The sequence below is a fragment of the Moschus berezovskii genome, chromosome 22 (assembly GCF_049115385.1).
Source record: "Moschus berezovskii isolate FMDL1 chromosome 22, NW_MosBer_1.0, whole genome shotgun sequence".
NCBI lineage: Eukaryota > Metazoa > Chordata > Mammalia > Artiodactyla > Moschidae > Moschus > Moschus berezovskii.
The window spans coordinates 37,515,810-37,656,875 of record NC_142481.1 but is presented as its reverse complement, the minus strand read 5'-3'; the positions used below and the strand labels follow the sequence as shown (position 1 = coordinate 37,656,875).

Genomic DNA, 141,066 nt, shown 5'->3' with positions numbered 1-141,066 from the left:
GGGGAATGAGACGAGGCGGCAGCACAGCACAGCTTAAATCCACCCACAGAGCGCGGTCATCTCTTCTCAAAGAGCAGTAGTTTTCTGCACTAAGCCATGCATGGCCAGCGACTCTGCCTCCAGAGCACAAAGAACAGAGAAACGGGGGTTGGGGGTAGGGGCGGCAGCGTCCCCAAGCTCAGCGATCGAGGATGGAATTAAACTTCCATGTACCTGGAAGAACAGCCTATGTTTTAGCTACAAACCTCCTCCAAGCAGCCTCGAGATTCTAACTCCCGTGCTTTGCAAACTGCACAGCAATCCTAGAGGCAGCCCTGGCTGGGTCCTCGAAGCCCCGACGCGTACGGAATAATAAACACACCCTGAGTTCCCGAAGCAGCCACCTGGTTACAGCCCTGCCCCAGCTTGTCTGCAGCAATTTCTCTGAAAGGCGAGGCTTCATGCGTGTTTGTTACCAAGCACCCATAGACAAGACGGTGTTCCGAAAGCACCGCGCCGCGTGGGAAAATATGAGCCGTCAGCCCATCATTTGGCAGGGGCAGGAAAGTCTTTGGGTGGAAAATACTGCTTTTATGATTTCCCCGAGAGGAAAGAACCAGCTGAAATTGCTATGCGCTAGAGCTTCCATTTTCCAGAAAGCAAAATGCCTTCAAGAAGCCCATCAAGGTTGTACTGTAGCGTAGCTTTGTTTAATCCATTTCTTCCCAGGTTTTGTATCGTCATGTTGGCTTCCTGAACCATTCCTGAATTTTTTTTTTAGGCTCCACTGTGCGGCATGCAGGATCTTAGTTCTCGACCAGGGGTGGGGGTGGAGGTTTCAATTCCTGTCCCTGGCATTGGGAGCTTGGAGTCTTAACTCCTGGACCTCCAGGGAAGTCCCACTCCTGCATCTTATAGTGACCACAAGTTTTGCATCTCTGTGTGTGAAAACCAAACAACAAAAAGGCACCACTGCAGGAGATGCACTAAACTCTAGGTGGAATGGTGACTTGGTTAAAGATTATTTTTAATTGTCTCTGTAACTTAAAGGCTAAAAAGAAATCCTATATATTGGAGACCTCCCCCATGGTAATTCTCTTCATTGCATTTTAAATTCCATTGAAATTTATTTTTAAGCACTTCTTGTGACCTAAAATATAGGCATTTTGGCTAATAATATTATCGTTATTGTTATTGGCTGCACTCACAGCACGTGGGATCTTAATTCCCTAACCAGGGATCAAACTGGTGCCCCCCTGCAGTGGAGGCATGGAGTCCTATACCACCGGACTGCCAGAGAAGTCCCTGGCTAATGTTATTATCTGATGCTTTGTGCTTGAATGTAATCAAAGCATCAGGTTTATTTACCCAAACTTAGATCTAGGTTTTGGATTTTTTTTTTCCTGGATCTAAAATTCCAAAATACTTGAGCAACACATATTTGTCAGTTTGACAATTTCTCCACTATTTTTTTTATCACCATCTCTTTGCCATTGACAGTGCCACTCTGCTGTCTAACAGACTTCTCAAGGTGACTCTTCCAACTAAGTTGTCCCCTCTCCTCTCCTATTCTCCCCCTACCTGTCCCAGTAAATGGACCCAGTTGCTTCAGTCAAAATCCTAAAGCGAGTCCTTTCATTCTTCAAACCCTTACTCCAGCCATTAGCAAGTCCAGTGGGCCCTACCCGAAAGGCAATGTCAAACCACCTCCCATACCCTCGTCCGGGGGCCAAGAATGCCATCTCACCAGGCTCTCCATATCCCCCTCCACGAGGCAGCCAGAGGGACCTAGTAAAAGCAGAACCTACAGCAGTCACTTTATCCAGTCTTGCATTTAACAAATATCTGCACACCCACTCTGGGCCAGCACTGTTCTAGCACTTTCTAGACCTTGCTAGACATTGCCTCCTCATCAGGAAGATGATAACCAACAAAATTAAAGAGGGAAATGTAGAGCGTGTTAGAGAATGTTAGAGCTATGGACAAAAAATAACAACAGGGCGGGAGGACAGAGAGTGTGGTGACTGGCTGAATTCATTCCAGTCCTTTAAACAGAGGGTTGCGATTTTATGCAGGGTGGTCCGGGAAATCTCACTGTAAGGGGAATATGAGACTGGAAGGAGGTGGGAGAGCCATCCGTACCACACCTGGGAGAAGAGTTACAACCCTTCAAGGGTTCCCTATTACACCAGGATAGAACCCCAGTCCCCTGGAAATTTATTTAGTTTTGGCTGTGCTGGATCTGTGTTTCTGTGCACAGACCCTCCTCTAGTGGCAGACAGTGCGGTCTACTCTGTGCAGGCTTCGCACTGCAGTGGCTCCTCTTGTGGAGCACGGGCTTAGTTGCCCCATGGCATGTGGAATCCTCCCAGACCAGAGATCGAACCTGTGTTCCCTGCATTGGCAGGCAGATTCTTTACCACTGGACCACAAAGGAAGTCCTGCCCTCTGTTCTTCAACCACCACCTCCCAGGTCCGTCACCAAGCCAGCCAGGTGCGTCCCTATTTCAGGGTCTTTCCTCTGGGTGTTCCCCTGTCTGGGACACCCCATCCACCACTCCACACACACTTCATTTCCCTTTCTCCTTCTCTCAAGACTGGTTTCTGTCCATCCTTAGGTCTTAAGGATGTCACTGCCTCCAAGAGGTCTTCTCTGACCACCCCCTACCTGACACCACTCACCCTCTATTATCATCATGGTTCTTATCAATGTCTGAAATCATCTTGTTTCCTGTCTGCCTCCCCTACCAGGAACACCAGCTCCAAGACAGAGAATCGGGTCAGCCTGTTTACTGCCTGGAATGGGCCCTGGTACTGAGCAAACATTCAATACATATTTATCGAGTGAAGAAATCAATCAGTCAAGTCAAGCTAGATAACGAACTTGTAAATAATTAACGTGATTCAGGGCAGCAAATCGAGAATCACCCAAAACGAATCAACCCTCATCTCAGACTCCACCATTTTATCAGCAATAAGAACAAACAGCAATAGCAATAAACAATAAAACAGTTCAATAATAATTCAACAATTCCATTTCATAATTCAATTCCATAAGACAGTTCAACAATACTAAAAACGTGAACCTTTATTGAATTCCTTCACCTTTACCATTTTTTTTAATCCTCATGACAACCCAGTGAGAGATGGATAGTCCATTATTCCCACCTTAGTAAGTCCATAAGCTGAGGTTTAGGGGATGTTTTGTGACTTGTCCAAGGTCACTCAGCTAGTATGGAGCAGAATCAGCATCCTATCACCAGGTCACACAATGGTACTCAAATTCCTCTAAGTAAGTATCACATAGCATCTACTGTGTGCAAGGAATTGTGAGAATTTCAAGGGCTAATTATCTCACAGGCAAATTGAGATGTCTTAAATGAAAGAATTTTCAGCTAATTCTAAACTACTTGAAAGAGATTCAACTATACTATAGACAGAATGTGAAATACCACATATTGAGCATTTATTGCCCACAAGGCCCTGGGTGATGCCCTTTGCATGCATTACCTCATGACTATGTATTATTACCCTACTTTACAGATGAGAAAACTGAAGCCAGAGCAATTAAGTGGCTTGCTCAAGGTCCCATGACCAGGAAGTGATGGAACTGGGTTACTGAAATCAGACAGGGAAAATCTAGTACTCTATGGGTTAGGTCTGGTCCATTACTAGAACTTCTGAGAATATAGAAGATACCAGAAATGTCTAAATCTAGCCACCGTCAGACATGTTTGCAGGACTTGAAGGAAAACATTCATATATTTCATTTTTGGAGAAGGTTCTTTCCTTTATCTAAAAGCAATGTGAGCCCCTGGGCAAGGTCTGGTCCCTCGGCTCCTTACCTGTAAGCCATGGCTCACCATTGCCAGCATGCCTCCTAGGGAGGGGGCTTGGAGTTTGGCAAGAACAGCTCCTTTGGAAGTGCAGGGGCCAGGCCAGCGGCCCCTGTGACCGCCAGGGGCCTCCTTCTGGCCTGTGCTAGGGTCTCTCTCCCGTCGCCCTCTCTGCAGGGCCCAGCTGTTGCAGCCCAGTCTTAGTAGGGCTGGAACCATGAACATGATGGCCCTGGTCCTGCTCACTCTGTCAGGCCATGGAAGCAGAACCTTCCAGACTGGAGAATGCAAGAGCCTGTGCCCTAGAATGTTCTGCCAGGCAGCGGCTTTGGTGTGGACAAAGGTAGGCGTTCGGTCTTCAGTCAAGCAATTAAAAGGCTTTGAGAACAGGATCTTCAGCTTCCAGGGGGATGACCCAGGCTGTAAGCAGAGGTCTTAAAATATCACCTGTTGAGTTTTCTACCCAGCGCATCTCCTCTGCGGTCTGTTCGGTCTTGAAAAGACTTAGAATTCTAGAGCGGGGGAGCAAAAATAAAGTAAATTAGGCTCTCAGCATTCAAGCGGGAACGCAGGATGTCCAGAACTGAACCTTAGTTTTCATCTTTTCAAAATCCTGCTTCATTCCCCAGTCTTCCCGGCCCAGCTAGGAACAATCACCTTCTTCCAGGGACCCAAGTGGAAACTGCAGGCGTCCTGGGCTTTCACTCTCTTTCACACCCCATAGCCTCTCAGTTACAGCTCGTGGCAGTTCCACCTCCAAATATCATCCAGAACCTGACCATTTCTCGCCACCTCCACTGCGCCCGCCATCTCTGTCTGAGCTCCTGCAAGGCTCTGATTGGTCTCCCAGCTCCAGCCCACAACCTGTTATTGTCACTCCACACTCAACAGCAGAGCTATTGGCCATGTTAAAATTTAAGTCGAATCTCATTACCTCCTGCTCAGAATCTTCAGTGGCTCTCATAATGCTCCAAGGAAAAGCAAGGCCTCTCCGCTCCAAGTCCCCACTACTCCCCAGTCCTCCGACCTGCTCCCGAAATCCTCTAGGCACCCCCGGGGCCTTTACACGAGCCTGATGCCTTTCCTCTCCTTGATACTCTTTCCCCACGGAAATTATCCGCCTAGCTTCCTCCCTCCCTGCTTTCCCATCTCAGATGTCTTCCCCTCAAGGAGGCTCACCCAGACCCTATTGAAGGGGCCAGCTCGTCCCTTGTCTTCCACCTCTGCCCTCAGCTCTCCTGCTATCCCTATGTTCTCTGGTTTTCCTTTGTTTCTTCATAGCACTTAACACTCCCGACCCACTAAAGGATGCCCTTCTGCGTTGTGCCTGTTGCTCGTGATATGTTTTCCTCTGTGACAGGGGTCACCAGCCTCTGGGATCTATGCCTGATGATCTGAGGTGGAGCTGATACGATAATAATAGAAATAAAGGGCACAATAAACGTAATGCTCTTGAATCATCCCGAAACCATTCCCCCCCGCCGCCCCCGCCCCGGTCTGTAGAAAAATTGTCTTCCACGAAACCAGTCCCTGGTGGCAAAAAGGTTGGGGACCGCTGCTCTGTGAGACAAAGTCCTACCAGGTGAAGCTCTTTCTCTGTTTTATTTGCTAGCATATCTTGGGCAGCTGGACTGAGCCTGGCACGTGGAAGGAGCTCAGCAAAGATTTGTGAAAAGAAGGGGAGGCCCTGCAAAGCACAGAATTCTACCAAACAAAGATGAGAAAGAGAAGAGAGGAAATATTTTGGACTTTCCTGCCCCTTGGGGAGATGCGATGGGAAGAGGAAATCAAGGCGGGGCCGGAAAGACCATGCAGGCACCTCCCATAAGCAGTATTAGTCGCTCAGTCATGTCTGACTTTTTGCGACCCTATGGACTGTAGCCCGCCAGGCTCCTCTGTCCATGGGATTCTCTAGGCAAAAATACTGGAGTGGGTTGCCATTTCCTCCTCCAGGGGACCTTCCCAACTGTACATAAAGGAGACTTCATTAATGTGCATTAGAGGATACCCCAGGTTAACCTGTTATAGAAAACTGTCTCTTGAGTCTTTAAATTCTGTACCAATACTATACCTCTGGTTGGCCGATTGCTTGTTTCTTTATTTAGGTTTTAAGGTGAATGACCTGGGGCTATCTGTTTCCATCAACCTGATTGCGAATCTAAAGGCACAGTTGAAATGTCTATTTTTCTTGCTATCCTCAGAAGAAATTGCTGCAAATCTACTCTATGATTCTCATTCTTTTCAGCTTACAATACAAATAGCTTATAATTTTTTGCAACCTATGTCTTATAATAAAGCAGTGCTGAAAAATTAAATAGAAGAAAGTTCAGTTGCCATATAGGCTACGAAAATGATTTGCTGGTGATGATTTTTAAGCTTGGTTCTAAATAGATTTATGAAGAATGGCACTTGGAAAGACATGGTTCAAATTTTGCTATTTAAGGTATCTTGAAATTATAGGCTCACTCTCCCTAAAATTTCAAAAACCTCCCATAGCCACTCATTAACCTGTGCCCACCCCCACCCCAACAGAGAGGGCAGGCCCTTGACCTCTAAGGGTTGGGTAGTGGAAGACCCCCACCCACTGGGTCCTCAGCTGCTCTGAGAACACAATGACCCTGAAATCAGGCAGAGAGAAGCAGGCAGAGCTGTAGGAAGCCTCTTTCCCTACCTGTGGCCTCCCAGCTGTCTCCAATCTGGTGGTGGACTCTTCGAGGCACTCAGATTTCTAAGTAAAGATATCGATTGCCGAAGAAAGCAAAGGGCTAAGAGTGATGTTAAGAGACGCAGCCTCTCTGCAGATGCTGGCATGCTGAGTTCTCCTGGGACACCCGCCACCCAGGCTGAGAGAGGATGGCACTGCTCCCCCCACACAAGTACAAATTCAGTCCATCCTTGGCCCCGACTCTTCCATGAATCTGGTCACAGCCTGTCCTCCCTCCTCTCTCTCTCCCTCTCCATCTGGGTGTTAACAAGAAAAGCAGATTAGAACTGTCACTTCCATGACTGGTTCAGAGCTGCACCACCGGTCTGCATGCGTTCCATTCTAACAGGTCCAATTTCCTTCCTCAATCAAACACTCAGGTATTGGGTTTTGAATAACTTTCTACTTGTTTAAATTTTGTGAGTTCGACTATGACCTCCTTTTTGAACAAAATATAGAAAAGGCCAATAAAAAGGAGTTTGATTTCCTTCGTGATTGCAGATGGAGTCCATGCATGTCAAGTACACGCAGGACTGCCCAATTTTTACTACAGGGAGGTGAGTCCTGTAAAGGGATTTGCAAATGGTGTGGGTGAGAAAGAGAAGATTCTTTTTCACCCTCTTATTGTTTAAGAGTGCATGCTTTCCTTTTCAATAAGTCCCGATGCTAGACAAGTCCTTTACGAAACAATTTTTAAATACTCTGAAAAATTATAATTGGGGCATCTTTGTTGTTAATTAAAAAACAAATTGGAAGCCAGAGTTTTATCGTCATTATTTTACATAGAATGTCCCGAAATCGCCGTGCGTTTAAAGGCGTCTACTAAAGCTATAAGCTCATTTTATCCACATGGGTGTTCATGGGTTATTATGATGCCCTTGGGAAGTAAGTGGTGTCTTGGAGTGGTTGTTATGTAGTCACTGTTTTCTTTAGTATGAAGCTGAAGGTGGACAGGCGTGATTTAACTGGGAAGGAGGACCAGCTGAAGTTCAGGACCAGCATTAAGATGCCGCACGAATCTGTTTCAGTTCTGCATACAGACCACTAAAGCATCTCCAAACAGAAGCCCAAGGAATGACCACATAGTGTGTTTAACAAAGGCTTATCGCAGCTTAGGACTCTGCCTGTGATACCTTCAGCCAGCCTTAAAGAAAAACTGCAGAGGTTTACATACTTTTTCAAGGTGTTTCTGTAAAGAAGAAAAACTCAAGAATTTAGATTCCCTGGAAGCAGTGACCTTTAACTTTGTTTTGTTTTCAACACGGAAAATAATCACATAAAATTAAGCTTTTCAAGACCGTTTCTATGATGATTTAATTTCAACTTTTTCTCCCTTCATTGAAGCATGAACTCTAGAATCTGAATAATATTCTCCCCTTAGATGTAATGATCAGTAACCCAATTTTAAGGGCTTTTTATTAAGCAGACAAGGGCTTCCCTGGTGGCTCAGCAGTAAAGAATAATCTACCTGCAATGCAGGAGACTCAGGTTCGATCCCTGGGACGGGAAAATCCCCTAGAGAAGGAAATGGCAACTCACTCCAGTATTCCTGCCTGGAAAACCCCATGGACAGAGGAGCCTGGCGGGCTACAGTCCATGGAGTCGAGAAGAGTAGGACATGACTTACAACTAAACACACACATAATAAGCGGATAATAATAGTATTGAGTGATCAGGTGGTACAAGGGATCAGCAGAGAGGTTAGCAAGAAGCTTTAGAGGGTTATGTACCTGGAGCTCCATTATCAGAAATTGGGCCACTCTGTTGGAAGCAAAACCTGTTAGCCAATTGAAGACACTTAATCCTAGTGGTTTCTGTAATAGGCAATCTTGGTAGAAAGGGTAAGTTGTAAATAAGCACATCAGATACCCAGTTTTCATGCATTAATTTATTCCCGAAAGACCAGTTTAATTGTGATGAATTACCTTGTAGATAATAACAATAGAACTTACACACACCAAATCAATTGAGATCAACCATTGTGTGTGTGTATCTGTGAAAGCATTTACTTTGCTGATCCTGAGAGAATTATCCTTTTTTTTTTTTCACTCTATAATATTGTATTGGTTTTGCCATACATTGGCATGAATCCGCCCCGGGTGTACATGTGTTCCCCTCTTGAATCCCCCTCCCACCTCCCTCCTCCCCATATCATCCCTCTGGTTCAGCCCAGTGCAGCAGCCCCGAGCACCCTGTATCATGCATGGAACCTGGACTGGTGATTCGTTTCACATATGACAATATACATGTTTCAATGCCATTCTGAGAGGATTATCTTAAAGAACCAACCCAGGAGCCTGGAGGGCTGCAGTCTATGGGGTCACAATAGAGTCTGACACGACTTAGCAACTAAACATCAGCAACTTAGTCAAGTGCTTATTTGGTGCACAGTGGAACTTCCCCAAGAATCTGAAAGTCAGTGTAGTCTTTTAAACTACAGTGCTAGCATCCTGTTTTTTGGGAAGGGAAGGATATAAACCCACTGCTTCTAGAATAGATGTTGAATAGAGGTGCTTAGGATGAGTGTTTGATGTTCTTCACAGCATGATGCTAAGATTCAAAGGATTTCCAGTGATTCACTCTTGTTTGTAATGGGAAATTTTTGAAGGAGGAATCTTTATTCAGAGAGAGAGAAACTACTTTTCTTCTGCCTCTTAATAGTGGAAATCTCTGATTAACAAACACACTGAAAATCCCTGGACAAACCTGAGATCTATGACTCCTTAAAGAGTCTTAGCAACTACACTGTATTGCTGACTCTTAGCAACTGTGTGCTGAGCACACAGCAGGAGACGTTCCATCTAGAAACTCCTGTGCTTCAGGGGTGGAAATTTTCCTGTGTTCTTCCTTTGCCATTTTCCTCCCCTCCATTTTTCTCGGTTCTCCCTGGAAAACTTTTGGCTCCGTTTTTTGTTTTTTAATTTCTGATTCATTCTACCATTCTTTTCTATTTTTCATCTGTCTTTTTGCTCTGCTGCTGCTGCTGCTAAGTCACTTCAATCGTGTCCGACTCTGTGTGACCCCATAAACGGCAGCCCACCAGGCTCCCCCGTGCATGGGATTCTCCAGGCAAGAACACTGGAGTGGGTTGCCGTTTCCTTCTCCAATGTGTGAAAGTGAAAAGTGAAGTCGCTCAGTCGCTCAGTCGTGTCCGACCCTTAGCGACCCCACGGACTGCAGCCTATCAGGCTCCTCCATCCATGGGATTTTCTAGGCAATAGTACTGGAGTGGCTTGCCATTGCCTTCTCCGTCTTTTTGCTCTAGCTCTTGAGAAATTTCCTCAACTTTATCTTCCAGCTCACCTACTGATCCCCCCAAACACATTACATTTTTAATTCCCCAGAGGTTATGGTTTTTTTGAAAATTCATTTTTAAATAACATTTCAAGAGTGCATTTGCATCTCATCTCTCGGAGATTATTAATTATAGGATTTCTTTCTCTCTTTTCTAATGCCTGGACTGTCTTCTCTCTCCTGTCTCCTGTTTGTTTTATTGTGGTATCTACTTTTGAGTTAGACTTCCTGTGAGATTACCCTTGACTTTCTGTTTATATTTAAGGACAAAGCACTACAAAGTCCAGGAAACTGCTGTGTGGGAAGAGCTCATGATTGGAGGACTTCCCATAGAAGTATGAAGTGGGGACTGGGTCCTTTCATTGGAAGACTTTCATTGTCAGTTTCATTAGGTCCTTTCTCTTGAGATGATTAATTTCCCTGGAAATGAATAATCCTGTCTCCTGCCTAGGTTGGATAATAGTGCCGATATTCTGAGACTTAAGAGAGGAACGAAAGCCAGACGCCTCATTGTTCAGAGCCAGACTCTCACTTGTTCCCCCACTTGATCCCCAAACCCTCAGCAGCTCGCCCCTCGGTGCCAGGTGTTTCCAAGTCCAGATTCCTGGACATCTTTTGGCCTGCCGTTGTTTCCTCTTCTATTATCTTCATCCTCATGGGGTTTTACTTTTAAAATCCTTTAGTACAGTCATTTCACTTGGGTTCAGGAAGGGATAAAAATAAATGCACGTTCTCCCACCTCCATGCCTAACTAGAAGTCCTACCCATTCATCTTTCACTTCAAGAGGTTTAATGCAAAGCACATGCACAGTAGTTGTTCTCTGAGCTCCAGTTAGCCCAACTGGGGGAGAGTAAAGAAAGCCATATGGTGCAAAGATTTCTACATTCCACTGAGGCGGTGGAACGTCACATCACAGGTGGCCAAAACTGTGGTCTGAGCAGCTGGCACTTCCCAGCGGACACGCATGACAATGTTCACAGCGGAGTGGAGGGCAGAGAGGTGCTGTGTGATCAAAAGCACTACAGGTGAAATATTTTCAGGCTCAGGGAGTAGGAAGACTAGTCAGTAATGTGTTTAGATCATCAAAGAGTGAGGACAAGCTTCTGGGTACGATGTTGGCAGAGTGGGCCTCCTCAGGACAGCCCATGCCTGACAGCTCCTCTGTTCTTTCTGTGGTGGCTCCTTCCCACCCTTCAGCTCAAGCACCCCCTTCTCAGAGAGGCCTCCCTTAACTGCTCTGTTTAAACTAAGTACATATTCAGGCTTCCCTAGTGGTTCAGTGGTTGAGAATCCCCCTGCCAATGCAGGGGACATGGGTTCGATCCTCGGTTGGGAAGACCCCTCTGCTGTGGAGCATATAAGCCCAGGAGCCACAATTACTAAAGCCCGAGCACCCTAGAGCCCTGCTCCGCAACAAGACGCCACTGTAGTGAGAAGCCGGAGCACCGCACATAGAGAATAGCCCCCCGCTCTCCACAATAGAGAAAAGCCCACCTGTAGCAACAAAGACCCAGCACGCCAAAAATAAATAATGATAATAAATAAACTAAGATCGCATTCAGTGTACACATGAGTAATGAAGCGGAGCCCATAACCCCAGTTGCAGTTTCCTCCTTTGTAATAAGGAGGGTCAGACCTGCCCGGAGTCCCAGCACGTGTGGACATAGAGTGAGGCCTGGGGGTGAGAGGGGAGCCAAACAGGAGAGCGGAGCAGAGATTTCTTGGCAGGGGAAGATCCTGGAGGATTAGAGACAAAATATAAAAATACCTGGCACGGGGTAAGCCCTCAGTAAATGGGAGCTTTTACTGCCTCTTAAAGACAACCCCCAGACTTGGAAACCTGTGTAAACAAAACAAAGAAACGATCACGTGCTTCGGACTTTTAAAGGATCCTCATTCCACCCAGGACTTGGCTGTGCCCCTCTCTACTCACAGCCCCCCTCCCCAGGCATATTTGAAATAGGATTCAGTTCAAGGACTTTTTAAATTTTGGACACCAAAAGATCTTAATAGTAATAATAAACTTACGAGTGCTTGAATGGAACAAAAGGGAAATAGGGTCATTCTGGACTGGGAAATTCTTAAAAAGACAAAACGCTCCAGGGACAAGGGGCAACTCAGGGCCTGCTCAGAGAAGCCCCTTCCCCCTGCCCCAAATTGTGCCATGCCTAATACAGGGAAAGGCACAGCTCCCCAGCAAGCAGCCTACTTCAGGCTGCTCAGGAGAGAGAGATGATGCCCTCAGCCACCCTCAATGGGAGCAGCTGGAAGAAAAGTGCTGTGGTGAAAACAGAACTTGGACAAATAAAAGCGAAACATCAGAGGCATGACCCAGAAGAGGAGGAGCATGGTGGTGGTGATGAGGCGAGGTCTGTTTCTTCCTAGTTCTAATTAGTTGCTGCTGAGGGAGGGGGATGGGGAGGTGTGTTCATAATCCCATTAAATCTGGTGGGGGAGGTGCTCTACAGGAGGATTTTCTGTGTATCAACTTGGAACGCCCTTGAATTACGTTATAAAAATAATTTCAGAAATGTTATCCAAGTAATATGTGTGGTTAATTGAAATTATTTCTTCAATGGTTTATAAGTAGTTCAAGCACCAGAGTCGTCACAGCCCTCTAAGGATATCGATGACAAACCCAGTCACTATTTTTCAAAGAGAACACAGTGGTCAGTCCCACTCCTGACATCTCCCTCCTAGCCCCACGGTGCCCCCACCCAACACGCACGGCTCTGGGACACCAGCCACCGGCCTTCCTTGCCTTGGGGCTTCCACGCAGCTGCCAGGGTGCTCTTTCTGGAAAGCACACTTACCCACACCATTCTCCGAGCGCCACTCCTTCCTGGGCTGTCCCACCAGATCGAACAAATCCCTGAGCCCAGCACTTCAGATGAAGCCTGTCTGACACCGGTCCCCTCCTTCCAGGATTACCAGGCCTCCCCACGCCCTGTGCCCTCTGGCATCAGCCACTCTCCTCCTCACCCACGCTCTCCTCTCTCTGGAAGCCCTTCCTTCCATTTCTCAGCCTCCGTGACCCTATGTGTCCTCCGGCCTCTAACACTATCTCACTGAAAGCTTCCCTTTAAATTCCTCATGCAGCTGATGGTGAATTCCTCCAAGTGATCAGACTGTATTGTCATCACCGCTATTAAAGCATATCTGATTTAGGGTGTGACTTTTTTTTCCCCATTTCTGTATTCCCTAGGAGAATGTTAATTCCTAAAATCCTTATCTGACTTGTTGGTTTTTAATTGTTCCCAGTGCCAGGCTCTGTGCAAAGCAAAAAGCAAGCATTCGATAGCTGTTTCTTGGATGAACAAATGAATGAATGGGACCTGGTCAATGGTACCCTGCAGTTGCCAGAGTGCTCCTTCTGGAAAGCAGATCTGATCATCACTCCTGAGCTATATCCCTTCCGGGGCTCCTCCTCAAGCGATGAGGTTATACAGGGAGCTAGTAATAACCAGGCCTGGTGGGCTTCCGTCTACGGGGTCACACAGAGCCGGACACGACTGAAGTGACTTAGCAGCAGTAATAATCAGGAGCAGCAGACAAGGGGGCATGAGAGGAATAGGCAGGAGAGGAAAGTGGAGAAGGAGGGGAGGAGGGGGAGAATAGGAAGAAGTCTATGTGACTGACAAATTACTCATTTTCACTGAGTTTCGGTTTCCTCGTTTGTATAGTAAAACGGAAGTGCTGGCCAGATTACCTTTGAAGGGACCTTCCAGTGAATCAAGTTCCAGCTCTCTGGACTCCCAACTAGTCCTGAGTCTCCGGCAGCTATAACCCAAGTTTTCGCGCCATCTAGTGGTAAACAAAGCAGCAGCGAGGAGAAAGGCAGAGGGGCTCGGTCACGTCCGACTCTTTGTGACGCCCCCGTCAACTGTGACCCACCAGGTTCCTTTCCCATGGAATTTCCCAGGCAAGAATACTGGAGTGGGTTGCCAATTAGACACAAAGCCACGGTTCCTGCGGCTCCTGCACTGGCAGGTGGATTCTCTACCACAGAGCCACCTCAAACTTAATTATTTTATGAGGCAGGAAGAAATGAGATCAAGTGAAAATCGCTCAGTCATGTCCGGCTATTTGTGGATCCCATGGACTACACAGTCCATGGAATTCTCCAGGCCAGAATACTGGAGTGGGTAGCCTTTTCCTTCTCCAGGGGATCTTCCCAACCCAGGGATTGAACCCAGGACTCCCACATTGCAGGAGGGTTCTTTACCAACTGAACCACCAGGCAAGTTCAAGAATACTGGAGTGAGTAGCCTATCCCTTTGCCAGCGGATCTTCCCGACCCAGGAATCGAACTGGGGTTTCCTGCATTGCAGGTGGGTTCTTTACTAGCTGAGATATCAGGGAAGGGTATTAACCAGGGAATTCCATTAACCTGGTAATGGAATAATTAATTAACTTCAGAAAATATATGAAGCAGCCAATTAGGAGGTCCGAAATGAAGACAGCAACAAAACAATTCCTGTGTCCTCCTGTTTTCTTTTTTAAAATCAGATTACTGCTTGCTATCCTGATTAAATCTTTACCTTGGGAGGAAACATATTTTTGAAGCACCTGTGGTGTGGAACTCTAATACCTCAGTTAACCAAATGTTAAATATTTAATTTAAACTGTACTTGTTTCAAATTTATTTTTTTACCTTCATTGAAGTGTGATAAGAAATGTTAAAAATCCAAATATTGCCAGTTAACACTGTAGAAAATATTAGGGACAGTTCTGAGCGAGGCAGCAGAATAGCAAACTCCAGGGTCTAAATGATGCTCATGTGTAAGTTCCAATAAAATATACTGACCTAAAATTTTTATCAACCTGGTATTTGATTTCTAAATTACTTTCTAGTTGCCACAAATAAGAATCAACCAACCAACCTGAACTAATACATAAATTTTTTTTTACTTGAACATATATTGAAGAATGAGACTGAATTTTTGCTATAATCTCTTCCCAGAGCTATGCTCCTGAAATGACTTTCTGGGCAAAGCAAACATTTAAAAGCGTAGGTATTTTATAGACACCTAAGTATATAAGGGCCCTTGAGTGGGAAGGAGACAAATTGATCCTACATTTAAACCATCTCTAAAAGGGAGATCCCACTGTAGTGTGTAATTATATTTGCAAGTAATAATAACCTCTATCTGCAGAGCACATTACTTTATAAACCTGTTCTTATTCATCCAACGTTGTTGTGGTCTGATGGAATCTTGCTAACTGTTGATGAATACAATACACATGCAGGAATTATTTTTGTGTAACCCCAGAAATACATATAGTATGACACTGAAACTGAACCATTGCACTGCACTGACTATATTTTCCAAACCAAAAATCAGGCTGCTTGTATATTTTTTAAACTTTTTATTTTATATTGGAGTATAGCAGTTTAACAATGCTGTGATAGATTCAGGTGGACCACAAAGGGATTCAGCCATACATATACATGTATCCATTCTCCCCCAAACTCTCCTCCCATCCAGGCTGCCACATAACATTGAGCAGAGTTCCCTGTGCTATACTAAGGCCGCTTGTACTGACAAGAATGTATGTGCCCATGGAGATGGAGGTGAAACGAACTGCCAGTACGCATCACCTGCAGACTATTGCTTCCTTGAAAAATTTATAATCTAGAAGTGTTCGAAATGATAGAAGCTAAAGAAGCAAAGTCGGTCAGTCTCTTTATGACTAGAATCAGAATCCAATCTTAAGTCTCGGAGACAGCTTTGAAGGAAGGTATGACTCTGGGTATTATTAATAACAACATGAAAGAATGTAGCGAGTTATGGATGATGGACTTATGAGGCAGGTCTGTGCCTGACTTCTATATTTTATCTGCCATTACATATATGCCTTAACCTGTAAGCTTAAAGATGTACCTCGTTTATGCCTGACATAGTTACATAAAAGAGGGTATGTTTTGTTTGGATAGGCTCAATTTATTTGACAAATTCCAAGAGAGTTTCAAACATACAGAGTTAAAAAGCAAACTTGCCAGAAACAAATGCTAATAACTAGCATTTTTAAATGCTTCCCAGGTGGCTCAGTGGTAAAGAATCCGCCTGCCAATGCAGGAGATGGGGGCGGGGGGTTCAGTCCCTGGGTTGGGAAGATCCTCTGGAGAAGGAAATGGCAACCCACTCCAGTATTGTTGCCTGGAGAATCCCATGGACAGAGGAACCTGGTGGGCTACAGTCCATGGGGTCGCTAAGAGTTGAACTCAACTGAGCAACGGAGCGCGCGCACACACAATGCTTAAGTAGGTAGCCAAACCACTTGGGGAGAAGGCCTGTTAGCCCAGTGCAAAGTCATCAGCTCCATAGTCAAAGCCAAACAAGGAAAACACCTGCGATTAATTTCATGGTGATTTAAAGTATATTAGGTGATTGCAAACAACTACCTTCCTGAATAGGGCTTCCCTGGTGACTCAGTTGGTAAAGAATCCTCCTGCAATACGGGAGACCTGGAGCTTATCCCTGGGTTTTGAAGATCCCCTGGAAGAGGGCATGGCAATCCACTCCAGTAACCTTGCCTGGAAAATCCCCATGGACAGAGGAGCCTGGCAGGCTACAGTCCATGGGGTCACAAAGAGTCAGACATGACTGAATGACTAAACACACACACACACACACACCCCTTCTGAATTGGCATCCATTGAAATGTAAATATTTCTCATTCTCCCCCCTCCCCATTATTTTCCATCCTGAAATTCCATTTGGAAATTGTATATCCATAGACGTCACAGTCATTACCTCTTCTTCGTTGATAAGGATGCTCTGCTTAGAGGTTTTTATAAGTGTTATTTTTCCTGTAATGAATCCTCAGCAATTCAAGCCTGTCTTTTCAGCTTGCTGCATGTAAGTGTCCCTTGATTAATGGACCTGTCACCTCCACGAGCTGATATCCAACAACAAAGGCTCAGCTGAAAAACATCATTTCTTATCCTGGTTGCCCAAGCACTTCTGGTTTCCAAGCTTTGTGCACATAACATATGTCCCCAGTATTTCATTCTGGGTTCTGTTAATAATAAGGAAAGTTACATTCACACAGATAATTGACTTGCTTAATTCAATAGAAATAATTTCTTTTCTTCAAATTATGTGCTTCATATGATGGAGGTTTATTTCCCCCTTTCTGTTTTTTCACTACCATCAAGTGAACTGCGACCTACCCATTTAAATCAATGTATAGGTCAATATAAACATTTTGGTTTTTTTTGCTTGATTCCCTCTGGAGATAAAAACTTGCAAGAATAGAATAGTGTGAGGGGGGGTGGAAAGTAAGTCTGTAAATAAAAATATTTTGCTCTAGTAACAAAGTACAGTTTAGTCACTCAGTCGTGTCTCTTTGTGATCCCACGGACTGCAATGCACCAGGCTTTCCTGTCCTTCACCAACTCCCGGAGCTTGCTCAAACTCATGACCATCGAGTTGGTGATGCCATCCAACCAGCTTATTCTCTGTCGTCCCCTTCTCCTGCCTCAATCTTTCCCAGCATCAGGGTCTTTTCCAATGAGTCAGTACTTCGCATCAGGTGGCCAAAGTATTGAAGCTTCAGCATCAGTCCTTCCAATGAATATTCAGGACTGATTTCCTTTAGGATTGATTGGTTTGATCTCCTTGCAGTCCAAGGGACTCTCAAGAGTCTTCTCCAGCACCACAGTTTCAAAGCATCAGTTCTTCGGTGCTCAGCTTTCTTTATAGTCCAACTCTCACATCCATACTGACTCCTGGAAAAACCATAGCTTTGACTATTCAGACCTTTGTCGGTAAAGTAAAACAAAGGCACAGACTCAGTTAAAAGAGAAGGCTGTAAGCTTAGCCCATTTTGCTTGTGCTATTATGTTGTCAGATTCCATTTCAGTGGAAGAATCAGAACTCTCAGATTATAAACAAGCAGAATTATGGGCTACATCAAGCTTCTAGATAGACAACATTCCTGAAAAATTACATAATTTGGGGGGTAGAATAGATACCAAGGGGATTACTAAGACAAGTGGTCCCAAAGTTATAAACCAATGGACTACCTCAAAAAAATGTGTTTCATGATGTGAACGAAAAAAGGAAAGGACAAAATGCCATGCTGAGGCTCAACAGAAAGTAGGAAAATGAAAAACGCCTGGGGGTGGAGGGAATATACATAAAATGCTGGCCTCAAAGGAAATGAGAACCGGAGTATCAGTTCCTGCAAGTATCATTTCTGTAGCCATAAAATCCTAACACGTTTTCTAATAATAAGAAAGGAGGATTTTCCTGGTGGTCTAGTGGTTAAGAATCTGCCTTGCAATGTAGGGGATGCAGGTTTGATCCCTGGTCAGGAAACTAAGATCCCACATGCCAAGGAACAACTAAGCCCACGATCTACAACTAGAATCCTCCCATCTCAACAAAAGATCTGGCATGACGCAACAGATTCCTCCCGTGTGCCACAACTGAGCCCCGACACAGCCAAATTAATTAATTAACTTTGAAAATAAAAAGAAAAGAAAAGGAATGTAAACCTGGAGCCCAGATGGCTGGACACAACATCCAGTGGAAAGGAAGCAGAGGGTGGCATTCCCAGGGCTGGCAGACACGCAAGGACAAGAAGGCTAAGATGAAGCAGCAACACCCAGGAACACACACATACCAAATCTAAGCAACAGTTCAGACTGAAGGTCAAACAACCAATAAAGAACCAGTGACAAAGCAGGGGGCACAAGCATTCGAAAGGCGCTGAGGTCAGCAGTTGTGTGCTAAGTATGAGTAAGAAGACACTCAACTGAATACAGTATAAGAAAGCCCACTGAAGATCCCGGAAATATGCAGCTTACTAATACATGGGATAAAAAGAGAATTAAGGAAGCTTTCAACCGAAACCAAAGTTTGGGATGAAGCAAAACATGAAAGAAACACATATATTTTGTATAGCTGACCACTTCCTTATTTTGTTCTCTTTTTCCAAAAGAGTAAATTGCCTCTTCTGTTTGCTGTTCTTCAATAGTAACAAGAAATCGCTGAGTAGAACAACTCCAAATCCCCAAGCAATACATAGCTTTGGGTGGTTTGTTAGTTGTGTCATTCAATATCGTATCATTAGCCCATGAATGAAGAGAAATACCCTTTTTTTTTCATATTGGCAATCTCATGCAGATATTGTTAGGGTTCTGTCATTAAATGTGTCTGGGGGGGTTGCCCTTAGATTTCCTTCTAACCATGTCTGAGAAATGCTGATTCAACGAGCATTATTATTTGTTTCAGTTTCTTGTTTTCAGGGCTATTACTCATATCTGGAAGAACTACCCTAGATTGAAATGAATAATTCAAATCTGAATCATGCAAAGTTTCTAATATCCTTCTTTAGTCTTCAAAAATTTCTTTTCCACAGTCATCATGTAGTGATCCAAAGGAGTAATATTAAAAAGGATCTACCTACATTCAGGTCTATCCTTTTAAGTAAATCTAGATTCTGATAGAATACAAAGTATTACTTTCAGTACAAACTTTTGTGTCTCTTATTCCTTCCTGGCCACTTTCTTTCCTGGTGAGTGCTGTTTTGTTTTTGTTTTGTTTTCAAATTTGCCCAGTCATTTAACATAATATTGAATTGTGGTGCTGGAGAAGATTCTTGAGAGTCCCTTGGACTGTAAGGAGATCAATCCTAAAGGAAATCAACCCTGAATATTCATTATAAGGATTGATGCTGAAGCTCCAATACTTTGGCCACGTGATGCAAAGAGCACACTCATTGGAAAAGACCCTGATGCTGGGAAAGATTGAAGGCAGAAGGAGAAGGGGGTGGCAGAGGATGAGATGGCTGGATGGCATCGCTGACTCAATGGACATAATTTTGAGCAAATTCCAGGAGATGGTGAAGGACAGGGAAGCCTGGTGTGCTGCATTCCATGGGGTTGCAGAGTTAAACATGACTTAGCACTGACAACAACAACATCCTCAGTCTATTCTTTTAAGTAAATTTACATTCTGATGGAATGCCAAGTGTTACTTTTTGGTACAAACTTTTGTGGCTCTTACTCCTTCCTGGCAACTTTCTTTCCTAGTGGGTTGTTTCCTAGTTGTTTGTTTGTTTTACAAATTTGCCTCCAAGTTATTTAATGTAGTATCCTCCATGGAATTCAGGTCAATCTGATTTTAAAACCTTTCACATACTTTAGGCTGATGACATGGAAGCTTTCAGTATGATAGGAATTATTCATTTGGACTGTCTGGGAACACTTCAGGTTCTTTTTTTTCCTTTCTCAAAGTGAGTTTCAGAAATCTGGAGGTGTGAGTGGTGGGGCTGACTACCCCAGGCTACATGTGCGTTTTTATGGAGACTGTGGGGGCTTCCCTGATGGCTCAGTGGTGAAGAATGTGCCTACCGCTGTAGGAGATGTAAGAGATTCAGGTTCTATCTCTGCGTCAGAAAGATCCCCTGGAGAGGGCCTGGCAGCCCACTCCAGTATTCTTGCCTGGAGAATCTCATGGACAGAGAAGCCTGGTGGACTATAGTCCATGGGGTCACAAAGAGTCGGACCCAACTGAAGTGACCTAGCACACACACATGTGTAGGGAAATAAAGCTACTCTGAATTTCTCAGGGCTCCAGGAAAAGCCCTGACTCCTGAGACTCTTCACATACCAGGATAATTAGATCTGTAGCCATTTGTCTAGTTAATCGCCCTCCCCTGAAAGGATGATCAAGCTCTTCTTATTTCAGGGAGAGGCCAAAGAGCTCCAGTTAGGCCCAGACACCCAAGTTAAGCCCCTAGGTGTCAGAAGACACCATGGCCTTCTCCCCAGGTATTTATTTGAAAATGGAGAAGTTCCAGAACTTGGAGACTGTATTAGACGGTAAAAGTAGACACCATGGGCTGTCTAGCTTTAGGAAAGACTTTTTATATTCAAAATGGTTGGAGTTAGGTTTCAAGCCCATTTAAGTTCTCCAAGAAGAGTTTCAGGAAGGGAGAGGGATAATGACCTCCTTCCTTCTTTTTTTTTTTTAAAGCACAGGAAAATGCCTTACCTGTGGCATGTCCAACTACAAGTGTAGGACTTCTGATCCCGGGCCAGAGGGGAGGCCTGGAGTAAGTGGGAGCCATGTACTTATTATTGTCTGTTGTTGTTTTAGTCTTTAAGTCATGTCCAACTTTTTGTGACCCCATGGATTATAGCTCGCCAGGGTCCTCTGTATGGGATTTTCCAGGCAAGAATATAGGAGTGAGTTGCCATTTCCTCCTCCAAGGGGTCTTCCCCACCCAGGGATTGAACCGTCTTCTGCTTAGCAGGCGATTCTTTACCACTGAGCTACCTATTTGTGCATGCATGGTAAGTCACTTCAGTCATGTTCAACTGTGTGTGACCCTATGGACTGTAGCCTGCTAGGCTCCTCTGTCCATGGGATTCTCCAGGCAAGGATACTGGAGTGTTGCCATTTCCTCCTCCAGGGGATCTTCCCAACCCAGAGGTCAAAGCTGTATCTCTTGTGTCTCCTGCAGGCAGATTCTTTACCACTAGTGCCACGTGGGAAGTTCCTAAACCAAAGATAAATGTATTCAAAATACACAAGGTAGCTCTTGTCACTCAGGTAAAGCTGAAGACCAGGCCAGGGAGTAACAAGAACCTGAACAATCTTAAGTATCCATCAATGGATGAATGGATAAAAACTTGTGCTACATACAGATTGAGGTTTTGTGGTGACCCTTCATCAAGCAAATCTATCAGCACCGTTTTCCAGCTGCATTTGCTCACTTCATGTCTCTGTTACATTCTGGTAATTCTTGCACTATTTCAAACTTTTATTATTATATTTATTATGGTAATTTGTGATCAATGACCTTTGATAGTTTGTAATTGTTTTGACTTTTTAATCAATAAAGTATCTTTTAATTTAAAAAATCTTGTGATAAATATGATATGTATACTCCATATAATGATGTGAAATATTATTCAATCATAAAAAAAAACAAGGAAATCTGACCATAACATGGGTGGCCTCTGAAGGCATTATGCAAAATGAAATGTCAGAGAAAGACAAATACTGTAAGATCTCACTTACACGTGAAATCTCAAAAAACATATAAGAAAACAAACTTCTTGAAAGAAAGAGATCAGACTTGTAGTTACCAGAGGCAGAATTGGGTGGGGAGGGGTGTGAAATTGGAGGTAAGTGGTCAAAAAAGTACAAACATCGAGTGATAAAATAAACAGGTACTAGGGAGGTGGCTGGATGGCATCACTGACTCGATGGACATGAGTCTGAGTGAACTCCGGGAGTTGGTGATGGACAGGGAGGCCTGGCATGCTGTGATTCATGGGGTCGCGGAGAGTCGGACATGACTGAGTGACTGAACTGAGCTGAGGGAGGTAATGTACAATGCAATGTCTAGGACTAACACGACTGTGTGATACATAGGAAAGTTAAGAGAGTAAATCCAAATTTTCTTTCCTCTTTTTAAAATTGTATCTATATGAGAAAGTGCATGTTAGTTGAACCTATTGTGGTCATCATTTAAAAATAAATGTAGATCTAATTATCATTCCTTACTCTTATACAGTCATGTTGTCAATTATTTCTCAATGAAACTAGTTGGGGGGGGGGAAGGAATCTCAGCGATGGGAGCAAATGATTGGTGAGGTCAGAGTGTCGAAAATGTGACACACCCGCTCCTGTTTTCTCTCTTTCTCCCTCCCTTCCGTTGCTCTTCTGTCAGGATGCTTTCAGCTTCTGGTAACAGAGATCATGACTTAAATAACAAAGGTATGTCATGGACTCATATAACAAGTATTCTGGAGATAAGTGATTTCAGAGTTGATTTGGCAACACCAGCATGTCACAGTTCGCAACTCTTGATTCTTCTGATTCTTGGACTCTTCAGCAAAAAGATGTCTCTTGCATCTCAAATAGACTCTCCCCATTAGCACTGCAAGGAAGAAAAAGGGACCAAAGCACAGGGTTCAGTTCAGTTCAGTTCAGTCACTCAGTCGCGTCCGACTCTTTGCGACCCCATGAACCGCAGCACACCAGGCCTCCCTGTCCATCACCAGCTCCCGCAGTCCACCCGAACCTATGTCCATTGTGTCGGTGATGCCACCCAACCATCTCATCCTCTGTCGTCCCCTTCTGCTCCTGCCCTCAATCTTTCCCAGCAGCAGGGTCTTTTCAAATGAGTCAGCTCTTCGCATCAGGTGGCCAAAGTATTGGAGTTTCAGCTTCAACATCAGTCCCTCCAATGAACACCCAGGATTGATTTCCTTTAGAATGGACTGGTTGGATCTCCTTGCAGTCCAAGGGACTCTCAAGAGTCTTCTCCAACACCACAGTTCAAAAGCATCAATTCTTTGGCGCTCAGCTTTCTTCACAGTCCAACTCTCACATCCATACATGACCACGGGAAAAACCATAGCCTTGACTAGACGGACCTTTGTTGGCAAAGTAATGTCTCTGCTTTTTAATATGCTGTCTAGGTTGGTTATAACTTTTCTTCCATTGAGTGTCTTTTTATTTCATGGCTGCAGTCACCATCTGCATGATTTTGGAGCCCCCAAAATTAAGTCTGCCACTGTTTCCACTGTTTCTCCATTTATTTGCCATGAATTGATGGGACCGGATGCCATGATCTTAGTTTTCTGAATGTTGAGCTTTAAGCCAAATTTTTCACTCTCCTCTTTCACTTTCATCAAGAGGCTCTTTAGTTCTTCACTTTCTGCCATAAGGGTGGTGTCATCTGCATATCTGAGGTTATTGATATTTCTCCAGGCAATCTTGATTCCAGCTTGTGCTTCATCCAGCCCAGCATTTCTCATGATGTACTCTGCATATAAGTTAAATAAGCAGGGTGACAATACACACTGTTGACATACTCGTTTTCCTATTTGGAACCAGTCTGTTGTTCCATGCCCAGTCCTAACTGTTGTTTCCTGACCTGCATACAGATTTCTCAAGAGGCAGGTCAGGTGGTCTGGCATTCCCATCTCTTTCAGAGTTTTCTGAACTGAACTGAACTGATCAGCATTGCAAGGAAGAAAGAGGGACCAAAGCACGGGTGGAGTTCCCTTATTAGGGCGCCCACCCATCATCCTTCCCTGTATATTCATTGGTTAGGTTTGGCGCCAATGAGCACCTCCAGCCACAGGGGAGGCTGGGAAAGTGAATGTCTGGCATAAAGTGTCTGAAGAGCAGTGATTGGCTTACACGGGGGCTTCATCCCCTGGGGCTGGACATGTTGCTACCCAAAACTAAATCAGGGTTCTGCTAGCAAGGAGGATGGGGCAATAGCCCTCAAGATTCAGATTCTCGGGTAAGAGTCAATGGACCTAACCTGGGTCATCCTGCTTGAGTCAGGAAACATGACTGAAAGGTAAACTTTTGAAAGGGAAGCAGGAAGAAGAAGCAGGAAGCTGAGTACAAAAGAGACTCAGCTCTATCTCCCTCCTCACAGGTCTTTTCAGATAGCAGGACAGCCTACATAGTTTGTGGAGCCCAGTACAAATGAAAATGTGAGCCCTCTTGTTTACAAATTATTAAGAATTTAAATATGGTGACAAGCACAGGTCCATGTGTGACTGCATGGGTCATGTACCCATGAAGGCTGCCCATGGGGTGCCCAGAATGGAGTGACCATCCCAAGAGAATCAGCCTTGGTTGGGTCTGTTTTTGTATGAGATTGGATTAAAGACATTCAGGGATGGCGGGGGAAGCTGTGGTTGATATTGTTATAATTCACATATATCCAGGCTGTTGTACAAACTATTAGTTAAAGAGCAAAGAAAGAGGTGATCACACCCTTTCTGCATGTATAACCACCATGGGCAGTGGCAGAATTCAGAGAACACAGAGTTCTGAGGGGGGCTTCTAATCTATTCCAACTGTGGCTGGGCAAGGGGGGATGGCACATGGCATTATTTCTTGTGCCCATGCAGACTTGACCATGTCAGTTTATTTGATCATCTCAGTGGCCCTGAGCAGTGCAATGTATTATCTCCATGAGGTCACTGGGGCTCAGAGAGGTACACAGTCAAGCTGGGACTGGAAGCTAGGCAGTGTGAATCCAGAATTCATGTGTGTCAGCTCTCTGAAGTGTCAGCATTCAGTTCAGTTCAGTCGCTCAATCTTGTCCGACTCTTTGCGACCCCATGAACCGCAGCACACCAGGCTTCCCTGTCCATCACCAACTCCCGGAGTTCACTCAAACTCATGTCCATTGTGTCGGTGATGCCATCCAACCATCTCATCCTCTGTCGTCCCCTTCTGCTCCTGCCCTCAATCTTTCCCAACATCAGGGTCTTTTCAGATGAGTCAGCTCTTCGCATCAGGTGGCCAAAGTATTGGAGTTTCAGCTTTAGCATCAGTCCTTCCAATGAATACCCAGGATTGATCTCCTTTAGAATGGACTGGTTGGATCTCCTTGCAGTCCAAGGGACTCTCAAGAGTCTTCTCCAGCACCAGAGTTCAAAAGCATCAATTCTTCAGCGATCAGCTTTCTTTACAGTCCAACTCTCACATCCATACATGACCACTGGAAAAACCATAGCCTTGACTAGACAGACCTTTGTTGGCAAAGTAATGTCTCTGCTTTTTAATATGCTGTCTAGGTTGGTCATAACTTTCCTTCCAAGGAGCAAGCATCTTTTAATTTCATGGCTGCAATCACCATCTGCAGTGATTTTGGAGCCCAGAAAAATAAAGTCAGCCACTGTTTCCACTGTTTCCCCGTCTATTTGTCAGCATTAGAACACATCTAATGAGGCTGGAGAAACTGTAAGGAGTGGGCTGTGTAAGACTGGACATAAAAGAGCTGTTTTTGAGGGGTGGTTTCATAAGGGATATCACTCCAGCAACAGAAATACAGGATAGATTATAGCCCCAAGGATGTCCACAGGAGATCAGCTAGGGAGACTGAGCTGGAAAATAAACTTCATTTTTCTCATAAAAGTGTCTGTCATACTTGGTCAGTTTCTGAAATGAATCCACAAGCCAGGAACATTTGTCTAAATATTTTTAATTAAAATGCATTATAATAGGATAAAAGCCAGAGTGCAAACACAGTATTCATGTTTACTAAGAAAATGAATGAAAATATTCCAGGGAGCCGAATACATTTGGATAATGAAACTGCAAACAGCTTCTTGGTTTTCATTTTATTTAAAATATTTACACAGTTAAAAAATAATAACTTGATGTTCATTTTCTACCAAAATGCAGGAAATGTTGAAACATTTTAAATTCATAGAGACAACACATATAAGTAAAAGTCCTGTTTCAGCTGCAGAATAACAGTATTCCTGATCTGTATCATCTATATCTTGGCAATCAGCCCATCTCATTCCATTTGGAGAATAAGGTCAGCCTCAAATTCAATTTATCTAATATCCAAAGTTTGTGAAAGTATCAAGTTTTATGAGATTTCTCAGTGAAATTAAGACACTGCTGATCTCATTTCAAAATCAATTTTCTTTCCAGGACAGTTCTTGGAAACCTCAAAAATCTCTCGCTTTATATAATAAGCAGTATACACTCAAGGGTTGATATCTAAAAGAATAAGTACATTTATATAAAAAAGATTCCTTAGTAAGTAGAAGATCACAGTGAAGGTGCCTTTGAAACCTTTTGCCATCTACTGAAAGGCAATAAGCTGATTGATATATCTGAAATACTTGCTAAAGATGGAAGCATTCTCTATGCTTGGGTCATAGAACATATAGTCCAAATATGATAAAGAGGAATGGGGATGGTAAAGACAAAAATTAGCCCAAGCCTCCAGATTTCTCCTATTTAAAAAGTATGTACCAGTGAAATGCTATCTGTACAGTATATTTAACTGCAGCATTATTTTAACAGCATATGATTGGAAACAATGCAAATGGCCATTAATGGGAGAGAAGTTAAGTGTTACAGTATGTGTAACTGTTCTCTGTCTCTTCAGTCAAGTCCGACTCTGCAATCCCATGGACTGTAGCCCGCCAGGCTCCTCTGTCCGTGGGGTTCTCCAGGAAAGAATACTGGAGTAGGTTGTCAAGACCTCCTCCAGGGGAACGTCCCAATCCAGGGATCAAACCTGCGTCTCCTTCTCTCCTGCATTACAGGCAGATTTTTGACTGCTGAGTCACAAAGGAAGCCCCTAAGTGTTATGGTACATCCATACAATGGGCTAGGTTGCATTACAGGCAGATTTTTGACTGCTGGGTCACAAAGGAAGCCCCTAAGTGTTATGGTACATCCATACAATGGGCTAGGTTGCATTACAGGCAGATTTTTGACTGCTGGGTCACAAAGGAAGCCCCTAAGTGTTACGGTACATCCATACAATACCAGAAAAAATAAGCAAGCCCTTTATGTTCTGATAGGAAACAATCTCCAAAATACATCAAGTGAAAAATAACAGCAGCTCTAGTATGTTACCATTTGGAGGGGGGTAGGGAGGGAAGGAAGGAAATCAGAGTGAATTTACATATTTCCTTGTGCAAGCTTAAAAATACCTCTGAAAGAATAAACAAGAAACTGGTAATCATGGTTGCTTCCAGGAAGGGGACCAAGAAGGTTGGGAATCTGGGGTAGGAGGGAGAATTTTTAATGACTATCCTTTGTACACATGTAAATGTTATTGGCTTCCCAGTGGCGCTAGTGGTAAAGAACCTGCCTGCCAATGCCGGAAACATGATGAGACATGGGTTTGATCCCTGGGTTGGGAAAATCCCCTGGAGGAAGGCATGGCAATCCACTCCAGTATTCTTGCCTGGAGAATCCCGTGAAAAGAGGAGCCTGGTGGGCTACAGTCCATAGGGTCACAGAGAGCTGGACACGACTGAAGTGACTTAGTAAACAGGTTATTACCTTTAAAAATAAAAGTTTTTTGAAAGGTCAGTTAATAACACTGCTCATCACTGTATTCAATAGAATGATTTCTAAGATCACATGATTTGACAGGGACTAGGCGAATCTGTTTGTTACCCTGGAATTTAGCAATACTTAGGCCAGTCTGGGAATTCACATATAAATGAATGCTGTGCTTTCATTTGAATGGATTAAGAACACAACTTTGCCAGCCTTCAAAGGCCCCTTCTGTAGTTCACCAGGTTTCTGTAATTTTATATGAAAAGGGCAAGACCTATTGGAATGCCAGGTCTTTTTATTCATTGTTGCTGATGGAAACAAATGGCCCAATACTAGTTTTTGTTTTTAATCACCCGCACCCCACAAAGAGCCATTTGATATGCAAATATAATCCTCTCAATAAATATTCATTTGACTGAATGACTCTTTCTCCTTTTTTCATTATAAAAGCAACATGCCTTGTTCTGGAGAAAGCTCAGAAATTTCAGTGGTGTTAGTCATGAGACTCCACCTTCTAGGTTTAGTGGAAATTGCTACCATTATCTCTTAGCGCTTCCCAGGTGGCACTAGTGGTAAAGAACTTATGTGCCAATGCAGGAGACATAAGCAACTTGGGTTTGTTCTCTGGGTCGGAAAGACAATCCCTGGGAGGAGGGCACGGTAACCCACTCCAGTACTCTTGCCTGGAGAATCCCACAGAGAAACCTGGCAGGCTATGGTCCATGGGGTCGAAAAGAGTTGGACACGACTGAAGTGACTTAGCACACATCATCATCTCTACAAGCAAGGGTGTCAAAAACAAGTAATGGGTTAATCCCTGATTACGAGGATTAGGTAACTGGCAGAGTGGATGCTCAGAAATGCTCACAGCCTCTTGCCAGTAAACCATTTCCATTATATCTAAGAAAACAGCATCACTGGGCACAATGGGATATAGTCTGCGGAAGATAAGTACTAACTGTCATAAGGGGCATTGCATTCCTAATGTGACTGCCCAGCAGAGAGACAGCACCAGACCACAGGTCAGATGCGTGGGCAATCTCCACCTCACCAAAGGAACAGCATAGCTGTCTCCCACTTCTACCAGAAATGTTTTCTGTTCTTGAAATGAGGGGAAGACAAATTCCTCAGGGGAAAATCCAAACATTCAACAGCTCTTTGTTTCTCCAACAAGGCTTCCCATGTATTGAAGCCCTACAGAAAAGTATTTTGTTCTTAATCACAGGTGCAGAGGAGGCAGAGTTCTCTAGCGACAGTGGGAACTCACCCGGCACAGACACCATAAAGTTTGTTAATTTCAAGACCAGCCCCGGGAGATGGAGAAACTGATGCCAGATCAGGACCAACGGCCAGCGCTTGAGGCCACTCCCGCGGACCAGCGTCTTGGCCTTTAGGGAGCGGAGGGTGCGGAGATCAGGCGCGAGTGGGGTGCCGCGTGGTGGGGAGCGCGCTGCGGGGCTAGAGGGGCGGGGAGTGCACTAACTGCCGCCTCACTCCTCCTTCTCCTTCCTCGCCTCCTCCCCTTCCTCCTTTTCCTCCGTCTCCTCCTCCTTTTTCTCCTTCTCCTCCTGCTTCTCAGGGATCTCCACCGACAGGATCTGTTCGCTGGGATCCGGGCCCGGGGTCACGTGGATCCGCACAGAGTGCTCCTCTGGCCGCGCCGCGGCCTCCTCGTCTCCCTCCGGCCTCTCCTGGGAGGCAGGTGGTGGAGAGCCTGGGGCCGGGGGCTCTGGGGCGGGGGCCTCTGGGGCCGGCGGCTCTGGGGCCGGGGGCTCTGGGGCCGGCGGCTCTGGGGCCGGCGGCTCTGGGGCCGGGGGCTGTTCTGGGGCGGCCGATCCCGCCTGTCCCACGCCGGCGTCTTCCGAGCTCTTGGCCTGGAATCCAGAAAGAGTGACTAGTGAGGCAGAGGGGTCTTGGAGGGGTTTCGGACACTTTCCTCATCCTCGGACCCCTGAGAGGACGATGGCACTCCGCAGGTGAAATCTAACAGCTGTAACGTTGGTCGTTGGTCGGAGCTGCATCAGGGTTATTTGGTAGAAACATATATTGTGGGGAAGTTTAAGGATTCAAAGTCTGGGCAGGGTTTGGTGAAGGTCTTTGGGATATTTTAGGTGTCTGTGGAGCTGTAGGGCTGGAAGCTGGAGTGAGAAAACGGGATGAAGGGCAGAGCCCCACACTGAACTGTTGAGGGAGGAGAGAGAGGCTGTGACCAGGAGGGACTGCCACCAACGCCTCTGCAAAGTTTATATGTCCTGCCCCGCCCAGTTAGCCTGGATGTGTGTTCGCTGGAGTATGAGAAAAACTCTAAGCAAATAAGGTAGACTGAGAATTCCCTGGTGGTTCAGTGGTCAGGACTCTCTGCACTTCCCCTGTAAGGGCTGAGTTCAGTTCCTGGTCAGGGAATTAAGATCCCACAAACCAGAGGGTGCAGTCCAAAAAAAAAAGAGAGAGAGATAAATTAAATAAATATAAGGTAAAGGCTGCTGAGAGCAGGAGCGGCTGTGGCCTGCCCATTTCTCGGCTGGTCTCTAAGGCTGAGACCCCAGGGAAGAATGGGCTGGGTACCACTGGCGTTAGGCTGAACTGAGTCCCTGTGTTTGTGGACTTGGTGGGTATCTCCAGTCTCCAGCCTGCGGGGTTCTAAGGGACCCAGGTTCCTATGGGTATAATTAGGGAAGTGGGTGAAAATCCAAGCCTATATGGATACCCACGGCCCCTCCTGCTGTCTGACCCCATCTTTGAGTGGGAGGAAGCTGGGCAGGGAACAGCCTCCAGAGGAGAAGGCCCGATGGTTCTTAGGGAGTTTCACATGAGAGCAGTCAGTGTGCTTATGGGGACTAGAGACCCCCTGAGGAGTACTCAGGCGAGAGGGTGCTGAAGGAAGGGAAGTGGGTAAAGGTGGGGTTATCCGAGAAGCTCCTGGACACCAAGGCAGTTCTGGGACCTGCAGCTCCCTGTCTGGCTGTTTCTGCATGTTTTGGTGTGCCTGTCTCACCTCACCACCCCCAAACTCTGACAACACACTTCCAGGGCGGGATGCCTATGGGGCCCCTTGTGGGATCTTCTTGAAGCCTCCTGCTGTGAATGGAGCCAGAAGGATCATGGGAAGGTTCATCAAATGTTTCACCTTGTTTAACACACTTTTATACAAGTAGCAAAGTACCCTGCTTCATCTCTGCCACCCCGTGTGACAGCCAGGAGTAATCTGGGTCCCAGAGTGTCCTGGAGGAGCTTCCCCAGGACACAGGGTGACAGAGCCAGGGTTTGGACCTGTGTCTTTAGGCTGCTGGTTAAGAGTTCCTTGCACTCCACCCTTCTGCCCTGGTTGTTCTAAAACTGCCTTTTATGAGCACATGCATGCAAATTTAATGCACACCTTCAAGCTGCCTGGGTGAAGAGCTAACGCTTAGAAGCAACAAATTGCTAAACCATTTCAGATAAAACCTTTCACTGTGTTCAGAACACTGTCGGAGCTCACGTTCACTCAGCTCCACACACCAGCCAAGCACATAAGAGTCCAACTTTTAAAACCAGCTCGACCCTGCCCTTGGCAGTTTGTAAGCCAGAGAGTCACCTCTCTTCTCAGTCTGGGGCCATTGGTGGATGTCTGGAGAATGTCTTGAAACCCTGGGTGACTTGGGTGTCATTCCCTGACTCCTGCTGTCAAATGACCTCTGAGCAGGTCTCCTGGACTCTGACCCCAGCCTGGATTGAGACTGAGTTCACCAGGCTCCTTTGAATTCTGTCATGTAGACTGCCGTCTGCCCCACCTCCCCGCCACTGAGCTTCTGCCTAACCCCATCCCCCCTTCCCAGCAGCCTTCCTAAAGGACAGTTATGAACAACCATAATTAGTGCAATCATTCTAATTGGCATTCTTGGCATTAGTCACAGAAAAAAGTCCCAGAACTAATTTAAAAATTCCCTTTAGACTTAGGGGGTGGGGACTGTTGGCACCATGCCTGTCGCCTTGCTTTTTCCTTTCAAATCTTTTAAATTGTCACAGACACAACATTAGATATGAGGCCATCACTGTCGTCTGGGGAGGGACATTCCCTGCCCACACCCACTGCTCCTACCTCTGCAGCAGCACCCGAACTTCCATTTGGGGGAACACTCCTCACCCCAACCCCTCCCCACTCTCAGTCCAGGGATGGGCACATGAGCCGGTCTTCCCCAGAGAGCACCACAGTGGTGCGCCACACATCAGGAATTGACATGATTCCACTCAATTCTGTCAAATGACCATGAATGAACCCTGGGACTCCTTGTTGGGACTACTGGGAAAGAGGTACTTTCTGTGGCAGTTGCTCAGCCAGGAGGATGTAACCTTAGGGGGTGTCATCTTAAGCCCTTGAGGCCCTGCCTGGGAATGGAGCCACCCGCCAGGGAAGCAGAGGTGACAGAATGGCAGATCTCATCCTATTGACATCATTTGAACTTGTAGATCCAGGCTTGCCTGAACCTTTCAATGACCTGCTCCAGTAAATTCCGTTTTCTCAAGCTAATTTGAGCTTGCACTGTCAGTTGCATTTCTGTCACTTGCAACCAAATGAATCCAGACTGATACAAAGAAGGGAAAATAGTCCCTACAATGGAACACCTGAGTCCTGAGGCCTTTTCCCTGGCACGTGGCTAAAATGGCCCAGGTGGCTGGGTCTCCAACTGCATTACCTGTTCCAGCAACTGCTGCTGTCTGGCGGCCGCCTCCAGCGCAGCCAGCTCCTTGAGTCGAGCCCTGAGGAGGGCAAGCTTGCCGCCTTTGCCTCCCTTGGCACCCATCTTTCCTGCTACGGCCAGGGCGGCATTGAAGAGCTTGGGGGTGCCTGCCCGCGGAGGGAGAATAAGCACACTCTTCTCCTTGGGCTTGTTGTTATTTCTCAGCATTCGCCTGAAAGAAAGCAGCATCCACTAACATCACTGGCAAGCTCTGGGAGAGAACGAAGCCTCACTCATTTGGGCAGAGCCCTTTACTTGAGCTGTGTGATGCAGGCTGGTTTGGTTGACAGTTTTGAGGTCCTTTTCTGAGCCCAGCTCAGTGTTGCTTGGGACATCACATCTCACTGAACGATAAGAACAATCATAATGATGTGGGATCTAACTCCTATACTTTATAGATGAGGCTCAGAGGGGTTGAGTGACTTTTCTGAGGTCACATCGGAAATGATGCAGGATACTTTAAGGAATCGGAAATAGGATACCCGAGCTGCTTGCTTCTCCTTCTTTGGCTTTATTGTTATTTTACCATCATCACCATCGCCATCATCAACACGGAGTGTCTATATGTGTCAGGCTGTATGCTCAGACCTTCACAGGCAGGAATTCTTTGGTGATCCCTGTGATCCCTTTTCCTGGTGTTGACACCTCTGTGTGACCCCCTTCCTTTGAGTGTGGTGGGACATGTGACTTGCTTTCAACCAATGGAATACAACCAGGGAGATCAAATGTCGTTTTTGTGAATGTAGGTCACATGGGATTGTGGCCTCTGTCCTGTAAGGAGACTCCTTCCCCTACTGCCTTTGATGAAGTAAGCAGTCATGCTGCTGCTGCTGCTAAGTCACTTCAGTCGTGTCCAACTCTGTGTGACCCCATAGACAGCAGCCCACCAGGCTCCCCCGTCCCTGGGATTCTCCAGGCAAGAACACTGGAGTGGATTGCCATTTCCTTCTCCAATGTGTGAAAGTGAAAAGTAAGAGTGAAGTTGCTCAGTCATGTCTGACTCGTAGCGACCCCATGGACTGCAGCCTACCAGGCTCCTCCATCCATGGGATTTTCTAAACAAGAGTACTGGAGTGGCTGGGGAGGCCTAAACCTGAGGGCAGCCACTGGCCAATGACTCACTAGAAGCTGCCCCCAGTCCCACAGCCACGAGGAACTGAATTCAATCAACAACTGTGGGACCTTGGAAGAAGATCCTTCCTACTTGAGACTTGAGATAAGACCCAGCTCTGGCCCACATCTTGATGACTGCCTTGTACTGGATGCACCTAAACTGTCCCCAGACTTCTGACCCCTAGAAACTCTGAGATAATAAATATGCATGGTTTTAAGCCACTCCATTTGTGGTCACGTTGTTATGCTGCAATAGATAACTGATCCACTGTCTGTTCTTTATCAGAATAATCCTCGCACTGATCCTCGCAGGAAGGTCCTATTAGTCTCCCTCATTTCAAATGAGGATATGGAAGCCCAGAGAGGATGAATAATTTTCCCAAGGCCACACAGCTGGGAAGTGGCAGAGTTGGAATTCAAACCCATGCCTTTGACCCCAGTACCCCATGTCTTAATGATTACAGAGGAATATCACATTTATTATCTTCTTGGATGCTGACAATACTCTGTGACGATACTCCATGGGTTAGGTGTGAGTTTGGGTATCCCACAGAGCCCTCGCTCCTGGCTGTGTCTGCAGTGTGCTGGCCAGAGGGATTATTGTACCTAAAAGAGCTGGGGAAACTGAGGCTCAGTATGAAATGAGTGACATGCCCAAGATTGCAAGAGGTGGCAGAGACAGAATTACAACCCAGATCTCAATGCAGTATACCACTCTGCTTCTCTAAATAAGGAAAGAATGTTCTATCAAAGAGAGCCCTAGCCTTTTCTAAGGAATTGTTCATGCTACTGATACATGGTGACTGGTTTGGCTCAAGAACAAATGAATTTCGCCTGCAATCTAGCGGGCCTAGGCAACTAATTGGCAAATTCATTCATCAGGGTTCCAGCAAAACTTGTTTGTTTAAAAATGAGGCCATTACTAGCTGCTTATCTAATCAGACGCAATGGATTTAAATCGTGCATATTGATATTAATTGCCCAAGACTTGCATTGTCTAGCTGGGGCTCCCCCAGGAGGCCACAAACACAGTAATCATGAGGGACCTCTTCCAGGCCTGGCACTGAACCTGTTTTATCTGAGTCCATAATTCACAGCACGGCGGTCCGAGGGAAGGCTCGGCGTGGTACTCAAATGACATGGAGGCAGCAGCTATGGGACCTCCGCTGATTGCTAATGGCTGTCTCTGTTTTGAAACATTGAGCTAACTTCTGGGACACTTCCAGATTAAGGAAATTTATCCTCATTTTCATCTGACACGCGTTTCACTATAATCACTGCATAATTCACCCCTGGAGAGAGCAGCACGCATGAGACCTTGTTGCCTCGTTCCTTGGAGTGGCCGAGTCAGAGAGCGGAGCAGCTCACATCCTCGGGGCCTTGGGTCCCCCATCTGTAAAGTGGGCAGCTAGAACAGAATCCCACGCGGGGCTCTCACCAACTCAGACACCCCCAGGCCCTGTGGTTCTCAGCCCCAACTCTCCTTGAGTGGGCAGAGCTCATCTGTGACCCCCTGCCTCTCTCCTGAAGCTTGTTATCCAGAGAAGCAGCCTCTGAAGAGCCGTGTCACTGCCCCCTCTGTGTGACATGGCCCACCAGCCTCTCCTCCTTCCTCTGCTTGCCTCTGGCCAGCACCCTGCAGGCACAGCCAGGAGCGAGGCCTCTGTGGGACCCCCAAACCCACACCTAAGCCAGGTGGATGGATGGGATGACAGCTCTAAGTATGGCTTTTCTGAGCCATGCTCCTCTTGCACGGGGGCAGGAAGGGAAGGGGAGGGGGAACCTGGTGCCCGTTCTCAGACTTAAAGTCAGTTCTCATTATCCGCAGTAGTTAAGCTCTGTCAAGTGTCTGCAGACACGGAATTAGTGACTACTGAGCAATGGCTTTTTGGGAAAATACAGGATTTGGATACTGTGAGCCTCTCAACATAACATTTTCATCAACTGATCGATTTGTAACCTTGTCTTGTGTGTGTCTATTTTAAAGACGTCTTATTTAATATTGTTTATTCATTTACAACGAACGTGTGGCTCTGTGACTCAGGCCAGTACGTGGAAACACAAGACCTCACTTCAGCACTACACCTGGGGCCATTTTAATAGCAAAATCACCAACAAAATTCACAAAAATGTGAAAAACATGGTACGAAGTGGACCACAGAAAGACACTTGTTTACAATCTGAGCTGAAATAAGAAGGCAGAGTGTCACCTTCAATTTAGCTGGAAAGTGCACTTCCAGTGACTCAAATTTTTGCCGCTGGGCACATGTCTGTGAATGTCCCTATAAGCCTTTGAGTATTGATTTGGGGGTTATGAATAAATTTTAGTGAGTAGGTGAATTTTCACATACAGAATCCATGAATAATGAGGGTTGACTCTCCCTCAGGAGAGTAGGGTGAAGCAGGGAGACTTGGCAAAACTTGAATATGCTGCTGCTGCTGCTAAGTCACTTCAGTCGTGTCCGACTCTGTGTGACCCCATAGACGGCAGCCCACCAGGCTCCGCCGTCCCTGGGATTCTCCAGGCAAGAACATTGGAGTGGGTTGCCATTTCCTTCTCCAATGCATGAAAGTGAAAAGTGAAAGTGAAGTCGCTCAGTCGTGTCCAACTCTTCGCGACCCCATGGACTGCAGCCCACCAGGCTCCTCCATCCATGGGATTTTCCAGGCAAGAGTACTGGAGTGGCTTGCCATTGCCTTCTCCTACTTATATGTTAATTGACTTTATTTTTATTTCCTGTTTCTTTGGCAGAAGCTCAGGTAAACCAGCCATTGGAAGGGTCCAGTGGCTGCTCTGTGAGCAGCCGGGTAAGATGAGTTACGGGGCAGCTTCCTTCCCCAGGAGACCCCAGTGCCTTGCCTGTATTATGCTCTAAGGTTGACACTGCTTCCACTCATCTGGGAGCTGCCAAATGGATTTCATTAAAAACTTAAGTCACAGCAAGTTGCTCTGCAGTGTAAAACCCTGCATAGCTCCTGTCTCCCTCAGACCAAAAACTAAAGCTATATATGAGACTTCCCCTACAAGGTCCCACCCAATCTCACCCCTTCCACTCCTCCCACCCCATAAAAACCTATGCTCATTTTGTTGCTGGTCTCTGTGTAACACCAAGTCTATGTCTCCTCTGAACCTCTGCACATGCTGTTCCCTCTGCTTGGCATGCTTTTCCTTGTAGGCAGCTCACTCCTTCACTGTGGGCAGGTCTCTGCTGAAGTGCCATGTCCTCAGAATGACTCTTCCTGACCAACTTATCTCACATAGCTCCCTCCAGAACCTCTGTCTCCTCAGGTGGCTTTATATTTCCTTATGGCCTTTATCTCCAGCTGACATATCACACAGTCACTCATTTTTCCACTGTTGGTCTCCCCGGCTAGAATGTAAGCTTTGTTTGGTCTCTGCTTTGTCCCCAGGGCCTCAACATATCATCTCAATAAATTATTGTGCTGTATGAATGGATACTGGTGAGTTTTTCCCCTCGATCATGATCATTCTCGGTGTAGTTTATTCATGGTGACTGAAATGGAAAATATGAATACATGATAAAAGGTATGGGAGAAAATGCCAGATAGGCGGGTTAAAAAGATATTATCCCATGGAAAATTATAGGGAAAATTTAATGGATAAAGAGGAACAAGCATTATTATCAACATATATTGAGCTCTCTTGTGTGCTGGGCCCCCTGCTGGAGACATTCGCGTACAGTTTTTATTGAATTGACTCCACAACAAAGTGATCGCCCTTGTTTTCCAGTGGAAAAACTGAGACCAGAAAAGAAAGTAACTTTGCCGAGGTCACGCAGCCAGTACTGCGCACAGACAGCATTTGAGTACTATCACTCTCCCAAGTCTGTTTTCTACCACATCAAGCTGCATCCATTGCTCAATTAAAAACCTGATCTTATGGGTTTAAAAGCAAAACAACTGCTTTTCTTACCTATTCCAGGGGATTCCCTAGCAGTCCAGTGGTTAGGACTCCAGACTTTCACTGCCGGAGGCAGGGTTCAGTCCCTGGCTGAGAAACTAAGATCCCACAAGCTGCACAGCACAGCTAAAAAAAACCAAAACTACCAATCCCCCAACAATATAAAATACACATGCATGAGCTTATTCATTGCAGTACTATCTATAATTGAAAAATACTGGAACTAGCCTACATGCCCATTCATAGGTTTGCAGTTGTCAAAAGGAACGAGGAAGCTGTCTGTAGACTCACAGAGAATGTTTTCTGGTATTTATTGTCACATGAAAAAAGTCAAGTCAGGTGCAAAAGAGAATCTACAGTATGCTACCCTTTGTGTAAGACAGAAAAGGAAATAACAAAATGGTCATGAATCTTCGTATTTTTGCAAAAAGAAACACAGGAAGAAAAAAGCAGAAACTAATGAGATTAGGCTCCTAAAGAGGGTGGGTGGCAATGAGTGGGGGTATTTGGGACTCTGAGTGTACTGTTTTGTAGACTTCTGCCATGTTAATATTCTACGTATTCCAAACACATAAAATCAACAATGATCAAAGAGGGGAAACACTAAAATGAAATGAAAAATGAAACATACGAACCTGGCTGTACTTCAAATAAACAGAACAATCACAGTAAAGCAAAGAAAACAGAATCAGCCCAAACAACTCTGAATACAACATGTATATCATAGGGACTCAGGCTAAAGACGGAAAGAACTACTCTCTGCTTAAGGCCTTCTTCTTTCCCATAGTGTGGGGTAGGAATTCTGTACTACATTATACTGTAGGACAGAACAAATGAATAAATGTAATGAGGATACAAGGAGTCAAATTTCTCAGTGTTGAAAAAGAAACTTACAAATCTGGAGATGGAGATTAGAATGAACTCTGTGGTACTGGATCAAAACTATTAGATGGAAACAGAGATACAGATAGACACAGACAAAAAATAGATGTTGATGTATATGATGCATATATATGTATATATTTGCATTTATACACACAAATGTACATGGGGGTGCCTTTTCCAGCTCTATCCACTGTGAAGGCCTAGTAGCAACCCAGTAGCAATGAGTGTGTGAAAGTCACTCAGTCATGTCTGGCTCTTTGTGACCCCATGGACTATACAGTCCATGGAATAGATCAGGCCAGAATACTGGAGTGGGCAGCTGTTCCCTTCTCCAGGGGATCTTCCCAACCCAGGGATCGAACCCAGGTCTCCAGCATTGCAGGCAGATTCTTTACCATCTGAGCCACGAGGGAAGCCCAAGAATACTGGAGTGGGTAGCCTATCCCTTCTCCAGGGGATCTTCCCAACCCAGGAATTGAACCGGGGTCTCCTGCATGGCAGGCAGACTCTTTACCAGCTGAGCTACCAGGAAGTATTCAGACCTTAGTTTCTGAAAACCATTCCCTTCTAAAAGGAATCAAGCCTCCTTGGAGAAATGACCATTTCCAGGGATGCAGCAAGGAAAGTATAAGATGAATCTAGGGCAACTTATTATGCCTGTAAGCAAAAAAGTGCTAGAACATAAGACCTAACAAAGGTTCACTACACCCAGCCTGAAGAGGTGGCCAGTCCAGAACGACTGGAGCATCAAAACCATGATTGTAACAGGGTGTTCATGGGATAAAGCAAATCTGTATCTTTATAAATAGATAAATGAATAAATACATGGGAAAGAAAAGAAAGTTCTTCCATATAGTAGGACACGAGTTAATAAATGTAGAAGGCATGATGGAGATAGAAAATCACCACTGGCAACCATCATGGCAATCACTGCAAAGAACCTTCACTGGAGGCTGAAAGTAGTGTGTGAAAGCAGGATGAGGAACAGGAAATCTAAATCGTCTTGACTTCTCACTCGTTACTTACTAATTTCGAAGAGAAAAATAGTGACTTTAACGTGTGGAAAATTTAACCAGTGATCAGAGTAAAAATCATCAGTGTAGTGGGACAGCAGCACCGTGTGCCTCTCAATATGCTGTGCTGAGAAGGACACAACAGCACTTCTCAGTGATTTCTGCCTCAAACGCAGAACCTGAAGACAAGGGTGAGAAAACATTAACATCACGTAAACTTAAATGGAGGGGACTTCCCTGGTGGTTCAGTGGTAAAGAGTCTGCCTGCCAATGCAGGGGATGTGGGTTCAATCCCCGGCCCGCATGCCATTGAGCAACTAAGCCTGTGTGCCACAGCTACTGAGCCAGCACTCCAGCCCACGCTCTGCAAGAGAAGCCACTGCAATGAGAAGCCGGAGCACTGCAAGTAGAGAGAAGCCCCTGCTGGCCACAAGCAGAGAAAGCATGTGTGCAGCAGTGAAGACCCAGCACAGCCATAAATAAATAAATACATAAATCTTTTCCCAAAATCTTAACGGAGGGGTATTCTGCAAAACAACTGGCCTGTCCTCTTCAGAGAAGTTAAGATCAATAAAGATCTTAAACATCAATAAAGATCTGGGACTCTGGTCCCAGATCAAAGGAGACTAACATGGCAATGTCATGCAAAGGGGATCCAGGAATAGAAAAGAAGAAAAGAAAAGCTATAGAAGACCCTCTTGGAACAATTAGCAAAACTAGACTGTGGATTAGAGGCGAGATAACAGTATTGTTTCAATCTCCAATTTCCTACTTTTGAGAAAGGTACTACAGTTACGTAAAAGAAAGTCTGAGCCCCTAAGGAAAATGCATATTAAAGTCTATATGGATTGTTTTTAATTAAAAAAAAAATGTACCTGGCCTTCTTGCGGAGCAACTTCTGAGACTCAGGATAATGCACCAGAATTTCATTCAGGTCCTTCTTATCCAGAATGAAGAGGTTGGTAAACCCATGGGCCACCACATTAGCTGTGCGCCGGTTCCCGCCCCCAACAGCCAGCAAGCTGGGGCAGAGATGAGAGGGAGGTGAGGCCCTTCAAGGCTGTGGTTTTGATCACACCAGCATCTTCACTTTCACCCCTGCCTGGAGCACCATAATGGCCTCAGGTGGGCGAGAGCTGGGCCTGAGACAGGCTGGGACCTGGGGCCCTTTACTGCAGGGCTGCAATGCTTGCACCTGGACAAACGTCTCCTCCTTGATACCCCAGCCACCCCTCTGGCCCAACCCCTGAAAACACCTCTACCTTGAGCCCATATACGAAACCAGCTCACCACCCCCACCCCACCTTAGGGACCAAGTGAGGAAGGGAAACTTTTCTTGTTCTTTCTCCCTCCGGTGCAGCCAGGGCCCCAGTAAAGCCTTGCCTGAATTTCTTCTCTGGCCTCCCGTCAATTTCTACACCCTGGTCGGTATCAGGCCCACCTCTCTCATGTGTCAGCAAATGCTGGTGCTGCCTGCACTGTGGTTTCCTCAGACCCACCAAAGGACCCTTGAGGATGTGGTCCCCCTCACGGGTCACACCCCCTTCCCCAGCCTTTGCCCAAGGCCCTCGTCTCACCCCACTCTGACCTTATTTCTCCGAACACAGATCCAGCCTTCAGCGTCACCAGCACGGATTTCCCATCCGGGCCACCCAAGACCTGCACCTGCCCCGCCTGGATGATGTACATTTCCCGGCCTATCTCCCCCTGAAACAGAGAAGGGGAGGTCCCCCTGTCATCACCTAAAGCAACCACAGAACAGCAGGGCTGGGCCCGGACACTGGTGGCACAGCATGGTGGAACCTAGGCTGGGATCCAGCCTTTCCGCTGACTTGGCGTGTGGTTCCCCTCGGGGGCCTCAGTCTCTCCATCTGTGGATTGGGGAGAATGACCACCCCCACCCTGCCAACCTGCCTAATTGGCAGGATTATGGTAGGGACTTAGTGGTACAACGGAAAGTGCTAGATAAGGAGGCCCAGGTGTAGGAGTATTGGGCAGATTCCCAATTGTGCATACCATGGAGGGCCCCGAGGCATGGAAAAGCCTGCACTGTTCACACAATTGGCTGATACCTGTGACTCCCCCACATCCTGTCAGGTGCATGGGAGGCATTTGCTAACTGACATGGGAATGACAGCGTGAATGAGAATGGCCAGCATTTACCTATCACTTTTCGGTGCCAAGTGCTGCTCCAAGTGCTTTATGTGGCTGAAACCACTTAGTCCTCAACAGCCCTCTATGGTAGGAACTCTGCCCAAGGTCACAAAGTTCAGCAAGGTAGAGCCGGGATTTGAACCCAGGCAGTCTGGTTCCAGAGCTCATGGCTGTTACTTGTTGAACTGAGTGCCCCCCAAAATTCATATGTTGCAGTCCTAGCACCCAGCTCCTCAGAATGTGACCTTATTTGGAAAAAGGATCATCAGAGATATAAAGAATTAAGCGAAGACGAGGTCGTGCTGGAGTTGGGGGAGCCCTTAACCCAATAGGACTGGTGTCCTTATAAAGGGGCCTTTGGGGACAAAGTCAGGCATAGAGGGAAGGTGGTGTGAAGAGACACAGGGAGGAGACAGTCAGGTACAAGTCGAGGAGAGGAGCCTGGAGCAGATCCTTTGCTCACTGTTCTCAGAAGGCACCGACCCCACTGACACTCGGACCTTGGCCTCCATAACTGTGAGTCAATGCGTTTCTGTCGTTTAAGCCATTGTGTTTGTGGTACTTTGTTATGGCAGCCCTGGCAGACTGATACAATTTGGGCTTAGTCCCAAATTAAACCAAAGGAATGAATGATTTGCTTCAGACTATAATCAGAAATAGCCAGTCTGCCAAGCACCTTCTAATCCCCAAGCCCTCAGAGGCCAGCACTCTGGCCAGGGAACTATTGGTCATACCTGGTGTGTTTAAGCAGAGACCAAGGCCAGGTAAGTGGCTTTTGCCTTTGATTCGTTTGACAAATGTTTCTTGGGCATCTCACACATGCATGGCCTTCTTAACAAAAAAGAATAAAGTCTCCTTCCCCTGTTTCAGAGTCCAATTAGGGGCTGAAATGTGAGGTGTCTAAAGCATTCACCTTCATGTCACTAAGCAGCCCAGGGGTGGCCTAGGGGGTGTGTCTCGGCAAGAGTGTCACAGGACAAAATCTGTCAGCAGAGGGCGCCATTAACACATGTTCACCAAGTGTTCAGCTGCCTCTGCAAACTCCCCAACAATCTGATTCACTCTTTCCCATCCAAAGTCAAGTCTACATTACCCATGAGGATACTAGCTACAGCAATGGCAACAACTCTGCCAGCCACGGTGCCAGACTCCATATGCTCATATTTTTAAATTCTCACAACCACCCCATGAGGGAGATACTGTTAATATCCCTACTTTACCTATGAGAGGAGTCAGATTCAGAGAGGGCAAGCTACTTCCCCAAGGCTGAACAGCTAGGAAGTGGCTCCAGTGTCAGACAAATCACTCTATTGCTCCCAAACCTCTCTTGGCCTCGAAGGCTGCAGCTTTGAATTCTCAGCCATTTACAGCATCCTTGTCCCTCTTCCGTCAGCTCTTTGCTTCCAATTGTACGCTGTTGTGCAGCATACAACTTGGAGTCAGGGCCCTTCTGGGGCTGGGGGTTCCTGAGTCTTACAGGGGGTTCTTAAGCAATATTTCCACCCCTGTACACACACTAAGCCTTATTAACAGCTCTGAAATCTGGTTCCTGCTCTCCTACCCTGACCACTCAGTCACCAAGTGCCCTCAGTCTTACCTTAAATCCCAAAAAATGGGAGCAGAAGGGGTCTTAGAGACTGTCCAGCCCTGGGATACAAATCCATATGTTCCCTGGGATCAGGTAGGTGATGTAAAGGAGAGAAGGGAGCCAGTAGGGCAGTCGGGAGCGGTGGGGCATGGGGCATCTCTTCAGAGCCATTCCCTTCTCCATTCCAGAGGACTCTTGCTATTTGGGAAAGTGGGGCTCAGTTTTCTGTTTTCAGCCAGAAATCTGGATTTTTATGTGAAACCTTCCTTTTTTTTTTTTTTTTTTTGGCTGTACTGCACAGCTGACAGGATCCTAGTTCCCTGACCAAGGACCTGGGTCATGGCAGTGGAAATACCACATGCTAACCACTGGACCACCAGGGAATTCCTGAAACCTTCCCATTTTTTACAGGTTGGAGACTAATTCAAAACTTTATTTTTAGATTAAACCAGATGTGTGGGGAGGAAACAATCCATGAGACGTTTGGCCTGGCTCCTTGGCAAGGACCATCAGTTTGCAACCTCTGACCTCTCCCTCCCCTATCCAGCCCCATTTTCCTGATGGGAAGACCAAGACGCTAGGAGCAGTTCCATGAGCACAGTCAAGACCCCGACCCTCTTTGGCTCCTCACTTTCCTCTTCTGTAAAGTGGGGTTCTTATCCTGGTCCCCATGGTCCCATGAGGAGGGAGCCAGGCTGAGACACATCTGAGCTTGTGCCCGGAGCTCCTGCTGCCAAGCAAGCCGGGAGCCCTGGGGTCAGCTTGCCACTCGCCTCTCCTCCCAGCAATTCTGCTCTGCCCACACCTGCAAACCTCACCACCTTCCCAGGGGCCCCCTCCGACAGCCCAGCTCCAATGGGCGGGGGCTGCGAATCCCAGACTGCCCTGTGGCCGTCCCGGCCACTCACCTTCTTGCACACGTAGTCGTTGGGCAGATAGACGACAGAGCGCAGCCTCTTCAGCATGTCAAAGATCATCTGCCGGTCACAGCCCTGGCCCCAACAGGAGGGGAAGGAGCCATTTAGAGGAAGGTGTGGGCTCGGGGTCTTCCAGAGTCCTGAGGGTGGGGCACTGGGGAGGCCATACCTGGAAGAGTGCCACTTTGCTGACGATGTCATAGTTCACGTCGATGGCGAGGTCCAGCCGCATCTTGTCCGGAAGCTGCACCATCAGCTCTGACTCATCTGCAAATGAGACCCTGCAAGGGTCAGAGGCAAGGCCAGGCCCCTCCTTCACACACACAGTGCCGAGCCCACACTGCACTGGCTGGGCTCCCGGGTGTGCCATTCCTCTACCACTTGGAATCATTCCAGATTGGGAGGGTATGCTCTCTGCCTCCAGGCCTTTGCCCATGCCGTTCCCTCTGCTGGGAACAACCCCCTTTGCTTCCCTGGCTAATCCCTACTCATGCTTCAGAACCCAGCACTCATGTCACCTCCTCCAGGAAGCCTTCCTGTGACACCCTCCCGCCCACTTATTATGCGATCAGTCCCTGTCCCATTGCACGCGTCACACCCTTTGCTGTAGTTGGTTGCTGACGACCTGTCTTCTCCACTTACATGATAAGAACGGCATTTGCAAGAACTAAAGTGCATGGAGGATGTACTATGTGCCAGGCACTGTTTTACAGACTGCTTTACCAAGATGATTTCATGAACTTCTCCCAGCAGCCCAAGAGGTGCCCACTACTAAAACCCACCTCACAGACAAAGAAAGGACAACTCAGGAGGGCAGCGACTTGCCCACAGCCACACAGCTTGGGGGATGGAACCAGGGCCCCACTCAGGCCCGGTGACTTCAGAACCCATGCTGGGGGAGCAGTGTGTCTGTCCACCATGGCGTCTGTGGTGCACAGTGGAGAGCCTGCACAGAGTGAAGGCTGCTAACTGGAGACAGAGATGCACCCGAGACCCCAGTCCCGTGCTCTGCCCACTGTACATTAGCTTAGGGCTCAAGTGCTGGGTCTGTGCAGCCCTGGGCAGGTCAGAGCCCTCTCTGGCCCTTAACATGTGCCCCTGTGAAAAGGGCCAATGATATTGAAGTCACAAGGCTGTCACTGGGATGGATTGAGGTGGTGGAAGGGAACATGCCCTGGAAACTACTATGGTTAAGTGCATTGTCCACAAACTTGCCAACAACTCCACTCAGGAGACTGTGGGCCTCAAGTGTGGCTTCTTTGCGACCAGACAGAACCCCATGGAGGTGAAGGGGGGCCCTTTCATTTTGCTGAGGGCCTTGGGGGACGCTAAGGCCCTGTGCCAGTGGTCCACAAGCTTTTGAGAGCCTTCCAAAATGATGCCTAGGCTCTGAAAGCGAAATTGTGTGCATGCGTGTATGTGTGCTCAGTTGTACCTGACTCTCTGTGACCCTGTGGACTGTAGCCCACCAGGCTCCTCTGTCCAAGGGATTTTATAGGCAAGAATACCGAAATGTAAGTGGAAAGCATACAGACAGATGCTTTAATACTGGGGCCACCTGGGAAGCACAAAAACAAAATTACTAACTCAGGTGCTGGTAGTGGTAAAGAAATTCCCCTGCCAAAGCAGAAGACACAAAAGATGCAGGTTCAATCCCTGGGTCAAGTAGATCTCCTGGAGAAGGGCATGGCAACCCACTCCAGTATTTTTGCCTGGAGAATCCCATGGACAGAGGAGCCTGGAGGGCTGTAGTCCATAGGTTCACAAAGAGTCCAACACGACTGAAGCAACTTAGCACAAAGATAAAAAGGAAACGGGGAAAAAAAGTCAATTAACATAAAATTAGCATGTCAAATTTCCTTAAGGATTCCATTCAGAATCTGTAAGAACTTCACTACATTTGGAAACAATTTATGGGTAAGATTCTCCCACTTTGCAAGAATTACTGAGCATACCTCATCACTACAAGAAAGCTGAACCACAATGAATGAACATGTGTTGTTTTAGCCAATTTCAGAAGCAAAGCATGACAAACAATTATAAAATATATTGTAATAAACTATAATGGAAAAGAATCTGAGAAAAAAATTTTTTTAATTTATAAAATATATATGTATGGATGTATATGTATACAGGCTTCTCTCATGGCTCAGCGGTAAAGAATCTGCCTGCAATGCAGGAGACCTGGGTTCGAACCCTGGGTCAGGAAGACGCCCTGGAGAAGGAAATGGTAACACACTCCAGTATTCTTGCCTGAAAAATCCCACGGATGGAGGAACCTGGCAGGCTATAGTCCACCGGGTCACAAAAGAGTCAGACACGACTTAGCAACTTCTTGTGTATGGAGAGCAAGAAAGGTGAGAGAGACAGAGACAGTCTTCTTCCTTTCCTGGTTCCAGCTGCACTTCCATCTTTGAATGGGCACCTCCCAAGGCCTCCCCAGGCATCTCTCACTTACATGTTGGGGCTGCAGCCCAGAGAGGCCCCCATGCTCAGGGCCTCAAGGACAGAGGACAGGGCAGGGCCCAGGAAGGCAGGGCACAGGGGTGGGTGGGGCTGGGGTGGGGAGAAGGGGCGTGGGCTTACCCAGCATGCCTTGGGAGTGCCAGGTGTACTCGTACCAGGTTTTGACCCGGTTCTGCACAGACCTGGGGATCTTGTAGAAGTTCATGTACTTCACGGTGCTGTCCATGCAGCTGCGGTAGTAGGTCTGTCCCGCGGTGGCGGCCCCCACTACGTCTCTCATCTGGGGGCCAGGGGGGCGGTGGTCAGGAAAGCCACTGGGTCAGAGTGGGGCCGGGCTTCGGGGACATGGGTTGTGGGCAGATTAATGTAACACAGGCTCCCCGAGTGCATGCTTGCCAGGGTGGTAGGAGACCAGGAGAGAGGGGAAAGCCATGTCCACACTTAGAGGTTTCGCTGACCCAGGATGTTCTGCCTTCAGGATAGACGTGGAGGAGTGAGGCTGCTGGCCCTTCAGGTGGGCTTAGGTCTCTGGGGCCACACACGGAGGGCAGGTCTCGCTGGGCTGGGCTGATTCTGGTACCAACGTGACCCCTCAGAGGCCGCTTTGACCACCCGTGGGAGGAAATGTGAACCAGGTGCGCTGCTTCTTGGGGCAGAGCCCCTCAAAGGTAACACTGAGTACCCCTGGTGGTCACCTCATGCACTACTACAAGCGAGCCTTATGCCAGGGCCCAGCACATTAGAATCCACCAAGGGCTTCTCTCCAAGGGAACAGCCCAAACCCTCAGCCTCTGCAGAAAGCCACTGGGCCCAGCTCTCCAGATACCCCAGAGACTGACATTTCAAACGAGAAGAACCCTCAGTGAGGAAGCGGGACCTACGCCTCCATTACCACCCCTTCACCCCACAGGTCCCAGAGCTCCAGGCTCCTGACTCTCCACCCAGTGCTCTTTCCTGAGCTTGGTCTGAAAGGAACGTGCGCAGATGGTGATGTTTCTGGCAGCAGCAGGAGGGAGAGGGGCCCTGCAGGCAGGTGGGTCGGGACAGACTAGTGGCCCAGCTACCTGTCCGATCATCACGGAGAAAGCGAAGACACCCGTGAAATAGTTTAGACCCTGGAAGACAATTTCAAAGAGCGTCCTGGGGTCGGGCAGGCCGCCGATGGTGATGAGGGTCTTCACAGCCCAGTAGTAACAGCGAATGTAACTGAGGAGAGAAGAGGAAGGGGACCTCAGTCATCAAAACTCAGCCTGTGGATCCTGGGCAATCGGGCTTGAATATAAAGCTTTATAGCTCATGAGTGCAAAAAAAAAAAACCCTTCTCCCAACTACAGAGCCCTCTGCAGCGTACAGAGCATGTTTGCAGGTGCTGTGTGGTTTGGTCATGACTCTGCCCTGACCCTGTAGAGACATGCTGTCATCCCCATTTACAGATGTGGAAACTGAGGCTTCTGGAGATTGCTTGGAAGAGTTGGCAAGAGAATAAACCAGGGTTGCCTGGCTCCTGATGCCAGGAATCCTTCAGTTTCCCTCCATATGTTTTCAATGTCCACAGTCTCTGCTTTGCTCTCCCATCATGAGGGTCAAGAACCAGCTCAAAATTGGAAGACATCTCAAGGATCACCTTTTCTGACCCTTCCCCCTCTCCTGTCCACTAACCAGGTAGTGAAACTGAGGGCCACAAAGGGAAAGGGAACACCCATGGTCACCAGCTGGCAAGTTCCAGGGCTGGGACTGGAAAACAGGTGTCACCTTCTCTCTAAGCTGTCACCCACCATCAGTAACCCCTTCACACAAGCGCATGAGCCATCAGGAAGGGAGGTGGCCAATGGGTTCCTGCTGTGTGGTATAAGGCATAGGAAATGCCCAAGCCTGGGTAATCATCACAAAGTAGCAAGAGTCCCTCCCTCACTAATTTTGAGTTTTAAGGGTCTGCATGTTTATTACTAATTACAAGTTTACATTATTCCAACAGAGCAGCCTCACTGTTCTAATTCCTAGCCATTAAGTCCTACAAAAATAAGCTTAAGCTTTTATAGTAACTTAATCGATACTGAAGTAAAACCTTTATAGCTATTTAAACGGATTTAATCACCAAGGTGCTTATGTTCAGACCTTCAGACCATGCCCTCCCAGGGGTCAGCAAGGTTGAGGTCAGCAGGGCCTAAACTCAGGGCATTCTCAGCAGGCTTTCCTGTACTTTCTGTCATCCTACCAGGGCACAGGAACTGCCCAGAGCCTGCCCTGTCCCCAGTGTCCTGATACATCCATGCTGCCAGGGTCCCTGCTTAGCCAGGAAATGGAGAACATCATCCAACTGGCCAATCATCTGGCCCAAGATTGATCCCAAACTGGTCCTCCCCTGGGCTCCATTCACCAGCTATTTATGCAGTATTGTGGTTAGATCATGGGCTCTGGCGCAGACTGCCTGGGCTCAAACCCAGCCCTGACACTGTCTAGCTGCATAATTAACCCATTTCGCCAAGCCTCGGTGTCCTTCTTCTGGAATGGGCATTACCATAGACCATCTTTCACAGGGGGATCATAAGGATGACGAGGTGAAAAGAGCGCCTGACCCATGGTGGGCCCTCAGGAAGTGTCAGCTATCAGCACCTTCACTGGCACTGGTTCCGGCAGTGGAGAACAGTAGACTGGCCTGTGACCTCACCAAGTTCACTATCTAGGGGAGGCAAGCATGTCAATGGGGGAAGGGTAGAGAAGCAGAAGTTTTGGGGAAGTTGGGTAGTGGGGGTCTTGGCCTTTGTAAGGCCTAGGGCAGGGCTCTCGCTAGGCCTTCCAGTCCTTCATTACCACCTGGTCCAAGAAAATCTCAGACCCACGAGCCAGGCCTGCCCTGTCAATCCCCCATCATACCAGGTCTGACCACCAGGGGGCATGCTAAGCAGCCTTTCAGTTCAATTCCCTTCTGTCGCTTAGTCGTGTGGGACTCTGCAACCCCATGGACTGCAGCATGCCAGGCTTCCCTGTCCACCACTAACTCTGGGAGCTTGCTCAAACTCATGTCCATCGAGTTGGTGATGCCATCCAACCATCTCATCCTCTGTCATCCCCTTCTCCTCCTGGCTTTAATCCTTCCCAGCATCAGGGTCTTTTCCAAGGAGTCTGTTGTTTGCATCAGGTGGCCAAAGTATTGGAGCTTCAGCTTCAGCATCAGTCCTTCCAATGAATATTTAGGACTGGTTTCCCTTAGGATGGACTGGTTTGATCTCCTTGTAGTCCAAGAGACTTTCAAGAGTCTTCTCCAACACCACAATTCAAAAGCAGCTTTCTTTATAGTCCAACTCTCACATCCATACATGACTACTGGAAAATCCATAGCTTTGACTGAACAGACCTTTGTTGGCAAAGTAATGTCTCTGCTTTTTAATATGCTGTCTGGGTTGATCATAGTTTTTCTTCCAAGGAGCAAGCATCTTAATTTCATGGCTGTAGTCACCATCTGCAGTGATTTTGGAGCCCAAGAAAATAAAGTCTGTCACTATTTCCATTGTTTTCCCATCTATTTGCCATGAAGTGATGGGACCAGATGCCATGATCTTAATTTTTTGAATGCTGAGTTTTAAGCCAGCTTTTAAACTCTCCTCTTTCACTTTCATCAAGAGGCTCTTTAGTTCTTCTTTGCTTTCTGCCATAAGGGTGGTGTCATCTGCGTATCTGAGTTTACTGATATTTCTCCCAGAAATCTTGATTCCAGCTTGTGCTTCATCCAGCCTGGCATGTCACGTGATGTACTCTGCACATTAGTTAAATAAGCAGGAAGACAACATACAGCCTTGACATACTCCTTTCCCAATTTGGAACCAGTCTGTTGTTCCATGTCTGGTTCTAACTATTGCTTCTTGACCTGCATACAGATTTCTCAGGAGGCAGGTCAGGTGGTCTGGTATTCCCATCTCTTGAAGAATTTTCCACAGTTTGTTGTGATCTACACAGTCAAAGGCTTTGGCGTAATCAATAAAGCAGAAGCTTTTCTGGAATTCTCTTGCCTTTTCTGTGATCTAACAGATATTGGCAATTTGATCTCTGGTTCCTCTGCCTTTTCTAAATCCAGCTTGAACGTCTGGAAGTTTATGGTTCACATACTGTTGAAGCCTGGCTTGGAGAATTTTGAGCATTACATTGCTAGCATGTGAGATGAGTGCAATTGTGCAGTAGTTTGAATGTTCTTTGGCCATGCCCTTCTTTGAAATGAAAACTGACTTTTTCCAGTACTGTGGCCACTGCTGAGTTTTCCAAATTCGCTAGCATATTGAGTGCAGCACTTTCGCAGCATCATCTTTTAGGATTTAAAATAGCTCAGCTGGAATTCCATCCCCTCCACTAGCTTTGTTTGTAGTGATGCTTCCTAAGGCCCACTTGACTTTGCATTCAAGGATGTCTGGCTCTAAGTGAGTGATCACACTATTATGGTTATCTTGGTCGTGAAGACCTTTTTTTATAGTTCTGTCTTGAGAAACCTGTATGCAGGTCAGGAAGCAACAGTTAGAACTGGACATGGAACAACAGACTGGTTCCAAATAGGAAAAGGTGTACGTCAAGGTTGTATATTGTCACCTTGCTTATTTAACTTATATGCAGAGTACATCATGAGAAACGCTGGTCTGGAAGAAGCACAAGCTGGAATCAAGATTGCTGGGAGAAATATCAACAACCTCAGATATGCAGATGACACCACCCTTATGGCAGAAAGTGAAGAGGAACTCAAAAGCCTCTTGATGAAAGTGAAAGAGGAGAGTGAAAAGGTTGGCTTGAAGCTCAACATTCAGAAAACAAAGATCATGGCATCTGGTCCCATCACTTCATGGGAAATAGATGGAAAAACAGTGGAAACAGTGTCAGACTTTATATTTTTGGGCTCCAAAATCACTGCAGATGCTGATTGCAGCCATGAAATTAAAAGATGCTTGCTCCTTGGAAGGAAAGTTATGACCAACCTTGATAGTATATTAAAAAGCAGAGACATTACTTTGCCAACCAAGGTCCGTCTAGTCAAGACAATGGTTTTTCCCGTGGTCATGTATGGATGTGAGAGTTGGACTGTGAAGAAAGCTGATCGCCGAAGAATCGATGCTTTTGAACTGTGGTGTTGGAGAAGACTCTTGAGAGTCCCTTATACTGCAAGGAGATCCAACCAGTCCATTCTAAAGGAGATCAATCCTGGATGTTCACTGGAGGGACTGATGCTAAAGCTGAAACTGCAATACTTTGGCCACCTCATGCGACGAGTTGACTCACTGGAAAAGACTCTGATGCTGGGAAAGGTTGGGGGCGGGAGGAGAAGGGGACGACAGAGAATGAGATGGCTGGATGGCATCACCGACTCTGTGGGCATGAGTTTGGGTGTACTCCGGGAGTTGGTGATGGACAGGGAGGCCTGGCGTGCTGTAATTCATGGGGTCGCGGAGAGTCGGACACGACTGAGCGACTGAACTGAACTGAACTGAATTGATATTCTTGCCACCTCTTCTCAATATCTTGTGCTTTTGTTAAATCCATACCATTTCTGTCCTTTATTGTGCCCATCTTTGCATGAAATGTTCTCTCGGTATCTCTAATTTTCTTGAGAGTTAAGAAAATCAAGTCCCCTTCAGGGGGACTGAGTTGGGCACTGCCTGGGTGCTGGGCGCTGCTGGGCCACCAGAAGAATGAAGATGAGTGATCCATATAGCTCCAGCTTTCCCTGAAGCCCTTCCTGACTAGAGAAGCCAGCTACTGGCATGGATGGCACATCTTAGGGGTCTCTTGAGTATTCCATGCCACTGGACCTGTGGAGAACCCTGCATACTGCCCCAGACCTGGCCAATGCAAAGCAGGATGAAGAAACCAAATATATAGGAGCTTAGGTCCTTAGGCCCCCTGGCCTATAGCAGGCATTCAAGAAATGCTCACTATTTTGAAGGCTATTATTATGAATGATATTGGATTTTTAGAGGAATTCTCCTTCACTAGTTGTGCTTTTGCATATCTTGGGTTTCCCTGTAGGATTTTATTTGGAAAAGGGTAATGCTGCCAGGAAAGTGTGCCTCTCCACTGCACAGGGAAGTCCCAGAGGGCTAGCCCTGTCTTCCCCACTCTGCCTGCCATACCGTGCAGGCCTGCCTGTGATGGGTGCCAGGCCCTGCCCTGGGAAATGGCTTCTTAGCCAGGTGGGATATGAACCCCTCTGAGAATTTAAGGACAGTTAGGAAGCTTCTCCTCAGAAGTCAGCATGCTCCCAAAATTCACTTCTGATTTCAAGGGAGGTTTGTGACCCTAGGTTAGGTTCCTGGTGTGCTGGCTTCCCCTTAATAATGACCAGAGCTAGGAAGGGGGGTCACTGACTCCTGTCCAGGCATGGGCTGCATGTGTTACGCACATTAATTTATTTATTTCTCAGAGAAATCTGTGTGATCCCATCCCCATTTTATAGATGAGAAAACTGAGTCTCAGAAAGGGTAACGGCCTTACTCAAAGTCACAGAGCAAGACTTAATGAATAGCTTCTGTTCTTCCCTTTGCACAGAAAGCCTTTGAGTCCTCTCTCTGCACCCCTTGTGAGAGAATGAATGAATGAACCAGTGAGTGAGTGAATTAATGAATGGTCTAGTCATGGTCTCTGGACCAGGGCTGTGGGTGGGTTCAGCCAAGGGGAACAGGAGCAGGGTCAGTGGTGGTGTCAGGGTGTTGGGCCTGATCCCACCCCTGACACACAGCATCCCACAGCGGATGTCAGGTTCCCCCTCCTACCTGCTGGGCTGCCCTAGACCCTCAGGCTGTCTCGGTGAGCTCTCCTCAGGCCACAGGCCCAGCTCAGAAGGTGACAGGTCACTGTGGCTGAGTACTGAGGCATTTGGCCTGAGAAGGGGACATTCTGGACCAACAGCCACTCTATAAAGAAGCCACCTTGGGACTTCCCTGCTGGTCCAGTGGTTAAAAATCTGCCTGCCAATGCAGGGGACCCAGGTTTGATCCCTGAACAAGGAAAGTCCCACATGCTACAGAGTACCTAAGCTTGCATGCCTAGAGCCTGTGCTCTGAAACAAGAGAAGCCACCACAATAAGACTGCTCACTGCGACTAGAAAATAGCCCCTGACTCACCACAACCAGAGAAAGCCCATGTGCAGCAATGAAGACAGCACCATCAAAGGAAATAAACAAATCTTTAAAAAAAAAAAAGAAACCACCTTGGATGCAAGTGACCACCTGTTCCAGCACCAGCTAGAAGCAAGTGTGAGGAGGAGGTCAAAGTGTTGACAAGCTGGATGGAGAGCATTTTACATCACTTGTGGGCACAGCCCAGGGTGAGGCAGGGCCTGCCTGAGGGGACTCGCAGCCCCTTGGGCCTGAACTCTGCCTCTGCTTCTGTCACTACAGCTGACCAAGTGCCCACTACAGCCTGGCACTGATTCCTTGGGAATGAGGTGACCCAGCAACATGGTGGCAGCGGGATTCCTCTCTAGGAGTCTTGGTGCCATGAATTATTAAGACACAGGAGGAAGACTGCAGCTCACCTGTTTCCCACGCCATCATAAACCCAGTGAGTGGAGCCGAGGCCCTCATAGGCCGACGCCCAGTAATACAGACATGAGTTCAGATGTAAGCTGTAGAGCAGGTAGGCTGTGGTCCTGATAACCCTACAGAAGAAGGAAGGCATGAACACAGCAGTCGAAAAGGTGGCAATGACATCTCAGCCCAGGGGTGGGGACTGCAGGGAACAAGCTAGTCCTCACCCTCCCGAGCACCCTCAGAGAACCCTGTATGGGAGCCGCAAGGCCCTGCCCAGCTGCCTGGTGCAACAGACACTTGGCCCATGGGAACTGGTGGCTATACTATGGGGCCTACTGTTTGCTCTACTGAGCCTGCACTGGCTAGGAATGGTGATGCTCCAACAGAAAGTTGTCAAGACTGGGGCCCAGAATTGGCACAGAGCTACATGTGCAGACAATTCTGGGGAAGTGGAGGAGCTGAGGAGGGAATGCATGGGGCGGGGGAGGGGGGGCGGGCAAAGAAAGGACATGCATGCAGAGAAGCGCTGCCCCTGAGAGATATCAAGAGGAGCCCTGTCCCCGGCCTGGCTTGTCCTGTGTTCCAAGCCTGGGCATCCACAAGATGGCCCACTGTGTCCCTACACCCACCACCCATGTTTGAGTGTTTGGGGGGTCAGTTTCCTGAGCTGAAACCAAATTGAGGCCCAGCTCCCTGGATATGCAGGGGAGCCACACAAGTCAACCTGCATGTGCCCTCCTCACAATTGGGGGAAACAGGACATTCCTGGATCTTTAAAAAACAAACATCCCTTCAAAGAAGGATGAGGAAGAGGCCTGGCTTCCGGCGGGTGGTAGTGGCTAGGGGGCTTGGGAGTCAGGTGATGCTGAAAGGGGAAGGTAGGGGGTAGAGAATGTCTTGCTCTGTTCTTGCTGCAAATATCCTGGGACACGTGTGTGTACGTGTTGGGGGGGTCTCACCTGTAAACGTAGGCTTTGCTGAGGATGGATTCCAGGCGGTTGTTAAACTCAAAGAAGGCCATATACTGGGAGGAAGAGCAAGGCATCAGGGGTGGCCCACTGCCCTCCCCTCCCCACCCACTCCCCACAGCCTCTAGGACTGAGGGTTCTTTCTGCAGCCCCCCAGTGGGAGGGGGAGCCAGGATGGATCTGAACGTGTGGCCAGACTCCTGCCTCACCATTAGTTGTTGCTAGTACATAACCCTCACCTCATGGAATTGAGGAGTAAGCACTTGTAAAGCCTCCAGAACAACATCTAACACACAGCACAGCTAAGAAGCACTAACAATCGTAAGGAATTTCCCATCATCCCTTGCAGCCACTCTTTCCTGATGCCTCACCAGAGCTGCTTAGACCAGGCATCAAGATGTTGGCGCCAGCACAGAGCACCAGAGGAGCCAGAGGCCTTGGATGGGGAAGCCCACTCGTCTTACCTTCAAACAGCGGGGCAAGCGCAGGAGGGGATTCACACCGAATTTCAAGTAGAGTAAGTCCAAGGGCAAGAGGCAGAGCATGTCCATCTGAAATGCCAGCAGGACACCACAGTGTATAAAACAGCGTGTAACTCCCAGGATTGTGGGATGGGGTGAGTGGTGGGGGTCTCCACCTTCAATGGAAAGGCGAGGTCAGGATGCCCATGGAGGGGCTAAAACTAGGGCAGCAGGTACCCTACCAACAAGCCCCAGCCTGTGCTGGTCCTGTGGGGGAAGCCACGTCACACTGGCCTCAAAACACCCAGGGCCCCCAGAGATACAGCCTCCTGAGACCCCTGGCACACACCTTAAAGCGCTGAGATTTCAGGTAATTGTTGCGCATCTCCTTTTTGTCCGTCTGGAATGAAATGGAATAATGACTGTGAAATGGCCTGAGAGCTTCCCCCTGACCCCATTGGAGCAGTGATGCAAATTCCCACCCAACCTCAACCTTCCTATCCAAATAATGGCCCCATGGGTGGAGAGCCATTGAATGGACCAGCGGAGCTTGGTGAAAGCCTACAGATGGGGAGATCGAGCTCCCCAAGGTGGAGTTGGGGGTGTGTCCTCCAAGGTCACTCAGCTTGATTCCAGCTTCTTGGATGGAAAGCAGGGATGCTGACCTTACTCTCTCAGCACGTTAGCCTCACCTGGATCATTTGCAACCTTATTCACTGCTCTGATCAGACCAGGAAAGAGGTTGCCCAGGGAATTCTTCTTCCTGTGAATTATTTTAGAAGCTCAACCTCAACTTGTCTGCACACAGAGGAGACCCAGCTCCACCCACATGGAATTTTGAAAAATGACCTACACAGGGAGATGGGGACTTTGCCACATCACAGTCAGGATTTTGGTTTCCTCCCCAGAAAATGCGCCAGAACATGGATTCCCCAACTGGTCTGAGGAGTGTGCTTTTTGCAGGACTCCCCCCAGGAAATGTCGATTGTCAGCAGTTACTGAGCACTCTGCATATATCACCTCCATGGAGCCTCACAGCAATGGTAAGAGGTGAGAAAAATTACTATCCCCATTTTACAAATGAGGAAACTGAGGCTGTGAGAGGTGACACAGTTAGTTCTCATACAGCCAAGATTTGAACCAGATCTGCCTACTCTGAAGACCATTCTCTGGACTACTTCTTCATCTCTAATTCTATCAGGTGGTCCAGGAACCATTTTACCCATACACGAAGATGTGCATAATTCAAATGTATCAAAGATGTGTGAAACAAACAGCCATGCTGTTGAATAGGCATGAGTGGATGTCCTGAGATTTCGATGTTCATTTAGCTTCTTGTCCATCCCAGCATCAGGGGCTCTGGCGGCAGGGTCTTCCCCCAACCAGCCCCCCACCCGGCTGTGACTCACAATGATGTCCCCGCCTCTGACAAACTGCAGGCGCATCTGGAACACAGTGATGTCCAGGAGGTAGATGAGGTCGCACAGGTAATCCATCAGCAGCCAGATATGGATGTTGTCTGGCGTCTGATAGGGGAAGGCCCAGCGCACGGGAATCAGCCAGCAGTTCCAGTTCCAGGCCAGCACCACGAAGAACAGCCACAAGATGTACATCAGGTCTGCAGGGGTGGGGGAGGGAAGGTCCTAGAACCTCAGCCGGAGAAGGGCCCCTCACCTCGCCGTGCAATCGGGATGGGGCTTTCTTCTTTCGACTTATCAATCTGTACTTTGTTACCAGCTCTAAATGTGGCCCTTCTTGAGGGAAAGAGAAAGTGTTAATCATTCAGTCGTGTCCAACTCTTTGCGACCCCATGGACTACTATAGGCTACCAGGCTCCTCTGTCCATGGGATTCTCCAGACAAGAATACTGGAGTAGGTTGCCATTCCCTTCTCCAGGGGATCTTCCCAACCCAGGGATTGAACCTGCGTCTCCTGCATTGCAAGCGGTTTCTTTACAGACTGGGCCACAGGGAAGCCTGGTGGAGGGGAGCATGAAAACTATCTTTGATATAAAAATAAATCACAGCTAGGCCCTAACAAACTAAGTACTCTCAGTAGCGGATGTGAGGTCATTATTAGTTCATAGACAGCTAACAGAAAATACTTTTGATCCACTCTGGTTGAATTTTTTCCAAAAATGTATTTCCTGCTTTCCTAAATACACAATAGTGAACAATGCATAGAAGATGGACAGATGGATACATAGACAGGTGCACGGAAGGATGGATACTGTAGGTCACCTGGGCATTTTATTATTTGTTTATTTACTTTTATTTTTTGGCCACATCCAGCAGTTTGTGGGATCTTAGTTCCCTGAACAGGGATCGAACTAGTGCCCCCTGCAGTGAATGTGCAGAGTCCTAACTATTGGACTGAAAGGGAATTCCCTCCAACCTGGGCATTTTAAAGGACCCGTGGACACCAGGGTTGGAGTCCTGCCCCTCAGTGACTTCTTGTGTGACCCTGGGAAAGTCCCTCTCTGGTCCCTGCTCTGTCCTCCTCAGAGAAGTCACAGGAGAAGTCAGATTTTAAAAAGAAAAGAAAAGGCAGGGAAACCCTTTGTAAAGTACTGTGCACATATGAAGGTTTGTTAGTCCTTAAGAATATAAAATGAGCTAAAAGGCAAGTGAGAGGCACTTCACTTGAGATGTTGGAAGAATTTTTCCCCTTCTCTGCTCAGAGCAGCAGATCTGGGAAAGGAGCCAGTAAGGGCAGAGTAGAAAAAAGACTTGGCCAAGAGTCAGGAGTCCTGAGTCTGCCGCTGACTAGTTGTGTCTTTAGGCCAGTTAACTCCTCTGTGCCTTAGCTTCCTTGCCTGTTAGGATGGGTGCCGTATGGCTTCCAAGTCCAGGGACTTCAGTTTGTTTGCGCCCCCCTCCCCGCCCCCACCCTGCCCCCTTCCATGACGTGGTGGCCACGCCCACTGCCCTCCCAGGACTCACTGGTCAGCGGGTCAATGCTCTGGGGAAACTGGTACTTCTTCCAGGGACGGCGTTTGAACTTGCAGCAGAGCATCTCACAATAGTGTTCCTCTTCCACCTGCCCCGCTTCAGCTGGCTTCACTTCCGGGGCCGGTTCTGGGGCTTTTTTGGCTGGGGCTGTGGGATGACACTGGTGACCCTCTGACCTAATCCCGGGGCTCAGGCTGAGGATGCAAAGACAAGGCACCCGACTGCAGATGCTGGAGCTGAGGGGACCCTGGTGGCTCTCCACAACCAGCCACAAGCTCTGTGTGTTCTCCTGCAGCAAACCCCACATATCCTCTTAAATAGCAGCCTGAGCACCTGCTCTGAAATGCTTCAGTTCAGTTCAGTTCAGTCGCTCAGTCGTGTCCGCCTCTCCGCGACCCCATGAATCACAGCACGCCAGGCCTCCCTGTCCATCACCAACTCCCGGAGTACACTCAAACTACCTACTACCAATAGGGGACCACTGCTCAGGAGCTGCCTAAAATGAGGTGTTTCTGGGCAAGTTGGGTGTTTCAGTTGAATGTCTGCTTGTGTGTCTGTGTTTGGACAGCCTGGTTCTCTCTGGAGGTGGGGGGACATTGGTACCCAGAACTTCCACCCCCAGGAATCAGGAAAACATTGCCATAGGTTTTTCAGCACAGGAATCTCAGCTCCTTCGTCTCTAAAACAAGACACTGAATGGGATCACAGCCTTCCTGTGCATCTGTGGAGATGTTTGTTGGTGAACCAGAGATTGGCTAGTTCAATATGGCTATGTTTCTAGCTTTAGGATTATGAAGTCAGGCTCTGCTAGGTTCATTGTCAGTATTTTGAGTTTGAAGGCACAACCCTCCTTTGGAAAAACCTAGAAAACCTCCCTGGCAAGAGAGCGTGGTTCTTATTTCCTCCTGGTACTCTGAAAGAAGAATCCAAATAAATATTGTAACCAAGGCCTTTGAAAACAAAGACTGTGTGGTTCCAGAGTGGGTTGTGGATACCATCTGAGTGTAAAACCATGACATACATCCCAGGGTGGACCACCTACCTGCCTGCCAGCAGGAAAGGGGCAGAGGGTCAACCAGGGAACTTGCCCTCTGGGAGACAGAGCTAAGTACAACTGGATCATCGGCCAGAATCTGACCTTCTTTCCTCCCCTGGACACGTAGTTAAACCTGTATATAAAGGATCTCGAATTCCAGAGAGAGGAGATCTGCGCTTCTCTCAAGCACCCCTTTTTTTCTTGGGGCTACCCTCCCTATGAGTTGTAAGAGGGCTCCAGGGGCCCCACCACACCCTGGGTCCGGTGGACCATCACCAGCTCTGGACTCACAGGGCTTGGGGCTCTCCTCATCGGAGGTGACATCAGGGTCGATGAGCTTCTCCTTCACCTTCTCCGTCCGCTCCTTGAAAAGCTTCACCAGCTCCTGGAGCCGGTCATTGATGATGGCACTGTTCTGGCTGGCTGTGGAAGTTGCACGGTCCTGGTCACTGTGGAAACAGCACCCAGAGTTGAGCGGACTGTGTGGGGAGGGACCCCTGCTCCCCCAAACAAGGGCAGAACCTGTATCCCACCTGGCCTGAGGGGGTCAACCCTGCCCCAGTCTGGGAATTGCACCAGGATACCCAGCTTTTTAGGAAATGTAGCATGCAAGCTCTGATTCAGATGGGCAATTCTGAAAAGCTTTGGATTCCACTTGTGATTTAGGGGGCAACTCTTGGAACTCAGCTCAGGGCCATTAGACTCAGTTTGGGGTTCACATGAGATCCAGGACCGATCAGAGAGGGCACGGGGGCTACTTTTTGAGGTTTAGGAAATAGCTGATTTAAAAAACAGTGCAGGGAATTCCCTGGCAGTCCTGTGGTTAGGACTCTGAGCTCTTACTGCCAAGGTCGTGGGTTTGATCCCTGGTCAGGGAACTAAGATCCCACAAGCCACGCAGCATAGGCAAAATAAATAAATTAATTAGTTTAATTCAATTAAAATAAAATAAATTACAGATACATTACAAATCCTTTTAATTTACAGGAATTTAAAATGTATGAACTTGCATCAAGAGAGACAGACACAGACAGAATGAATGACAGCCTGCCTGACAGTCCACTCAGCATGGGTCCAGAGCTCTGGGTGAGTTGAGACGGGTGGCCGTGTGAATCAGCCTAGTTCCCTGTTCTTTGCTGAGTGGCCTGTGATCCTCTCGCTGAGCTGAGAGTGACACTAGTGTTTACAGATATATTGTTTTTTTCATACATTGAGGCACTGAAACCCAAGCCAGCTACTCCTCATGTGCTCAGCTGAGCTGGAGACAAGCAGTATGGGGTCATAATGAGAGTTGGCACCAGGGGTGGCGGAGAGAGGAACTGCTCACCCACTTTGGGAAGTAGTCGCCACCCAGCCAGGGACCACGTTGCCCAGGTGTGGCCATGTCAGCTCCCTTCTGTGCACAAGCTATGTGCAATTCCAGGCCTCCTTATGGAAGAGCAGCCTGGCACTCTCCCTTCCTGTTTGACCAGTGAGATCGTGAAAGCTGCAGAAAGATAGCTGAGCCACTGTGGGCTGGGTCCTTAAATGACTGCAGAGAGCAGAGTCTTCCACTGACCTGAAACACGCACCTGATGACATGACTCTGACATGAGACATCTTGTTCCTTATGGCACTGAAACACTGAGGTCTATTTGCTATAGCATCTTAACCTACTGAGGGAATACCTAGGGCTCCATGCTGACCACCTTAAGAGCTTTTTTCCCAAGGGAATTTTTATTATTCTACATGATTTCTGCCTTATCTTCTGATATGAACCCTAACCCCGCCCTGATCCTATTACATAAGATGAGACTCCCACTGTAAACTAAAAGGAATCACTGGATGATAGGTGAGGTTTGGGGTTTTTTCCTGCTTCTTTGACTTTTCTGAACTTTCCACGATACTGCTAAGCATAAACTCCATAAAATTACAGGCAGAAAAAAAAGACTGGAAGGAAAGGCCATGGTTTCCTGAGGTCACTCCAGGAGCATGGCTGGGGAGGAGGTGAGACGCCCAGACCAAGCCCAGGGTTGGGGGATTCATTGTCACTAGCCTATGCAGACCTTTCAGGAAAACATCTCCCACTGGCCCAGCCCTTGAGACAGGCAGATGTCAGAGACACAGGCCCTGATGCCCTCACAGTGGCCGTTAAACATTGTTCCATGGACCAGCTGCATTGGAATCACCTGAGGAGCTTATAAACACTTGGTTTCCCCAGGTCCACTCTCTTGGTTCGGGATACAGGAGGCCCAGAGCCCAGGCCCATTCTGCAAACCAGAATTTGCACAACTGCTGGGCCAGTCAGAAGCAGTCAGGGCAGGGGACCCAGCCCCCTCTTACTGCTTGGAAACCATTGGCACAGTCTGCCTTCAGGCAGAGTGTTCTGAAAACATCCATGCTCTCCCCAGCTCACCTCCCTTTGCTTGCCCACCCCACCCAGACTTCTGACTCCCTGAGACCCCAGAGGCGGCCCCCACTTACTCCATGCCCTGTGGGCTGGTGGGGTCCGACCAGGCGACCACGGGGGATGCAGCCGGTGACAGCATCTTGAGCTCTTCAGCCTCATCATCTTGGGAAGGCAGCCTCTTCCTGCAAGAACACAGACATGGAAAGGGATTTCAGCGGGGCAGGAGCCACAAGCAGGGAGCCAACTTGGAGCCCTGCAGATCACCCAGAGATGGGAGGTAGGAGAAAAGGGTGGTGTTGCCCAAGGATCCTCGCTTGCCTGCAGGGAAACAAAAAGGGAGAAGAGGGGACACAGCCGACCTCCAGACCTTGGTCTCTGCATCTGTTCAGCGGCCTCACATAAAAGTAACAGAACTGACTCAGCATCAGGCAAACCCAAGTTTGCTCCCCAGCCCTGCTTCTTCCCAACGTGTGACCTTGGTAAGTTACTTAAACTCTCGGAGTTGCCTCAGCTTTCCCCTCTGTAAAATGGGACTGTGTGTTCTGTGCTTAGTTGCTCAGTCATGTCCGCCTCTTTGTGACCCCATGGACTACTGTAGCCCGCCAGTACAGAATCCCCTCTGTCCATGGGGATTCTCCAGCAAAAATACGGGAGTGGGTTGCCATGCCCTGCTCCAGGGAATCTTCCCAACCCAGGGGTCAAACCCAGGTCTCCCGCATTGCAGGTGTATTCTTTACCAGCTGAGCTACCAGGGAAGCCCAAAATGGGACTAAATCTAACCAGCTCAATGAGGTGCTTATCACTCAGTCAGGTCTCATTTTAAACATCCTTCTCCCCCCACCTCCCAGTCTGACGGCACTGAGCTCCCCAGTCCACACCCACCTCTTTCTCATCACGCCACCCTTCCAGCCTCCAGCAAGGTGTGAGGACTCAAACTTCATCCTGTTAACTCTCCTAGAAGCTCAGCTTCCCTCCCTTAACAGAGGTGCCCCTGACTGGAAAAACTGACACCCACAGGCCATGAAGTCTGGTCTCCTGCACGTGATGTGACCTGGGACAAGCCCCATCCCTTCCTGAAGCTCCCTCTTTCCTATCTGAAGGATAAAGACTAAATTAGCTTGGGTCCCCACCGTTCAGTCCAAGTCTACCAGTGTTGCTTTTGGAACCACTGGTGTCTTGGCTGATGGTGTCTAGATTTGAATACGTGTGGTACTTCTACTATCCCCCACCACTGTGCCTCAGGATTCCACCATTAGGGCTTCTAGAGGGATACAGTCAGAGGGATATGCAGCATTTGCTTTATTCCAGAAAGCTCTGGAATTACCCTATTATCTTCTGTCAACTCAACTAAAATGGCAAGACTCATGGGTTCGCCTCTTTTACACTCTAATTAAAAGGAGGCCTGCAGGGGCACTTCCCTGGTGGTCCAGTGGCTAAAACTCTGAAATCCCAATGCAGGGGACCTGGGTTCGACATGCCACAACTAAGACCTGGGCATAGTCAAATAGACATCAGGGCAAAGACCCTGATGCTAGGAAAGATTGAAGGTGGGAGGAAAAGGGGACAACAGCAGATGAGGTGGTTGGATGGCATCACTGACTTGATGGACATGAGTTTGAGCAAGCTCCGGGAGTTGGTGATGGACAGGGAAGCCTGGCCTGCTGCAGTCCATGGGGTTGCAAAGAGTTGGACACGACCGAGCGACTGAATTGACTGATAGCCAAATAAATACTGAAAAAAAGGATGCCTGCACACAAGAAGACTGGGACAGAAATCTCACATCTAGGACTTAAACTCAGCCCTCCTGCCCTCAGCCCAGTGCCTTCCGAGGGCCTGGAGAGAGTCTGGAAAGTGGAAGTAAGTCAGAAGCTCTGTTCCCCAGCACTGCCCAGTGCTTGGCCCTGTGCTAAGCACTTCACTTACAGGAGTTTGTTGAATTTTCACATTCCTAAGGTACAGGGAATGTTTCATCCCCATCTTATCATGGAAAGATGGGGGCCTAGGAAGATCAAATGACTTGCTTTAAGCCTCACATCTGGTAAGTGGTGACCTGGAATTCACTCCAAACCACAGCTCTGCGCTGTGAGAAGGGCCTTGCCCACATGCCCCCCTCTGCCCCTCTGTTTGGGTGGCTTCTCTGCTCCCATCAATTGCCTCATCTTCATTCCATCCCTGACCATAGACAGCCCCATCGGTCTCGCATGTCAGGCATCAGAATTCCTTCTTGGGGGCAAGCTCAGGCTGAGGCTTCTCCAGTTTCTCACAGTTGTGTTCTGCTTAGCAACTCCCTGGAAGAGTCTTGTATGATTCCTTGTTCACTATCTCCGTCGCACTGGAATATCAGCTCTATTAGGACATGCTTTTCCCTGACGTGTCCACAGCACTTAGAGCAGAGGCTGGCACATAAAGATGTTCAAAAAGTGTTTGCAAATGAATGATAGCTAGAGGGGCCTCACAGACCCAGCTCATAAGCAAAAGGTAGGAGCTTGGATTCTAGCCCCATGTGACCTTAGTCCCCTCGTCGCTGCTCCCCAGTATCCATCTCTAACCAAACATGTACAGTTTCTCCACCCTAATAAAGGGAATACAGGGGGTAGACCAGATGTCCACAGTCATAGCAGTGCCTTGTCTCCTGCTATCTGTATTCTGTATATGATTCAGTGAATTAACCATGAGGACTGATGTGTCTGTGAACTGTGTTCCGAGGCCAGGTGAGATTATGCCTCTCTTCTCTACATTAAAATCTGGGAACCTTCTGTTGACTACATCCAGCCATTTCTATCCCAGCAGGCACCTGACTTCAACTGAGAAATTATTCAAAAGCTCATGGATGAGAGCAAGAATTTAATAAAAAAAAAAAAACCATCTCTCAATCCAGCCAGCAAAAGAAAGGCACTGGTGGCTCTTCTTTAGCTTAAATAATCATTCACAAAGCACAGTACTGCACCTCACAGCCTACCTATAGCTCTATACAGGAACGCTCTCAGCTAACCAGCTCAGGTTGTCCAAAACCACCTCTAACCATGCAGCAACTAACTTATCTCAAGAAGCACAACAGTGTGTGCAACCCTGAGCAGGAATTTCATTTTTGAGAAAGGAGCCCAGGGACAGAGGGCAGAAGACCAAAGAGATATCCATAGCACCATTGTGGACAGTATTTAACAGGCAAGGATTGCTACGTCTGTTCTGACATGTGGAGCTGGAAGATGTCAACACAGCATCATAGTGACAGCCTAGCAAGATGGAAAAGGGCTCAATAAATAAGATGTGGTCTCAGATGAGATGTGATCCAATCCTACCTTCAATCAAAACCACTCAGAAGCCTGGGCCCACAAATAAGGTATGGAACAAGGGCAGAAAAATAAAACCACAACCTAACCTAGTGTGGTGGGATGAGGGATGGTTATTGTATCTAGGGTTCTTTGGTATTTCCATTGTATTATTTAACAATAATATTAGCCCTATCACATCTATTACCCACTTCAAACCATACACTCAAGGGTATTCTGGACAGGGCTTCCTCAGAGACCTCTTCCTAGGGCCTGAAACCAGGAATTGGGAGACCTGGAAAGGGTTGGGCCCATGGCCCCAGTGCTGACAGCATCGCACTGAGAGGCCTCGGGCCAGTTTCTTGCCCTCTCTGGCCCCAGTGTCCTCTGCCACCAGACGCACAGGCGGCACAGTGCTACGAAACATCCAGGAGAAGCACAGAAGGCGACCTGAGGCTCCCTGCGGCTGATCCTGGGACCGCAAGGGTGTCGGACTTGGCAGGAGACGGGGGCAGCGGCACGGGAGAGGGCGGTTTCTCCTCGGCGATGAGGGGGCGACCGTCAGCATCAGCGTCTTCCACCTGCACTTCCGGGTGCTCTTCCGTGGCGGGTACTGGGGAGGGGAAGGAGGACACAGCGTCAGAGAGGAGCCAGGTCCCGGAGCCTCGCTATGTTCTACGGGGAAGCCACGGAGAGTGTGTGTGGAGGGGCCTGCGGCAGCCCTGACTCCAAACAGGGCCCCCAGGAGAGCTCCATGCAGGGGACACAACGAGGCGGTGTCCAGGGCCCTCCGAGGGCCACGCCCCTGGCGGCCACGGACCCAGGAGCCACGGGCGCAGCCGTGACGTCACAGGAGCTCCCGGACACAGCCTGGAGCCCAGCCTGGTTTCCCGGGGCCTGGAGAAGCAGCAAGGCCCTGGGGTGGGGGGTGGGGTGGCAGCACTGAGAAGGGGCTGGGGGAGCCTGCCTGGGGGGCGCTGAGTCCTAGGGTCTGGCCTGGTGCAGTCTGGCTCAGCTGCTTCCTCTCCCTGGGCCTCAGTTTCCCCATCCCAAGGTAGGAATGATGAGGCTCTCCCAGGCCAGTGGGGGCAGCAGACATGGGGGTACACGACCTTTTTTTTTTTATTTTTTATTAAAGCATAGTTGATTCACAATGTTGTGCCAATCTCTGCTGTACAGCAAAGTGACTCAGTTATACACATATATTCTTTCTTTTCATATTCTTTTCCATTATGGTTTATCACAGGATGCTGAATCTAGTTCCCTGTGCTATACAGCAGGACCTTGTTGTTTATCCACCCTATATATAATATTTTATATCCAATCCCACACTTCCAGTCCTTCCCTCCCCTATCTCCCTCCCCAGTGGCAACCAGAAATCTGTTCTCTACATCTGGGAGTCTCTTTCTGTTTTGAGATGGGTTCATTTGCTCCATATTTTAGATTCCACATATACTGATTGCATATGATATTTGTCTTTCTCTTTCTGACTTACTTCATTTAGTATGATAATCTCTAATTGCATCCATGCTGCTGCAAATGGCATGATTTCATTCTTTTTGTGGCTGAGTAGGATTCCATTTATACACGTACCATCTTTATTCGTTCATCTGTCAATGGACACTTAGTTGTTTTCATGTTTTGACTATTCTAAATAGTGCTGCTGTGAACATAGGGGTGATGTATCTTCTGAATTATAGCTTTGTCCAGGTATGTGACCAGGAGTGGGATTTCTGGATCATATGGTAATTCTATTTTTAGTTTTCTGACGAACCTCCACACTGTTCTCCTCAGTGGCTGTACCAACTTACATCCCTACCAACGGTATAGGAGGGTTCCCTTTTCTCCACACCCTCTCCAACATTTGCTATTTGTAGACTTTTTCATGATGGTCATTCTGATGAATGTGAGGTGGTACCTTCTAGTTTGGACTTGCATTTCTCTAATAATCAATGCTGCTGAGCATCTTTTCATGTGCTTACTGGTCATCTGTACATCTTCTTTGGAGAAATGCCTATTAAGGTCTTTTGCCCATTTTTCAATTGGACTGTTCTGGTGGTGGTGGTGGTTGTATGACCTGTTTGTATATTTTGGAGACTAAGCCCTTGTCCATTAACTCATTTGCAAATATTTTCTCCCATTCCATAGGCTGTCTTTTCTTTCTTTCTTTCTCATGATTTCTTCTGCTGTGCAAAAGCTTGTAAAAGTTTGATTAGGTCCCACTTATTTATTTTTGTTTTTTATTTCTATTGCCTTGGAAGACTAAACTAAGAAAGCATTGGTATGATTTATATCAGAGAATGTTTTGCCTATGTTCTCTTCTAGGAGTTTTGGGTTTAAGTCTTCGAGCCAGTTTCAGTTTATTTTTGTATATGGTGTGAGGGTATGTTCTAACTTCACTGATTTACATGCAGGTAACTTTCCCAGCACCACTTGCTGAAGAGACTGTCTTTTACCCATTTTATATTCTTGCCTCCTTTGTTAGAGATTAATTGATCATAGGTGTATGGGTTTATTTCTAGGCTCTATTTTCACTGTTCCATAGATCCGCATGTCCATTTTTATACCCTTACAACACTGTTTTGATTTTACTGCAGCTTTGTAGTATTATCTGAAGTCTGGGAGAGTTATGCCTCTTGCTCCGTGGTCCCCATCCCTAGGCCGCCTCACAGGATTGCTTTGGCAATTCTGGGTCTTTAATAGTTCTTATAAAAATTTTTGGATTATTTGTTCTAGTTCTGTGAAAAATGTCTTGCGTATTTTGATAGGTATCATACTAAATTTGCACATCGCTTTGGATAAAATAGCCATTTTAACAATATTAATCCTTGCAATCCTCTTGGAAGGGAATGGGATATCTTTCCATTTCTATGAATCCTCTTTAATTTGCTTTACTAATATTTTACAGTTTTCAGCATATTAGTCTTTCACCCTTTGGTCAGGTTTATTCCTAGGTGTTTTTTTAAAATTATTTATTGATTTATTTTTGGTTGCACTGGGTCATTTTTGCTGGCTGCAGGATTTTCTCTAGCTGTGGCAAGCAGGAGCTATTCTCTAGTTGCAGTGTGTGGGCTTCTCATTTCAGTGGCTTCTCTTGTTTTAGAGCATGGGCTTCAGGAGTTGCAACATGCAGGCTCGGTAGTGGCAGCACACAGGCTTGCTCCGAGGCATGTGGAATCCTCCCAAACCAGGGATCAAAGCCATGTCCCCTACTTTAGCAGACAGATTCCTAACCACTGTACCACTGGGTAAGTCCTTTTTTTTTTTTTTTGGTGCTATTTTAAAAGGGTTTCTTCTTCTTTTTTTTTTTACATTCCTTTTCTGATGATGTTTCATTGTTATTATAAAGTGCTGCAACTGATTTTTTAATATTAATCTTGAATCCCGCTACTTTGCTGAGTTCATTTATTAGATCTAGCAGTGTTTGCGTGGAGTCCTTAGGGTTTCCTAGTATCATGTCATCTGCATGTAGTGACACTTTTACCTCTTCAGGGCCTCACACTCTTGAAGGGCCTCGAATGGAGACATTTGGAAGCTTCCTACAATCAAGGGTGACAGATTGTTTTTGTAATGTGTGTTACCCCTGTGACATTTGGTATTTCTTTATTTTGCATCTGCCAAGAGCCCTCAGAAATAATCCCCTCAGCTCCTCTCCTGACCTCTGAGAGGCCTCAAATCCTGAGAATCAGATCCTCCCTGGGGAGCCTGGGTGTGTCCCTGTTTTGGGTTTCATTACCCTCCCCAGGGACTGTGGGGACAGGTCTGCCCCTACGCAGAGCTCAGAGGATTCTGAGGGGCTGAGAGGGTGCCCCCATACCCCACTACACCTGGGCCAAACCACGCAGTAGTGGCCAGGTGCAGATCTGGGTACCAGCAAGGCAGATGCACACCCCCAAAATGTGGAGGGGCGTGTTTTGAAACATTTGGACGTGTGAGCTTTTTTTAATGGCCACATGGGAAAGGCCAGCACATTATGAAGGTTGGTGGAGGGAACATAAGCAGACTTATGGGCATTTGTTGTACTAACTCTAAGCCCTAAGGAAAAAAGGATGAGCAGGACTTTTGCTAGACTCACCAGAGATGCCCCAGGTTGTGCAAAGCAGAAGAGAGCCATGTGGTGGCAGGGACCTCCCCCTGCTTCCCACAGATCTCCGGAGACGGGAGCTGGAGGTGGGTTGGGGGCATGGAGGCAGCCAGGACTAAGGTAGCTTCTCAAAAATGCTCAGGGCCCCAGATGCCTCCAGCGTGGCCCCCCCGGCATCAAAAAAACACCATGGCCTCAGCATCCTTGAGGCTGTCTCAGGGAGCCTGGGAGGGACCACGTGGTCCCCTCACCTGCTACCTCACCCTGCATAAGACCCTGAAAACTCAGTCACTCTCAAAGGTAGGGGGACCTCCTAAACCCAATGTTTCATTTCCTGCCAGTCTGACAGAGAAGGAACTCAAAATAGAAATCATATTTGTTTATATTAGACTGATTTATAGAATAAGAATATGTGATTAAGAATACAAAGAATACTATTGTATGCTTAAATTGGTTTAGTTAGTTAGTTCAGTCGCTCAGTCGTGACTGACTCTTGGCGACCCCATGAATCACAGCACGCCAGGCCTCCCTGTCCATCACCAACTCCCGGAGTTCACTCAAACTCATGTCCATTGAGTCGGTGATGCCATCCAGCCATCTCATTCTCTGTCGTCCCCTTCTCCCCCCACCCCCAATCCTTCCCAGCATCAGAGTCTTTTCCAGTGAGTCAACTCTTCGCATGTAGATAATAATAATATTTACTGTTAAGCACTTCCTATGTGCCTACTAGATATTTGTTTCACTAAGCTCTAAATGTTTTATTTAGATATATATACAAAACCCTTTCATCATTTCCAGCCACTATGAGGTCATTGTTATCATTGTCCCCTTTTTGTGGAGGAAACTGAAGCACAGAGAGGTTAAGAAACCTGCAGCAGAGCCCAGATTTGGACCCAGGCATCCTGGCTCCAGAGCTAAAACTCTCAGCCCATCCTGAGGTTGGTGACCAGCTTACATACAGACTTCTGTGCCGAGCAGAACCACTGAAATGGAAATAATATTGTCACTGCATGCTGTCATTGCCTCAACCATAGCATCTAAAATCATCGTGTGTCAATCACAATTGGTTCAGACCACCATCCCAATGTGTCACTGCGACTGTTTCTCAAAGTGTGGGGCTCCCAGAGACCAGAGAAGGCATGCGATGATTTTAGATGGCTCAGCCAAGACAAAGGATGACACAGAATGAGACCATTCCTCCCTTTCCTGTTCTCTCTGGATCCAGCGTGGGCAGAGAGGAAACCTCAGGTTAGTGTTGCTATGGCCTCAACGCCTCCCGGACATGTCCTAGTTCCCCTCTGCAGACTCAGCTATGAGCCTTTAGCAGGCCCCCACCTCACTAGAAATTACCAACACGACCTAGTTCCCCCTGTCTTTGTGGTTATTTCTATTTATGGCAGGCCAGGCTGGTTTTCCATCTGAATTATAATGTAAAGCTTCCTATTTAAATACACTGAATTGAATGAAAAAGCGAGTTAGCGAATAAGCGCAGAGTTGGTACATGCTTGCATGCATGCGTGCTAAGTCACTTTAGTCGTGTCCGACTTTTTGTGATCCTATAGGCTATAGCCTGCCAGGATCCTCGGTCCATGGGATTCTCCAGGCAAGAATACTGGAGTGGGTTGCCACGCCCTCTTCCAGCAGAGTTGATACAGAATATACAAAAATCAAGAAGTGAGGTATGTGTGGAGGACATGCGGAACCCTTTGGAGTGAGATTTAGGGCTGGCCTGGAAGACTGAGCTTGGCGTGTCATCCCCAGCAGCTCATGTGGAGAATATCACTGGCCATGAGGTTGGTCTACCCAAGAGCGCTGAGACACAGCCCTGAGCCACCGCCACCCCCAACCTCAGGTGTTACGCTTTCTCTGCTAACCGAACAAGCCCCGGGGTCACTTGGCCAGGTGGGCTGATCTTACTCCACCTCACCCCAACTCTGTGCCCACCTCAAGCCAGGAGGAGGGGATAGTAAGAGTGGATCTCTTCTCATGAAATGTTCGGCTTGACCTGCCTGAGGATATCGCAGACAACCTTGCCCAGTGTCATCCAAAAACAAACGAATTAAAGGCAAAACGGGCAAGTCTGGTTTTGACCTGCCTGAGGATATCGCAGACAACCTTGCCCAGTGTCATCCAAAAACAAACGAATTAAAGGCAAAACGGGCAAGTCTGGTTTGAGTCAAGGCAGACTCAAAGTGACAGGGGTTCGCCGCCAGGCACCAGTATGTCCCCCAGCTCTTTGTCAGCAGGCAGCAAACAGCAGGAGCCCGAAGGCCACTGTGGGGACCCTGTCACAAATAAATGGGTCCAGACAGGCTCTCTCTCTGCATTGGCCCCTGAGGACACCTCTCCTCTGGGTCTGCCTGTCAACACCTGGGAGACTCTCCTTTCCTGAAAGGGAATTTGCTGGGCAGACAGCCACAGTCCTCAGAAAGACCAGCTCCCACCAAACTCTCAAAGTCAGTAGATTCTGTCTGCAGTGGACCTTCACCTCATCTCCTGGTCCATTTCCCTCTGATTATTCTTCCCCCTGACCCAGCTCCTTGATCCAAGCCTCTTCACTGGCCTGGAGATCTGAACAACTTGTTTAAACTAGGGTATGAGTGATTAACCTGTATGAAAACTGATGATCTGCAAAATGCCACGTTTAACCCCCCCAAAATAAATTGCTAATTGTGGAATTTTAGGCACAGAGAGAAGGGGACTATTATGCCTTAAATCACCACAAAGCAAGACGAAGGCATTGGTCAGCAGAGGAAGAAGGGGTGGTTTTCCAGGAGCCCAAATAGGAGTCCCACACCAAGACCACAACACCCATGCAGAAAGCAGCCCAAGCCATGCAGAAACACACAACACGGACACCAGCATGCTGGGTGGGCGGTTTCACGCTACCTAGACGCCGGACTGAACTCCTGGTCTCCTTGACGAAGCTGGAGTTGGACAAGTTTGTCCTCCGGGAGACGAGGACAGGGATGCGGGTGATGGGGGGGCGGTAGCTGGGCACGTTGGGGAGGTGCTCCACCAGGTTTGGGGGGACAAGCCTGGGGGTCACTTGGCCAGGCGACTGGTCCTGGACTAGGTGATTCAGCTCCATGTCCCGGCCTGGTTTAGCCATAGTGCTGAGGCCAGGGGGTCTCAGGCAGAGGCAGGACCCTGGGGACTGCAATGAGGAGCAAAGAGTTGGGAGAGGCAGAGAAGGCGGGGCTCTTCCCCACCACTGTCAACACAGACCAGCCCAGTGCCCACCTGCACTTGCAGCAGTGTACCCAGAGTCTGAAGCATCACTCTTGTCCCTGGAGGGCAACACCAGTGTGTGGCTGGTCCACCCACAGCTCTGAGAGACAGCCCTGAGCACCACCCAGTTCTGGCACTTTCTCTCCTTAACCAACCATCATAGCATTTCCTACTTTAGAATCAAAGAACCTAGAACTCCTCAGGCTCTTAGGCTAACAGGCAAACATTTTTAGTCCATAGGATTTTCCATCCTAAAGAAACCCTGGAGCTCAATTAATTTCACTTCCAAGCAGACACAATAACTTTTCCTAGGTTCCTGGTTCCCCAAATAGGCTGCATATTGGAATTGCCTAGGGAGGCCTGGCAATGCCTGATGCCCAGGCCCACCCCCAGAGATTCTGCTTTAATGGTCTGAGGTGAGGACTGGCACGAGCATTTTTTTAAATCTCCCCCAAATGATTCATGAGAACCAGGACTCAAGACCATTGTCTCTCAAACACAAACGTGCAGAGAAATCTTCAGGGATCTTGCTACAGTGCAGTTTCTGCTTCAGCTGGTTGGTGTGGGGTTTGGGATTCTGCATTTTAAAGCAGCTCCCAAGTGACACCAAAGCTGCTGGTTTAAGAGCCACACTTTCAAGTGGCGGCAGACAGAGGGCCATGCCTCAGTGTTTCTGAAAGTGTGATTCCCATGCCACCTGCTTCCAAATGACCTGGGGAAGGGCGTGGAACCAGCCCCATGGAACCCTAGTTTGCACCCCTGATCCTGGTCTTGCTCATCTGTGCAGACTTAGTAGGCTTCCAGTGCTGCTGCTGCTGCTAAGTCACTTCAGTCGTGTCCGACTCTGTGTGATCCCACAGACGGAAGCCCACCAGGCTCCCCCTTCCCTGGGATTCTCCAGGCAAGAACACTGGAGTGGGTTGCCATTTCCTTCTCCAATGTGTGAAAGTGGAAAGTGAAAAGTGAAAGTGAAGTCGCTCAGTCGTGTCCGACCCTTAGCGACCCCACGGACTGCAGCCTACCAGGCTCCTCCATCCATGGGATTTTCTAGGCAAGAGTACTGGAGTGGCTTGCCATTGCCTTCTCCGAGGCTTCCAGTAGATTTGGGTTAAAGTTAACAGAGGATGTTTTTCAAAGACCAGGTGGGAAGCAGACTCAGGACACCTGGGGTTAAGACACCTGGGTCCACCCCATTTCCAATGCTGGCTGCCTGGGAAACAGGTTCACAACCCCAATTATGGTCTCTTCCTTCAGGGCCAGGGATGCATGGTCACCCCCACTCTGCCCAACAATCCAGTGAGGTAGGTACTGTTACTGCCCGCTCTTCTTGACTTGGAAGCCACAGTTAAGAGAGGTCACAGACTGGCTCCAGGTCACACAGAAAGGAAGTGGGGGAGCCAGGAGTGACATGAAGGTCTGTGTCCTTGCTGCCCACACAGAGCCTTAGTTTTCTCATCTATAAAATGGTCTGTCTGCCTCCCAGGGAGTCTGGAGCACTGCTAGTGCCTTAAGGATTGTGGAGGTTTGCAAGACCTGGGTTCACTGTCCAGCTGGCCTCACTCCCCTAGACTCTGTCCTGTCATCTCTGAAGTTCTCAGGATTAGGGGTCAGAGTGACAAATGACCAAACCTGTACCAAAGATCTCAGCAGTAAGGAAAAACTCAAAAGACACAGAGTCTAGGACAAGCTTTTAGCAAGCTCTGGTCCCAATTTTCATTCAGGTATGATACATTTTAGCCAACTCTCACTGGTCTGTAGCCTAGAGAGTTGTGGACCCAGTGAAGAGGTTGGCAGGAGGGATTAGCTGGGAGTAGGGTTTCCCTGGGCCTCCTGGGGTCCTGGGGTTTCCCAGGTGGTGCAGTGGTAAGGAACCCGCCTGTCAATTCAGGAGACGCAGGAGATGCGGGTTCGATCCCTGGGTCGGGAAGATTCCCCTGGAGTAGGAAATGGCAACCTGCTCCAGTATTCTTGGCTGGAGGGTCCCATGGACAGAAAAGCCTGGTGAGCTGCAGTCCATGGGGTTGCAGAGTCACACAGGGCTGAGTGAGTGAGCACGCACACACCTGGAGTCCTGGTGGGGTGGGGGCAGGGGGAAGGTGGGGGCAGGGCCTCAAGGCAATTCCCTTGGGGCCTTTGAAATACTTCATCAGACTCTGATTATGTGGCCCTAACATGCAGAAAATGTGTTTTGCCTGAGGATGGGATGAGTTGGGGAGGGGAAGGAGTTGAGAGGCAGAGGGGGAGGGCTTGCCCCTGTGCCCCAGCTGCCCCCAGCTTCAAAGAAGCCTGGACATTCTTATGCAACCCCACCCCACCACACACCTACCTCCTGAGCTGTCAACCAAGGCCTCTTGTTGCAGCTCCTGCAAAAGATAAAGAGGAAACCGAAGCGGTGACCATCCAACCATCCCTGCCCTGGTGCAGCCCAGCCAGTGTCAGGGGATCTGCCCTCAGGCATCTTCATGGGCCCAAGTCTACTCCTTACCCTGCCCGCTGGTCACACCTTCAGCCCACCTTCTGGAGCATCCAGTGCACACAGGAGCCCCAGGCCCCAACACCTGGGCCTGTCACATATCATGAGGGGAAATTCTCGGGCAACCCTCTGCGTGTGGAGACAAAGCAACTAAAGCAGTCCCCATGGCACTCTGCGCCTGGCACCACATTTCACAGACTACAGTTCAGTTCAGTTCAGTCGCTCAGTCGTGTCCGACTCTTTGCTACCCCATGAATCACAGCATGCCAGTCCTCCCTGTCCATCACCAACTCCTGGAGTTCACTCAAACTCATGTCCATCGAGTCGGTGATGCCATCCAACCATCTCATTCTCTGTCGTCCCCGTCTCCTCCTGCCCCCAACCCCTCCCAGCATCAGAGTCTTTTCCAGTGAGTCAACTCGTCGCATGAGGTGGCCAAAGTATTGCAGTTTCAGCTTTAGCATCAGTCCTTCCAATGAACACCCAGGATTGATCTCCTTTAGAATGGACTGGTTGGATCTCCTTGCAGTCAAGGGACTCTCAAGAGTCTTCTCCAGCACCACAGTTCAAAAGCATCAATTCTTTGGTGATCAGCTTTCTTCACAGTCCAACTCTCACATCCATACATGACCATGGGGAAAATCCATAGCCTTGACTAGATGGACCTTGGTTGGCAAAGTAATGTCTCTGCTTTTTAATATGCTATCTAGGTTGGTCATAACTTTCCTTCCAAGGAGCAAGCGTCTTTTAATTTCATGGCTGCAATCAGCATCTGCAGTGCTTTTGGAGCCCAAAAAATAAAGTCTGACACTGTTTCCACTGTTTCCCCATCTATTTCCCACAGCCTACAGCTATGTACAAAACTCTGGAGAGGGGTTTTTAGCCCCATTTTACAGAGGTGACCACTGAGGCCCAGGGTAGGGTCTTACTAGGGTCACATAACTACATGAGGACTGGAGCCCAGAACCACTGCTGCCCACTCACGGCCATGTTGCCAAGGCCCTTCTTGATGCTGTCTGATCCCTGACACAAGCAGGGCCTTATAGCAACTACCATCCCACTCTTCTTTATTCAGTGGGCATCTCATCGGCTGAACGCCCACTCCCCGTAAACAAAGCGGACAAGGCCCCAGCCCCTTCCACTGACTTCGGCACAGGCCTCCAAGGTAGCCGGGGCACGAGGCCTGGTGCTGCTCCATACCTGGTGTGAGATGCTCTGGTCCTGGGCTCCGCTTACTTCGTCCTGCTCCTGGGCTCCGCCCACTTCACTCTGGTCCTGGGCTCCGCCCACTTCACTCTGGTCCTGGGCTCCGCCCACTTCACTCTGGTCCTGGGTTTCACTTTCTTCACTCTGGTCCTCCTCACTCTGGTCCACCAGATAACTATCCAGCAGGACACTGTGACTGCGAGGGGGCAGGAGGCAAGGTCTGGGGTTAGGGATATTAAATGTTTTCCGAGCTGTGCTGAGTGCCAGGCTCTGTGCCAGGAGCTGGAGCACAAAGATGCCTAAGGATCGGTCCTCCGCCTCTTGAAGCTCCCAGCACCGGGCAGGCGGCAGACACCACGTCCTGTTAACAATCTCACCGTCTGCGTCACGTGCTGGAGCAAGTGGCTGTGAAGGGCACAGCCACAATTCTGCTAGGAAGGAGGGCTTCTCAGAGGAGATGGCCTGTGAGTTGGAAATAGGTGGGGAATGGTGTCCAGGAAACAGGAACAGCATGTGCAGAGAAAATCCTGGAGCAGGGTGTTGAGGAAACATCCTCTGCAGCAGGGGAGACTAACGGGCACTGTATGGTGTTCAAAATCTATGCCCAGCATTTCCCCTCTTTGAGTCTCCAGACAACCTTGAAGATGGAGGCAGAGAAGGAAGTATGAGAAAAGTGAGGCCCAGAGAGGTCAACTGGCCTGACCAAAATCACACAGCATATTGTCCCACATCACACAAAACTCAGACACACACCCTGATTTCTTTGAATGCCATGAGATCAGAGCCACACTACAATTGCTGAAGGTTTCAGAGGCCCCTGGCCCAGGCAAAGGCATACATGAGTGACAGGGTCCAGGGTGAGACTATAGGGAGCAGGGGGGAATATGGCAAATCAGAGAACCCCTGCCCATCTGAATCAGCAACCCCATTCTGCTTGGAATGGGTACCCTGCGGCCAGATCTGATTTTCAAGAAAAGACTAAACTACACATTTGAATGTGGAATCTTCCCATCTTTAGAGGCTGATAATTAATCCAAACTAATATCTATATTAAAATCTGTATGATCTATATTGACATCTATATTAATATATGTCAATATCCCAAAGAGCCTGTCTCCAGGCTAAATTGGGCTCTGAGATGCCTGTGTGCAATCTCTGGATTAAAATGATGACTTGGGACCAAGGGCTAATGTGATTTTTGTGGTTAGAATTAGATCCGGCTTCCTAGCAGCCTCAACCCACACCATGGACCATTGTCACCGAGGGACCCATGAAGGATGCTCTTCAGCATCTGCTGCCCAGAAAACCTGGATCTCCCATCCTCTACCCAAAGGGGCAAGTCTCAGCCTCTGAGGTGGGTGAGGAGATGGGGCCCAGTTGGTTTGGAGACAGGAGCCTGGGAGAAGGAATCAGCCAGCAATCATATTATCACAGCAGTTCCCAAAGGCTGAGTGCCAGGCACAGGGCCAAGCACTTGGCACACACAATGTCCCACCAAATCCTCACCCAAATGACCCTAAGAGCCCAGCTGCGATTGCATTTAAGTTTAGTAATCGGAGGCTCAGAGAGGTCAGATGGCCTGGCCAAGGTCAAACAGCCTGTACCACATGAATCTGGATAAAAGATGGGCATATCTGACCCCAGTGCCAAGTCCTTAATACTCCACTGCCAGCCTCTGAAAGTCTGCACAGCCCCAGGTGATGTGGATGAGTGAGGTGAGTGTCTAGAGGATTCAAGCACCCAACTCATTTTTTTTTTCTCTTCATTGTATACCTATTTCCACTGTGAGGAGACTGAGTTGTCAGATTCTATCCTGCCCAGGAAGAAACAGATTCTCTTAAAGAAAAGGGCATATTATGACTTTCACAGGGCTTGGCACTTCAGCCTTCATGGGCTCCTTCCTCCACAAATATATTTTAAAAATTCTATTTTGTGACTTATTTCATATGAAGATTAACACGTTAATATTATAGTTAAAATATTCTCTTTCATCTTAAAGTTCATTTGTTGGGTCTGCTTTTGAAAGAAATTAAAATGTTCTTTGCATCCTAAGTCGCTTCAGCCGTGTCTGTGCTTTGTGACCCTATGGACTGTAGCCCGCCAGGCTCCCCTGTCCTTGGGATTCTCCAGGCAAGAATACTGGAGTGGGTTAGTATGCCCTCCTCCAGGGGATCTTCCCGCCTCAAGGATCAAAGCTGTATCTCTCATATTTCCTGCATTGGCAGGCAGGTTCTTTAGCACTGGCACCACTTGTTCTTGGAGGGCTTCTAAAAGTATTACAGAAACCATGCCCTCAAGCCTAACAGAGAAGAAGGCCCTGCCCAGAAGGGGTGGATGGGCTGGTATTGCAAGAAGCTGACTTGACTCTCCTTCCCTGAAACAGATGCAGTGGCCTCCTCGGTTCTCAGAGCGTGAAGGCCCAGGAAATGAACTTCCCACAGTCCCAGTCAAGAGACTTCCTGGGGTCTTGCTCATTCTAGAATCAGGCCTGGAAAGCAAGTCCCTGGGAAGCCTCCATTTGCTTATATGTCAAATGGGTAGGACTTATCCAACCTCTACCATACAGTCTGGCTTTTTCTTTTCTTTTTTTTTTTTTTTTGGCCATACTGCGTGGCATGTGGGATCTTAGTTCCCTGCCCAGGGATCGACCCATAACCCTGCATTGGAAGCACAGAGTCCTAACCACTGGATTGCCAGGGAAGTTCCAGCCTGGATTATTTGAGTGAGGTCAGAAGTGCCAGTGAGAAGCTAAGAGAAAGCCCAGCCTGACCTACGACACAATCCCAGCTCTGCGCTTGCTTCCAGGACACCCTGGACATGTGGGCTGCTGTCTCTGGGCCTCAGTTCTCTCATATGTGAAATGGGATTAGCAGTAGGAGCCCTGGCACAGCATGTGGCAGGGAACACAAGTGCTCATCAAATGACAGCTGTTATTAAGACTGTTCCTGTCGTACTTATTATTAATCCCAGAGGAGGTGACGATCTATGAATCACCCACGGAGATGGAAGAACATTTTACACAAACATCTCCAGCTATGGAGACACCATAACAGGCCCTATGGTGGCCCTGTCAGCCTCACCAGGGGCTGTTTGGGGACCCATGTACCCAAAAATCTTATTGCCCCTGGTTGGGAGTGTTCCCACTGCCTGCCAAGGCCCCCCTCCTGACCTGCCCAGAAGCAGCAGACCATGAGCTTCTGGAAAGCTCCCAAATTCCTGGGATTTGCAAGCAGAGGCTCAGACAGACTGGCTGAGGCAGGGAACGCAGAGATCCCAGCTCTCTGAGTTAAAGATGTGGGAAGTAGCAGCTACAGCCTCTGGCAAGAGTTTACCAGTCCACTGCTCCTCCCTCAAGCCACAAGGCAGGCCGTGTCCCCAGCTTAAGGACCTCACTGTAGACTCTTTGCCCGGTACCCCTCAACCCCGAAAGAATGAAGGAGGGGAGCCCTTAGGGAGAATCAGGCACCTACTTGGATCTTGCTCTCTTTGCCAACAGGGACGCCCATGATGCAGGAGCTCAGCTGGGGGCAATGACGTTCATCCCAAGCCCCGGGTTGGTGTGTGCCAGTGGAGAATTGGGGAGCCCTGGCCCAGCCCCGAGTCTGCAAGGCGAACTCCAGAGCCAGTGTGACTTGAGTGGCAGATGAGCCTCCAATCCTTCCTGCTTCTAATCAGATTGAGGGGATGTGCGGGGAACTCTGCAGAAACGCCCCCAGGGAGACCAGGTGGGGACCAAAAGGCTGTGGTTGCTAGGAAAAGCCGAGCTGTTGCCAGCAGAGATCAGGTCGCTAGGCGACCATCTGCCCGTTACCAGGGCCTGCGCGTCATCAGTAACCCCTGTGTCTCCACAGAGCTGGCAAGAGCATCCTTCCCCAGCCGGCAACAGCCCAGCCGCCTGTCCCATGCCTGACACCCTCTGGCGCTGTGCCTGGGATCAGCCACTCTGTAATCACAAGACCCTTGTCCTTACTTGGGGCCCTATGCCCCAAAGTTCCCTGAGTTTGAAGTTCTGGGCAAATATTTGTGTGATCAGGTACATGCCTGGCAGTGTTTGCAGGTAACTGTATGCGTGTGCTTGTGTATAGTGTGGATACATGCAGGTGAGTGCACCTGTGCCGGGGTTACTTGGGCATGTCGGCAGGCTGGGCGTGGGTATAAGTGCCCTGACAACACATAAGTGTGCACACAGCCCAGCACACTTGTGTCTGGGTGCAGGTGTGTATGCACAGTGCAGATAGGTGTGGAGTGCCCATGGGTATTAGGCAGAGAACATATGTGCAGTTAGTATGTGTGCCTGGGTGCACTGGTTCCCTGGCCTTCAAGTGGTGTTTTAGTTCAAGAGTCATGGCATATAAAGGGATTTGTAGGCCTGTGTGCTGGGCATGTGTGTGTTCTGGCAGAACAGCTCAGAGCTCTGCACTATACCCAGAGGCAAGTGGAAAGAAGAGAGCAGATAGGGCTGTACTAATGAAGACCCAGGCAGTACCTAAGGTCTTCACCTAAGGGAGGCGCACTCACCTGGTAATGAGAGCATCCTGGCTCTGGAGGGGCCTAGAGGGCAGAATTAGGACCAGGTTACAGAAGTCAAAAGGAAGCACTCTTAGTTTTAGCAGAAGAAATAATTTCCTAAGTCAGAGGTATGTGTGGATGGAATGGATAGCCTTTGAGAGGTTGTGAGCTCCCCAATATTGGAGGCAAGCAAGTAGTTATGTGGCCTCCTGCTAAGGATGGAAAGATTATATGTGAACTGGGCAAGCATGGACTCAAAGCAGATGAGACTAAGCAGGCTTCTAGCTCCCAAATCCTATGTGGTCTCATGATTTAACTGTTTCCTGACTGAGACTAAAAGTGACCCTTAGTAGAGATGAGAAGGTTGGTAGTTTTTAATGGACCACACACTCCACACCAGGTCCTACTGCATCTGTTCTCAGCTGGCCCTCTGACCACTCAGCAGGGGCTATTATCCCCACTGCCAGACCTCCCGTTTTACAGATATAGAGGCACAAGATCTATGCCCACCTGCTGCTCACCCAGGTCACTGCTGAGAGAAGCAAAGCTTGGGCTCCTAACACTCGCGATGCTATCTTGCCTTAGGCCACGGCCAAAGGGACAGGGAGGCAGGGTGTGGACCAAGGGGTACCACAGAGGGCAGAACGACAGGGACAGGGAATAATGCCAGGGGAAAGACTAAATCACCCCGTCTGATCAGGGGAGAGATTAAATCACCCAGCTGCCTCGATGCTCCTCCTGCTTCAATCTCTGTACAATGCAGCTGCCAGCCTGTGTCACTCTCCTGCTCGCAAACCTTCCATGGCTCCCTATTGCTCCCAGGAAGTCAAGTTCAAGGCCTTCACAATCTGGCACCTCTGAAGGATCATCTCCCCCCACTTCAAGTTACACTTCACTCTTCCTGGGCCACGCAGGCTGCTCGTGAGGCCGCAGTTCACTTCCGCCTCCTTGAAACACTTTCCAACTGGTCCTCCAGGTTCCACACTCTTCTCATCTCCCTCTCCTGCTCCTTGGTCCTTTCTGGTTCCTCCTGAACTCCAATCTGGCCTTTGGGTCTCTCCTTCATCCACACTCACTCCCCGGGCATCTCGTCTAGCCCCACTTTCAATTCCATCTACAAGACCAGACACCTGCCTTTACATCTCTGAGCAGCAGAGAGCATTCCCGCCCCCAAAGCCACGGCAGCCCCTCCCTGGGTCATCCCTAAGCCAGGCGCACAAGCGTCTTACTCCTGCTCCTCCTCTCCGCCTTCCGCCTCCTCCTCCTCTCTGCCTTCCTCCTTCTCTTCTTCACCTTCTTCCTCTTTCTCTCTGCCTTCCTCTTCTCCCTCCTCTCTGCCTTCCACCTCCTCTCCGCCTTCCGCCTCCTCTTGCTCTCTGCCTTCCTCTTCTTCCTCTTCTCCGCCTTCCTTCTCCTCCTCCTCCTCTTCTTTCTCCTCTTGAATCCGAGGCAGCTCCCTGAGTTGAGGTCAGAGGCAAGAGGTGAGGTCACTTTTAGCTGCGCCCCAAGTCCACTTCCTGCCCCAGTTCTCAGTAGGATGTCCTATAACCCCAAGACTGCACCTGGGGAGCCCTGGCCTCTCTCTAGCAACGAAGGCTCCCTCCCTGAATCAGGGGCCTGTCCTGGCCCCCAGCCGCCCTGGTGCCGACCCTAGGTCACCCCTCACCCTCCCTGGTCCTCAGTTTCCCCATCTTTGCAATGTAGGTCATGGACCTGTAGACCTGAGGCCTCCTGACTTGAGTGGCTAAGACTCCACGGGGACTGAACCGAGAAGCTTCTGTCCTTGCGGAGGGTGACCTGGCCATCAGTACCATGGTTCCATACTCCCTTCCTTGATGACCCTGCAACTCCCTTCTGGAAATGTATCCTGCAGATACACACACAAGCACATTCAGGGACATGTAACAAGAGTGCTTGTGGCAGAATTATTTAAAATAATAAAAATGGCCATCAATAGTGGACAGGTTAAGTACATTCTGGCATATCCATACAGTGAAATTCTATGCAGTTGTTGAAAAAAATTAGTATGATCTCCATGTTCTCAATGCGGAAAGATCTCAAGGTACATTGTTGAATGAATGTAGTAAGGTCGATGGATGTGATATGCTATCTTTTGTGCAAAAAAATGAAGGGACTCCATGATCACATATGCTCAGATAGGCTCTGGAAAGTTATAGAAGAACCTTGGCAGCTGCTGTGCCCATGGGGAGAAAGACGTGTATCTGGTGGGAGGGAGAGGGAGAAGAAGGTAGGCTTGGTCCCAGCTCTCTGCCCTTTTGTACCTTGGGGATTCTGTACCATATCCCTGTTATCTTCCCAGACAATCTTTTTTTTCAGGGCCTTCTCTGGCTCCCACCTGGGCGTCTGCTCCACCACCTCGCCCTTCTCTTCATCAGCTGGAGCTGCCTCTGAGATCTGTGGGCTGGTGCTGGTGCCGCCCTCCTGGCGTTCATCCTCCTCCCAGTGCGGGTCAACCTCTTCTAGGATGAGATCCGACTCCTCTTGCTCTCCAGGGAGGATGCTGACTACAGGGGACACAGGGCATGGGAGAGAGTGGGCCTGGGCCTCTGAGTCCCAGGGACCACACAGGGAGCCTTGGTCAGCACCAGCCACGCGCCAGTTCTCAGCCAAGCAGTGGAAACAGCAGTTATCACTGGGACTACTGACAACCGGGCCAGTGCTAAAGTGATGGGCTGAAGCCGATGGTAATTCACCCTGTCTCCTTCCATTAGTTCCCCCTCTCTTTTTCCTTTTGAGACAAGGCTTCCCTGGTGGCTCAGATGGTAAAGAATCTGCCTACAATGCAGGAGACCCACGTTCAATCCTTGGGTCAGGAAGATCTCACCTGGAGAAGGGAAGGGTACCCCACTCCAGTATTCTTGCCTGGAGAATGCCATGGAATGAGGAGCCTGACGGGCTACAGTCCATGGGGTCACAGAGTCAGACACGACTGAGCAGCTGACGCTGTCACTTTTCAATTATTGTTAGTCCTTGTTTCTCAGCAGGGCCTCCTTCCTGGAGGTCTGTACGGATGATGCTTCCAAACACAGTATTGAGGTGATACCATGAGACCCATGCTCAAAATCCACGCTGCCGTATCCAGGAGCAATGGCCTGGAATGTCCCGAGGGTTACAGAGAGAGCTTGTTCACCACCTGTTCTCCAGATGCCGCCCCCGCTGACAGCATACTTCATGCCCATAATCTCAGAACCTGCCTCTGGGAGTCTAGAAAGACTTTCTCTTGAACTGGAGGCTCCACCTCCAAGGGAACTTGACTTTCTCATGGAAGTGGTCTCACTTTCAACATTTCTCCGTGGACTCTGGTCCCTGGCAGAAAAAGTGGGGCTGTGAGCGTGGCAGAAGTGGGTGCAGGGGAGGTTCATCGGGAGCCTGGCCCACCCCCAGACAGGAGAAAGGGGAGAAAGGTGAAGATTACCTGGGAGCAGGTGGTCCCCAAAAGCTCCAGGGGTCTTGGTGGGCCTGAAGCCAGGTGTGAATTACTACTGGTGACTTTAAGTGGAAGCTGGCCTCAAGTCTTCTCCTTTGATGCTGGGAGTTATTGTTCATAGTATAGAATAATAACAATAACACCAGCTACACTCATTGAGCATTTACTATGTGCCAGGCCCTATATTAAGTGACTTACATGGATTAACTCAATTAGTCCTCACATCAACCTTTTGAAGTCGGAATAATTATTGTCCCCATTTTATTTTCCCTCTTTTATGTTTTGTTCCCCATTTTACAGATGAGCAAACTGAGATGCAGATTAAAGCTTTCTTTTATAGGGTGTTTCCCTCACGCCAGGCTCAGGGGCAGTCTGCCTTCCAAGAGTTCTCACACCCCACTCCTGCCTCCTGTCTTCCAGGCACAGATGTTATCCTGCCTCACAGAGGCGGCGCCCACCACATCCTGGACTACAGTCCTATCTCCCCTATCCCTCTAAGCACCCTGGATTTGGACCAGGGAAGATCCTCCCACTGTGGCCTTGAATCTCGTGGTGGGACATACAGGTCATAGGTGCTTGCTGTTCTATGCTGTCACCCAGCCTTGGTGTGGGGTCTTCATCCGGACCACCCCTTGAGGGTGCAAGTTCCTGCTTGACACTCAGGGGCCACCCAGGGAACAGAATATCCCCTGACCTGTGAGCTCATGACCTTTCACAGCAACCCTGCAGGGTAATAACAGTCCTCTCCCCATTTTATAGACCAGAGAGGCTGAGTGACTTGTCTAAGGCCACACAGAATGCCAGAGGCAGTGCCAGGTCCCCTGATTCATTTCCCAGGTGCCATCCTAGGTGACAAGCGTGCCCCAGAAGCACCTCCCCGGCACTGGCAGCCACTCCATGACAGGCGTTGGATGCCATCCTTGCTCACATCCTTGCTTTCCCTCTTGTTAACCCTTTCTCTCTAGGTACTAACTAGTGAGTAGGCATTTCACGCTCCTTTCATCTCTGCGCCAGGCCTGTCCCCATTTTATAGCCAAAGAAGAGGATGGTGCCTGAGATCACCAGTCAGAAAGGGCAGGTAGGGGTACCGATCCTGGGGTGGGGCCCTCCTGTCCCTGGAGCAGCAAGGTGGGACCCTCTCCACAGGCATCTGACTCTCAGCTCTTCCGGCTTTTCCAGGGTCCGTCCAGGCGCCCAGGTCACAGATGGAGCCACAAAGCGCTATGGATGCTCAAACTCACATGGAAACTGCTGCTCCATCCAGGGCTTAAACTTCACCCTGGAGTGCCTCAGGGCACACCCCTTCCTGTGCGGTATCCTCCCAGCCTAGGGCGGTCTTCAGGGCAGCCAAATGGGGTCCTGACTCCAGCAGCACAGGTCGATAGCCCCATACAGGGAGGGAGCTGCTGCTTCTAGGACCAGCCGACAGGGAGCCCAGGGGCATGGATTCCAGGCCAAGGCTTCCACCCGGTCCCTGTGTTGCTGGCAAAGCCCTGGTCTGGACTTAAAACCCCCATCCTCCCTGGCAGGCCTGGGTCATGACACCCGCTCTGTCTGTCTCTCGCTATCCCAGACCCGCATCTTCTGGCCCCTGAAGCACTGACTCCTCACTAACTGGGTATTTCTCAAAGTGTGTTCCTCTGCATTGCACCATCATCAGAATCATCAGAATCATCTGAGCAGGTGGGTGCTTCCTGAAAGTGCAGATTATCAGGTTCCCACACTCTAATTTGGAAGGTCTGGGTGTGGGACATTCTTCACAGCCACACCCAGATGTCACCTGAAGTTCAAGAACCCCTGCTTCAGTGGCCTTCTCTGCCTCTGAAGCTTGCTTAGCCTCAGAGTAGTCTCTGCGAAGTCGCTGCCCTGCTTAACCACCTCCAACGGTTCCCCGTCGCCTACAGCCTAGTCCCCTGACATCAGGCCCCGACTTTTCTAGTTTTACCTTCCGCATCAAGGACTCTGGGCTCCAGATTAGCTGAAGTGCCCAGCCCTCTCCCTGTACACTCCTACTGCCAGGCTCATGTTCACCCTCTTCCCTCTACCAGCTTGCCCTCCACTCGCTGCCAGTCTGAAACCTCGGGGGTCTCAAATCTCAAGGCCTGTGTAGCTGGGGAGATGAGAGTGGAGGGTGCCACCTGCTCTCAGGTGGCAGCTGCCACTCAGACTGTCCCCAGCACAGAGTATGGGACCATGACAGCCCGATCTTCCCAGTTGTCAAGAGAAGCCAGGTTTTTCTGTGCCAAGTCACCTGATGTTTCAATGTTGACAGCTAATGCCAATGTTTAAAATCCTCCTTGCCCCAAACAAAGACATCTTGTGGGTCAGCTGGGACCCAGGGCAACTGGCTCAGGACCCCTGGCTGACTCCTTCCAACAACCCCAACATGCGGGCCATATTAATTTACCCACATCTCAAACCTAAGTACTCCTTTTAGCCTTACCCGGAGCAGTAACATCATGCAATCACAGGTTTGATGTACTACCATATGCTTTTTAATGTCAGTTAAAGCATGTGATGTCATCCACTAGTGGTCCCCAAATTTTGGAGGGGGAGAACATGGCCAAGCCTAAGGAGATCCTCTCTTGGGAAAAACTGTGTCCTGTGGGGGCGCTGAGTGTGTCAGGCACCGTCCTGAGAACTGTGTGGGTGTCCTTTCAAAGCCACGCCTGTGGGCGTCCCTGCAGCCTTCTGGTGGGAGGTCCTCCCACTGTCCAGCCTAAACCCTACAGGCTGCCGGGCTGGCCTTCCCCTTGCTCTGGTGGAAAAGGGCAGCTTTAGTCTCTGAGAGGCAGTTCTGGGACTGGCTCCCCGTCACCCTGTCTTGGATTGGTGGGGGACGTGGGCAGTAGGGGGTTCAAGGAGGGTGGGGAGTTCAATGGCCACCTCATTCCCCTCCCCAGCAGGTCTTCTCTTCAGGCCACCCTTCTTTCCTTCCATCCATCTGTCCATGTGTCCATCTGCGCTCTCCCAGGCTCCCTTCCCTTTTGTTTCAGAGGCTTCCAGCTGCCACCACCCCTGAAACAAAGGAGAAGACAGAAGAGTGGGTGGCGGGGTGGACAGGCAGAGGGAGTGAATGAGCGAAAGGATGGGGGGAGCTGGGGGACCGGGCAGGGGAGGGGTCACCCTTATCTGAACAGTGTTCGCCCCAAGAAACTATATCCCAGTCCCAACCCCTGTTACCTGTGAGTGGGACCTTATTTGGAAATGAGTTTTTGCAGGTGTCACTAATTAAAGATCTCAGGGTGAAGTGATGCTGGATTTAGAATGGGAGGGACCTAAACCCAATGACACCTCCTTACAGAAGACATGAGAGGGAGGTTTGGTGGACACAGAAAAGGCAGAGCTTGGAGGGCAGCTAGACGCTAAGGGGCACCAAGGATGGCCAGCAGCCACTGGAACCAGGAGAGAGATGTGGCATGGTGCCTACCTCAGAACCCCAGAGCCAACCCTACCAACACTTCAATTTTAGACTTCCAGCCTCCTGAACTGAGAGAGAATACATTTTTGCTGTTTGAGAGTATCCATTTCTGGTCTTTGTTATGGCGGCCCTAGGAAATTGACACACCCTGGTTTCATTCATGACCCACATGCTCTAGGCACAAAGCAAGGTCCAGCATGCAGCTGGCTTTCAGAGGAGCAGGGAGTGGGTTCGGGGTGGGGGGTGGGAGGTCCATCCTCAGATCTCTCAGTGGCCCCTGGGGGGGTGGAGGGGTGGGTCTCTGTTCCAGGCAAGGGTTTCCGGTCCTCTAACCTTGGCCTGGGCTTGAGCAGCTGCTTCTGGGCCCAAGGGACTCTAGTCACTGCTCCATGACAACTTCTCTGTGACCTTGGGCACATCTCTGCCCTTCTGCCCACCCCAATAGCCATGGACGGCCCTGCTCTGCACACTTTAGGGTGGCCGTGAGCTCGAGACTGAGTGAACCCTGTTCTGAGCCTTCCCTTCACAACACTACCTCGATTGTACAAACCTCACCGCCTCCCATGCCTGAGCTCTACAGTCAGCCAGTCTGTGCGTGCTGCCCTGTGTCGGAGTGATCATGTGTGCTAAGTCGCTTCAGTCGTGTCCAACTCTGTGTGACCCCATGGACTGTAGCCCGCCAGCTCCTCTGTCCATGGAATCCTCCAGGCAAGAATACTGGAGTGGGTCATAAAGGCCACCATAGTGGGGCTGGGGCAGGCAGCTCTGGGACACCCAGGGCCCACATTCCAAAGGCCTGTGTCCAGGGTGAAAGAGGGCCACTGCCCTGGGCCTGAACTCTGCTCCGCTCACCTCCAGCTCTCATCGCAGGTCTGGCACAGAGCAGCCCTCCATGAGCATTTATGGACAAATGAATGGATGTGTGGGTGCCCCATATGCCACATGCCTTTCCAGAGGCCATGACATGAAGGAAGAGCAGATTTTGGATCTCAGCGCTCCCCTCCTGGCCCCATTCCTCCTGCAGGGCTGAGATAAAAAGCAATACACACACCCCACAGGCGAGGGGATGCTCTCCCAGCCCAAGGTGTCCAGTACTCCCAGAGAAAGCCCATCTCTCTCCTTTCACCCCATAACCAGGGACTCTGCTGAGCCAAACCCACTAGCCCAGGGGACCATGGGAGACTCTCTCCACGGCTTCCTCGCAGGAAGGGAGGCTCATCCGACTTGATCTCAGAATTATTTTTTCTGGATAGAAGCTGGCAGGCAGGCCAGGTTCCTGCCTATGTGCCCATCCCCTCAGCTTCCCGGTCCCCAGGAGGGGGTCTTCAACCACCATCTGATTCTGGGCCAGGCTCTGGCTACCTGGCCAGGCTGACCTGAAGTGTGGCCTGCAGAGCGTGGGCTCTCCCAGGTCGAGGTCTGGAGACTGGCTGCCCCGGCCATCCCCATGTCCTTGCCTGGCCCATGCACACTCAGACCAAACCACCCCCACGGAGACACACACAAGGACCCACTAAGGTGTCACTTACTGGTCTGCACATCACATGTCACTGGGGCGTCAGACTCCTGTATGGGGAGAAATGGGGAAAGAGTTTCTGTGGGCTCCTCACTGGCCTTCCTGCTTCAGTCAGCACTCCTGGCACAACAGGAGTAAGAGGGTCTCCTCATAGCGCCCGAGATACTCCCTCCCATTCAGAGTGGCCACTGCTCTACTCATTCCCCTATCAGGCTCACCGCTGGCCTGGCCCCACCTCAGCTCCTTTGCCCAAGTGGGCACCTGCCTTAGTTGCCCTCTCTCCAATTCTCTATGCATGAAAACCCTCTCCCATCCTCCCCGAGGGTTCTCTCAAAGCTCCATGTGCACGCAGGCCTCTCCCCGCCAGCCCATCCTCAGAAACTCCCACCCAGTCAGTGCATCTTCACCCACTGATCATCCCTGCTGCTGGACACCCCGCTTTCCTCCTCCTGGGGAGCTCCAAAGCTGCTCCTTCCTCTGCCGCCCACAGAGGGTGTGTGAACGTGGAGCCTGAGGGGTCAGCCGGCAGGGAAGCAGTCCTGAAGCTTCCCGTCCCCCTTCCACTACAGGGGGACTACCATCTAGGCCTCCCATTCCAGGCACTTCTATGAAAATGTTCAGTTGTGTCCAAGGGAGAAGGGCCAGGTGGCAGGTTCTTGGAGAGGGAAAGGTAGGGTGCCCTGCTCCCCCCTCCAACCCATGTGGGACCTCTAGATCGTCAGCAATGCACACGGGGCCCGCCGGCTTCCCACAAGCCCCACTTCTCCCTAGAACATTCCGGGCCTCTCTTGTCTCTGAGCCTTTGCGCATACTGACCTTCTGCCTAAAGGGCCCTTCCTACACCACCCCTTTCACTTTCACCCACCCTCTTCTTACTCCTCCTTCAGGTCTCAGCTTGCAGGCCACCTCTACTAGGAAGCCCTCCTTGATGCTCCCGGGAGGCTCCTCCTCTGCACCCCACATCCTCTCTGCTCCCCCCATGGAAGCACCTCCCCATTGACTGCGACCAGCTGGCAGGTGGTCACTGTAGTCACAGTGACCAGAGAGTGTGTGTGTGTGGAATGGACATGAGCCATGCAGACAGGTGGGCCAGGGGGGCTGAGTTCCGGTTGCAGGCTCCCATCTTCCATCTGTGCCCTCTCCGACCAGAGACCATCTCACCCTTGTCTGAGCTCCCAGGACCCTCCCACCACCACTACCCAGGATCCCTACTCCCCCAGACAGCACCCACCTGCTCCCCACCCTTCCCACGGATCACTGGCTGTGGCAAGGCCATCTCCAGCCTGTGTAGGATCCATGCCATCAACCTGCAAGTAGGAGAGAGAAAAGGGGCCATGTCCAGGCAGAACTCATAGGAAGACTGAGGCACGAGTCAGACCCTTCCCCAAGGCAGGTAGCAACCCGCCAGAAGGTGAAGCAGAACCCAAGTGCCCAGCCCTGAACACCGCTGCCCCATTCCTGGCCTCCCCAGGTGAGCCTCTGGTGACTGTTCAGACCCCAGCAAGTAACTTAGTGCCCTGCTACCATCTACCCCACCTCTAAGATTCATTTCCAGCCCCTCACACACTCCCAGAGTGGGAGCATTTAGCAGTACCTATCTTGATGTTATTTTTTTGGCCACATGGCATGAGGGATCTTAATTTCCCAACCAGAGATTGAACCCGTGTCCCCTGCATTGGAAGAGCGGAGTCTTAACTGCTGGACCACCAGGGAAGTAGCCATCCTGATTTTAAACGTGTGTATCCTTCGAGCCAACAACTCCATTTCCTCTGGTTCGCTTGCACATGAACGCGATGATGCCTGTACAAGTATATTACCCGTCGCAAGAGTGGAAACCCACCTAAATGTCCACCGAATGGTTAAATAAAAGCTGATACATCGGTACAATGAAGTAGTATGCAGCCACTGAAAGAGTGGAACTGACCTTTATGTGTAAAAACCACCTCTAAGATATATTTTTAGGTTAAAAAAAAAAAGTGAGATGAACTGGAATCTACTGCTAGAGTCTAGCGTATCTAGAGTTTGCTGCTGCCGGGTATGTATGTTTGAAGGAGAAATGCTCTCCAAGCTCGTCTGCATCTCAGAATTGTGCAGAAGCAGGAGAAGCTGCTGATGTGATTGCTCAGGGAGGAGGCGCTGCAAACCCATTGGAATTTTCTCCCAGGTGCCTGTGTTACCTTTCTAATTTAAAAGACTCGTTTTGGCGGTGCAGGGCGGAGAGGGGGTGCAGTATTGGGCTGGGGCCAGGCACTGAGCCTGCTGCCCGTGGGAGGAGAGGTGTTTGAGGGGCTCACCTGGCAGAGTCCTGTGGGGGCGGCAGGGAGGAGGCTTGAATACTGGGCTGGGGCTCTGGGGTTGGTTCCTCCTCAGGTTCTGGGGGGCCAGGGGTGGGCATGGAGGGGGTCTCCTGGGCCTGCGGCGTGGGCTTGATCTCCAGGGCGGGTCCTGGGGGCTCTAAGTAACAGAGAGGGAGAGGGTAAGGATGACATGGCAGGGCTCCATGCAACCCCTAAGCGCATGGGATCCAGATTCGAGGTGCCAATGTGAGTGAGTGGGGAGCCCTTCGGGACCACGCTCACTGCCCCCATCCTCAGACAGACACGGAGCTGAGGCGCAGGGACTTGTCCAGGCCTTCATGAGGCTGTCCCGAGTTTCCCAGCCTGGACTGGGAAGGGCTTTCAGGGTTCCCACAACAGCCAGTTCCCTGCAAGCTGAACCCCTCCCCGAGCACCCTTGGAGCCCCATTTGTACCCCCAGCCCAGTCTGTGACCATCCCAGGCAGCCCCTCCCCATGTCCCTTCTCTGTACCTGGACCCAAGGCAGCATCTGTAGGCTCATCACTCCAGCCCTGGGTCAAAACAGGAAATGACGTCACGGAGGAAGAGGCCAGGTGCGCTCAGGCCCTGGCCAGCCCCGCCCACCCCAGCCCCTCTTGCAGCCACTCCTCCCCACTAAGGACCCTCCAGGGAGAGGAGCACCCGTCCCCCGCCAAGGGTCCCAGGGGTGAGGAGCACTTGCTGGAGTAGGTAGGCCCTTCCTGGGTAGTCAGCTGCCTGCTCTCCCTTTTCTTCAACTCACCTCAGAGATTTTCGGGGGCTGAGGCAGCATTTTCTCCAGATTCTGCTCAAACCACCGGAGCAGCCAGGGCCGGGGCCTGCAGAGGGGCCAGCGGTCAGCTGAGCAAACTCAAGTGATCAGCCCTTCCCCAGCTCCCGTTCCGCACAGTGGGGACCTGGGACTGCATACTCTTAAAGGGCTTCCAGTGGTAGGGGACTTCCGCCAAACTGAAATTCTAACCCAAGGCTGGACAAGGCTCTGGAACCACAGGCCCAGCGTTGGCCTCCTGGGCAGCAGGAGAGTTGGGGCTGCTTGCTGACCTGAATGCAGCATTGGGTGGGGGCTGGGGTGCTCCCTGTGACTGACACAGAGAAGTCTGGCTTCATGGGTATATGAACAGTGTGGTCACACAGGGCCCCATACTTAGAAAGGCTCATGTTTGTTTTAATGCTCTATTGTCACCATCTTAATCCTGTATTTTCATTTTGCAGTGGGCCCCACCAATTATGTAGCTGGCTCTGGGATAAACATTGGGTCCCCAGATCCATCTATTCCAGGCAGCCCCACTCTCTTCAGGGAAGCTCCATGCTCCCAGGTTAATCCATCTCGCAGGTGTGGCCCAAAAGAAAGCTGGCAGGTCCTCTGGGTGCCTTCATCCTTAATGGCTTTACTGGTCTCACAAGTCTCCAGAGTAACCCTGGGGACCCATGAGCTAGGCAGCCTCCAGGGGACAAAAAAAATAGAGAGCAAGTGGGAGCAATGAATGAACGGTGTGTGTGATTGTATATTCATTCATTCATCTCTTCTGTGCTGAGTCGCCTTTGCACGGCAGGCACTGTGCAGGTCACTAAGGTTTGGCAGTGACCTGGACAAACACGCCTGAGTTCAAGGACCCGACAGTCTAACAAGGCACAGGCAGGTGGAGCTCAGTGAGGCCCCTCCCAGGAGCGGGACATGGGCTCCTCCATTTGCCACAGTCACCACCCAGCCTGCCACCCTCTCAATCAGTTCTGAGAAGTCAGAGCAAGTGGAGCGAGAGTGTCAGTCGCTCAGTCGTGCCGACTCTTGGTGACCCCATGGACTGTAGCCCACCAGGCTCCTCTGTCCATGGGATTCTCCAGGCAAGAATACCGGAGTGGGTTGTCTTTTCCCTTCTCCGGGGATCTTCCCAACCCAGGGATCGAACCCAGGTTTGCATTGCAGGCAGATTCTTTACTGTCTGAGCCACCAGGGAAGCACCCTGAGAAGTCAGAAGCTGTGACCAGCTGTGAGGCCAACTGGGCACCCTAGTGTCCCCCATGGTGGCCCAGACCCTGCCTCTAGGCACCCACCTCCATGTGGCACCCACCTACACAAGGCCCACCACTAAGCAGCTCACCCATGCCTTCTCCCCATCCTCAGAAAGTGGCCCCTATCCGAGGATCTCCCAGTAATGAACACAAAAACTATGAGCAGCACAGGGTCCATCATCCCCATATTGTGGATGAGAAAAGTGAGGTCCAGAAGAGACAAGAGGCATGTCCAAGGTCACACATGGAGGTAGTGGTGGACCCTGGGCTCTGGGCTTGCTGAGCCCACCACACACTCTACAGATGCTCGGGGACAGGGACTCACCCTGGGTCTTCGGCCCTGGATGGTTCACTGTGTTCATCTGCAAAAGAAAAGAAGCCTGTCAGCAGCAAGAGGCCGGCCCAGAGTCCCCAGTCAACCCAACTCAAACCCAGGTTTGAACTGGGCCTGAGACAGATGAGCTCTGGCCCCATGGACTCTTCCCCCAGAGCTGGGCCCAACCCAGCAGCCCCTCAGTGTTCAGTTGCTCAGTCATGTCTGATTCTTCACGATTCCATGGATTGTAGCCCACCAGGCTCCTCTGTCCATGGGATTTTCCAGGCAAGAATACTGGAATGGTTACCATTTCCTTCTTCAGGGGATCTTCCCAACCCAGGGATTGAACCTGCATTTTCTGCATTGGCAGGCAGACTCCTTACCACTGAGCCACTAGAGAAGTCCTCGCAGCCTCTAAAGCCACCACTATAATGCCATCCGGCCTCCTGTCCTTACCTGAGCCCCCAGTGCCGCACTGCCCAAGGATCTGTGCTCCTGCCTGCTGAGACAGACAGACAGACAGACGTGGGCTAAAGGATACAGGTGCGCTGGCCTCCCTCCCGCCCCTTCCCCACCTGACCCACCTCAGCTCCCAACCCCGGTAGTACCTGATCTGGACTCTCCAAGCCTGCAGCAATGTTCTGGGAGGGTCTGCTGCTGTGGGCGGGCTGCGGGACAACCTTCTCCACACCCTTCCTGAGCCAGGTCAGCACCCAGCCTCTGGGACCGCTGAGGGACAGAGAGACTGGCCTGCCCTCAACGCCCCCAACCCCTCCCTGGTCAGCATGGCAGTCCACAGCATCCTAAAGAACTTGGTTTGAACCCCAAGCCTCTATCTCCCACTGTGACTCTTCAGACACATCAGCTCCCTCCTAGAGCCTTGTGGCCCTCTCTGGAAAATGGGGTACACCAATGCTTGGCAAGGCCAGGCCTGCCCCATGCCATTCAAAGCCCACCCCGCTGAGATACTCAGTAAAACATCAGCCAATTATCCTTGTGCCCAGTTAGCCTGGCTCCAGGGGGCCCCTCCTGCACTTGGCTCATGTCTTGTGTTCTGGAAGGGCTGAGGGTTTCCTGTGGGGTGTTTCCTTGTGACAGAGGCTTGTCAGCCTAAACAGAATCACAGACTCACCGTCTGAGGCCAACCCTGCCATAGACATGCTCACTGGGGCAATCACCCAGGGTCTAAAATGTGACCTTTTTGGGAGATTTCATGGGAAAGTCTGGATTTCTGTCTTCATGGGGAAAATCAGAAGCTCTGGCCACACCAAACCTGCATTTCACCCGAGCACTGAGAAATCTCTGGTCCACAGCCTCCATTTCTCTTGGTCACATGGTTGATTTGGCCCAGGAGAGCCCCTCCTCTGCCTGAGGCTCCCCTCAGCCAATTCCTAAGGTCACCCAGACCTTTACTTGGGAATGACAGCAGACCAGAGAGCAGTGGCCGTCCCCGCCCCCTCAGTGACTCCCTAGCTTGGTTGGGGGGCTGGCCCTGAGGAGAGGAGAAAGTGCTGCAGTACCTGTTAGCTTCAGGAGCCACAGAGACCTGAGCCTGGAGGGATGTGGGTGGAGTGAGAGCAGTCTCCTGGGTTCCTGAAAAGAGTCCCTCCTACTTTAGGACTAGACCCTCTCAGAGGCCCATTTCTACCTGCTTGGGAGGTCAAGGCAGAGGCAGAGGAGAGAGGAGAACCCTGAGGGAGTTGGAAGCCTGCAGTCCCAGCTCAGCTCAGCTAGAAAGTCCCCAGGAGTCTGCCTTTAGCTTCCCTGAGCCTCAGTTTCTTCATCTGTGAAATGGGTCTGTCAATCTCATGGGCAGGCGTAGGGCTCTAAGTGGAGGATACAGCCCTTCTCCCTCCCCTCCCTCCCCCCACCCACCACCCAGGGCTTCCAGCACTCACCCTGAGGGCCCAGAGTATCTGCAGCCACTTCCTTCCCCACGCAGGGCTCCTCCGGTGGCTGGAGGGTTCAAACAGGGCCATGTGAGCCCCCAGTGATGCCAGCCCTGGTACAGGCAGGGCAGCCTTTGACCCACCCATGACCAAGCCCCCACAGAACCAAACAGCTCTATTCTCACCATGGTCTCTGAAATCCTTGGGCCACACCTCCCACCTGGGACACTCCCAGGTCTACCACCTCACCCAGAAAGCTGCCCCACTCAAGTGTACATACACTTACATTTGCATATAGACCCAGACACAGATATTTGTTTGTACACACATACATGTATATGCCCAGTCACATAAACACACGCACACACATATATAGGTGTATACAAATATACTTGTGGTTTTGCACTGACATAAAAATGTGCACTCATGAACACATTATTTCAGGTCTATTAACACACAAATACACACAGAGATGTGCACACATGCACAGGTGCACAAAATATGTATATAAATCTAGAGCTGTCCCAGGTGTGGACCAGGGACCAGTGGCAGTCTGCAAACAGTTACTGGTCCACAATGTTTAAGAGGTTTGCAGCAGATTGTATATCAACACACTGCTTCCTTTAAGGAGAAAGTCCTATTGCAAAACAATACCAGCTGAACTAAGCAGTGTGCTTAATATATAGTAGATTTATCTCTGGCAAGCTACTAGTCTCCTCCTGGACTGCAACAAACAGTTGCCTGGCTACTTTGATTAGTTCTGTTTTAGACTCTAGAGTTAAGAAAACAATGGCCAGTGGGCCAAATCCAGCCTAGTGATTGTTTTTGCAAATAAAGTTTTATTGGAACACAGCCACCATGTTCATTCATTTATATATTGTCCTTGGCTGTTCTCACACTACAGTGGCTGCTACTGCTGCTGCTGCTGCTGCTAAGTCACTTCAGTCGTGTCCGACTCTGTGTGACCCCATAGACAGAAGCCCACCAGGCTCTCCCATCCCTGGGATTCTCCCGGCAAGAACACTGGAGTGGGTTGCCATTTCCTTCTCCAATGTGTGAAAGTGAAAAGTGGAAGTGAACTCACTCAGTCGTGTCCGACCCTTGCAGAGTTGCGTAATTAACAGAGATAGCATGACCTACAAAGCTTAAAATGTTTACTATCTGGCTGTTTACAGAATCAGGAGACTCCCGCCCGCCACGTTTCCTTTAGGCCCCAACTTTCTCTGTTGTGGAAGCTGGGTCGGGGCAACTGATCCAGGCTGGGGATTCTCTGAGCAGCGAGGCCAACGTGACCTTCCTGGCCCTTCAGTTCTTACCAGGGACACTTGCTCTAGCTCAGTCTCCTCAGGGGCTGTTTCAGGCTTTGGCTTCAACTCTGGCTCTGGTTCTGCCCCCTCCTCGTCTTGCTTGGTCTTCTGAGGGGTCCCTGGGGGCTGAGGCAGCACCCTCTGGACCCAGCCCAACATCCTGACACCTGTAGGGGACAGAAGTCCTTCGGTATCCCCTGAGAGCTCATGATTGCTCCCACCTTTCATGGGCTGCTTTTGTGAGTTACATATTTCCCTTTTCTCTCACCATCTTTAAAAAACATTTTTGAAATTATACTTCCAGATATTTTCCTTATAGAAACATTCAAGCCCACAAACATATGTGTAAAGAGGTGGGTCATGACAGTGTTAGAGAAAAAGATGAAAAACATCCACATATCCATCCGTGTGTTGTTTAGTCGCTTAAGTCATGTCTGACTCTTTTGTGAGCCCATCAACAATAACCACCAGGCTCCTCTGTCCACAGAATTTCCCAGGAAAGAATACTGGAGTGGGTAGCCATTTCCTTCTCCAGGGCATCTTCCCAACCCAGGGATTGAACCTGTGTCTCCTGCATTGCAGGCAGATTCTTTACTGCTGAGCCATCAGGGAAGCCTGTAGGAAACTGGTTATTGGGAAGTACCTAATTGTTCATCTGTAAGCAGAGCACAGACTAAATAAATATCCAATAATGAAATAGTATGGAGCCACTGATTTTAAGTAGATCTATTTGAACTAACATGGAAAGACCTACATGCTCCAGACTCCAGTCATGAGCAAATCTAGTAAATGCTCTATGCCTCAGTTTGCGTGTCTGTAAAATGGGGACGTTAATAGTAGTTATCTTGTGAAGATAAATTATGAGGATGAAACAAACTGATGAGAAGAGTGACTGGCGCATGATGAGAGCTTAATAAATGTTGGCTGTGACTATTATTGGATGTCAAGCAAAAATGCTAATTTTAGATTATGATGTTCAGCATAACCCCATAATAAATTTTTTAAAATACATGATGAGCAGCATATGGATGGAAAATAACTTTTTTGTTTAATATATTATAAAAATTAATGTATTTTTGTGATTTAAAAATTTCTAAGATAAAATAACAGGCTCCCTTTTTCATGGTTTACTGCGATAGCTACTTTACATGGGTTCAGATTCTGGCTTCACGTATCTTCAGGGAATGGGCAGCCCTGACCTTATGATTACATCCCTGCAGGAGAGCCCAGCCCAGCCCAGCAAGTATCACACAGATCAATTTATGCAAATTCCCAGCCCTTATAGGGCCTTTTTGAGGCTGTACTGGCATGGTGTGTCCTCCTTCCCCTGGCCACGGGCAGCCAAGGTATTAGTAGAGTGCTTCTCTGTCCCTTCACTGCCAGGGACCCTGGTCCAGGGCTGCAAAGGGCAATCACAGGTCCAGGATCCCTGCCCCAGGGCCCAGCTCCACACTGTCTGCCCTTCTGCTCACAGACCCGACTTCTGTCTCCACTCTGGCATCAGCAGCCCAACTCCTCCTAAGTGAAGTTGTGGTTTGGGACACAGCTCTTAGTGAGGGGGTCAGATCCCTGGCTCAGCTGCCAACAATGTGGGCCAGACACGACATCTCTGGTCTTCCCTTTCCTTGTTGGGTGTGGGGGTGCCGATACTGATTTCCAAGGTTGGCAGAGCCCCACATGGCATGTTTAGGATGGCAGATTTCACCACCCCAGCCAGGCACAGGCAGCTCCATAAGCCACGATCACTTCATCCTTGTTCTCACCTCCACCTCCTCCTCAGCCTCAGGAAAATAAGCATTTTTTCATCATTGCTTTATGGCTAAGGAAATGGAGGCACAGGGAGGTCAGGAGACCTGCCCAAAGTAACACAACCAGTAAGTGACCTGGCTGAGCTTACGCTCAGTCTGGCCTGACTCCAAATGTCCGACATCTACCTGGAGGTGCTGACATTTGCCCAGGATTGGCTGCTTCTGCACCCCAGTCCTACGAGCCATTTCCCAGCAGGCAGCGATTCTGGCTTGTGTTTCTGAACCTTTTGGAAATGACTAGGGGAGCCTTACCCACTCCAATTTGCCTTCTTTCCCCAGCCAGTTCCTCCTGGATAGAAACACGTGCAGGTCCCTCCTGTCTTTTTGCCCTGTCGTTGCTGATTCCACGTTGATGAGGGAGGCATAGGCAGGAAGGGGGCCTGAGAGTGGTACTCAGAGCAACAATGGCAGCTGGACCACCAGCCTTTCACAATTTTCCAGGGAAGCTGGGGCAATGCAGATTCCTAGGCCCCTCTAAACACTCTGCAGGACCTGGAATCTGTATTTCACAAGCTGCCTTGGAGATTCACTAAGTTTTGAGCCTCACAGGGAAAAACAGAAGCCTCAGGTTTCCAGCCTTGCCAGATTCTCCGTGTCTAAACACCTTGCTGGGAAAAGAGCAGGGAAGGGGTCCCATCAGGGGTCCCACAGAGCCGCCACCTCACCCTGAGTTACCTGCTCGGATGCCGTCCACCAGCCAGGACTTGCCTTCTTCCTGCTTCTCTCGGATGGCCTCTCAGACACAACGGGGATTAATTGGCAGCAGCAGGGCCGTGTGCAAAGGATTAGGAGATGCTAGAGAGGGTGGGGAGGTGGTGGTGGAAGAGAGGCGATCGATGCCAAGGGAGCTGTCAGCAACCCCCCAGGGGTCAGCAGGGATCTGGGCCTCAGGGAAGGAGCCCCACATGACCCTGGTTGGGGCATCGTGATTCCCCATAGACCTTGGCCAACCCACCTAGGGATGGTGGGAGAATAACTGCTTACAGCCCCCAGGGGACCCTGGGAGACTCCTGAAGGTGACAGGGGCTCATCAACTCTCAGTCAGCAGTGGCAGTAGGCACATCCCAGCCCTCCAACCCCAATGGAGGGACTCAAGCAGGGTCTTTCTGTCCCAGAATCTTCTGCAACTTGGGCAGGGTCTCGGCACCCCTGGCTTGGGATCCACCAGAATAGCTGTAGTCCCAGGGCTGGGCCTTTAGGGAGGATCCAAGGACTGATGACTGACTGCATTCAAGCCGGCCTCCTGAACTGAAGTCATACCCTAGAGGGGACATGGTGATCTCAGGGGAGAAGGGGAAAGGGACAGAGACCCAGTACAAAGGGGTTCAGTGAGATGACAGGACCTGGGTGGGGGGCAGGGCAATGGGCTGTTTAGCGAAAGGCAGGGGACTTAAAAAGCAGAGATATCACTTTGACAAAAAAGGTCTATAGAGTCGAAGCTATGGTTTTTCCTGTAGTCATGTACAGATGTGAGAGTTGGACCATAAAAAAGGCTGAGCACTGAAAAACTGATGCTTTCAAATTGTGCTGGAGAAGACTCTTGAGAGGCCCTTGGACTGCAAGGAGGTCAAACCAGTTAATCCTAAAGAAATCAACCCTAAATATTCATTGGAAGGACTGATGCTGAAGCTGAAGCGCCAATACTTTGGCCACCTGATGGGAAGAGCCCACTCATTGGAAAAGACCCTGATGCTGGGAAAGATTGAAGGCAAGAGGAGAAGAGGGGAAAAGAAGATGAGATGGTTGGATGGCATCACCTACTCAACGGACATGAGTTTGAGCAATCTCCGGGAGATAATGGAGGACAAAGGAGCCTGGAGTACTGCAGTCCACAGACTCGCAGAGAATCAGACATGACTCAGAGACTGAACAGCAGGGGACTTGACTTGATTATCTACAACATTTGTCAACCTTGCCTATGTGCCAGGCAGTGTGCCAGCCTCTGCACACTAAGAAAGACAGAAATCGGACCTGCCCTCACAGAGATTCTGTTCCAACGGAGGATTCAGAATTAAAAAAGATTAACAATGAGTTTAAAAATATTGCAGATACGCTGAGCGCCTTGAAAGAAACACACAGAGCAGAGACATGTACGAGGTGATGAAGAGTGGGGGTGGGCATAGGTGTCTCTACGCAGAGGCAAATATTTGAGCTGAGATGTAAGATTTGAGTGAATGGTGTTCCAGGCAGAGGACCCTGGAAGGGTAAATAAAGGTCCTGAGGCGGAAATGAGCTTGGATGCACCTGAGGGACCAAGTGGGACCGGGGGCTTAGTGCGGGTGGGGAGAGTGGTGGGAGATGAGGTCCAGGACAGATCAGGTAGGGCCTGTAAGCCACAATCAAGAGCTTGGGTTTCAGCTGATGGCCCATGGAAGCCCACGATGGCTCAGGTTAGAACAGGGGCCGGACACAGTCTGTGAGGCTGCTACCTGGTGGGCAGGTGTGGAAGCAAGAAACTAGTCAGGAGGTGGTGGAGGAGCAAACCCTTTGTGACTGGATGACCCCTGGGCTCTCCTTCATATGCTAAAACTCAGATATGCAACTCACCCAAAAGGCAACTGGTGTCAGAGAATGCTCTTCTTTCAGCAAAGTTGGACACCAATGGCAGAGCTCAAGGTGGCCCCTGAGGGGCTTTGTCAATACCCGACTGCTAGGGATCAGCTCTCCTCCCCCAGGCATCTCCAGCCAGACCCCTTCTAGGAAGAGCCAGCTCTCCTATTCTTCCTGGGTGCCCAAGTGATGGCCTGTATCAATGGTGACACCTACTCAAAGGAGGCCAGGGCAGAGATGACGAGGCTTGGACTAGGGTGGTGGGAGAGAGAAAAGGGGAGGAGAGGGAAGAGGGAGGTGTTGACGGTGTTCTGCTTGGGAAGAGTTTTGGGGGAAAGTCATGAGTTCCACTTAGTTACGATGTCTGAGAGACATCCAGGTGGAAGTGTGCAGCGGGGAGCAAGAGCTGTGTGAGTGTTGCAGCGGTGGGGGGGGGGGGGGGAGGAGGTGGGATTGGAGTTTAGGAGAGCCAGATGCCTGGAGATAGAAATTTCGGAGCCATCAGCTCAGCTTGTAAACGACAGTTAAAGCTGCAGGACTGATTGAATCCAGTGTAGAGAAGAGAAGGACCAAAGATGATGCCTGGAGCACACTGGCATGGTGTGATTTGGGGAAAAGGAGGGGCTGGGAAGGGAAACTGAAGGAGCCGCTGGGGAGGGAGGCGGAGGACCAAGAAGGGGCCTGGCTGAAGAGTAACGGGCTTTCAGTTCAGTTCAGTTCAGTCGCTCAGTCGTGTCCGACTCTCCGCGACCCCATGAATCACAGCACGCCAGGCCTCCCTGTCCATCACCAACTCCCGGAGTACACTCAAACTCATGTCCACAGAGTCGGTGATGCCATCCAGCCATCTCATTCTCCGTCGTCCCCTTCTCCTCCCGCCCCCACCTTTTCCAGCATCAGAGTCTTTTCCAGTGAGTCAACTCGTCGAGGAAAATGAATGGGGCTCAGCCACACCCCCATTGGATGACTCTCCTATACATATACACAGATAGTGAAAGGCCAGACTCAAAAGATCCCAATGGTTTGTGCATACAAAGCTCAGAAAGAACATTATCAGCCTGTCTTGTCTATATGGCTGCGAACATAGATAGTGAAATTACAAAGAGAAGCAGAGGAGGTCTTCCCTGGTGGTCCAGTGGTTAAGATTTTGCCTTCCAATGCAGGGGGTGTGGGTTTGATCCCTGGTTGGGGAACAAAGGCCCCGCATGCCTCAGGGCCAAAAAACATAAGACAGGCAATATTGTAACAAATTCAATAAAGACTTCAGTAAAAGTCCACATCAAAAAAAATCTTAGGAATGAAAAAAAGAAAAGCAGTGGTTATACTACTAAGTCAGCAGACTGGCTACCTCTTTTAGGAGGTGGGATTGGAAAAGGGGCTGTGGAAGCCCCTAGGGATTGGCAGGGCTCTAACATGTTTTCTTTCCGTTCCGTCCTGTCGCTCAGTCGTGTCCGGCTCTTTGTGACCCCGTGGACTGTAGCCTACCAGGCTTCTCCGTCCATGGGATTCTCCAGGCAAGAATACTGGAGTGGGTTACCGTTTCCTTCTCCAGGGGATCTTCCCGACCCAGGGATTGAACCCGGGTCTCCCGCATTGGAGGCAGACGCTTTAATCTCTGAGCCACCTTTAGCTGACATCAATTTTTTAAAACAACGTTACCATAGTATAATTTGTTATGCCATAAAATTCACCCATTTTAACTATACAGCTCAGTGATTTTTAGTAAATTGACTGGACAATGCCACATCTACTTTCAAAAACTAAACTACTTCAGAGCAATTCCATCACCCCCAATAAGATCCTTCATGCTCATTAGTCACTCCCCATTCCCACCCCCAGGCCCAGGCAACCACCAAACTGTTTTCTGTCTCTAAAGATGTGCCTTTTCTAGACATCACACACAGATGGATTGAATAATGTGTAGAGTGTTTTTATATTTGGTTTCTTTCACTTAATATAATGTTTTGATGGTCATTCACATTGTGGCATGTATCCATAATTCTTACCTTTTTCATTCCCAAGAATATTCCATGGCATAGATATACCACAGTCTGTTTATCTATCCATTAGTCAACTTAAATTGTTTCCATATTTTGGCTATTATAATTAACGCTTCTATGAACATCTGCATGCAAGTCTTTGTGTGGACATATATTTTCATTTCTCCTGGGAAGATTCTTAGGGGTAGAATTTCAGGGTCATATGGTAAATTTAAGGCTTCCCAGGTGGTGCTAATGGCAAAGAACCCGCCTGCCAATGCAGGAGATGCAAGAGACAAGGGTTCGATCCCTGGGTCGAGAAGATCCCCTGGAGAAGGAAATGGCAACACACTCCAGTATGCTTGCTGGCAGAATCCCATGGGTGGAGGAAACTGGAGGACTACAGTCCATGGTGTCACAGAGAGTCAGACATGATTGAAGCGACTTAGCACACACACACACTCATGGTAAATTTGTTTCACGTTTTAAGAGACTGCTACACTGTTTTGTCAAGTAGTACCCCTGTCTTGACCCTACTGGTTACAAGGAGTCTCACTTTTTCAGTCGTGTCCGACTCTTTGCGACCTGGTGGACTATAGCCTGCCAGGCTCCTCATTCCATGACCTCGCTTTGGGAAGGTGGAAGGGAAGCTTCAGGCCTACAGGGGGCTGGCCATAGAGTATCACCTGCTAATCCCTGTCATGCTGAGGCCACCAATCTCACTGATCCCCTTATGCTGACCCTGGATCCTGGCAGCCACTAATCTCCACCTCTGGAGCCTCAAGGACTGGCAGGCAGGGCAGTGCCCTCTTCCCTGAGGTTTGAGAGGAGAAAAACATCCTGCCAGTTCAGACACCCCTGCTGACAGGTCCCAGGACCCTTGCCTAACACAGATGGGAACTTTGAGGCCCAGAGAGAGAAAGTAACTGGTCTAAGATCACACAGCCTACCCTGGCCAGCCCTACCATGGTTATCCCCAGGAAGCCCCAGCTCCTTGTCTGATTTTCTTAACATGCCCATCCTGTGTAAGCCCCAGAGACAGCAACCTTCAGGCAGACTGAACAAGGGGGCCAATGCAAGGACCCAAGGGGGCAGCAGGCTCTTCTCCTCAGAGCCTGTGGTTGCCAGGGCTGCCAAGGAGCCGGTGCCCTCACAATGAGCCTGCAATGGGCATTGTCTCTGCAGAATGTCCCTTTATTCTCCTGTCTCATAAGGCACTGGGGCCCAGCCCAGGTCTCTACTTCTCCCCACTGAGCAGACAAAGGAGGAGAAAATCTCTGTAAGCCTGTGCACCTGGGGCCGGTGGCCTGCAGGGAGGTATTGCAGAGGTGGATGGGGGCAAGGGGTCTGCCCTAACCCTCTGCTCACTGCTCCCATTCCTATCCCTCCCTCCCTGTGCCCAGCCCCTGGGGCACCTTCCCCATCCAGTCATCATGCCCTCTCCTGGCTGAAGGTCCTCTCTCCTCCTCCCCACCTCCCTGTTGCCTGCCTCCATCTCTCACCTCCCACTAGGGTCAGAAAGAAGGCAACCAGACTCAACAAATCCTCACTGAAGTTTAAACGACTCAGAGGCTCTGGGAATAGCTGCTTTTTAAAAGGGAGCGCTGGAGAACCAACCATATATTTTTCTAGTTCATATCCATTACGTTTCTCCCCTTATTTAAAACTTCCCCATGTCTCCCTGTAGAATGTTGAGTAAATGCCAGGTACCTGAGCTAATGGCAGAAATCCATAGTTAATTACCCAGAGGCAGACTGAGCTCACTTCTGAACCCACTTGCTGCTGCTGCTTCCTGCTCATTATTGCAGAATAGACACAAATGGCATCTCTTTTAGACAATTCCCTGAAAGCCCCAGCCTCCCCACACACACCCCCTCCTGTACGGACCTCTGCCAGAGCCCTTAGCACATGCTCTGTGAGTGCGTGTGTATCTGTGCGTGTGTGTGTGTGTGTGTGTGTGTGTGATTCCGAGTGTCCCTGACCCCACCACAGCTCCTGGCTCACAGTAGGTGCTCAATACCTGTTGGATGACAAGTCAGCACTGGCCAAGGTTGTGTTCCCACACAGAAGGGTGTCTGCTGCAGCTGTCTCCGCCACCCAGCCATGGCCCGCATCATTGACCTGGTGCCCTGGGAGGATGGATCCACCCACGTGTACGCATCCCCAGCCATCCTACTGCCCATGCCCCGGCGGCGCAACCAGCTGGCTGGCGTGAAGCAGCAGCTCTACCACCCGGCCCTGCCCAGCCTGCGCCGCATGGATATGGACTCTGTCAAGGCCTGCCTTTCCAACGAGCACTGCCAGTCCACCACCTACTGCCGCAAAGGTCGGGCCACCTGGCTGCTGCTGGTGGCCCCTCGGGGCCTTAGGGGAAGGTGTGGATGGTTTGAAGGAGAGAGATCTTGGAAGGAGAAGCTAGGAGTGGCAGATGAAAGGGTTAGAGGGACTAGTCCCAGCTCTGCTCCTCCTTGCCTGAGAATCCTCCGGGTCTGAGCCTCTGTTTCCCTATCAGTAAAATGGGAATGCTAACAGGGTGGCCTTTCAGGGCTATTGGGAGATTGTTGTTATTCAGTCAATAAGTTAGGAATGACTCTTTACGACCCCATGGGGATCCTCCACTACCTCCTGGAGTTTGTTCAAATTCTTGTTCATTCAGTCAGTGATGCTATCCAACCATCTCATCATCGGCTGTCCCCTTCTCCTTTGCCCTCAGTCTTTCGCAGCATCAGGATCTTTTCCAATGAGTGATGTCTTCGTATCAGGTGGCCAAAGTATTGGAGCTTCAACTTCAGCATCAGTCCTTCCAATGAATATTCAGGACTGATTTCCTTTAGGATCAACTGGTTTGAGATTAACTTTGTGAGATTAAATAGTGAGATTAAAGTGCGATAAGGCATGAGAAGCCCTTAGAATAGTGCCTGGCACATGCTATGAGCTCAACAATAATGTTTTTGTTATTCATGGAGAGAGAACTGCAGAGGTCAGCAGTGCAGGAAGAGGAAGAATAATAACAGCAGTGATAATTTCTGCCCAGTCATCTCTCCTTTTGAAAAAGGAAGAGAAAGATACCTGTCGTGAAAGAGAGGGGAACATGGAAGCCTCTGGGTTTAAGGACTACACGGGGCTAAGGAAGAACACTTCACTGGCTGAGAAGCTTGGCATTGATGTAGGGGTGCCACGCAGGTGCCCACATGCATGCATTTCAGCACATTTATTCATTGCGCGCTTTGTACCTGAGTCTGTACTTGAGTTTGTACTTTGTACAAAGGCCTTTTAGCTAGAGGGAGCAGCAATGCAGAGGCCTGGAAGGGAAAAGCTGCTCGAAGTGTTGGTGAACTTGAGGGATTTGTTTGGATCCAAGGACAAAGTACGTGGGGGCAGCAGGAGCTGTGGCTGGTGGTGGGGACGCAGCTCAGGGAGGGGCCCTGTCATTGAGCTCAGCGATCTGGACTTTCTTGGGAGGTAGATAAAAACCCCTGAAGACTTTAAGCAGGAAAGAGGTCTGAGCTTTGGGGTATCAGGGAGGGGGTGGCCCAGAGGGACTAGAAGTGGATAATGGGGGAGGGGTTAGTGGTTAGGACATTGGGAGGGACCACAGCCTTCTGGAGGTAGTGACAGTGTCTTGGCCATGGGGGAGGGATTTGGAAGGTATTTAGGAGATAAAGGAATAGGACTTGGTACCAGTGTGAGTAGAGAGGCAAGAGTGAGGAGTCCAGGGTGACACCCAGGTTCAGGCTCGGGTAACATATTGAGTGAGCCTGTCAGAGATGATAGGGGGATCTCCAGAGGTCCCACAGAGACCCCTGCAGGGCCAAGAGGGAAAACACAAACAGGGGAAGTGGGTAGGGAAGCAGTGGGGGGTGGGGTGAAAGTGAGGTGGAGCCCCCACACCCGCCCCTCTAAAAAGGGAAGCAACTACAGGGTCCCCCTTGACTGCTGTGTGGGAATGGTCAGCACAGTTCTACCAATTTCCTAGCTCCCAGGAGAAGCCAGGAATCTAGATTTATAGGGAGAGCTCTTGATTTAGATATGCATTTTATTGTAAGTAAGTTTTAATCAAAGCAATGAAGCCACAGGTTCAAAATGTTGTAACAATGCACTTTTAAAAAATTCTTGCTCTTCCTCATTCCTCTCATTCCCACCTACAGGTAACCACTCTGAGTTCCTGATGCATCCTTTCATTCTTTTACTATGGCAAATACAAACCTGTTCTTTTCCTCTTCAACTTTTTTTTTATTATGAACAAATTCAAACATAGAGGAAAGTTGAAAGACTAATATTGTGAACATTTATTACCTTCCACCTGCTTCAATTAATGTTTTGCCATATTTATTTTCACTCTTTCTCTCTCACACACACACAGATTCACACACACTTTAGCAATCAGTTTCCAGTGATAAAAACAACCTCCTACATGACTCCCTAATATTATCACATTTAGGAAAGTTAAAGATAATTCCCTAACATCCAATATTCAGTCCATATTAAAATGTCCCCAGTTAACCCCAAAGATGTCTTTCATAACTGTTAAAAAATTTTGGGAACCAGGATTTTATGTAGGATTGTGCCTTGTAATCGGCTGTCATGTCTCTTGGGCTTTAGTCTAAAACCAGTCTATCCACTTTCCATTTTTCCCTCATGATATTGACTTTTTAAGAAGTCCAAAACAGTTTTGTTGTAGACAAGTCTTACAGTGTGAACTTGAATAGTTCTTTCCTTATGGTGTTGCTTACCTGGATAGTCTTGTTTCTGTAAGCCAGGAATCAGGTGTAGAGGGTTGATCGGAAAAGCTTTCACAAGTGTTGAGTGCCATATCTGCCATGATGGCATGCCAGGGGGCACCTACCATCATTATCCCACTACTTGTGATGCTGTTTGATGGCCTGGTTAGGTGGTGACCTGAATGTATATTTTTGTTTGCCTCCAATCATCTCAATTTTAGTCTTTAAAGACAAAGGTAGCACATGGCATATATTCTTCTGTACCTTGGACGTTCTTGAATTAAGAACTTCATTTTTAATCAAGGCGTAGGGAGGATGCATCTTGGTATTTAGCCAGTCCTTTAATGACAGACACTTGGGTTTTTTCCAGTCATTTTCTATGATAATACAGACAATGCTGAAATGAGTAAACTTTACACCCACATCATTTCCCAGTTGTGCAACTATAAAATAGGATAAATCCCCAGAAGTAGGAGTATAGGGTCAAAAGACACGTGTATTTATAGTTCTGATAGATAATGCCAATTTCTTTCCATAGGCTCAAATTAATTTATTATCCCCTCTGGCGATGTACGGCAATGACCCTGTTTCTGATAACTGCACTAACTCCTCTCCCTTTCTCTCTCTTCAGATGACTTTGATAATGCCTACTTCACACTTCTCGGTGTCCCCAACAAACCCCTGCAGTGCTTGGTGAGCATCTTTTGTCCCTGGTTTGCCCTGGAGAGAGGACCTAAAGGTCCCTTGGGCACCCAGCAATCTCCATTCCGCTTACTTCCTCAGCTACCTCTCTGGGACCCTACCCCGCCCTTCCCATCTCTTTCAGGGGCTTCGGGAGCCCCCTGGGTCAGATGATTCGAGTGCGCCCTGCTCCCTGACTTCCTTCCTCCTGGCAGGACATCACGGAGACCGGCCAGAGGCTCCGAAAAAGGTACCACGAGGGAAAGCTGGCTCCCATCGCACCGGGCATCAACAGGGTCGACTGGCCCTGCTTCACGCGCGCCATCGAAGACTGGTCCCGATTCGTGTCCTCCGCGGGAGAGTTCAAGCTGCCCTGCGCGAGCAAGAAGGGTCAGTCTAACCGCGCGGAGGATGCCCTCGGGCGGCAAAGACAACCGAGTCACTGGGTCCATAGAGCTGGGACCCCGAGCGCTGACCAGGGAAGAGTCGGGGGGCTTCCGGGGTGGAATCTGGCAAAGACAGGGGAATAGGAGCAGACGCGGCCTTCAGAGAGTGCTGCACGCAGACCAGTTGAGGCTCATAGAGGCGGGGCTTATATTGGGGAGGGGGCGGTGCCAGGTCCGAGCAGTGGGAGCCAATGGGGCGGAGGCGGGGGGGCAGGCGGAACAAAGTCCGGAGGTGGGACTGGTTCCTCGAGCAGGCGTGGGGCGTGGCTTGGCCTGGGGGCGGGGATCAGGTAAGAGCGGGGGCGGGGCTTGCTCAGAGCGGGTTTGCGACCCGAGACCAGCGGTCTTTTCGCAGTCGAGAGCTTCAGCGGCTATGCGGTGCGGTACTTGAAGCCGGAGGTGACCCAGAGCTGGCGGGTAGGAAGGGCTGCTCGCCGACCGGTCCCAGGGGACGCCAGGGTGGAGGAGGAACTGCTAACACGGGGGTCGGGGAGGGGGAGAAGAGACCCGGACTCGGGTCTCCGAGAGCCCGGAAGACCAAGATCTCCGGCAGTCAGCAATGTGTGGGGCGTCGGCGAGGGGCGAGGTCCGTGTCCCCACTCCTCAGTAGACACCCCCATCCCTCTGGCCCGCCCCAGTTCTGTCTTAACCAGAATCCCAGCCTGGACCGCTATGGACAGAAGCCCCTGCCTTTCGACTCCCTGTAAGTGACCCCCACAAACCCCGGGGGACCCCACACCTGGGAAGGAGGCTGGGGTCTTGGCTGCTTTCGCCAGCACATACCAAGTGGCCCTTGAAAATGTGCGACCTCGAAAGCAACGATTGGCTCCAAAACACCACAAGAAAATTGCAATTTCAAAATGAGTAAATGTTTAATTCCTACCAAACGGAGCATCCTGTCATCCAGTCCCTAGCAACTCCACCCTTTCAGAGTGGAGGCGTTTGGGTGGGGCGAAGGTGCAGTGTAATTCTGGTGGGATGGCACCTCCCGACGTGGCGGTTCCCAGAGAGGGTCACTCTTCTCCGCCTCGGCCTCACCCTCCTCTATTTCAGGAATGCTTTCCGACGTTTCGGCTCCAACTACAGGTAAGGCCCCAACTGCAGGAGGCGGGGAATGACCCCGCCCCGCCCCATCTGGCCACGCCCCCCGTGGGACTGCGCTGGCCTCAGGGCTCAGGCGATTCTCAGATGGCTTTCCACTCGCAGAGCCTCATGAGGGAGGTGCCGGGGTATTGGTACCCTCCTGGGTGATGTCAGGAGGATTCGAAGGGCTTCTCCCTGAAGAGATCCTCTCCAGGCAAAAGTGCAGCCCTCTGGGAGGTGGAGGGAGCAGTTTTTGTTCCGTCCCTCAGTCGTGTCCGACTCTTTGCGACGACCCCAAAGACTGCAGCACGCCAGGTTTCCCTGTCCTTCACCATCTCCCGGAGTTTGCTCAAACCTATGTCCACTCGATTTGGCCCAGTCAGGACAAAAGACAAAGTGGGGGGGCGGGTGTAGCAGGGTGGGTGTTTAGCTGGGCAAAGAGCACGGGCGGACAGAGTAAAGAGATGTGTAAGAAATATGATGCAAAGAGTCAAGAATTTGCCTTCCAGGAGGCAGGTAAGGAGGTAAGGACTGGGACTAGTGATCCCAATAGGAGAATGTAAGATACTCAAGCACCTTCATAACTTGACTCCCTCCCACCTCTCCAGTCCCATTCCCTACACTTCAGTGGTACCAGACTCCTGGGGGCAACCCAAACCACCCACACAACCGAGCACTCCACATCTTTGCTTGCGCTGTTTCAGCACCTAGATAATCCTTCCATCTCTGCCTGGAAAACTCCTCCTTACTCTTTGAAGCCCAGCCCAGATGTCCCATTTCCTTGAAGTCTTCTCTGACCTTCTGCCCCTCCCCTCCAACTCAAACCACCCCCCTCCAGAGGGTCACCTCATGTGCATCCCTCTCTATTTTGGAGCACACAGACTGTTGCATTGTAGTTCCATATTGATGAAAGTTTGTCTTCTCTCACCTATCCTTGCACATAGAAGGGAATGCTATGTATTTTTATACTAGTATATAATGCCTCCCAGAGTAGGTTCACTAAATGATTGAAAAATGAGTCAGACTCACAGGAGATAAGAATGAGGCAAATTGGAAATGGGGCTTGAAAATCAAAGGGATCAGCCAAAAATATATGAAAGGAAATAGGGAGCCAGTGAAGGCTCTTGAGCCATAAGAGACAGGATGGAAAGCAGGTAGGTGGGTTTTGTGAGGAATACCTAGAGAAAGACAACCTGATTTTTTCCCCAGGACACCCTGGAGGCCCCCACCTCACCCCTGTTTCTTTCCACAGCCGTGTCAACTATCTGACCCCCTGGCATTAATCTGTGAAAAGGAGGCTGACACCCAGGCTGCCTAACTGTGCCACTCACGTTCCCCAGCAGGACAAGGGTATATGATGGTCATATCCATTTCCCTAAGTAGAAATAAACCTTACACTCCACAGGGAGGCACCCAACCCCTGTGTGTGTGTGTGTGAGTGTATTGCAAAGGCTGGGGGAGGATCAGGACCTCAGGATGATGATATTTTACCCTAACCTACCTCCTGCCAGCTCCTGGAGGATTGATGGGGTCTAGGAAAGATGTATATGGTGAGCCCAGGCAGAGAGTAAGGGTCTAAGCCCCAAACCCTAGCTGGAGATGAGGTGCAAACTCAGGCTGGGAATTAGGTTCTCTCTGTGCCCCTGTCCACTGCTTATAGGCCTGCAGGCAAGCCCCTTCCACCTCAGACTCTGAACTTGAGTCAAAAAGAGAAAAGAGAGGGCACAAAAGGGATTTAAGACCTCTCTCTCAGAAGCCCTTGCCATACCAATATATGCTGGGGGTCTTCCCTGGGCCTGGGCCCCCTTGAAGAAATGGAGTCAGGCCCTGGAGGTTTGGCCTAGGGCCTCAATTCATGGTGAAGCAGCACAGGATAGAAGTAAGGTGAGGTGCCTGAGGCCACTCAGAGAAGAAGGTTTCCTCTGCCCAGAGCATTGCCAATGAATATACCACAGAAACAAAAAGTTATCTGCTCTGCCCACAAAGCTTCAGGACTAGTTCTGATTGCCTACCAACCTACAGAAAGGAGGTCTGATGCCCTGCGGACAGCCATGGGTGTTCCTGGGCCAAGTCCAGAATAACCCTGATCAAAGGGGCAAAGAAGAGTGTGTCAGCGTGGCTGGGGTTAGAGCAGCCAGCCTCGGCACTTAGCTCCAGGATCTTCTAAACACCATCCCACCTGTAGCCAGTCTGCAAGGACAGACCCAAATCAGGGTCAGTAGCCACCAAGCTCATGAGGTATTTGAACAGGACTTCTGACACTATGATCTGGGACTTCAGGGATCCACGAACCTTTCAAAATCATGTGCAAAGTCATGGGTCCATTCACATGTGCATTTTCCATGGAAAATTTCCTTGTTTTCACTTGATTCTCAAGAGAGTCAGTGCCCACAAAGGTTAGGAAACCCTGACTTACATCCTCCTCATCACCTGCAGGTTGAAAACTCCCAAGAGATGGAGAGAGGCCACTGAGCCTAAGTCATTGTCTCTATGCCCTTAAGTCCCCTGAGTCCCAGGGGGCTATTTTCTCCTCATAGAGAGATTACTTTAGAAATCCTCCCTGTGGCCATTGCCTTGGGGACAGCCCAGCTTCCATGGCCTCACCTGTAAGCCTTCCTGGTCTGACCCCAAGCCACAACCCAGGCGCTGGGCCTCAACGCACTACCCCAGCCCAAACCCCATCACCAGTCTCCTTGCTGTTCCAAACACTCAGACTCTTGCCTGCCTCCTAACCCTTGGTCAAAGCCTTGCTTCCACATGAAATGCTTTCGCCATCTCTTTCTACCCAAATCCCATCCTTTCTTCCAGGCAGGCCTCTCCCCAGTCTTCTCTTCTCCCCAGTTCTTCCCCAAGATTATGAGGACAGGAATCATAGCCTCTGGCCCACAGTAGGCTCTTGGGAAATACTGTATTTGCTGGCCCCTTTCATCTGTCCAGTAGGATCTGGGACTCAGGAAGGGGGCCTGGGGCCTCCCAGAACCAACACAAGACCTGGATGAAATGAAACAACTCCTACAAAGTAATAGTTGTGTTTATTACAGAGTAACACACGAGACACATACTCTCACCCTGGGCCTGGCAATGGGGAGGATCAGGGATGGAGGAAGGGTCCTGGCTGAGGGAGGGTGGTGGGAGGGTCGAGGAGGACTCTTGCAGGTAGTATTTTGTACTGTATTCCAGCAGCTTTGATATTTTTTTACCCTATCTTTTGATATACATGAAAACCTCAAAACTCTCTCATCCCAAGTCCTACCTTCGTGCCCAGTTGCACCAGCTCAGGGTCTGGCAAACAGCAGGTGTTCAGTGATGCTTACAGATGAACAAAGGCAGGAATGCAGACCCAGAATGGGGATGGACATGCACGCAGAGTGAAGAGGGAGATCCCACAAGCCCTGGCCCACCCCCACCCCTCCCCTCAACCTCCTTTTAGGACTGGGCATTCCTGCCAGAATCTTTGTAGATCTACGAAAATCAATAGTGGCCAAGGCTTTTCCTAGAGGCATGACCTTCAAGGAACAAAGAAAGCACCGGCTTGAGGATGGGATGCGGAGCTTACCACAGGCGAGTCTGGGCCAGGTGAGGAGGGCCTGGGCAACTCTCCAAGGTTTGAGCAGTCTGTGGTCCTCGTCTGGGGCCTGCTCTGGAGAAGGGATGAAGTTGGGGGCTGGGAGGTCAGGCAAAGACTCTACGGAGCTGCCTCTGCACAGATGGGAAGATGCAGAACAGTGGTGGCTCCAATCCCTCGAGGAGTTGAGAGCAGGCCAGAGGGCTGGCCACACCACACCCCCCACCCCCGCTGCTGGTTGAAGAGCTCTCCTGCTCCTCTGGCCAGCCCGGGTGCCAGCACCAGTCCCGGCCATTGTTCCCAGTTTCCTGGCCAGCAAAGAGTAGGTTGGAACCAGAGCCCTGAGCTCCAGTGGCTGGAGGCGGAGGCCTGTGAGGTTCAGAGCCTAGGACGGTCCTGCCCCACTGCCTATCCCCTGCCTGACCCGCCTGGCCCACCCCCACAATTCCAGGTCTCTCTCATCATGAACTGTCTGACTTTGGGAAGCCTCTGGACTTCTCAAGGGTCAACACAAAGCAGATCCTCAGGTCTGCCCAGCCCATCTCATGGAGATGGTATGAGGCTCCAAACAACTGGTAGATAGGAAAGTGACTGTGGGTTTGTGGGGGTAGCAGGGAAGGGTAAAGAGAACCCTGACACTCAGATGGGAGAGCGGGGCTGGCTCCCTTCTGCCTCGGACCTCCCGGTCCTCTGCTTTCCTGAGTGACTACTACATGTTCAACACTCCACATGGGTCATTTCATGGGACTCTCATCCTAAGCCCAGAAGGGAGCGTTACTGGCTCCATTTCACAGATGAGGAAACTAAGGCCCAGAAAGATTCAAAAACCTTCCCAAACCTTTGGTGCTTATGAGCAGCAGAGGCAGGACTCCAGCCAGGCCTGACTGTGGTGCTCTTAACCACGAGAGCACAGCAGGGCCACCATGGTTCATGGGCACAGGCTTCACTCCTGGACAGCAGGGTCCTCTCCCACTGCCTCACTGTGGGGCTGAGCACAGAGTCGGCCACACAAAGTTAGCAAGATGTTGGGCTCCCTGGGAAAGTTGTCTCTGGTGATCCAGCCTGCCCTGGCAATGACTTTGAGGACCCAAGAGAATGTACACCCACCCAAGCCATGCAGGGGGAATTATTAACTCCAAAATGTGAAATTTATGTTAGTGTTTCTCTCTTTTTTTTTTTTGGCTGAGCCTCGAAGCATACAGGATCCTTGACCAGGGATCAAACCCACGACCCCTGCAGCCAGTGGAAGCGCAACAAATTACTGGACTGCCAGGGAAGTCCCTGTGTTAGCCTCTTCCTCTTAGTTCCCTGACTCTCATCCAGATGTCACCCCTCACACCCAGGGACCACCCTCTCCCTATGCTGTCAGTGGTTGGGGCAGAGAGAATGATAAGCCAGAGACTAGAGAAGATAGTGCCTAGGACTTCCCTGGTCGTCCAGTGGCTAAGACTGCACTCCCAGTGCAGGGGGTCTAGGGTTCAATCCCTGGCCGGGGAACTACATGCCACATGCCACAGCTAAGATCCAGCAAAGTCAAATAAAACAAATAAAATGTATTTTTTAAGAAAGAAGAAGACAATGCTAGTTTGGACCCCTAGCCATAATGTTGGACGTTCACCCATGAAAATTCCATGCTCTAAGGATGGAGTTATGGAACAGAGGAAACTGTGGGGTTCCTGGGTAGGTAGGTGGGAGAGGTTATCTGTGTGTGGTCAGGTACAGTGAAAGACAGCTGCTTAAGCCAGTTTATGCTGTTTCTGTCACTTACAACCAAGAGACCAGAATGAGGCAGGTGGGGAGCAGACCAGAGGCCCGGAGAGGCAGGGAGGGGAAAGGGGGCCACAGGTTGATCCTGACACCTTCCCAGATTCAGGTCTCTTAGGAGCCACAGAGATCAGAGTCAACACCGCTGCTTCAGATGGAACTGAGGAGCAGAGAGGAGCAGAGCCTGCCTGGGACCACCTGCTATCAGAAGTCTAAGACCTGAACCCCCAGGTCAGGGCTCCATTTACTGCCCTGGTTTTGGCCCAGGTTGGAGCCGAGAAGCTGAGGGCCAGGTGGGAGCCCCACTGCTTTGTGAGAGATGGAGTGGGAAAAGAAGAAAGAAAAAGTCACTGCAGTCTCTATGTGAGGTCTGCCAGGGCTCCTCCTGCACTGGCACACACAGACCACTGTCTGTCCAGGAAGGGCAACCTGAAGCAATAAAGCACCAAACACATGCCAGTGCTTTCTAGGAGTTTCTGCAAGGTGGGTGGGCTTTGCCTAAGGTCATTCAGCTAGAAAGGAAGCCAAGATTCGAGCCTGGCAGATGCGCAAGGGGCTCTGGGCATCATTGCTGAGAGGCAGACGCCTGCAGGAAGGAACCACCCAACTTCTCAAGGGCAGGTCCCCCGTGGCCACACACAGAGAGAAGCATGGTGTCCGGGTCACATCTCGGGTCCTCCAGCCTCCCCACTAAGCCTTCTGCAGCATTTTGAGTCCCCTGCAGCAGGGGCAGCTTCTGGTCCTCTTTCTACCCTCACCTCCACCCCACCCCAGGGCAGGGATCCCTGCTGACCTCACTCCACTAGCTCTCGGACCCCAGGCAGAGGTTGTTTCTTCTCCCTTCCTCTCCCCACCTCCACCCTTGCCTGTGAGAAGCAGAAGGAGCCCGAGTTGCAGTTGGCTCCCAGAGAGGGGTTCAGGTAGGCTGAGGAGGTGCCTGGGTTGGACATACGAACAGATCACCCTGTGACAGTATGAGTGGAAATGAGGCCAGAATGGGCCATCCTTGGGGGCGGGGCCCACAGGCTGCTCCAGAAAGGCCCTGGTTTTCCACTGGAGCCAAGCAAGCTCTCCTGCTTGCCAGGCCTAGGCCCCAGCTTCTGAACATTTATGAGCTGCTGGTCCCTCAGTCCAGCTCCCTTTACAGCGGCTGCGGTCAAGAGGTCAAGAGGTTGCAGCCTGAGGGTTCCAAGTGTCCTGTGTTTGGCACCGTCAGCATCATCACAGCTTCCCTCCCTGAGGAAGCTCCACATGCAACTCCACTTAACTCGCACAAGAACCAAACAAGGCAAGCATTAACCTCCCCATTTTATAGACAAGGCAACTGAGGGCTTGCCCAAAGTCACATGACCAGAGTGTTCCAGACGCAGGACTGGAACCTAGCCTAGATCCCAGTCCCCAGCCTGGCCCCCCTAGCGTGCACACCACCCCCTCTCCACGGCCCAACATCCCTCTGTGGAAGAATGATCAGAAGAAGCTGTGCTTTGGTCTGTGAAGGTCAATGTCTTTACTTCTAAAGCATACATTGGACTCACTATATATTAACATCAAAAGGGGCTATCTAAAATGGAGTCGTTCTTTTTAAAAACTCAGATCCTCACATTTTTAGATAAGATCCAAAATGACATGAAATTAAACTATACAATGTTATGAACAGTATAACAACTGCTTTTAGAAAGCAAAATGAAAGGAAAAAAAAAAAAGAAAATGAGCACTTGGGACTGTTGTCAGCCTGGGTTCCATGTCTTTTGAGGCATTGTGACTAAAGCCAGCACCGAGGGGAAGGACTGCCCCTCTCTGCGGGCACAGGAAGGGAATCCAGTCAGAGGAGGTGGACGTGGGCTTTCAGACTTCTGAAGGTGACAGTGGGACAAGGTGGGTCTCCCTGCTCCTCTGGGATTTTGGGGTGGGCACTGATTAAAGTCTCCTTTTAAAACCCACAACCTGGGAGGGGGTTAGGGAGAGGGCAGGGGCAGAGCTGGGTTCAGAAGAATCATTTTGACAGTAAACGTCTTCTGGCCTTCTTGAGAAGAGCCCCAGCCATCAAGTGGTAACAGCTGACTCCATCCACCTGCTGGTTTCCTTAACAACCCTCTTCCCCTGCCCACTCCCTATCCGGGACACCCAAGGCTCCATGAGCCCTGTGGGTAGCCGGAGACCTAGGGGAACCCTAAAAGGACCCAAAGGAGAACACTCTGGTCTTGGAAATAGCTGGATGTTGTTCAGAGCATCTTGGCAGCACAAGACCCCTCGAGTACAGGCCAGCAGCCAGACCGATGGGGGAGGGGGCCCAGGGGCTGGGAGGGCACTGTGGGGTCAGAGTCATGCCTTTTACGGTCCTTTTACCTCCCCTACCCGGACATCCCCTACCTCAGTACCCAGGCATGGTCTTGGCCCAGAGGCAGGGCTGGGGTGAGCTGATTAGGGCCATGCCCTTGAGGCTTTGGTTCCCACGATTTGATTCCAGTGAGGGAGTGACACTTGTTACCATCCACTAGGAAGATGAAGGGCTTGGCCCTTCCTCCTCCTGGGCACCAGGGGGTCTAACAATCCCCTTCTTTCACATCAGCAGTTCTGTCTGGCTGAGGGCACACTCCCCACCTGCCCTTGGAACTGCCACAAAGGTGGGAGGGGCACTTCCAAAACGCTGGGATGAGCCCTCCGGTGCAAAGGCTGCCTTTCCTCCTTTCCCCGGGGACAGCGCTGTTCCCGGCTGAGCATGTCATGGAAGAACTTCTCTGCCTCCTCCCTTCTGGCTGGGCCAATCGCTCTCCAAGCAGACCCGGCCCACAGGTGTGCAGCACTCCTGGGTGTCTCGCCTGTCAGAACCCTGGAGGGCAGGTTGCCCCTGACTGAAGTTGACAAAGGGGCCTGGGGCTCCCAGGTTGCCTCCCTGGCCCCAGGATTCCCTCCTGGAGTTAGCCTTCCCCCTCGAACAGCAACCTGAAGGGGGCCACCCTGCGCCCAGGCCCACTGTGACCCTTCTCTTTCCTAACCTATCTGCTTTCTCTAGTGAGGCTGAAAGGTTTAGGAAGGTTGGGCTAGCACCACCCCCTCCTTGGGGTGGAGAGAGGCCAGTTCCACTTCCAGCCTGGTTCCATTGAGAAAAGGGAGGCTGAGGTCTCTCAAGAGAGCGAATCCTGTAAGGGGAAAGAGGTTTGCAGGATCAAGACCAGCCACGGCCATCTGCCCCCCACCCTCACCTCCTCCAGGTCAGTACCAGGGGTGCCAGGCACCCACACCCTCCACCTGCCCGGGTGCCCTTTCATCCTCACGCCCCGGGCCAGGTCCGGGGACGGGCGCGAGGAGGCCGGGCCGCGCCGGCCCTGGCAGGGTTCGCAGCGGGGACTCAGGGCAGGCAGGCGGCTACCTGGTAGGCGCCCTCGGCCGCGGCGGCCGCGGCGCTGTGCTGCGCGCTGTGCTCCTGCAGCAGGGCCACGTCCAGGAAGCGCTCGCCGCACCACACGCACTTGAACTGCTGCTCGCGGGCGTGCACGCCCTGGTGCTTGTTGAGGTGCTCGCGCTGCTTGAAGGCCTTGTCGCAGTTGGGGCACTTGTAGGGCTTCTCACCCGTGTGCACCCTCCGGTGTCGCTGCAGGTCGGAGGCGTACTTGAAGCGCTTGTCACAGTCCGGGCACTTGAGCGGCTTCTCGCGGGCCGGGTCGCAGCGGTGCTGCACGAACTCGGAGGACGAGAAGAAGCGGCGTTCGCACAGGGTGCAGCGCAGGGGCTTCTCGGCCGCCGAGCAGTGGGCCAGCTGGTGCTTCTGCAGGGCCGAGGCCCGCTTGTAGGCCTTGTGGCACACCGGGCACTTGAAGGGTCGCTCGGCCGCACCCGGCAGGCACTTGTGCCGCAGCAGCTCGGCCGACTGGTCGAAGCCCTTCTGGCACACGGGGCACTTGAAGAGGGTCTCGAGGGTATGCACATGCTGGTGGTAGAGCAGGTGGCTGGGCTGCCCGAAGCCCTTCTCACACAGGCCGCACTTGAAGGGCTCCTCGGCCTTGTGCGTGCGCCGGTGCCGCATGAGCGCGTACTGCTGCTTGAAGCCCATGGGGCACAGGTCGCACTTGAAGGGCCGCTCGGCGCTGTGCGTGCGCTCGTGCTGCCGCAGGTCCGACGGCCGCTTGAAGGCCTTCTGGCACTCGCCGCAGCGAAAGGGCCGCTCCCCGCTCGGCGTGCAGGGGTGCTGCAGCAGCTCCGACGACTCCTTGAAGTGCAGCTCACACACATTGCAGCGGAACAGGTGGTGCTCGCCCGAATGAGCGTACATGTGGCGTACCAGGTGCGAGCGGTGCTTGAAGGTCTTCTCGCACACCGCGCACTTGTACGGCCGCTCCGAGCTGTGCGTGCGCTTGTGGTGCACCAGGTGGGACGACTGGCTAAAGCTCTTGTCGCACAGCATGCACTTGTAGGGCTTCTCGCCCGTGTGGATGCGCTCGTGCCGCGAGAGCTCCGACAGGTGCTTGAAGGGCTTCTGGCAGATGGGGCAGCTGTAGGGCTTGTCGGCCAACTCCGCCGGGGCCACGGCAGGCGGAGGCGGGGGTGCCGGGGGCAGGGAGGGGGCGGCGGTGGCCTCGGGCTCGGCCGCCTCGGCGGGCTTGTAGGTCTTCTCGCAGATGGAACATTTCACAAGGCCCCCGGTGCCGCTGTGGGCGCTGTGGTGCTGCGCCAGCGATGTGAGCAGCGAGAAGCCCATCTTGCAGACGCCGCAGACGAAAGGTTTCTGCTCGGCCTGCACGCACTGGTGCTCCAACAGGTCGGTAGCCTGGTGGAAGATTTTAAGACACTGCGTGCACTGGAACGAGCGGTCATGGCCTGCCAGGCACTGGTGCTCATGTGGGCTGGACAGGTGCGCCAGGTCGTGACCGCACACTCCACACTTGGGGCCCGGCTCCCCAGCGGCCTGCAGGGGCACGTGCTGTGGGGGCTGCAGGCCCGGCTCGGGCTGCAGGAGGATGCCATAGACCGCGCAGCCCAGGGGGTTCTCAGCCGTGCCTGGGGGCAGCGTGTGCTCCGCCAGGGCCGGCGGGGGTTCAGCATGGTGCTGCGGCTGTGGGGGCTGAGGCTGCTGCGGCTGCGTCTGCGGCGGCTGCTGCCAGCTCTCCGACATGCTTGGGAAGATGAAACAGGGTTTGGAGGGTAATGGCTTCAGCTTCCCTGCTTAAGGTGACCCACACCAGAGAGAGAAGCTGCCCAGGATCAGGGATGGACGAGGACCTCGGACAAGGCACAGAGCGGGACTGGTCAGGTGGTCCAAGTCATTCACCAAGACAGACTACACAGCTGTGCCTACAGGACAGGGGTCTTCGGGCAGGGTGCCAGGAGTGGCAGGGAGGCTCTGCAGAGAAGAAAGAAATCGTGAGCTAGAGGCAGGGACACACAGCTGTTCCCGGGGCCTCTCCCTGATCTGCCTGCACTCGCCACATTGACATAAAACACATCAGGGAAGTGAAGGGGGCTCTGGGCTGGGAGATCTTCACTTGTTGGCAGCGCAGCTTCTCCAGTAAAGAGGATGGTGGCTGTCTCCAGGACCACCCATCCTCAGTTCCCCGTGCCTTGGCCAGGCATCCCAGTCTCCCAGCTTACTGTCAACCCGTTTCCATTAGCTGTCTCAGAAGTGACAGTCTGGGGTGATCTGCCCACAATACAAAGAAGTCACACGTTCTATTCATGCTCCCAGGAAAGAAGGAGGGAAAGACTGACCGGTGAGAGTCTTGGTGCACAAAACAAGAGTTTTAATAACATAACCTTTTTTATGTGTGTGCAAAACACTTCTTATTTGGAAGCCTAATATAGAAGATAGATAAAAGCAGAGAGGCTCTGGTTGAGGCCTCCCTGTAGATCTGCCAGCTCCTCTCCTGTCGCTGCCCTGAATTTCAACCCAGGACACAACTGCTCATAAAAACAGACGGTAGATCTAAAGGGCCAGACCTCCCAGATCTGAAGGCCCCTCAGTCAATCAATAGTTAAAACACCTGCATGGAATGGAGGCCCATCTCAGAAAACTTCGCCTGTGAGGGGTTGGCGCACACCCCTCTCAATTGTCCCCAGGTCCTCCCCACTGACTGTGTGCCTATTCTCTCTTCACACAATAAGGGGGATGGTTTTGCAGGGACCTGAGCCAATGCCTGATGAGGATGAAACCCACAGACCCACACAGCCTTGATGGCTACTTGGCAGAAGTTCCCCAAGCTAGTCACCTCCCAGAGCACCAAAAAAAAAAAAAAAAAAAGCCTTAAATCCTCTTAACATGATGGTGTCAAGGCCAGAAGGAAATGTAAGCAATTTTGAGTTTGCCTCTGCAATGTGGAATGTGGCATGCTAACCATCCCTGTCACCTTTCCGGAGACAAGCCTTTTCGTTTGCTCCAAGTCTGTAACACTTTGGATAATCCATGGAAGGTAAAGACCACCCAGCCCAGGCAAATCTCTAACTCACCACTTTGTGGCAGCATAAGGTAATGACAGCGAGAGGGAGGAACTTTTAGAATCAGATGCAACCCGCTTTCAGGTTCCCAGTTCCTCTGCTTCTAACATTGAAAAGTTTCTAAGTTTTCTCCCGATGAAAAGAGAAGGAAGGGGATGCCTTCACAAGCCAGCCTGGCCTCTAACTGTTCTGCCAAAGAAACGTAAGAGTCAGGCTAAAAACTGTCAGCCTCAGCATCTTTCCGGGAAGGGAAGAAGTGAAGAAGCCGCTGCTCCGAGTGGAGGCAGCAGGTTGCATGAGCCAGCAGGTACCGAAGCCTCCCCAGGAAAGAGGGAAGCTGGACTACTCTGGGCCAGGTCTAGGTCAGACTGCGCCAACCCAACTGTTTTTTTTAACCCCTGGCATGAATGGCTGCCAGACCCAGGGTCCCCAGCCCCGGGCCCCCAGGTCCGCTGCCCATTCCGGCCCCCCCTCCAGGAAGGTGCGGTCAGGAGGCCTCTCTGATCACCCAGCAAAGAGGATGAGAGACTTAGGGTTAGGGAGGCAAGGGGAGGCCCCCACCTGCGCCCCACCCCAGCCCTTCCTCTTCCTTGGGAAACCGAATGAAAGCCGATCACCTCCCTGCCGGCACTGCCCGCCGGCCCAGCTGGGCTGCCTCCTGTCAGCCCTCGCCGGGAAATGGCCAGGACGCTGCGGCCCCGGCGCCGGACCTGCGGGCGAGTGGGCCGGAGAAAGGCCCCAGGGCTGCAGGCCGGGCCCGGGAGGTAGCTGCGTGTCGAGGTCGGCCTGGGCCGCCCAAGAGCTCAGGAGGCCGCCGGGTCGGGCCGGAGGTGGGGTTGGGGGGGGGACTGCCGGGCCGGCTGGGGAAGGGGTGCGGCGGGCGCGGGAGTGGCCCCCAGACGCGGCCCCGGGCGCCCCGCCGCTCACCTGCTCCGGGCCGCCCGCGGGGTCAGGCGCGGGGCGAGTGGCGACTGGCTGCTCTCTCAGCCGCCCCTTTATTCCGACTCCATCCGCGGCAGCGCGGCCTACGCGCGCTGCCAATCCCCGGCCTCGCGTAGCGGCGGCTGCCGGCCCGGGGGCGGGGAACGGGCTAGCGGCGGCCGGAACCGAGGAAGCGACGTGCGCGGCCGGGATAGCGGGGCCGGGGCGGAGGAGCGCTGGGAGGGCGGGCGGACGGAACGATGGCCTTGCAGAGACCGGCGGACAGACGGGCGGCGCGGGGGCCAGGGAGGCGGGGCCGGGGGAGGAGCGGCAGCCCGGGCGGCGGCGGCTGCGGGAGGAGCGGGCGGCACGGAGCGAGGCCGCCCCCTGCCGGGGACCCCGCGGCCGGGCCGGGTCGAGCAGCCGGACGCGCTGGGTGGCTCTCCGGTCGCTCGGCCGGCACGCCTCAGCTGACCCAGGAAGCGCGCTCTGCTTCCGACCACCCTACTCGTCCTCAGGGGAGCGAGTTCCCAGGGCCCGGCCCACGGCCCGACCCCCGAGCCTGAGAGGAGAGCCCTCCCAGACCCTCTGATCTTCTGGAACGGACCCGCCTCTGACTGTTCAGCTCGCTCTTAGGGAAGGGGGCCCCCGGAGCTCGGACTTTGGGCGGGGCTTGGGGAAGGGGCCCCGGGACCTCTGAGCCCCGTCGGGACGGCTAGGGCCAGGATCTCCGCTGGGTCTAGTGCTCTGACCCAGGGACCACCTGCCGGGAGGTCCCGAGTTGCTGCAGACTGAGCAGCGGACAGAGAGGTCAGGACCCAGAGCGATCTCTGAAATGGGCACACGGAGGACGGCCGTGCCAGGAGGCTCCAAGGGAGCGGCCAGAGCGAGGCGAGCGGGCGCGCAGCGTGGTCCGGCCGGGTAGGATCTTAGCTCGCGTCCCGCCGGGCCCCGCCCCGCACCCCGCCCCGAGGCGGTGCTGATGTGTGCCCCGCCCCCGGGAGGGCGCTTCCGGCACAGAGGAATTCCGGGTGGGGCGAGGTTGCCTGCCTACCCTCTGTGCGGTCGTGAGGCTGGGTGGGGGGTGCCTCATGAGCGCGGCGCCCCTCGTGGGCTACAGCAGCAGCGGCTCCGAGGATGAGGCCGAGGCCGGGGCCCGGGTTCGGCCGGGGGCTGAAGGTCGCAGTCGGTGAGGAGCGAGGAAGCCTTTCTGGGGACGGGTGACTGGGGAGGGTCCGGGGCTGTTCGCGAGGGAAGGAAAAGGGGCACGGGGTGGGGGTGCGGGGAAGGAGGACCAGACAGAGCCTCGGCGTGCCCCCACCTGGCTAGGTCAAGGTTAGGAGGCAGGAAACGGGGTGGGTTTGGGTCCAGCCTCGGGCGCCGGCCCACACTGTCTCCTGGCACGCACCACTGTACCACCCTAGGTCTGTTTCCTCATTTGGAAAGTGTTTTCTTTAATCTAATAAATATTCATGGAGTACTCTCTCTGCGCCAGACTGGGAACTGGGGACTCAGCAGTGAGCAAAGTAGGAAGTCTCCTACTTTGTGGAAGAGCTTCGCTTCTTAATTGCCAGGCCTGGTACCTGCTGAGTGCTTTTCAAGCAGCACCTTCGTTCATCTCACTTTATGGATGAGGAAACGGAGGTTCACAGAGAGCATATTAGTTGCCTAAGACCACAGAGGGTTTCCCTGGTGGCTCAGAGGTTAAAGCGTCTGCCTCCAATGCGGGAGACCCGGGTTCGATCCCTGGGTCGGGAAGATCCCCTGGAGAAGGAAACGGTAACCCACTCCAGTATTCTTGCCTGGAGAATCTCATGGACAGAGAAGCCTGGTAGGCTACAGTCCACGGGGTCACATAGAGTCGGGAGCGACTGAACGGAACGGAACGGAAGACCACAGAGCTACGAAGTGTCATCTGGCTCAGGCCTGTCCAGTTCAGTTCAGTTCAGTCGCTCAGTCGTGTCCAGCTCTTTGTGACCCCATGAATCGCAGCACGCCAGGCCTCCCTGTCCATCACCAACTGCTGGAGTTTACCCAAACTCATGTCCATCGAGTCGGTGATGCCATCCAGCCATCTCATCCTCTGTCATCCCCGTCTCCTCCTGCCCCCAATCACTCCACATATCTCCACCTGCTCCTTTGTTTCTCATGGGGACCAGGTTCCTAGAAAGTCTGCTTTCAGGAGTTGTTCACTCAGTCATGTCTGATGCTTTGCAACCCCATGGACTGCAGCACCCCAGGCCTCCCTGTCCTTCACCATCTCCCCAAGCTCGCTCAAACTCATGTCCATTGAGTCAGTGATGCCATCCAACCAACTCATCCTCTGTCGTCCCCTTCTCCTCCCACCCTCAGTCTTTCCCAGCATCAGGGTCTTTTTCAATGAGTCAGCTCTTCACATCAGGTGGCCATAGTATTGGAACTTTAGCTTCAGCATTAGTCCTTCCAGTGAATATTCAGGGTTAATTTCCTTTAGGATTGACTGGTTTGATCTCCTTGCTGTCCAAGAGACTTTCAAGAGTCTTCTCCAGCACCACAGTTTGAAAGCATCAATTCTTCGGCACTCAGCCTTCTTTAACATCCAACTCTCATATCTGTACATGACTACCAGAAAAACCGTAACTTTGTTGGGAGACACCAATGAAAGAGTGTTAGGGAAAGAGTTTGTGGTCACCTGGAAGCTGCAAATGGCAGTTTGTGAGAAATAGACATGCAGAGTCACCCTGTACAAGGGGTTACAACTTTCTTCATGTGTGCAGACATAGAGAATGTAGGAAGCTAACTGGGCTTATTTTCTTCTTTCCTCTAGCAGGGGCCAGAGCCCCCTTCCCGGCCAGAGGTTGCCGGTACCCTCCAGTGTGCTGCACATGTTCCCCGGCACTGAGGAGGGGCCTATGGATGATAGTGCAAAACACGGGGGCCGGGTGCGCACCTTTCCCCATGAGCGTGGCAACTGGGCCACCCACATCTACGTACCTTGTAAGTAATGCCTGAGAGACACGTGGCTGATACCGACAAGGTGCCTCTTATGGGAGGAAGCTGGCTCCAACCAGGAGGAAGCCAGAAACCTCACCCTCTGACACTGGCAGTGAGAAAGAGACCAACTCAGCAGAGAGAGGACAAGCTTCAGGAACTAGGGAATTTTTCTGTTACACTTGATTTTAGTTTTGAATTCATTGCCTGAAATATTTTTTTTATTAACCCTGCGTATACTCTTCTCTCTGCTCCTGGGGACGGGGCCACAGGAGGGTCTAGGGCAGAGTGTTGAGGCCATTGCAGAGTGCAACTGTCGCTGGTACTTTATTTCTAAGAGGGCTATAGGTGTGCTGGCTTCAAGTCCCACCCCACCCTAGCCCTGATGAGCGAGTGGCAGGCAGAAAAATCCCAGGCTTCGGAGTCTGACCTCACTCCACTACCCTCTACTCTGGGTGCCCCTTAGTTAAGTTGCTAGACTTCTCAGAGCCCCACTTTCCTCATTTCTAAAATGGGGACAGTAGTAATACCCATATGGGAACAGTAAATTACCTCTAGGACTTCTGTGACGATTAAATGAGATTATCAGTGTCAAGTTCTTAGCACAATACACAGAGTACGTGGTGGCTCTTACTACTTTGTGCTAGATCACAGAATGGGAATGATTCTCTATATTCCCTATTCCACAGGAAGTGAAGTGAAGTCATTCAGTCGTGTCTGCCTCTTTGTGAACCTGTGGACTGTAGCCTACCAGGCTCCTCCGTCCATGGGATTTTCCAAGCAAGAGTACTGGAGTGGGTTGCCATTTCCTTCTGCAGGGGATCTTCCCGACCCAGGGATCAAACCCAGGTCTCCCACATTGTAGGCAGACGCTTTACCATCTGAGCCACTAGGGAAGTCCTAAAGTGAAAGTTGCTCAGTTGTGGCACTTCCATTCCACAGGACATTTGGGCAAATTGAGTTAACTGACCAGGTGTGAGCAGATTATTAACCATGGAGTTCTATTCATATATTTGGTTTTGAAAAAAGATCTGTGAACATACAATGGGTCCTTCTTGTGTTCTTTGTCTTTATAAACAATTAGGAACATTCTACATGTCTGTCAGGAGATTCTAGATATCTAATAAATGTATGATTAGAGAAATGCACTGTTTCTAATCTGAGGATGAGTTACTGTGGAGCCATAATCATGAGCTTGCCTTCTGTAATGAGAGGAAGGCTGTCCAATGTGTAGTGTTATATGGAGAAAGTGTGGGGAAGAACTGGCTTGCCCTCATCTTTTTTACAAATGAAATGTATACGTTGGCACAGCACTGAGAAAAGCTGGGGAAATGAGCATCGTGTTTGACAGTCTCTGTCTCTAGAGTAGTGGTCTGAAAGTGGGATATGTGCCCTGAGGGAGAGATCAAGATAACCTCCTGGAAAGAAAAGCATTAAGGCTTTTTAATGTATTTCTCTTTATCTCATTTTTTTAAGTTTCTGTTCGTCAGAGTGTACATTTTATAACATCATTTTGCAGTGCAGTACCTGTTTGTAATTTATGAATAAATGCACATTGACTGTAGGTGTGTGTGCAAGCTCATTTGACTAATGGCCTGTGTGATCACAGTGGTTTGGAGACCCCTGCTTTAAATGGTGGACTTTGAGGACCCCTGCACATATTTCTCTTTCTACTCGAATTCTTTTCAAGGAGCATATGTATATATATGTATCAGTTCATTTCAGTTGCTCAGTTGCGTCCGACTCTTTGCGACCCCACAACTGCAGAACGCCAGGCCTCCCTGTCCATAGCCAACTCCCAAGAGTTTACTCATGTCCATTGAGTCAGTGATGCCATCCAACCATCTCATCCTCTGTCGTCCCCTTCTCCTCCTGCCTTCAGTCTTTCCCAGCATCAGGGTCTTTTCAAATGAGTTAGTTCTTTGCATCAGGTGGCCAAAGTGTTGGAGTTTCAGCTTCAGCATCAGTCCTTCCAATGAATATTCAGGGTTGATTTCTTTTAGGATGGACTGGTTGGATCTCCTTGTAGTCCAAGGGACTCTCAAGAGTCTTCTCCAACACCATAGTTCAAACACATCAGTTCTTTGGCATTCAGCTTTCTTTATGGTTCAGCTCTCACATCCTTACATGACTATTGGAAAAACCATAGCTTTCACTAGACAGACCTTTGTTGGCAAAGTAATGTCTCTGCTTTTTAATATACTGTCTAGGTTGGCCATAAATTTTCTTCCAAGGAGCAAGCTGTATGTGTATTCTCTAACCATAAATACATATTAAAATATGATTAGAATACACAGACATTGGCTGGGCTTTCCAGGTGGCTCATTGATAAAGAATCCACCTGCAAGTGCATGAGACACAGGTTAGATCCCTGGGTCGGGAAGATCCCCTGGAGAAGAAAATGGCAACCCACTCCAGTAGTCTTGCCTGGAAAATTCCATGGACAGAGGATCCTGGCGGGCTACAGTCCATGGGGTCAGAAAAAGTCAGACATGACTTAGCGACTAAACAACAAGATATAGGCTGCTCTCAAAGTAACTTTCTCCTAAAACCTAGAGTAACAAAAGCCTTTCTCTGCTTCTGGCCATCATGTGGCCATCATGCTAAGAGAATGGCCCACTCTCTCCGCTCTTCCCTCCAGATGAAGCTGGGGAGGAGTTCCTGGACCTGCTTGATGCGCTGCTGTGCCATGCACAGACATACGTACCCCGGCTGGTGAGGATGGAAGCCTTCCACCTCAGCCTGTCCCAGAGTGTGGTTCTGCGCCACCACTGGATCCTCCCCTTCGTGCAGGCTCTGAAAGACCGAGTGGCCTCCTTCCAGAGGTGAGTGTCCCGTGCTTCTGTCTTCCTCTCCTCTGCTTCCCTTCCAAGGCTCCTCTTCCCGTCCCAAGTTCCCATGGGGATAGATCTGTGGGATGGTGTTACCCCAGCAAGCAGGCCAGGTCTAAAGATTAGCGCACTGAGTATCTCCCAGAGCTGTGCCCTGTACACGTCATCCCGTGTGACTCTGATGTATGAAACAACTCGTAAGACATATATAGATGAGAAGAGACTTATTACAGGTATTAGCTTATGCAGTTATGGAGGCCAAGAAGTCCACTATCTGCCATCTATCAGGAGAGAACCAGGAGAGCTGGTTGTGTAATTCAATTTGATTCCAGAGTCCTAAAACAACAGGGGACTGGTGATGTAAGTCCTGATGTGAGCCTGAAAGTGTGAAAACCAGGAGTGCTGATGTCAGAGGGCAGGAGAAGATGGATGTGTCAGCTCATGCAGGGAAGGGGAGTTTGTCCTTCTCTGCCTTTCTGTTCCATTCAGGCCCTCAGCACGTTGGATAACACCCACCCGTTGAGGAAGGTCATTTGCTTTACTCAGTTCATCAGTTCAAATGCTAATCTTTCCAGAAACACCCTCACAGACAGACCCCAAGATAATGGCTTACCAGCTGTCTAGGCGCCCCTTAGATCAGTCAGGTTAACACATAACATCAGCCGTCACCAGTCCACCCCTGCTCGACCTGACACTTAGATGCTTCTTCTTAAACCACACTTAATCTCTAAATTAAGACTACAAGACTGTAACTCTGCCTAACATGATACAATGTCCACTGTGCTTCTGAAAATGCACTAATCCCTTTCCCAGAAGAGGGGGTAAGGTTCTTGAGCAATGTTTTTGCTCTTCTAATCACCCCTAACTTGAATGTGTGCATGCGTGCTCAGTTTTGTCCAACTCTTTGTGACCTCATGGACTGCAGCCCTCCAGGCTCCTCTCTCCGTGGCATTTCCCAGGCAAGAATACTGGAATGGGTTGCCATTTCCTCCTCCAGGGGATCTTCCCAACCCAGGGATCAAACCCGTGTCTCCTGCATTGGCAGGTGGATTCTTTTACCACTGAGCCACCAGGGAAGCCCATAACTTGAATACCAATTAGCAACACTTAAATACTAAAATAAAGTCATTACATCTTATGTTATGTGATAAGGGAGTAAGAGAAGAAAACAAAGATACTTGCTTAATATATGTATAGGCAAATCTTGTTTTATTATGTTTCACCGATACATCGTTTTTTAACAAACTGAAGGTTTGTGGCAACCCTGCATTGAACAGGTCTGTCAGCATCATGTTCCAACATTTGCTCTTGTGTCTGTCATATTTTGGTAATTCTTGCAATATTTCAAACTTTCTCATTATCCTTATATTTGTGATAGTGATATTTGACGTTATTATGGTAATTGTTTTGGGGTGCCAGGAGCCACACCCATGTAAGAAGGCAGACAATTATAAATGTGAATGTTCTGACTGCTCCACCGACCAGCCATTCCCCCGCATTTCTCTCGCTCCCCGTGGACCTCCCTATTGCCTGAGATACAACAGTATTGAAATTAATAACCCTATGCTAGCCTCCTAAGTGTTCAAGTGAAATGAAGGGTCACACGTCTCTCACTTTAAATCAGAAGCCAGAAATGATTAAGCCTAGTGAGGAAGGCATGTCAAAAGTGGAAGGAGACTGGAAGCTAGGCCTCTTGTCCCTGTTAGCCAAGTTGTGACTGAAAAGGGAAAGTTCTTGAAGGAAATCAAAAATGCTTCTCTAGCGATTGCAGGAATGATAAAGCAAAAGAGCGTGGAGAAAGTTTCAGTGGTCTGGACAGATGATGAAACCAGCCACAACATTTCCTTCGGCCAAAACCTGATTCAGAACAAGGCCCTAACTCTTTAATTCTGTGAAGGCTGAGAGAGGGGAGGAAGCTGCAGAAAGTCTGAAGCTGGCAGAGGTCGGTTCATGAGGTTTAAGGTAAGAAGCCATCTCCATAACATGAAAGTGTGAGATGAAGCTGCAAGTGCTGATGTAGATGCTGCCTCAAATTACCCAGAAGATGTAGCCAAGATCATTAATGAAGGTGGCCACACCGAGCAACAGATTTTTCAGTGTAGATGAAACAGCCTTCTATTGGGAGAAGATGCCAGCTAGGATTTTCATAACCTGAAAGGCGGTGTCCATGCTTAGCTTCACAGCTTCATAGAACAGGCTGACTCTCTCATTAGGGGCTAATACAGCTGGTGATTTTAAGTTTAATCCAGTGCTCATTTGCTATTTCAAAAATCCTAGGGCCCTTAAGAATTATGCTAAATCTATTCTGCTGATGCTCTGTTAATGTAACAACAAAGCCTGGATGACAGCACATCTGTTGACAGCCTGGTTTAATGACTATTTCAAGCCCACTGTTGAGACATCCAGCTCAGAAAAAAGATTCCTATCAAAATATTACTGCTCGGTGACAATGCACCTGGAGACCCAAGAGTTCTGATGGAGATGGACAGATGAGGTCAGTGTCGTTTCTATGTTGCTAACATAACATCCATTCTGCAGTCCGTGGATCAAGGGCTAAATTTCAACCCTCAAGTTTTATTTAAGAAATACGTTTCATTTAGGTTATAGCTGCCATGGGTAATGATTCCACTGATGGATCTGGGCAAAGTCAGTTGAAAACCTCTGGAAAAGAGTCACCATTCTAGATGCCATAAAGAACATTTGTGATTCACGGGAAGAGATTAAAATACCAACGTACACAGGAGTTTGGAAGAAGTTGATTCCAGCCCTCATAGGTGACTTTGAAGGATGCAAGACTTCTTCAGTGGAGGAAGTAACTGCAGATGTGAGGGAAGAAGCAAGAGAGCTAGAATTAGAAGTGGAGCCTCACAATGGGAGTGAGTTGCTGCCATCTCATGATAAAATTTTAAGGGCTAAGGAGTTGCTTCTTATGGATGAGCAGAGAACATGGTTTCTTGAGATGGAATCTACTCCTGGTGAAGATGCCATGAAGATTGTTGAAATGATAAGAAAGGATTTAGAATATTACATAAACTTAGTTGATAAAGCAGTGGCAGGGTTTGAGAGGATTGATTCCAGTTTTGAAAGAAGCTCTCCTGTGGGTAAAATGCCACTAAACAGCATTGCTTTGCTTGCTACAGAATAATTGTTCACAGAAGGTAAAGAAGGTTGATGGAGCAAACTTCATCGTTTGCCTTATTGTCTTATTCTAAGAAATTGCCGCCACCACCTTGACCAGTCAGCAGCCATCTACACTGAGCCAAGACCCTCCACCAGCAAACAGATTATGACTCACTGAAAGCTCAAATGATGGTTAGCCGGTTTTAGTAATAAAGTATTTTAAAAATAAAGTATGTAGATTGTTTCTTTAGACATAATGCCTTTGCAGGCTTAGTTGACTGCAGTGTAGTATAAACATAACTTTTATATGCACTGAGAAGCCAAAAAATTGTGACTCACTTTATTGCAGTATTCACTTTATTGCCATGTTCTAGATCCAAACTCACAGTGTCCCCGAGGTGTCCTGTATTTATACTCACAGATGTATTCATAAAATAAGGAAATTCTCACGATGATTACAGTCCTCATTTCTGTAACTGGTCACATGATCGCAGCTGATATTTACAGCTACCTTCCACTTCCTAGCTCTCTATTCCCTTTGCCTTTGGCAAGCACCTCAGGTGGTCATAGTTCTTTACCTGGGGTAGTGACCCAAACCTTTATTCCTCAAGGGTCTGGGCCATTACCAGTCCTGCCTGGGTTGGTTGGTATAATTTTCCACTGGCCTGAAGTCAGTAGGCATGGTTAATACTAAAAGATCTAACAGCAGATCTCCTGTATCCCAGACATCTTCTGCCTTATTTCCATCATGGAGTTCTAGTCCAGTTTCCCCTTGGTAGTCAGGATCAAGGACCCCAGCCATCATTGGAACTCTTTGTTGATTCAAAGGTACAGGAGCCCAAAGTGGCAAGTCTTTTTTTTTTTTTTAATATTATTTATTTGACTGTACCGTGTCTTCGTTGTGGCATGTGGGATTAGTTCCCCAACCAGGGATCAAACCCTGGCCCCCTGCATTGGAAGTGTGAAGTCTTAGCCACTGGACCACCAAGGTGGCAAGTCTCAACTTCCAGTTCAATGAAAACATTGTCTCCTGCGGGAAGCATTCCTCCCTCTGGAACTAAGACCTCTGGGCTACCAGAGCATGAAGTTGTGGGAACAGAAAGTAAACATTTTGCTAATGGGTCACTCATGTTAGTGGTTCCACTCCCATTTCCAACCCCTTGATTCCTGGCCCCATGAATCCTGGCTACGGGAGAATCAGCACCATAGAGCAGATACAGATAGTGTGGGTTTTGTTATAGAATAAAGTAGATGAAAAGTGTTAGTCACTCAGTTGTAGTCGACTCTTTGCGACCCCATGGACTGTAGCCTGCTAGGCTCCTCTGTCCATAGAATTTTCCAGGCAAGAATACTGGAGTGGGTACCCTATCCCTTCTCCAGGGGATCATCCCGACCCAGGAATCTAACCCAGGTTTCCCACATTGCAGGCAGCTTCTTACAAGGAAAAAATTGGCCCTTAAGTTACCTATTAACACCAACCTGATGATGTCTTTCTCAGCTCCCATCAGTAAAACTGAGATAGTCTCAAATTGCTTATCAAAAATCAACTGTTCTTAATAAAGTAAAATTTTTGCTAGCATCTGAATGAAGCTATGGGTTACCTGGACTTGGCGATTATTTATGGTCTTGCCCAGCTCTTGTATTGTAGGGTTGAGTTTATCACCTGTATAATAGGGCGACAATACTACATGTGAAATGGGTTAACTATAGTTTCAAAGTGATGTTTTTTTAATATAAATTGTTTTCTCGAAAAATATTTTTCCTGAAATTGGTTCTTCTGAATTTCAGATTCTGCTTTACTGCCGACCGGGTAAAGATTTACACCAATCAAGAGAAAACCAGGTGGGTCTCCCTGCTCTACCCCCAGTTGTTCCCAGAAGAGGATTCTTTGCAGTAAAGACTTGAGGGGGCCTTGTCTGTCTCATTTTTTGGTTTGTTTGTGTTTTAACCAGCTCTATGACTACCAAGGCAGTTGTCCCCAGATCTGAACCTTTCATTAAGAAAAATAACTCCAGGAGCATGAGAGGGGCAGAGGTAGAGAATAACATCTTGGTTTAGTGGGAAAAGCCTGAGACTCAAAAAAACCCTGGGTGCCTGCCCAACTGTCTCCAATTTAATGTTGAGCTCATACCTTCCACCTCTGTGACCTGCCATTTCCAAGCTGTCACAGGCGTGCCCTGACACATCTATCAGCAAGCAGTTGTGAGGCTCAAATGAACTGAACAAGGATAAAAGCGTTCAAGGATGAGATGAACAAAAGAAATTGTTATTAACAAGGCTTCAAAGCCAACCTCCTTGTCAGATCCACTCACTGAGTTGCCTTCTGCTCTCAGCACCTCTGAGAGGACGGCTCATTCCTTCATTCTGCAAAATTGGTTCAGCACGTCCTGGTGCCAGGGACTTGCTGTACACCTCAGATCAGCAATGAAAAGGTCAGCACAGTCCTCACTCTTTGGGGTCTCAGGTTCTGCAGGGGGAGATAAACAATAAACAAGGAAATGAGACTCTTAGAAACTACTGTGTGATATGAGTCTGGATTATGCAGCCAAGGACAGCCCTAAGGAGCTGGCATTTGCCAGCGACGTAAGGATGAGAAGTAATGAGCCTTGGGAAACGCTGCTGAGAGAGCCTCCAAGCAGAGGACACAGCCGAGGAGGTGGTCTAAGGAGGAAGGAGCCTGGCTTGTTTGAGGAGGCCAGTGAAGCAGAACCCAGGGAGGAAGTGGGAGAGCGGGAGGAGATGAGTCAGTCTGGGTTCGTTCCTACTGGGCTGTCAAGGTCAGGAGTTTTCAGGGTCACGGAAGCCACTGGAGGGATCTGCACAGAGACGTGATCCAACTTATGTTTGTAACTGTCGGTCTAGCCCAATCGTGTCTGTGGCTCCTGCGTGGAGACAAGATGTAAAGATGCAGGGAGAGAGAGAGAGGAGACAGGTGTCACCATCCAGGTGAGGCGCCAAGGGTGTCCTGACTCAGGGTGATTTCAGTGCAAGGGCCAAGAAGCAGACGCATTCCTGATCCACTGCAGGTAGAATCAACCAGAATCAGCAATGAGTCCGATCTATGCACAGTAAGGGGAAGAACCAAAGTAGAAGCCTGGACTTGGGGTTTGCACAGCTGGGTAAATAAATGGTCCCACTTCCCGAGATGGGAAACACCAGTGGGAGGAAAATCCATTTTGCTTTGTTCCCAGTAAATGTTGCCACTGATGATACCCCCGGGTACCCGTGGGTGGAAGAGGTACATACACAGTCAGGCAGACAGGAGAGGTGCCAGCCAGAGATGGAAATGTGGGAGCCATCGGGCTGTGTGGTACTGAACCCAGGGCTGGGGTGGGGGCCAGGGGCACATGGAGCAGATCCAAGGCCTGAGGACTGGGCTCTGCAACCCTTGACCATTTAGAGGCTGGAAAGAAGAGAGGGCGGCAGAGGAGACTGAAGCAGAGGCCAGAGGCAGGGTCACACCAGGACCGTGTAGTGGGTGGTCTCTTGGAGCCAAGAGGAAAAAAATGGGTTTCAGGGAGAGAGGAACCAGCTGTGTCAGACCCTGCTGAGAGGCCAAGGTGAGGCCGGAGAAGTGTCCATCAAGTGCAGTAACCCAGAGGTGGGTGGCAGCTTTGATGGGAGCTGGCTGAAGACGGCAGTGCAGGAGGGACAGCAGAGGGAGACAGAGCATCTGAGCATCAAGTCTAACTGAGGATGGAATGGGGACTGGCTGAGAACTCGGGTTCAAAGGAGGGGTTTTAAGGATGAGAGAGTGCTCAGAATTCCCTGGTGGTCCAATGGTTAAGACTCTGAATTTCCACTGCAGGAGGCACGGGTTTGATCTCCAGTAGGGGGAACTGAGATCCCACATGCTGTGTTGCGGGGCCAGAAATAAATAAGAGAATAAAGACGAGAGTGTGCTACTGGGAGGGAGTCAGTGCCAGAGAGGGAAGCCCTGGAGAAAGGGACCCACCTGGGAGAGATGATGGTGAGCCTGGGCACAGATGCGTCAGGTCTGTAGACTTGGCAGCGGCAGATGAAGATGGTCCTTCAGGGGATCTTAGACCCTAGGGAAAGAGGGGAGGTGTGCGGTTAGAGCTGCGGGAGGATGGGAGAGCCAGCTTGGAGAGCAGGGCGGTGAACTGAGTTCATGACCCAGACCTCCCTGCTTCTTCTGTCACATCCTCTAACCCCCTCACGGCTGGTTTGCATTCTCAGCGGCTGTGTCTCCCCCCCAGGACCTTTGTTGGGCTAGAGGTCACCTCAGGGCATGCCCACTTCCTGGACCTGGTTGCAGAGGTAGACAGGGTCATGGAGGAGTTTGACCTCAGCACTTTCTACCAGGTAATCAAGGGGCGTCTTTTTTCCTCTCCACCAACCCATCTCTAATGGGAATAAAACCAGCCTTAAAGAAACCCTTGCTAGAGGCAAACCGTAGGGCCCTCCAGAACTTTCCCAGGGGAAGTGTCCATTCAGCTGGCCTTCAGAGGACCCACACCCCTGGAGAGTTGAGGATCTGATGTGGTGTCAGGTACTGCCCAGCCAAAGTCCAGCATTTCTTACAAATCTTCTCTTTATCTCTTCAGTATGCGCGACGAGATATATGTCTTCGATTCTGATGTATCCATGCTTATCTTTGTATTTTTTAAGCAGCAGTTTTCCCTAGTATTTTTTAGTCACATCGACACTCCAGGTAGAGTCGAAGCTTCACATCCCTTCCTGTGCCTTGTGCCGTGCTCTCTGGGGGAACTTGAACCTGCCCAAGTCGAATATTATGACTTTAAAGGGCCGGTGGTTTTGCTTGATATATTCTTTTAAAACCATGCTGTGATACAGAAGTATGAATTTGAATGGAGATAATTTACAGTTTTATCATAACTTTAGATATTTTGGGTTTTGTTCACCTTAAAAAGTATGTCATCTATTGAAATGTTTTACATCAGAAAACATTAAATCTGGGACATGGGTTCTCTTCCATGTCCCAGATGTAAGGACTCAATGTTACGACATGTAAAGGAGAGCCTCTGAGAACAGGGCTGTCTTAGCTCAGGCTGCCATAGCCAGATACCAGAGACTGGATGACTTAGACAACAGAACTTTATTTTCTCACAATTCTGGAGCCTAGAAGCCTGAAACCAAGGTGCCATCATGGTCAGTTTCTGGTGAGGCCTCCTTTCTTGGCCTGTCGATGGCCATCTTCCCATTGTGTCCTCACCTGATGGAAAGAGAGAGGGAGCAGCCATCTGCCCCCTCTTACGTGGGTACTAACCCCCTCACGAGGGCTCCACCTTCATGACCTCAGCTAAACCCAGTTATCCTCCAAGGGCCCCTTCTCCAAATACCAGCACCTTGGGGGTTAAGACTTTAATATATGAATTGGGATCGGGGAGGGACACACAATTCAGTCCATAGCAAGGGCCAGCCCAGGGCTATTGTATCTATCCGTGGAGGCACTTGGGATCAACACCAAGGATCTAGTCTCCGTGGATCAGATCAGGGATGCAGCAGGGATACTGGGACAACTCTTGTCGTGGAGCTCTTGTGATGTCTGCCATGGCATCCAGGTGACTGCCTGCCTCCCTACTGTTCCTCTGCAGGACCCCTCCTTCCACATCAGCCTGGCCTGGTGCGTGGGTGACGCACGTCTCCAGATGGAAGGGCCGTGCCTGCAGGAACTACAGGTGAATTCCTGGTGTAAGAGCCGGGCAGGTGCTGAACTCCAGAAGTAATGCTGGGGAAGGTCGGGAGGGGGCTGAGAAGCCCTGAGGGTTAGGCCCACAAACCTGAATCCCTGGGAGATAACTGGCCTGGCCGGAGAAACCCACACCTCCCCCTGCTCCTCTCGGCGCAGTCTCAGACCAGCAGCAGAGCGCCACCTGGGAGCTTATTAGCGACACCCACTCTCTTGCCCCAACCCAGACCTACGGAGTCAGAAGTTAACAAGATGTCTGGGGATTTGTGGGCACGTTAAAACCGGAGAAACCCTGCCCAAGAACACTGATCTGAGAGGATGCTGCCGACTTCCCCTCGAGTCCACAGCCCCTCGCCCAGAGGTCAAAGGCTCGGGTGCTCACAGGGGCCTGGCAGGGGTTGGAAATGAGTGAAACATGCCAGGTGTCCAGAACGTCCACCCTCACAGCCTTTCTCATCTTGTGATAAGTAGGGGGTAACTTTCACTTTCCCATCAGTGCCCTCAGAGGAGCTGGTACTCACCTCTCGGAAAGGAGATGGTGGGGAGTTGCCGTGCAGGAATGTGGACCTTGTGTTGCAAGCGCTTGTTTTTCAAGAGAAGCCAGAAACCTAGATTTTTTTTTTTATGTGTAATCCCCCTATTTTCAAATGTTGGCCACCAGTATGTATTTTTTAAGAAAATATTGTTTGAGCCAAAGGAAACACATGCAGGCGGGAGACAGCCCCTGGGCCATTCTCAGGTAGCCACGTCTGCTCTTGGCCTGATCACGCTGGAGGTGGCAAGGAGCTCTGGGCTCTGGCTCCCGCAGACCCAGGTCCCAAGCCTGGTTTTATTGGATTCTGTGATCCAGGACTCTGAGCATCCATTTCCTCGTCTGCCAAGGTGGGATGATAGCACTGACCTCACAGAATAGCAGAGCTGATTAGACAAGGTCGCCTAACCTGTGAAGGATTTCAGTAGGCTGGCTTTGTTCACAGTGCTGTCTGGGTCCCTGATTCCCCTAACGTGACTGTCCTCTCCTGGCTCCTGCTTTTAAGGGAATCGTGGATGAGTTTGAAGACTCTGAGATGCTGCTGCGTGCGTACGCCGAGCAGATCCGCTGCAAGTCTGGGAACAAATTCTTCTCGATGCCTTTGAAGTGAGCACCAGAGGCCCTCGCTGTCCTGGGCCCCTTTGCAGCCAGACAGAGATGGAGGAACCCACTCAGATCGCTGGGGATGCTGCGAGCCCTCCACTGGGGGGCCTGGCCAGAGGAGGCGCAGCTGCTCCGGGGCCTGTCCGGGAGCTGCTTCTCTTTTGGCCCCTTTGAGTTGCAGGTCGGGTACCGCTGTATTGTGGTCTTTCCCAGAAATCACCAGTAGAGGGCAGCCTGGGCTTCCTAGTTCTAGGTCTGGTGGTTATGCAAAAAAGCAAAACAAAACAAAAAATGGGGGTCACCTGGTGAGCCCACCCATACTCAGCCAGAACCCCCATGGTAGTCCTGCCAGCAAACGGCCCCTCCCCCACACCCCCTTGGGCTGTCTGCATTTTGGATGCCATTGGTCCCCAGACGAGGGCTTTTTAAAGCCATCATGCCCTGTCTCATCTCTGCTCAGGCCTGACAAAGGGTGCTTCCTCGGGCCTGTCATGCTCTCTCCTTGAAGTGCTGTCGCTTTTATTTATTTTTAGTCTCACCCCCTCCTATGCCAGTGGAGGCCATCTCAGGGCCAAGGCCCAGGATACTAATTTGTGGTTTAGCATCAGTTTTCTCCATTCCTTCCTCCCACTCACCCCCAGCCAGGTGCCTGGGGAGACTTGAGCAGATGTTTCATCTTGGCCTGACTGGTGGCTTTAAGCCAGGCCTCCAACGCTCTGACCTCTGGCTTCCCATCAGCTTCCCAAAAAAGCTGAGAGGCGCCTTCCCCAGGCAGAGGTCTCTTTCTGCCGCCTCCGGCTGCCTGCAGCGGCCTGCAGGCGTTCTGGGGGCACTTGGAGGAAGGGCCAATGCTTGCACAGGGGTTTTTGTTTTCCTTGAGCCCTCACCAGAGCCAGGGGCCAGTCCTCTCTCCAGCTGCCACCTGGATTTCTAGTGATGGCAGAAGAGACACTTTTATGTTTTAGTTTTAAATTATGTTCACCAAATAAAACTTAGGGTTTTTATTTTGGACTCTGTTTTGGACTGCTTCTGTTCAACCAGGTGCAAAGATGACTTTCTTCTGCCCATCTTCTCTAGCTTGCTTCATGGGGGGCATGTACTCTTGGGACTCTCTGTTATGACCTCTTAAGGTGGCCATGAGAAGCCTTGACAATGCGTCGGTACAGGGTGTGGGCACCTGGCCTGCCAGGCCTGCTCGCCAGAGGGGGCACACATGGTACCTGGACCAAGGCATAAGCACAGACATCTAGACACGATCCTGCTGTGACACTTCCGGAGTCCTTTCTAGGACCCTCTTATCTTTTCCTCCCAGGAACCCCCGGGAGAGTAAACCAGGTAGCAGTGATTATTCTGCTTTTCCAGAAAAGCAGGTTCCATGAATTGCCTGGGGTCACGTGAGAAGTCAGACAAGGCCCTAACCTCAGTGCTGTCCTTTGCAGCCTGCCAGGCCCGCTCTCCCTGCTCCGGCCCAGACCACCCCCTTTCCCCTGGGAAGGATGTGGGGAGAAGGTGGGCTGTGGCTCTGGTTCCCACTCTCCTTCCTGAACCTCCTGAATCTCCCTCCTGGCCTGTTTGTGAGGCCAGCTCCCAAATCACCACCCTGAAGAGACCCAGGAAATCACATTCTGTGCCTTCTTCCCCAAGCCCTCTGCATGGAGCTGCTGATTCAACCAGGATTGGCCAGTCAGGTCTGCTGGCTTTTGAGGTCACACGGGCTGGAGAGGGAGATGCAGGCCAGCCTTCCTGGCAATTCTGCTGTGCAGCCAGCACTTACTGACACCTGCTCTGTGCCAGCCCCTGACCTGGGCAGCCGAGTGAATCAGCCTCCTCCAACCCTCTGGATACTCATGAAGGGGTGGGGCCAACAAGGTACAGAGAATACCCGTTCCCATCTGGGAGATGCAAGCAAAACCAACCAATTTGCTGCAGGTTCCAATTTCAGGATAGAGACCAGCATCTCACAAGGCCGGTGTTGAGGGCGTGGACCACATGATCCTCCTCATCAGGGCCCTGGAGCCTCCAGCTCAGGCACTCCTTCTTCCTGGGAGGGCCCCCCTCAGCCCCCACCCCCAGCCCCCATGTCATGTAGTATCACCATTAACAAACCCAGGGGGACTGACTGACCGGCCAGTCCCCTGGGGGAGGATGTGGTGCAAGGATGGAATTAGAGTGCGGCATCTTTGAGAGATGGGCCAAGATCAATAACCGGCTCTTCGAGGGAGAATGGAGGTGGCGATGGAGGAAGCAGGAGATTCACCGAGGGGGGAGGGGCGGCGGGCGGCAGGGCTTGGCGGGCGCCCAGACCCTGAGTGCGCCGCTGGAGAGGCTGCGATCGCGGGCGCCGCGCTGACAGTGCAGAAGCAGCTGGGGCTCTTCCATAAGAGGAGATGTGTTCAGGAGACAGGAGGCGAGACCAGAGCCAGCTGGGGTCCACCCCTCGGCAGGCCGGCTCTGAATAAAGACACGCTCTCGAGGGGGTTTTTATCACACCAGGGAGGGTGCAAAATCAACACATCTGGCCTCGGTGTCCTTAGATGTTCCCCACAGGGCAGGGAAATCATCATCTCCCGGCCAGCCCGTTGGCCCCCTTCCACCTGGCACTCTCTGTTCTCTCCACACGCCTCTCCAGACCACCCCAGCTTTGTTTCCAAGGAAGAGGG

The 141,066-nt window shown here is 50.1% G+C and overlaps 4 protein-coding genes across 9 annotated transcripts; 2 read left to right on the top strand and 2 right to left on the bottom strand.

Annotated features, from left to right (window-relative positions):
* Positions 1-29,120: 29,120 nt before the first annotated feature.
* Positions 29,121-96,891, bottom strand: CNGB1 (cyclic nucleotide gated channel subunit beta 1). Its single transcript, XM_055413227.2, has 33 exons — positions 96,742-96,891; positions 95,435-95,492; positions 95,057-95,129; positions 94,145-94,265; positions 93,993-94,038; positions 93,546-93,582; positions 91,953-92,028; positions 91,683-91,722; positions 91,169-91,328; positions 90,106-90,181; positions 88,888-88,924; positions 82,846-83,014; positions 81,719-81,946; positions 80,499-80,531; positions 75,975-76,176; positions 74,628-74,664; positions 65,437-65,599; positions 61,792-61,899; positions 59,620-59,777; positions 58,284-58,439; positions 56,751-56,959; positions 55,691-55,741; positions 55,345-55,431; positions 54,872-54,936; positions 53,918-54,040; positions 47,471-47,612; positions 46,527-46,686; positions 44,110-44,207; positions 43,932-44,015; positions 40,870-40,988; positions 40,157-40,303; positions 32,304-32,520; positions 29,121-29,504 (listed from the first exon to the last, which is right to left on the bottom strand). Exons 1-33 carry the CDS (start codon positions 96,889-96,891, stop codon positions 29,121-29,123), a joined length of 4,014 nt encoding a protein of 1,337 aa, XP_055269202.2.
* An 8,281-nt stretch (positions 96,892-105,172) lies between these two features.
* On the top strand, positions 105,173-111,450 carry SPMIP8 (sperm microtubule inner protein 8). Of its 2 annotated transcripts, none has more exons than XM_055412656.2 (7): positions 105,173-105,395; positions 108,422-108,483; positions 108,687-108,861; positions 109,273-109,334; positions 109,556-109,620; positions 109,971-110,003; positions 111,253-111,450. In XM_055412656.2, exons 1-7 carry the CDS (start codon positions 105,173-105,175, stop codon positions 111,281-111,283), a joined length of 651 nt encoding a protein of 216 aa, XP_055268631.2. In that variant the 3' UTR covers positions 111,284-111,450. The 2 variants fall into 2 exon arrangements, with proteins under 2 accessions (XP_055268631.2, XP_088686373.1); XM_088830247.1 differs by having other exon boundaries at positions 109,475-109,620.
* A 5,302-nt stretch (positions 111,451-116,752) lies between these two features.
* Positions 116,753-122,978, bottom strand: ZNF319 (zinc finger protein 319). 2 transcript variants are annotated; one of them, XM_055412655.2, is made up of 3 exons: positions 122,683-122,978; positions 118,700-120,667; positions 116,754-118,469 (listed from the first exon to the last, which is right to left on the bottom strand). In XM_055412655.2, the coding sequence occupies exons 2-3, from the start codon at positions 120,437-120,439 to the stop codon at positions 118,455-118,457; spliced, it is 1,755 nt and encodes a 584-aa protein (XP_055268630.2). In that variant the 5' UTR covers positions 120,440-120,667; positions 122,683-122,978; the 3' UTR covers positions 116,754-118,454. The 2 variants fall into 2 exon arrangements, with proteins under 2 accessions (XP_055268629.2, XP_055268630.2); XM_055412654.2 differs by having other exon boundaries at positions 116,753-120,667.
* Positions 122,979-123,662: 684 nt separating this feature from the next.
* On the top strand, positions 123,663-139,417 carry USB1 (U6 snRNA biogenesis phosphodiesterase 1). Of its 4 annotated transcripts, none has more exons than XM_088829989.1 (7): positions 123,663-123,865; positions 125,486-125,652; positions 128,288-128,471; positions 133,386-133,439; positions 135,818-135,923; positions 137,177-137,304; positions 138,309-139,417. In XM_088829989.1, the coding sequence occupies exons 1-7, from the start codon at positions 123,768-123,770 to the stop codon at positions 138,406-138,408; spliced, it is 837 nt and encodes a 278-aa protein (XP_088686115.1). In that variant the 5' UTR covers positions 123,663-123,767; the 3' UTR covers positions 138,409-139,417. The 4 variants fall into 4 exon arrangements, with proteins under 4 accessions (XP_088686115.1, XP_055268627.1, XP_055268628.1 ...); XM_055412652.2 differs by having other exon boundaries at positions 123,666-123,865; positions 137,177-137,260; XM_055412651.2 differs by having other exon boundaries at positions 123,667-123,865; positions 125,483-125,652; positions 137,177-137,260.
* The last annotated feature ends 1,649 nt before the right edge of the window (positions 139,418-141,066 follow it).

What these genes read in the sequence shown, in the direction of transcription:
- CNGB1 (XM_055413227.2), bottom strand. Translation starts at nt 96,891, where the DNA reads ATGTTGGGCTGGGTCCAGAGGGTGCTGCCTCAGCCCCCAGGGACCCCT. An exon ending in TCCAGGGCCGAAGACCCAGG is followed by an intron (nt 92,029 to 93,545) that starts GTGAGTCCCTGT and finishes GCCCCTCTGCAG; the next exon opens with GCCCCGGCCCTGGCTGCTCC. An exon ending in AGCAGCAGTTGCTGGAACAG is followed by an intron (nt 29,505 to 32,303) that starts GTAATGCAGTTG and finishes TCTGGATTCCAG; the next exon opens with GCCAAGAGCTCGGAAGACGC.
- USB1 (XM_088829989.1), top strand. Translation starts at nt 123,768, where the DNA reads ATGAGCGCGGCGCCCCTCGTGGGCTACAGCAGCAGCGGCTCCGAGGAT. An exon ending in CACCCACATCTACGTACCTT is followed by an intron (nt 125,653 to 128,287) that starts GTAAGTAATGCC and finishes TCTTCCCTCCAG; the next exon opens with ATGAAGCTGGGGAGGAGTTC. An exon ending in ACCTCAGCACTTTCTACCAG is followed by an intron (nt 135,924 to 137,176) that starts GTAATCAAGGGG and finishes GTTCCTCTGCAG; the next exon opens with GACCCCTCCTTCCACATCAG.
- SPMIP8 (XM_088830247.1), top strand. Translation starts at nt 105,173, where the DNA reads ATGGCCCGCATCATTGACCTGGTGCCCTGGGAGGATGGATCCACCCAC. An exon ending in ACAAACCCCTGCAGTGCTTG is followed by an intron (nt 108,484 to 108,686) that starts GTGAGCATCTTT and finishes TCCTCCTGGCAG; the next exon opens with GACATCACGGAGACCGGCCA. An exon ending in AGGTGACCCAGAGCTGGCGG is followed by an intron (nt 109,335 to 109,474) that starts GTAGGAAGGGCT and finishes TCCGGCAGTCAG; the next exon opens with CAATGTGTGGGGCGTCGGCG.
- ZNF319 (XM_055412654.2), bottom strand. Translation starts at nt 120,439, where the DNA reads ATGTCGGAGAGCTGGCAGCAGCCGCCGCAGACGCAGCCGCAGCAGCCT.